Below are 144,179 nucleotides of genomic sequence, written 5' to 3'. Positions count from 1 at the left end.
GGGCCAAATGGTGTAATGCCGTAGCAGTGCCAAATGTCCTAATACACAATTAACATGGACGTATGTTTCAATACACCTTATTAACAGGACCAAATGCTGTGTGCTTTTACAATGCCAAATGGTGTAATGCCGTAGCAGGGCCAAATGTCCTAATACACAATAACATGGACGTATGTTTCAATACACCTTATTAGCAGGACCAAATGCTGTGTGCTTTTACAATGCCAAATGGTGTAATGCTGTAGCAGGGCCAAATGTCCTAATACACAATAACATGGACGTATGTTTCAATACACCTTATTAACAGGACCAAATGATGTGTGCTTTTACAATGCCAAATGGTGTAATGCTGTAGCAGGGCCAAATGTCCTAATACACAATAACATGGACGTATGTTTCAATACACCTTATTAACAGGACCAAATGATGTGTGCTTTTACAATGCCAAATGGTGTAATGCTGTAGCAGGGCCAAATGTCCTAATACACAATAACATGGACGTACGTTTCAATTATTAACAGGACCAAATGCTGTAATACTTTACACTACAGTGCCAAATGTGTAAGGCTTTAAAATGACCAAATGCTGTACTTTAACAGGGCCAAATGTTGTTAAATGCTGTAACAGGGCAAAATGATGTAATGCTTTAACAGGTTCAAATGCTAAATGGCCAAATGCTGTATGCTTTAGCTAGGCCAAATGTCCTAATGCACTTTGACAGGGCCAAGTGCTCTCTTAAACACTTTACCAGGACCAAATGCTGTAATCTTTTACAGGACCAAATGATGTAATCTTTAACAGGACCAAATGATGTAATACTTTATTGGGACCAAATGCTTTTTAGTACTTAATCAGGACCAAATGTCCCTTAATGCACCTTAACAGGGCCAAATGCTGAAATACTTTAACAGGACTAAATGTACTTTAACAGACAAAATGTTGTTATACTTTAACAGGACCGAATGCTGTAATCTTTAACATGTCCAATAATACTTTAACAGGGCCAATAATACTCTAACATGGCCAAATGCTTGAACAGGACCAAATGTAATACCATAACGGAACCAAATGCTGTAATAACAGGGCCAAATGATGTAATATTTAACAGGGCCAAATGCTGTAATCTTTAATATGACCAGTAATACTTTAACAGGGCCAACTATGCTTTTTGGGACTCGAACCAACAACCTTTGGATTAACATGCCGGTGCTCTACCAACTGAGCTATTTAGTCAATATCTTTGCTCGGGGGTGCCAGTCAGAAGCCATTCAACCGTTAGCTGACGTTTAGCCAGGGATTGCACCCAAGTTTACGCTACAACCTGGGAAGCGGCAGCTAGGGGATCACCCTAAGGGGATGCGATTTTTTGTTTCAGATATTAATATAAACCACAAGGGAAACTGACTGGGTAAATTTTGAAATGATTTTTGGGGTTGAACAAAGAATTGACTAGAGTGGGATTCGAACCATAGACCTCCGGATTAACATGCCGGCGCTCTACCAACTGAGCTATCTAGCCCTATATTGGCGGTGTCCCTATTTTGTCAATATCTTTGTTCGGGGGTGCCAGTCAGAAGCCATTCAATCGTTAGCTGACGGGATCGCACCCAAGTTTACGCTACAACCTGGGAAGCGGCAGCCAAGGGATCACCTTAAGGGGATGCGACTTTTTATTTTAGCTATCAAATAAAAAACCACAATGGAACTGGGTGAATTTTAAATGAAGTGGGGTTGAACAAAGATAAATTGACTAGAGTGGGACTCGAACCAACAACCTCCAGATTTCTAACGAGACTGAAGAATTTCTTCTAGGCATACGACCCAAATTACAACTGTTTTCTTGTCATTACAATCAAACTAACACTGTAGTAAATGGTGTTTGAAGCTTTGCATGGTGTGGAGAATAAGAGTAACTACATTAATATAATGATTAGGGTAGTAACTATAAATATAAATATTTAAATAGTAGACTTGCGGGTACAACCATGAGTAAAACCTCTTTCGAAGGAGTGGTGGCTCTGAAGATGAGCAGATACTGTTCGAATTGTCCAGACCAAACCGGCTCTTTTCAGAGCCACCACTCCTTCACAAGAGTTTTTACCCATGGTTGTACCCGCAAGTTTACTATTCATAGTTATATTTATAGTTACTCTAACACTGTAGTGTGTGTAGAAATAACAAAATAAATCACAAGGTAGGTAACATTTGGAACTAAATGTTGCCTATTCAATCTATTGCTTTCAGGTTGCCTGGTTTTTACTCGGCGGTGCGTGCCATCATGGTATTGTTTGGGCTTAGTGTTGCTGGTATAATCCACACTACTCTGTCGGTGTACTTCAACATCAATGTGATTAAGATCGTAGGATTGGAAAATTACATCCCTTAGACTGCCCATCGTCAATCGTCAACTCGGTCTCAATATGAAATTACTGTAGTTTATTTTACTGCAAGAGGGCACTTTCAACGACGAAATTCCTTGATCATTACAGTTTAAAATTAACTTTGTGTGACATGTATTGTTTTCTTGAACTCGAGCCAAAATAAATAATATTATTCACACTAATAATAGTAATAATAACTAGACATCAGGTGTTTGGGCTTAGGACTAATGATTTCTTTTGTCGAATTAAAATTACTAAAACAAATGACCACAATTAGTGTAGAAGTAGGCTTAATGACATCATATGTTAGAGCGCTCTTTTTGAAATTTTATGCTTGAGAAAAAGTTACAGATAATGTATTTTAAAAGTAAACTTAGTCATCAAAAAATGATTTTTACTTTGATACTGAGTTGATATTATGTACAACACGTCATTTCTCCTAAAATATTGAAGACAAATTCATAATCTTTTGGTTGAAGGATACAAATTTGACATTTTAATGTATTCATAAAAGTGTCTTTCAGGCTTTATATTTCTAGATTTATTATGTGAAACCACTGTTAATTTTTATGCACAGAATTATATGCTGGAATTTTAATTTAATTTTATTTTAATTTTTTTTTTTTTGGGGGGGGGAGGGGGTAATTATTTAGAGTAATGAATTCAAAACTTTATTTTTTCAACAGTATTTTAATTTTAACATCAATCTGAAATAATTATGGAATATAACAAATATTTAATGTATGTGTTTTATATACAAGTGTTTATAAACAAGCTTCTAGTTTTAGCTTATGACAATCAGGGATCTATTTAGACACAGACTTAAAGTTAAGGTATACCTTCAGTTTCCTTATTCTTTGATTGTTTTCAGTCTAATATTTAGATAAAATCAATAAAACTAACCTGTGAATTTTTTTTTAAAAGGTGGTAGTGGTTTTGAGATATAAGAAGGGTTTCGCAAGCGTACGGATACAGATACAGATACAGATATGATAACCGTATCCATTCACGTCAGCCGCATGTTGGATTTTGTTCCGCAAAATATAGGTATGTGTCACCTTTGAGGGGGCTTGCATTTATCACAAGTGTTTTTCCGACAAGCATGACCAATAGAGACCCCAGTGTTTTATACACTGCATTTTTTTTAATCAATTTGCTTGCAAATGACCAAGCACGATACTGGTGAACGCAATTTTGTTGACAATATCTTCAATCTGGGACAAAAAGACAACTAAAAGTCTGCACAACAGTATCTGTTTTTCTTTGACGTGTATGAGCTCCTGTATCCGTTGCTAACGTTTATGCAAAATACGCGTCACGTGAACACACAAAGTGTCGACGTAGCAGTATCTGTGATTGTATCCGCAGACTTGCGAATCCTCTCTAATGTCCACAGATTTACAAGTTCTTAAGATAATGATGGTAGAAAGATTCCGTAAAAATATTACTTGCTGAGGTGTTGTAGTTTTTTGTTGAGAAGCCGTTAAATTAATGGGAGATATTTTCATGGATGGTAACCTTCTGTAATAACTTATTAAAATTGATCATGCTTTATAATGAGTAGTTTAGAAACTGATTTATTTCTGCTCAACATTTATTTACATCAAAAGAAGGAGAATAAAAAGCTTTGACAAAAAGAAATTGAAAAGGAAGTGACGCAACATACAGATGTGCACACTTCTGACACTATCTTACACATCACAGTAAACAACACCTTATTTTCCCACAGTTCTCTCACAAGTGAAAGTGCTTGGCCGACACACCGCATAACAGTAGAATTTAAGCTTGGGCGATATCGATTTATTTTATTCTCAATATATCGCCGACAATATATCGCGATATAATTGCGATTAATTAAATTTGACATCATCAGTCTTCAAACTCTGAGTGAAAGTTGTAGAAGAGACAGTCCTAGCATAAGAGAGGTGTTCTAATAACCTATTCTTCTGGTTTTACTCCAAACCTATGGGGTGCAAGATGTGTCAGCTAGGAAATACTTCGCGATATTGTGATTCTTAATCGCGATATATCGCGATATATCGATATTTTGATTAAAACCAAATTGGTCCGATATCGAAATCGTTTCCAAGTTAGTATCGCAATATTCGATAATATCATGATATCGCCCAAGCTTAGTAGAATTACAAGTAGAAATTTAGGAAAAATGTTTAGGTTTATCAACTTCCTACTGGTTAGTAAACCCTTTTTGAAGTGACCCACTTGACACGTTTGGAAATTGTCAAAGACCAGTGTTCTTACTTGGTGTATCCCAACATAAGATGAAAGAAAGGGAAAGAAAAACACCCTTGTTGCACAAATTTGTCTGCTTCCAGATGCCGAAAAAGTGTTCAGGCAAAAAATTAGACGTATTTTTTCGTCTGAGATCGTTAAAATAAGACTGAGTGCGTGGGAACTTTAAACACGTTTTTACTTGTTTTTGGCTTAATACTAGAGGTGGTCATTTGGGCTTTAAGTACAATTACGTTTTTTTTCCAGCACACGTCATGAAGCCTAATCCTAAAAATATCGGAGAACTTTAATTTCCAAATATATGAGAATCATGGATTTTTATAACATGATCTTGAAAAAACTATACAAAATGGATTAAATTACCACATACAGGGGCTATAATTAACCAAATGTTTCACATTTCATCTACCTCATATATCTTAACTATTTACACAAATATTTCTGAATGTTTTCCCCCCAAAAAAATAAACCACATCCAAACACAAAAAAAATTAAATATAAATAAGAAGCACTACCCCTTCATGCATGTACTAGTCACTAGTGGGAATACTGCTTTCATTGTCACCCCGAGGGTTTCTGAGTTGCGAATGAATGAAAAAACATAAATGGTGTACATGTTTCTCTAATTAGTTAGAATGTTCATCGAGGCGCCACCAATGCTTTAAAACTCTTCCATGAAAAGGAAACATTGCAATTACACTTTAACGGCACTGGACAACCTTTGGTAATTGTCAAAGACCAGTCTTCTCACTTGGTGTATGCCAACATATGCATGAAATAACAAACCTGTGAGAATTTGGGCTCACTTGGTCATCAAAGTTGCAAGAGAATAATAAAAGCAAAAACACCCTTGTGTATGGGTAAAAACCAAAATTAATACCCTTGGTCATGTTGGTGCACAAACTTGTGTGCTTTCAGATACATTTAAAAGGCTTCAGGCCTGCAGTCATTCAACATTTGAGTGAGAAATTACCTCTTTCTCAAAATTACGTTAATTCAGAGGGAGCCGTTTCTAAAAATGTTTGATACTATCAACAGCTCTCCATTACTTGCTACCAAGTAAGTTTTTAAGCTAACAATTATTTTGAGTAATAACCAATAGTGTCCAGTGACTTTAAGAAGCCCAACTATACCAGTCCAATTGAGACTCTGCTAGACTTGAAACTGGGTTCCCATATTGGACTTTGTTTTGTTAAAGTACCGCAACTTTTCTGTAGAATTACAAAAATAGATCTAATAGGGATGCATGATAAACTGACCTCCCTGTCAACTTAGCGCGACTGTGAACGGCGTAACAGGCTGAAAGAGGTCGTGGAAGACTTCCCTGTAACCTTGATAACTTAACAGGGCCGCTAAAAAGTTCGATTGGAACAGCTCTGCGCTGTAAATCTACTGCTACCACGCTGTAAAACGCTTTTCAAGCGTCGCAGAATATAAGACGGTAGAATTACATCAAAGCCATTCATGGTAACTTTCCGTGTGGCAGCGGAAGAAAAAATCCAATGGGAACACAGCTTCAATAACACATGATGAGATTTCAAGCATTGATAGGACTAGCTACTCTTGGTGGTGACGAGGTACCAACTTGAGCTGATTGAAGTCCTAGATCTCTAGCTTCAATCTCCTTCTGTAGCTCTTCTACTTGCTTCTGAAGGAACGAGCGAAGCTCAATCAGATCTCGATTTCTCTGGTTTATTGGCTCCTGGAGAGATAAACAAATCAAAATAATTTTGAATAACATCAACCCCAATAAATAACCCCACTTCTCTCGTACCTCTTCAGTCTCCTGACGATGACTAGAGCAAGTTAATCAAAACGTTGAGACCAACCCAAGAACTGACTCCGCAGTAGTGCAGTTAATTACTTTCCTAAGTTCCTATAAGCTAAAGTAGTAGTCCCAGCTTATTTCTATACCATCCGCCCGGGTAATAGTTAATAAGCAGGACAGTTTCAGAACTGACAAGTCTCCCGAACATCCGATAAATCTACTCCACGGTAGTAGAATAAAGAAAGACAGTTCTCTAAGAATAAACTCTACCTGGCAAGTAGATACACACATGGTGTTACCGCAAACCAAATATATATTGATACCTCACCATGCAGTGCCTCAAATCATATATACTCAAATAGAATGAATATCACATGATTGAATTTGTTATCATCTTACTGTTGTTGCTGTATATTTTTATATGTAACTATTTTGTATGTAAACTATTTTTTTGTATTATTTGAAATTTTTACTGTAATTTGGTCGTTGGCCATGATTGAAAAAGAAATAAACTATCTATCTATCTATCTATCTATATCTATTCGTCGACATACTTGTAACTGTTATTGTTGCTTGTTGTAGGTGTTATTTTGTTTATTTGGTTTATTCGTCTATTGTGAAGCTGTTTTGTTTTGTAGGCTGTTTCTTTGACAAGCCCCGCTTTTTGGAACATCCCTCCACATTCATATATGTCGATATATAAGCGTTGCTTTCAGTTGAATTGAACTGTCGTACTGTGTAAGAACAACCAGTTAATGCAAGACACTTTGGTCTCAACGCTTTGACTAGCTTGCTCTAGTCTTCGTCTCTTGTTCCGGGCAAATACATTGTATGTAACAAGGCCCAAAAATTGGAATGAATATGGACCCCAACCTCATCAAGGATGACAAGGTAGCAATAACTGAACATACCTGAGGTCGCATCCTTGGGTTCCAGCGGATGTAGTACCCTGTCCATAGCTCAATACGTCTCATACTAGCTACTGGAAACAACACATGTTGATGATGGTACGCTGCGTACATGGGGTTGGTAAACTCCTCTTTATTGCTATTGATGTAGGACCATAAGGAAATCGTCTTGGTCTTCACTTGCTGTCAATCAAAAAACACAATCAGAAAGAGGTGAATTGTACATGTGTTCAAGTTACTGAGTTTGTATTTGATGAAACAATGCAGAGTGTAGACTTGATAACAAGTCGTTAGTCACTGTCTGCCAGCGCTACCTATTACAAGCGCCATTCATCTCCAAAACACACATTTTGCCGTTCATGTAACAGTCACTGTGCGATTCATGCAACGGTCGTAGGTAGCACTTGGCATGGTGCTGCTCTTATGGCAGACTTTGGAACGCTAGGTGTCAGCAGACTTACCAGGTAAATTGTCATTGTTTACGTAGTTCTGAGCATGCGTGCATTACCGAGAACAATGGATTTTGCAGTCTGCTGCCACCAAGCGTCTCGAAAGTCCCCCATTGTAAGTGACTCGCACACATACTGGGATCAAGGGAAGTGTGTAGCGTGTACAGCACCTTGTAAATCATTACATGGTGTTATGTGAAAAGAGTAGATCTCATTATTCAAACGTAGTCCCACATACCTTGCAGGAAAATACTGTATGTTAAAGCGCCTTGAGCGCCACTGAGTGACGGATATGCACGCTACATAAGAAGCCACTATACTGAGATACATGTATCTCATGTTGCTTCATTGTTCTTGGCGTTCATGTTTTCCAAGTGATCTCTTGCTCTACTTGACATCTTTGCAGATCTATTTACTTCAATTGATGATCTTTACTCATTCCTTATTTCTTGACTCACCTCCTTAACTCGATCCTTCATGCAATTATAGAGGAAGGTCCCAAACAAGCAGCTGTAGAGATGGTCCAAGATGGTAATCAGGAAATGCTCATTGAACTCAAACGCATTGGGAAACTACAAAGTAAACACAAATAATGTAAAAGCACAAAAATTCACATTCACTGTAATGTAATTACATGCATTGGTTTGTATGAAAACCCCAGTTGATGTAAAATGTGTACAACAACTGATACCAATGAGTGATATTTGATTCTGTACTGTCAGGCCTGCCTGTATGCTTCACTGTTGATAGGGCAAGGGCACCAAGGCATTTTCTCCTCTGGAGCATTTCAAGGGCACCAAGGCCATTAATGACCAGTGTGCATGGAGGCAATCGCCTTAGTTGCCTCTGTGAAGTATCAGGTCTGTAGATAATGCAAAATTTGTCAAAGAAAAAAACGAGGAAAAATCAATTTGTAAACATGAATTCTTTCATGGGCAGTATTGAATCGCCTTCTGACTGGACTTGTTATAGTTTTTCATTTTTTAAAGCAACATTTTTTGAAGGAAACAATTTTTTTTAACAATACCTGAACAGTAATCTGCCAGACACAATCCATAAACTGTTGGAAGATTGGTGATCTGTCTGCATCAGCGTGGTTCTTATCTCCATGTCCATGACGCTAAGAAAACAAACCAAGATTAAAATCAGTCTGTGAAGTAGTTCAGACACAGTACTAAAGTCGGTTTTAAGCAAACTCATGCGGTTATAACTTTGTGTGTCTGAATGCTCTTAAAACTTGTACAAATCGGTCAGCAAGGGTGGTTTAACACTAAACCACTTTGGTTTCTATTTTTTAGCGCAGTGTTTGGACATAATCAAAATAACCACATCCAGTTTTAATTCCTCAAAGGTGACTGATGACACAGGATGTGTTGCGTAACATGCCATCAAATGCAAAAGCGGGCATCTTTTGTACACACTTTAAATAGGGGTTGTTGTGTTGGGTCACGTTGCTGTGTGACCTCTTAAAATCAAAGACAAACTGTATTGTACAGGTTTAACTTTGAGCTGTCTGAACGCAGGGAAATTGCATGTTTGTGTGGATGGATGGTTTGACAACAAATTCTGACTAGGTATTTTTTTTCCAGGAAGTTGTAAACATGTGACACATTGATAAATCAAAACTTATCGTGTTGCGACAATACTCTTCTGTAGATACTAGACTCACCTGAGCAAACTTATGTCCCACTTCAATCCATTCCTTTTCTACTAAGACCTGGAAGCCTGTGATGGTTCTATAGTAAGGTTCCAGCATGAGCATGGCTAGTGCCGTAAGCTGGGAAGTTCGATCCCATCCATCGCTGCAATGAACTACTACAGAGGTTTTCTGACTCTCGATTCGATCAGCGATGCGTACAGCACCGGCTAACACCATCTGGTTAATAGAACACACAATGGTAATGACAATACTGAGTATACAGTGCTAACACATATCGGTATAATGGTAAATACAGAAAACCGAGTATTACTATTAGCCCCCTATGCAAATTGGTGTATCTCAACATATGCGTAAAATAACAAACCTGTGAAAATTTGAGCTCAATTGGTCGTCAAAGTTGGGAGATAACCGTGAAAGAAAAAAACACCCTTGTCACACGAAGTTGTGTGCTCTCAGATGCTTGATTTCAAGACCTCAAATTCTAAATCTGAGGTCTTGAAATCAAATTCTTTGAAAATTACTTCTTTCTCAAAAACTACATCACTTCAGAGGGAGCCGTTTCTCACAATGTTTTATATTATCAACCTCTCCACATTACTCGTAACCAAGAACGGTTTTATGCTAATAATTATTTTGAGTAATTACCAATACCGTCCGCTGTCTTTAACATATCCTGTTTCTAAATACAATGGGAATGCTTCGTTATATTTCCTACATACCTTAACGTGTTCCAGCCAGTGAGTGGCTTCCAGGTTGGACAGCCAGTGGTGATCATCTATACTTGGATAACAGATGTCTTTCAGTTTCCGCAAACTTCAAAAACAAGAATGAGAACCAAAACCTCATTCCCATGACAATGTGTAATTTGTAGAATGTGTACATGTTTGGTTTGCAGTAACACCATGTGTGTATCTATACTTGCTGGGTAGATTGTGTTCTTTTGAGAACTTGTCTTGCTTTATATTCTACTACCGCAGAGTAGATTTACTACCAGTAGTTGCTGGGAAGATTATGTTCTTTTGAGAACTTGTCTTGCTTTATATTCTACTACCACGGAGTAGATTTACTACCAGTAGTTGCTGGGTAGATTATGTTCTTTTGAGAACTTGTCTTGCTTTATATTCTACTACCGCGGAGTAGATTTACGGAGTCCCGGCTGAAGTTCTGACTTCTCGTTATTAACTTCACTACTGTCATGGCAGTCATTGTTTCTGGAATATTTGTTTGCAATTTCTCAAAAGAAAGTAGTAATTTATGACAAATAAATGGTAGTACACCATGTACACACTTGAATACAATGCAAGGCCAGGCTTCGAATTGATGATACCCAAGCCTACATCTGTATGGACTGTGAAAGGGGTAACCCTGTTTCAGCCCTAGGAGTAGGTGGCAATGGCCTCTGGAAAAAAATAATTGTAGCCCACACCTTGAAGTGGCCTTCAGGCCTTGTGTGTCAGGCGACTTGCAAAACAAACACAAAAAAACTGATTCATTTGAAAGAAATGAAGAATGTACAAACCTTTCTCTCATGACATGGATGTTGTGAATGTCTAAGAAGATGACTTCAGCATTTTGATATGTGTCCTCATTCTCATATCCACCACCTTTAGCCTAAAATATCAAACACAATCAAAACAAATCAATCAGTTGAAGGCAGTGGACACTATTGGTACTTACTCAAAAATAATTGTTAGCATTACAATTTACTTGGTAACAAGTAAGGGAGAGGTTGATAGTATAAAACATTGTAAAATAAGGCTCCCTCTGAAGTAACATAATAACATAATATTTGAGAAAGAGATGGTTCTTGTGATTGATTTAGCCGAGTAGCGCATTTGTTGCACAGCCCAGGGAGCTGAGATGGTTTAATGAATGATTTAAGGCCCAGGGGTAATAACGTTGGAGTGCCATGAGCGTCACTGCGTGACAGACCTGAGCGCGATATAAGAAGCCATTATTATTATTATTATTATTATTATTATTATTATTATTATTATTATTATTATTATTCTCACTCAAATATTAAAAGACTTTAGGCCGGAAGCCTTTTTTAGGCATCTGAAAGCACACGAGTTTGTGCAACAAGGACAGTCCTTTTTAAACAGTTCTTTCCAATAGTGCGCTTGGTCAGACCTATGCGCACAATACTGAGCATGTGCGTGCACGCTCAGAGTCGCCAAAAAGGACCATCACTTCTGCTTCTGCTGCTGCCAGCAGCTCAAAAGACTCCCATTGCGAATGCTGCTGTGCAAGTGCTACTGTGCAGCAGCTACTTTGTTGTAAATAGTTTTGGCAGGTGAGCAAGTGCTTCTGCGCAGCAGCAGTACTTGTTATACAAGTACAAAGGCATTGCTAGGGTTGGTTTTCTTTTGTTCTGTAGGCGAGGCCCTCAGGAATGTCTTTGGAATGTCACTGGTGTGCATAGAGTGGTAGTGTGGGATATGAAGTGGAAATATGTTCAGAGTACCAGTTTTATAAGTCAGTGGTTTGAGGTGTGTGCAGTTAGAGATAGGCAGTCAGAGTTCTTTCCCTTGCATGCTGCAGCATGGTATTGGAACTCGTGAGGCTGAGCTCAGCAAATTGTAAGTTCTTTTTAAATTGTGCTCATAGAGAAAACCCTGACTGTGAAATGTTTGGAATTAAACATAAGGCACTTGGTTGAAAGCTTTTTTAGTTGCAAGGAATTGTTGATCCAGTTTTGATTATAACTTTTTTCCTTGATTTATTGGAAAGTGTAGTGTAAATAAGGGCAAAATTTTAAGACCATTTTCTCATTGCAAACTCTAGGTCTGGCACCCTGACTTGACATACCTTATTAGCAATGGCGTTGACACTGGGCCTGGCATCCATGATGACCAGTTTATGTGACTGTGCATTAGCATCTAGTATCATCTGGATATACTTCTCATCTTCTTTGCTTCGTTTACCGTTAACACCTACGAGAGGCTGACTGCAACGAGTAATCGTTGCGTGGCTCTGAGGGTGGATCCACGATAAAATCTACACAAAGCAACAAAAACAATACAACAGTTAGAACTCGATGGTCGTGGGTTCGAATCCCACCCAAGTAATATGCCTGTGGACTTTTTTCACATAGGTCCCTTCTAGGTTGGTAGTAAGCATTTGTAAAAGCTAATTCTATTTTCTCAGCATTATTATTGTCTGTAACTCTGTTGGGCCTAAATCTCTTGACTCATTTTCTAATTTCTACACGTGGACATACTTTTGCATCCAAAGCACCAATAGCAAATGTTTCATAAGTTTGTTGTGCCTCAATGTTCTACAGTGAGTTCTCATAGTCTCATTTTATGTTTTCTGAGCTGACATTGGGTAAAACCAAATTTATTATTGCTTTTCCCCCTACGCAAATTTTCATCTATTATTCCACTCAACAGTCCATGCACAAATTCACTAGCAAAAGATATTTTCAAATGCAAACAATGGTATAGCTCCTCAATGAATTTATCCACGACTATTGTCCAACTAGAAACCTTCATTATTGCTCGCAAAATCTTCTCACTCCTTTTCCAGCCACCACCAAAGCATAATGGGCAAAGGGCTTTCCAGGTTGCATCTCCTAAACTCTGGAATTCACTCCTCAATAATATAAAAGAAAGCTCCTCTCTAGAACAGTTTCTTTGTCTTTTTTTGAAGACCTACTTTTGTGTGAAATAACTTAATATTATAATATTATGTATATTTTTTATTGTATGCATTTTGTGGTGTTTTCTGTAATTTTTGTATTTAAAAGTCCTGCTTTTTCGCTCTTGACTTCACAGCAGGCCTGATACATGTATTTCATGGAGGCAACGGAGGCGATTGCCTCCGTTGCCCCTTGCCATTGCCTTGGTGCCCTTGAAATGCTCCAGTAGAACTTTACAATTTCCTCATAGGGTGCCCTTTACCAAGGAGAAAATGCCTTGGTGCCCTTGCCCTTTCAAAAACGAAGCATACAGCCCTGTCACAGTAATGTGGTTATGTAAAAGGCTACGTGGCCTTGCCATCCTTAAAACTTTTTAAAATCCATTCTGTTGGAAACCATTTCTTCTGGTCCATTTTTTCAAATAAATAACTGTTTATGCTCCATTCTTACCGGTATTCTGTTTTTACTTCTGAACTTGGCGACCTGTCTCAGAAGCTCATCATCAGCAGCAGCAGTCACTGCAAACTAAATACAAATATTTAATAGATGGAGTTTTAATAAATACAAATAAACAATTGTTGATGAAGAGCCCAACGAAAACACAAACACAACTTTTTTGAAATTATACAATCCATATTTCAAGTTTTGAGGATTTCTATGTCAATGAGCCTCTCACATGCCTTGAATTTAATTTTTGAAAGGGCAAGGCCATTTTCATTTTGCAAAGGGCACTTCCATTAGAAAATCTTACGTCAATGGGAAACTTTTGAAGGGGCACCGAGGCCAAGACCAGGGGCAACAAAGGCCGTGGCCTCCGTGGCCTCCGTGGCCTGTGTGTTATTCCAGGCATGCTCTAACTTTCCCTCCCCTCCCCCCTTCAAAATGCCTTAAGAATCAACCCCACCTCTCTCTCTTTTTAAACCAATTTTTATGCCTTTTAAATTAGCCGCTTAATGGCTTTAACTTACTGAAAAAACACCTAGAAACACTGATAATTAGATCTGTAGCAAAGCTGTTGATTGAAGACTTTAACTTCTGATGATAAATATGTTCTTGAATCAGGTATTTATGTGAAGTTTAAAGTCAGTACAAATACTTACAACTGCTGGATAAGTATCACAGAATTGATATCCTTCATTGATTCTACTGATACGCCAACTCTCTGTAGGTAGACCCTGTGTTATCAGTAACAATAAGTACAAGTCAACTACTTCATTCAAATACTAAAAGTCCATTAGGTTGTGAACTGAATACTAATTACACTGTACATTATACAATTGTTTCACAACGTGACGTTGAGGTGTCCATGGCGTTTTGTACACCCGAGGGGGCAAATAGCACCGAGGCAAAGCCGAGGGTGTACAAAACCCATGGACCCCAGTCACAGCGTGAAACAATTGTTTTGTTATACCTTTGTTACATTGTTATTCCTCTTCTCGAAGCTCAGTTGTCATCTTCGAACATTATTACGACAAAGTATTCATTGTGGCAGACGAACAAGAAACAATTCTTGACTTCCCTCGAACCCGCGGGTGTTTCGTACACAGCGCTGGAAATCAACCAACACTGGGAACGATCAAGGTGATGTACACAGGTGTACATCACTTTTCATGTTACCCGACCCCCGAGCCATGTAACATGCGTTTGTGTTGCACATCACGTGATTGGTTCTCGACCAATCAAACGTCACAATTTGTTACCGAGGTATAACAAGCATATTTGTTGCACGTCACATGATAGGTTATCGACCAATCAAACTTCACAGTTTGTTACCGAGGTATAACAAGTATATATTTGTTAAATTACCTGTCGTTTCATCTCTCCCAGTGGATCATACACGGCCCATCCATCCTCACTGTAGAAATTCTTGTATTCAAAGGCAAAAACTGGCTGCAATACACAAAATAATAACACATACAATTTGTTAACCCTTGTGTTTGAATACAAAGAACTGTGAATTCAATTAAAGTGTTGTACAAGTATCCTTTTGTTTTGTATATGGGGAATTGGAGCTTAAAAACAACAAATTCTCCACAACAACTCAATCCTACAAGTAAACTCAGCATTAGGCTCAATACACTTTGCTGACAATCTTGAGGAAACACTAATGTCAACTCCAATGCATAACTTCTAGATATGTGTACGGCTGTCTGTTATTATAAGTTATCACACAAGCGCGAGTGAAATAAGGAAAAATATAGCGCTTCTGCGCCCCATATCCAACGAGACCGAAGGCCATGTTGGATATGGGACGCAGACATGTATATTTCCCGTATTTCCCCGAGCGCGTGTGTGATAACGTATTTATCTTCAAGCAAACTTGGCGCATGATATAGAACACACAAGACGCAGGTAGTGATATTAGCCGCGCAATATAGGTTTTTATCACCACTCCATTCTGTGAATCTGATTGGAGGATTAGCGCGTATTCGAAGATAAGGTCTTTAACCAAAATGATATAAATTCTTTATTTCAATTAATAAACACTTACCAACTTATTAGAGGTGGGGAAGGCATAAATCTGGACTTTATCGTAAACAAGTCGTCTGGAGTGATTCTCTTGCTTGTGGGCGAATCTCAAGTTCCGCATGTCCTGAAATCAAAGTCAAGTCAGTACAAATGAGTGTAGTATTGCAAGGTGGTTCTTAATGAGTAAGGAGATCATTGGTTATTGGAACAGTAAATTAATTTCGAACTTCTTTGTGGCATGTCATGGCCTAGTGGTTAAGAGTGACACCGGACTCAAGATCTGGTGTTTCTGATCAGCAGAGAGTGGGTTCGAGTCCCAGTCGTGAAACCTGTGTCCTTAAGAAAGATACTTAACCATGATGGTTCATCCTTCGGATGGGACGTAAAGTCGTTGGTCTTGTGTGTTGTATAGCGCACGTAAAAAAAAAAACCCAGTGCACTTATCCAAAAGAGAAGGGGCTCGCCCCAAGTTCCTGGTTCGATTGGCAGCTTATTTATGGTGCTATGTAAAAGGAGTAGGTCTCATAATTCAAGCGTAGTCTCTCATACCTTGCAGGAAAATACTGAATGCTGAAGCGCATTGAGCGTCACTGAGTGACGAATATGCGTGCTATATATTATTGTTGTTATTATAAATCCATAAGTTCCTTACCTTACAGAAGATCTCTAGACCATATGAGTTCTCTCCTCTGCTGGTTGATCCCCCAACCTTCTCCACTCGATAAATAGACCCCAGTGGTACATCCAGTATAAAGGGAGGTTCCTACACAACAACAAATCATGGATTTAAGGAGTAGGGTCTAAAAACGCCATGTCACACACGGCCATTTTTACAGCTACATGTACTTAAAGGCACTGGACACTATTGGTAATTACTCAAAATAATTATTAGCATAAAACCTTACATGGTAATGAGTAATGGGGAGAGGTTGATGGTATAAAACATTGTGAGAAACAGCTCCCTCTGAAGTGACCTAGTTTTCGAGAAAGAAGTAATTTTCCACGAATTTGATTTCGAGACCTCAAGTTTAGAATTTGAGGTCTCGAAATCAAGCATCAGAAAGCACACAACTTCGTGTGACAAGGGTGTTTTTTCTTTAATTAATATCTCGTAACTTCGACGACCGATTGAGCTCAAATTTTCACAGGTTTGTTATTTTATGCATATGTTGAGATACACCAACTGTGAAGACTAGTCTTTGACAATTAACAATAGTGTCCACTGTCTTTAAATGCAACCAACAATACTGCATGCAAAAGGACCTAGTGCGGATTTCACAAAGAGTTAGGACTCGTCTTATCTCGAATTATTAGGATTAATCTTAAGGTCTGCATACTACAGTGCAGGGTTGGGACTCATCCTAAGTCCTAAGATTAGTCCTAAGTTAGGAAGAGTTTTGTAAAATCGTCAGCTGACACTTGAGCAGTACGCTTTTTTCTGACAGTATCTCACTGTCCCCTGGGCCAAATTTCGTAGAGCTGCTTAACAGCCGATCTTGTGCTTACTGTGCGATTTCAAATTTCATAGTGCTGCTAACCGTGAGCTCACGACATGGCTCGTCTTTGGAATGAACTTCTGATCAGTTTTCGTGAAGCGCCGTCTTTGTCTGTGTTCAAGCGGAAATTGAAAACTCATTTGTTTCTGTGATTCACTGTTCTTTTGTTCCTCTTCTTTAAGTTGTTAAGCGCTCCGTTCTTCGTGGGGCGCTATATAAATGTTTGTGTATTATTATTATTATTGTTAATATTATATGCTAACCTTTAATGCAAATCAACTGAATGCTGAAAATGACTTACCCTTTCAACTCCTTTGAAATACAGCTTGTAGTTTGTGATACAAAGAGTTCCTCTGACTGGTCCAGTAAATGGACACAGGTATGTCACATCCTTAGCTGTGTAGGATTAGGGTAGAGACAAGAACATCCAGTTTAAAGGCAGTGGACACTATTGGTAATTACTCAAAATAATTATTAGCACAAAACCTCACTTGGTAACGAGTAATGGGGAGAGGTTGATAGTATAAAACATTGTGAGAGACGGCTCTCTCTGAAGTGAAGTAGTTTTCGAGAAAGAAGTAATTTTCCACGAATTTGATTTCGAGACCTCAAGATTAGAATTTGAGGTCTCGAAATCAAGCATCTGAAAGCACACAACTTCGTGTGACAAGGATGTTTTTTTCTTTCATGGTTATCTCGCACTTTCGATGACCGATGGAGCTCAAATTTTCACAGGTTTATTATTTCATGCATATGTTGAGATACACCAATTGAGAAGACTGGTCTCTGACAATTACCAATAGTGTCCACTGTCTTTAAAGAACTTGATATCTTTTGTAGATCAAGTTTTTGGCCATGACATAAATCCCTACTCACTGTGAATGAAGATGTTTGTGCACAACGTTAATCCGGAGGTCGTTGGTTCGAATCTCACTCTAATCAATTGTTCAACCCCAAAAATATTATAATTTACCTGTGGAAGTTTCAGCTCCATTAGTCGTCAAGATTTTAAGAAAAAAAATGTCAAAATCACAGAGAAATGTTTTCAGGAGAGTCGCGTAAACCCGTTGTTTGTGCTAAAATAACCTTCGCCACACTGAGTCAAAAATTATTTTTGTGACTTGTTTTACTCATTGTTCAAAAACTTCAGCACCTCAGCAAGTAATATTTTAAGGGAAGCTTTCTACCATCATTATCTTCAAACCGTGAAAATTTAATGTATTATGTGGATTACATTTTTTTGTTTTTAAATAATGTTTTTTTTTTTTTTGGGGGGGGGGACGTACCAATTCCTTCAATCCTCTCTCCAAGTATGAGGGGAACATCTTCATTCTGTGCTGGCTTGCCTCCACCAGAAGACTGTAACAAAATATAACACATACAAATCATTTTTAAATGATTAAAATAATATGAGTCATGTTTCATGTCTGAACAAGACACTTAAAGGCAGTGGACACTATTGGTAATTGTCAAAGACTAGCCTTCACAGTTGGTGTATCTCAATATATCCATAAAATAACAAACCTGTGAAAATTTGAGCTCAATCGGTCATCAAACTTGCGAGATAATAATGAAAGAAAAAACACCCTTGTCACACGAAGTTGTGTGCGTTTAGATGGTTGATTTCGAGACCTCAAGTTCTAAACCTGAGGTCTCGAAATCAAATCCGTGGAAAATTACTTCTTTCTCGAAAACTATGGCACTTCAGAGGGAGCCGTTTCTCACAATGTTTTATACCATCAACCTCTCCCCATAACTCGTCACCAAGAAAGGTTTTATGGTAATAAATATTTTGAGTAATTACCAATAGAGTCCACTGCATTTAACCATCGCTTCTCTCCATCCAGGAAAATTTGGTACCTGTGAGGGCAGAGATGGTTCTTGTGATTGATTTAGCTTAGTAGCGCATATTTGTCGCTCAGGCTGTATACTCCCAGCGAGCTGAGATGGTTTAAGGAATGAATTAAGTTATGTTGGATGCGATTTGAGACACGTTTGTTAAGCGTTAAATATACATGAACATGTAAAAACTGATTATTAATTAATTAATAAATTATGTGGTCATACTTCACAAATTGAGCATCTCCCACCCATCCATACTAGATCATGAAGCCCAATATGTAACGCTAACGGATTCACATCATCATCTGCATTTGGAGGACTGGCCATTGTAGAATCACTTTAGTAATCTTCCACACTCTCTGACAATTAGGTTTCAGCTTCTCAAATTGTTTCTCAAGACACTGTTCTGATAGGCAACTCAGTTCTTTCAATCCAGAAAGTACATGCTCAGGTATCTCCAAATGAGTTCACACTCCGCCTCTCAAAGTGCATCCACACAAATAAGAAATCCCACGAACTTCCACCAGAATAACACAGTCAACTCAGTTCTTTCAATCCACAAGGTACATCTCCAAATGATTTGACACTCCGCTTCTCATAAAAACATCCACACAAATAAGAAATTCCATGAACTTCCACAAGAAAAAAGACAATCCAGTGCACCTGGAACTTGTTGGACGCGTCGAGTCGGAATATGGAACTTACTTCGACTGCTCACTAGCACCGTCTTACTTCACTGTGAGTCACAGACAAATCTTGATGCTGTGGTAAGTGTACTCCAGGCACTGCCAGGGTCTTCTTTCTTATCATTAAAGGAAGGAATTAGGAACGGCACCCATCCCTGTGGAGGGGAAACGTTTTTTGTCGTAAACAAGGACTGCTAGCCGCTCTACTCAGCGCATCATGCACTGTTTTTGCCGCTCTTTTTGGTTGTTGACAGGCTTTCTGCTGAAAGTCTAATCTCTAAGGAACTCTAACTTTCCTTAGACAAGGAAGCAATCAGTTAAAGTAAAGGATGAGTAGCCTGGACTTAAGATGTTTTACCAGGGTTCTTAAAAAGACTTGATGTTGAGGCCTTGAAATCACAGAGAAAAATAATAAAAACAGACCACACCCCAACCAAAACACTTTCTTAAAATCAAGCTTTTTCTGATCTTTATATGATTCGCCAACCTGACTAAATTCAGATTTTCAAAGGACTCTTGAATAAAGACTCATTTGTTTGAATCTTTGTTTGCTTTAAGTGTATTTCTTCATTGTTTTATGTTTTGTGTTGCGCATAGAGGCTTCTGCATTACGAGCCATATAAATGTCTTGCAATTGTATCATTATTACTATTATTATTATTTAGTAATATTTTGATGACTGCCACACAACTGTGAAGGCTAGTCTTTGACTATTACCAACAGTGTATTTAAGTCAGTACAGTATTGTAGCATCCTTTAAGTGGTCTGCGGTTAAGAGCACCAAATTCAAACTCTGGTGTTTCTGATCAGCAGAGTGTGGGTTCGAATCCCCAGCCGTGACACTTGTGTCCTTAAGACACATAACCATTGCTTCGTCCTTCGGATTGGACGTAAAGCCGTTGGTCCCATGTGTTGTGTAAACGCATGTAAAATAACCCAGTGCACTTATCGAAAAGAGAAGGGGTTCGCCCCGGTGTTCCTGGCTGGATTGGCATCATATTGCACCACAGCACCTTGTAAACCATTACATGGTGCTTAGGGATTAGGTCTTATATCTAAAAATTCGCCCCACTCCTGGCGCTTTGTATCCTTTGGCAAAAGGCGCGTTATAAATACGGTTATTTTAATTTTATTTGATGTATGGACTTGTGAAAAAGCCGATGAACTAGTAACATGACAAGCTAACTGGTCCTGCTGACCAGTCACTAAAAAACTGAAGTGCAAAACCTTTACCAGTAGACAGTCTTTGTTCAGTGCATAGAGTCTATTACTCTTGGGAATCAATCCTTTCATCCCAAACAGGAAATTTAGTTAACTGCTTTAACTCCCCCGTGATCAAGTACATACATGCACTGTCTACGGGTGAACTTTGTCATACAGAGTGAACTTAGGTTGGACTGAGTAAGGGGCATTCACGATAATCAACATTTTCTCAAGCTCACACACAGTAGGCTTGAAGGGAGGGTGTTAGGTCTGCCATAAGCCTTTGTTTTCTGAATAAACTGTCAAACACTTTGCTTCATGACCCGTTTTTGCGCCACTAAATAGGATGCTTGTGTTAACCTTTCGAAAGTCAGATCAGCTGTGTCTTATAGGCAGGAAATTAGGCATTATAATTTGTTTATTATATGTTTTTACATGCTAAAACTGAGACGAAAATTATTTTTGTGACATTGTTTTACTCATTTCTCATAAACTCAGCAAGTAATATTTTAAGGGAAGCTTTTTACTACCATTATCTTCAAACTGTAAGTTTAATGTAAAACTGTGGACATTGTGTTTTGTGTTAGAAAAAAAGTACATAGACCCTTTTTAAAGAAAGACTTTGCTGTTTTAAATGTAAGATTAAAACTTTGACTTGACATCATATTGTAGTGGACTTGTTGTTAATACCCCTTATTCCATTGTTTGCTGACTAGGCCTAATGTATCACATCAGTTAGTGTTATACTTTCTGTACGGGAGTCTTGGGTTCAAATCTCAATGAGGACCATTTGAATTTTCTCTCATCCCATGTTTGGTTATTTCACTTCTACGGTGATTAGGCATAGATACCAAATAATGTGTTTGTTACTTTACCCATTTGTGCATCCTTGCAACACAGCGAGAGAAAAAAACCCAGAGGGAGTACATGTATATCTTAGGTAGAGCATCAGCCCTGACTGAGTGCCAGAGGTCTTAAGTTCAAATCCCAGTTAGGACCATTTGATTTTCCTCTCATCTCATGTTTTTTTTTTCACTTCTATGGTGTTTAGGCACTATTTCAACACAAAATATGTGTTACTTTGCCCAGTTGCACACAATGCATGTGGGTGTACTGTATACCGCTGTGCTTCATAGCTCAGTTGGTAGAGCATCTGCCTGGAGTGTCAGGGGTCTTGGGTTCAAATCCCAGTTAGGACCATTTGATTTTCCTCTCATCCCATGTTTTGTTATTTCACTTCTATGGTGTTTTGGCACTATTCCAACACAAAATATGTGTTACTTTGCCCAGTTGCACACAATGCATGTGGGTGTACTGTATACCGCTGTGCATCATAGCTCAGTTGGTGGAGCATCTGCCCGGAGTGTCAGGGGTCTTGGGTTCAAATCCCAGTTAGGACCATTTGATTTTCCTCTCATCCCGTGTTTTGTTTTTTTCACTTCTGTGGTGTTTAGGCACTATTCCCACACAAAATATGTGTTACTTTGCCCAGTTGCACACAATGCATGTGGGTGTACTGTATACCGCTGTGCATCATAGCTCAGTTGGTAGAGCATCTGCCTGGAGTGTCAGGGGTCTTGGGTTCAAATCCCAGTTAGGACCATTTGATTTTCCTCTCATCCCATGTTTTGTTATTTCACTTCTATGGTGTTTAGGCACTATTCCAACACAAAATATGTGTTACTTTGCCCAGTTGCACACAATGCATGTGGGTGTACTGTATACCGCTGTGCATCATAGCTCAGTTGGTGGAGCATCTGCCCGGAGTGTCAGGGGTTCAAATCCCAGTTAGGACCATTTGATTTTCCTCTCATCCCGTGTTTTGTTATTTCACTTCTATGATGTTTAGGCACTATTTCAACACAAAATATGTGTTACTTTGCCCAGTTACACACAATGCATGTGGGTGTACTGTATACCGCTGTGCTTCATAGCTCAGTTGGTAGAGCATCTGCCCGGAGTGTCAGGGGTCTTGGGTTCAAATCCCAGTGAGGACCATTTGATTTTTCTCTCATCCCATGATCAGTAACTACATACAGTGTCATTTTAATAATTATAAAGAGCACAACTAATGTGGCCCATTATTGTTGTCAAGAAAGATCCTTTTATTTTATTTTATAAAAGACACAACTTGTGAAACAAAAATTGTGGCAGGTTTTTGAGAAAAAATATTGAACTCAGGATGTTTTAGGGATTTTGTGCAATTAAGTAGAAACATGCTGCAAGACTTTTGGTCTATCTTTCAAAATAAAGAAGACAAATGATCAGCAACCCCAGTCCTGATACTTCACCGAGGCAATAAAGGTGACTGCCTCCATGCCCCTGATCATTGTCGTGGTGCCCTTGAAATGACAGTTAGAAATATCAATTTCCTCATACATGTAGGGTGATCTTTAAGGCCCGGTTCCACTGCAGCGATAACGAGAACGATAACAACGCCAAGAGAACGCATTCTATTGGTTGAATGAGTGTGTGCGTATTCTGCGTGGAGCAATTCAACCAATAGAACGCGTTCTCTTTGCGTCGTGATCGTTATCGTTCTTGTTATTGCTGCAGTGGGATCAGGCCTTAACCAAGGAGAAAATGCCTCTGTCCCCTTGCCCTATTAAAAACAAAGCATACAGGCCTGTAACCATAGTAACCCATCTCCCTCTGATGACATCACAGCATTGGCAATACATGTAAGCTTGATGTTGATGACTTCAAGTATCTGTGCTTGTACACCAACATGTCTCATTGTTGATTGAAAAACCTCAAGCTTTATCTGCGCTTTAGTCACTGACCAAAGTCTGTTGATCCTTGATCTCCTAGGCAACCAAACTTAAGATCTTAGGATCCACTGCCTTTAAGTCTCATTCTGTTTGGTTAAGTGCTGGTTGACTGTTTGTTTGGATTGTTTGTAACTCTTGCTCATTACCAATAGACCGATCCATTAAGCTCTGCCCCATTGCGTATTCACCAATCACAACCCATAGCGCAACCAAAAGTCCGTCAAATAAAGTCTGACATGCGTGCGCAGATGTTTGGCGTGCGCGGCAGGGTTGAGCAGAATAGCATTGGAGAGGCTCACGTGTTCTTGATCACACGTGCGCCGTGGGAGCCTATGGATCGGTCTATTGTGTGTTTAAACTGTTTAACATTAGCTCTTTTTAAAGAAATATTTATACGGTACGTTCTAGTGCAATTCAACCATATCTGTTGTCATACTGTTAATTCCTTTGTATTTTATTAATGAAACAAACCAATAAATATAAATATTCATAAAAAATGCTCTTAGTAACGTATACAATCGATGTCAGTTTTTTTTTATATATATCAAAATTGATGATATTTTGATACGATTGAAAAAGTGACAAAATAGTGGCCTAGTGGCCAGTATTAGTTAGAGTAGGCGCTTGAGTAGGCGCTCGAGTAGGCGCTCGTCATGTATATCGACGGAAGTTATTATCTGGGTTGTCACGTGTTACCAATTATTAGCTGTTGCTGGCAAAACACATTATCAAATCTAACCAACATAAAATTTAATCATGATCATATTTCTAACTTCATGATTTAATCAATTCAAGATTAAGTCTCTAGCTACATTGCGAAACATGCCGAGGGAAAGATTCCGTTTCATGCCACCAATTTTTCATTCGACGTGAAATAATAAAGTAATTCTAATAAATGAAATATCCCTTTTTGTCAAAATGAGTAAAAAAGTGGTGGCAGGATACCTAAAGTTACCCCATGCGGACACTAACAGTTTGTTGTAATTTTTTGTTATCATTTATGGAGGTATTTTTTATGATATTTGATTGATTATTTATAGGCTTCCTATATACTGATATAATAATATAATTTATTTTTAAAGAATTTTGTGTTGTCAAACAAACGTGGCAAATGTTAGGGTACGTCTTTTGGTCTGACCGGTGGTAACTAGGGAACCCATCCAACATTTTGTTCAATTCATACCTTTACCTCATCTTGGTCAGCTTGTTGTGTAATTTCGTTCGAGGCGTTGTCGTTTACCGTAGCGGCAGTGGTGCTCACTACCGTTGGCCGCGCCACCACTGCGGGGATAGCTAACGTTACATTGTCTAAACTCGATCCACTGGGATGACGATCGTGCTTCGAAGACTTTTCTTCTAACTCTTCTTGACTTCCTTTACTGTCCATTTCCTGACAAAAGTGTGTATTTGAGTGTTTTAAAATTACTTTTTATTTCACTGATCACGGAAAGACTGATGAAACAAGGAAGGCGTTCTGTTTTTGTGTGTGTGGACGCCCGCCCTCAGTTGACTAATTCTGGACATCAAAGTAGTAAACATAAGTCACAAGAGGGCGGTATTTAAAGTACATCTCTAACATTATTTTTTAGGGCGAAAGGCTTGGGGGTGCGCCGCACCAAATAGGAGAAAAACAGAGCGTCGAGCTCATTAATATTTTGTAGGCCCTGAAAATATTCTATATAAGACAGATTTGAGAGCCCCCAGAAAGTGTTTCAGTGTAAAAAATGTTGCCCAATTGTGACCCGGGGTTGTTGATTTCCAGCTTGAGGTATTTCGGATGACATAGGCCCTGAAATAAATGGTCCTATTTGCTGAGAGGTGTAGGGACATTTTTCAAGATTGATGCTCGGACGTTTTGAAAATTAGACCAATGAAGGGGTGTTTTTACTTGGATGGAGAATAACTGGACGGGCCCAGGGACTCCCCATACAACATTGAGCAAAGAATAAAAGTTCAAGAGTCAATCAATAATTTTCTCTTTCAAGTTAAAAGCTGTGAGACTTTTAAGTATTTTTCGTGTATTTTTGAATATGTAGCATTTTGCACTGTGTGCTATGGGAGATTATTTGGTGGGGTGCACCCTTGGCGAACGGTGTACAAAGTACTTCTGATAGCGCCCTCTGTTGTAACATGGGGGACAAAATCTCCAGTAGAACGATTTCCATGGGACTTTAGTTCTATGTTAGACAGACAGTACAGCCAAAATAAAAAGTGTCAATGTAAAAAAGGGTTGTGTCCCATGGCATCTACTGTTTCCCCTGAAACAAGCCCAAAGTAGGTCGGGTTGAATTTAAAGTAAAATGTGCCCCCGAACAAAAACAGACTGGGTGCCATGATGCGTTCCAATTAATCACATCGTTGTATGTGCAGACACAGACAGGAGTTCGTGGTGGCCTTTTTGAAAGGGTTTTTACTGGCATGGTGTGCTCTAAAGCACAAGGACAAGTTCAGAATAACAATTTTGACCCATTGTTGCGCCAATGGTCTAGTGAGCATGCCTCAAAAGTTTAACTTCTACCACGGTTATAGAAAATCAAATCCATTTATGACAAAACCTCATACACCAAGCAGTAACGAGTGGTAACACACAGCGATCTGGTAACCGCTTGAAAGTAACGGTTATATCGGCAGACAAGATGGGGAATGAAAATGACGATGTTGAAAAGCGTGGGAAATGGACTGGGAAATTCGACTTCATCCTATCCACTATGGGTTATTCCATTGGATTGGGCAATGTGTGGAGATTCCCATACGTGTGTTACTCCAATGGAGGAGGTAAACTATGTTTAGTCTTGCTTTATAGAACAACCAAATGTTGTCTGAAACTATGTTTTTTTTTTAAGACACTGCCGTTGATTTAACAAATCTCTTCCTAACTTATAGGATTAATCTTAGGACTTAAAAGCAGTGGACACTATAGGTAGTTAAGGCTACTCAAAATAATTGTTAGCATAACACTTTACTTGGTGACAAGCAATGGAGAGCTGTTGATAGTATAACACATTGTGAGAAACGGCTCCCTCTGATGACGTAGTTTTCGAGAAAGAAGTAATTTTCCACGAATTTGATTTCAAGACCCCAGAATTAGGTTTTGATGTCCTGAAATCAAGCACCTGAAAGCACGCAACTTCGTGTAACAGTTAAGTGTTTTTTCTTCCATTATTATCTCGCAACTTCGACGACCAAGGAGTTCAAATTTTCACAGGTTTGTTGTTTTGTGCATATGTTGGGATACACCAAGTGGGAACACTTGGCGACCTTGAGGTCATAGTCTATACAAATAATTCTTACGTGCTTTTTGTGTAGTGTGTTTACAAAAGAATTGAAAGGAGAGCCTTGACTTGACGAGTATAATAGGCCACATGGTCACAGGAGTGAATACTGAAATTGGTGGACGAACGTCCTTGCAATGGAGAAAGCGATATGTTCCTTTGAGGCCTAAACCGGATACAGGTTGTTTTAAAAGCACAGCCATGCCAGTTGTCTTTAAAAATGTGTCGGGTGGCCATTTTGATAAAGAAGTTATATAAAACAAATATTGAGTGGCTTTAATTCGTGGTGAAATACGCTTTATGCTTACGCACATTTTTCTGCTACAGTTGCTTACGGGTAAACAACTTTATGAAATTTAGCCCTGCATTTGAAGGTTTAAAAAAACACTTTTTTTTCTCGTATGAAAACCGAATGCTCCTATCAGAGTGATTTGATCTTGAACAGTATTGTTTGAAGCTTTAAATTGTGTTGACAAATAAGATCTTACGAAGAAGCTTTAAATAAATCTGAAGACGGGCAGAGTACTCTGTTCGAAACGTCGAGACCACACTGGCTGTTTTCAGAGTCGACACTCACACATAAGAGATGTACACATGGCTGTACCCTCAAGTTTGCTTTTTGTGTGTAGTTTCTACTTTTAGGCCTACTTGTAGTTCCATCTTATTGAACTTGTGTGATATTCAACAAAATATGTACAAAAATACATATGGAGTGGATGCATTCATACACTACTAAACACATTGAATTGTTATAGTCGTATGTATTGCTGCCAAAATTTGCTCTCATTGTGCACGCATTTTTAGGCATACTCATTTTTGCATAGGCCTCTAAACGTAACCAGGGCCGAACAATGCATTATTAAAATTTCAAAGTTTGTCAAAGCAGACTCAACAATCCCATACCTCTGGCCTTACTCGTTTATTCACACCAAGCATTTGAACGTTGTTTTGATATTCAATGGCAGAAAATGTCGATGCACTTGTACACAGTGCGACTGGGTGGAGTCCGGTGGAGCCAATCAGAGGCTGCGTTGCGGTTGGCTCGTGAATAACAATCAGTGTTGTGCACGCAGTGTACAATGCATGCAGTAAGTGCGTTGCATGACTTTTGCTATACTCTGCATGTGTGTGTGGGTATACGTTTTTATCGGAGTATAATAATATCCAGATCCGTAGGATTTGAAACTTTGCATGGTGGAAATACGATATAGAAAGGTTTGCGGTAACACCCCAAACCTTTCTATTAATATCCAGATCCAGACTTCTGCATTGCCATGGTGCAGTTTGAGGACCCAGTTTGAAATGCGATCGTGGCGTTATGCTCCCGACGTGCCAGGGCCCAATTTCATGAAGCCTGTATTGGCACAACAATTTGCTTAGTTAGCACAAAGTAGTATTGCTAAGCAGAAACTGGTTACCAGCCAATGTTTAATTACATTTGAAATGTTGTAGACTTGTGGCTGGTGCCCAACTAAATTTTTGGATAGTTAAGAAATTTTACACAGTATTTTCTGCCAAACAGATAACTGGTGGGTCCTGTAGTATTATTCACAGTGAAAGTTGTTTAATCTTGGGGGAAGGAAATGTTGAGTGATTCAAAAGCGTCCTTTTGAGAACGTATTTGGAAACGTAAGCGTAGCTGCAGATCTTGGAACGTAAGCATAGCTTGACTCGGGATTGAAAGCGTACCTTTTGATATTATAGCGTAACTTGAAGGAACGTAAGCAGATCTTGGAATGTAAGCAGAGCGCGGAGCTGTGTAGCTGCGACTATAGTCGGGTCATAAATTCCACTAGTTGCCCAATTTAATCATTACCTTAAAAATAACTCTTCATTCACAGAATTCAAAAATAATACTTTGTTTGACAAAATTATGCTTTGAGGGAATTTTGTTTTACCATTATTTTTATTTCAACCTTTTATAAAAAATTCTCATAATTTGTTTAAGCTACTCACACAACGATGTCAATATAACAAAATGCGGTATTCCTACGTTTTGACATCATCAAAATTACCTGAAAACTCATAACAAAAAGAAATTAGGGGGCCATGAAACAAAATGGAGCAATTGGAACGTTGCGATCATAAGAAACAACGGACTAGACACCCGCAAGCTGGGAGTTATAGCGCCCGGGATTTAACACCTCCAACCCCCACGAGACACGGCATGGGCGGTACGTGATATTCCACAAGGCTTACGTTCCGATTGCCCCACACCGTGCGGCCGTACAAGCGTCCGTTACACGGACTCTCTGAATGCTAATCTTACGTTCGATTTTGACCATTATTTACGATTTCAAATCGTCACGTATCCATAATCTGAATAGGTAGTCTATACTTGAAATTTCACTGTGTTCCTTTTAATAGGCCTAATGACCACGGAATCACTTTGAGCAAAGATTATTAAAAATAGAGCGCCGATCATTGACCTTTGACTCGATCTAGTTTGAATAGTCATCTTCAACTCGTCACGTGATATGAATATTGCATACATTAAAAGTCATTTACATAGTCTGGCCACGCCTTCAATTTGCAAATGTCCAAGACCTTGGTGAGCACAGACTCTAGACATGGTGAGATCTAAATCAGAGAAACAGAGCGTCCGCTAGCGTTCGTTCATTACAAGCGTGTACAGTTTTTGCCGTGCATAGATCGGAACGTTGGTTGTGTGTGACCGCGCAACACCAATGGTCTTGGAACCAAGACTATATAGGTCACTGCTGGGTGAACTTTTCTTTCTTTGTTCCCCCAATTTCCATTTATATGTTTCTCCGAATATGAATTACCCCAAACCATTGGAACCGGGTTTATGTACTTTTTGTTGGACAAAAACACATTGTCCACAGATTTACATTAAACTTACACAGTTTGAAGATAATGATGGTAGAAAAAAGCAGCTAGTTTTCTATTTTTAAGAACAGCTGTTTTTATTTCCAAGAGCATGTAGCTATATTATAGTTTCAAGGGCTGCTATATATGTATTTTTCTTTTGTAGTCCAAAAAGAGCTACTTTTATTTTCAAGAGCAGCTATATTATTGTTAATTTCAGGAGCAGTAATTTGTTTATTTTCAAAAGAGAAGTTACTTCTAATTTTTAGATGTAATATTCTTTTTTAAGGAGCAGCTATTTTATATTTCTAAAAGAACTACTTAAATTTTCAAGAGCAGTTATTTGTTTATTTCCAAAAAAGCAATGACTTTTATTGTCAAGAGTAGCTATTACATATTTCCAAAAGAGCTACTTTGACTTTCAAGAACATCTATATTATTGGTTATTTGCAGGAGCAGTAATTTGTTTATTTTCAGAAGAGCAGCTATTCCTTTCCTGTGAATAATAAAATATCCTTGTTTGCTTTTTTTCATAGGTGCGTTTTTGTTCCCATATCTGTTCATGTTGATAGTAGTTGGCTATCCACTGATGTTTCTGGAGATGTCTTTTGGACAGTTTAGTAGTCTGGGATGTATTTCAATATGGCGCATGTCTCCACTCTTCAAAGGTATGTTGAGCATCACTCATTCCTATAATAAATGTGAATTGTCAATAGGTGAAATAACAAGGAGCATTACTGAATTGGTTTTTGCTAACAAAACAGTTGCTGGCAGCGTAAGCGCTTTATGTAATCCATCATAAACATAAACTGACAAACCTGTAGAAGTTTGAGATCGAATCGGCCATCTGGTTCTCGAGAGAATAATGAAAAACGATTTCAAATTTTCCATTGCATCGATGCCAAAACAAAAATTAATAAAACGCTCACTGAACGATAAACACCAAACGCGATATTAGATCATTTCTCATCAAATATGACATTTCAGACAGAAACATTTCAAGGGATGTTTTCTCTCATTATCATCACTTACCGTGTAAGTTTTATGTAAATCTGTGATCTTCACGATTTTTGTTTCTTACCAGTTCTGTAACATCCCTTTAACTTCAAACACCATAATTTCAAAAAGAAGTCATTAAAAAATTCTGCATTTTGATATTGAAATCTCACCAGTATTCAGAGGAATGTGTAGTGTTAAATCCTCTCACAGAGACGACCTGCTAAGCATAGGAAAATCTTGCTAAGCAAAAACAGGTAACCAGCTAATATTCAATAATGTTTACACTATTGTGGCTGGCACTCAACTCAATTTTTTTCTTAGCTGTGGTTGCAGCTGTTAGTCAGATGGTGATTTCAATTTCAATTTCAATTTATATTTATATTTATTTAATTTCTCGGGAATAAAAAGTGCACATTAATTAAGTTAAAAACATTGAAAAATATAACAGAGAAATACACTAGGTAAAAAACATTGAAGGAAAAAAAAGCAAACAAAGAGCAATTAAAATACAGTGAAGAAAAAGACACAGCTGGAACCCGAAGGATTGCCTAAAAGAAACACAGTTCCTGTCGAGAGGCTCTCCGCTAAAATTTAGGCCTATTCAGAAAGTTAAAGACACTGGACACTATTGGTAATTGTCAAAGACCAGTCGTCTCACTTGGTGTATCTCAACATATGCATAAACTAACAAACCTGTGAAAATTTGAGCTCAATCGGTCGTCGAAGTTGCGAGATAATGATGAAAGAAAAAACACCCTTGTCACACCTTGTTGTGTGCTTTCAGATGCTTGATTTCGAGACCTCAAGTTCTAAATCTGAGGTCTCGAAATCAAATTCGTGGAACATTTCTTCTTTTATCGAAAACTACTCCACTTCAGAGGGAGCCGTTTCTCACAATGTTTTATACTATCAATTCTCCCCATTACTCATTACCCAGTAAGGTTTTATGCTAATAATTATTTTGAGTAATTACCAATAGTGTCCACTGCCTTTAAGCAGTTTTTGTTTAATCTTATAACTTTGTATAGGTCTTGGCATTGGCATGGTGTTGATTTCCGCCTACTTCTGTCTGTACTACAACATCATCATCTCGTACGCTGTCTACTACATGTTTGCATCATTCTTAAATCCCTTACCATGGTTAGGATGCAATCATACTTTCAACACAGATGCTTGTTTCGAGGGTAACCAACAGACGGGGAAAGTGAAGACGTGCCCCCTTAACCCAAACTACACACAGCGAGAGAGTACAATCTTTTCCAGCGAAGAATACTTTGAGTATGTATTAAATTTGAATCCAAATATCACCATCTTGGAAGATTAATATCTTATTGATCATGATTTAAACAATCATTTAAAGGCACTGGCCACTATTTTTATTTACTCAAATTAGTTACTGTTCACCAGTATCGGAGAGCTGTTGGAATTAAACAACTTTGTGAAAAACGGCTCTCTCTGAAGTAACGTAGTTTTTTAGAAAGAGATAATTTCTCACTCAGATATTAAAAGACTTCGGGCCTGAAGCCTTTTTAGACATCTGAATGCTACACGATTTTGTGCAACAAGGGTGTTTTTCTTTCATTAATGTCTTTCAATTTTAATATCGATGACCAATTGAGTCTAAATTTTCACAGATTTGTTATTTTATCCATATGTTGAGATACACCAAGTGAGAAGACTGATCTTTGGCAAAGTAAAGTAGTTTTAGAGAAAGAAGTAATTTTCGCCAAATTTGATTTCGAGACCTCAGAATTAGATTTTGAGGTCTCGAAATCAAGCATCTGAAAGCACACAACTTCGTGTGACAAGGTTTTTTCCCCCGTACCATCTCGCAACTTTAACAACCAATTGAGCTCAAATGTTTACAGGTTTGTTATATTATGCATATGTTGAGATATACCAAGTGAGAAGACCGGTCTTTGACAATTACCAAAGGTCCACAGGTCTTTAAAAGTCCATGCTTTTTCGTTCAAGGATAAAATTTGAATGTGCTAATTGTGTTTTGTAGACGGCGAGTGTTGCAGCTTTCCGGCTCAATTGATCACGTAGGTACAATTCAATGGGAGATACTGCTGTGTTTCCTCCTTGTTTGGATCGTAGTCTTCGTTTGCATAAGCAAAGGCGTCAAGTCATCAGGCAAGGTAAACAAAACTAAATGAATGCCTACCTCGACCTTACTCAATGCATATTCCTTCTGATAAATATAAAGTAAATTGTTATTTTTAATTATGTTTTTTCACGGAGGATATATTTATTAAAATATAAATCAACTCCTCACTTTGCAAACATGCTGAAAAGCAATGACAATAATACAAAAATATAAAGTTGACTTACAAAACACTTTATAAATACAGAGTTATCCTTGACACAATAATTTAATGAGTTCCCTTTTTGGGAATTTCACATTATAGTCATTAGTTGTAAAGTGCTTAACTTCTGTATGTTTTAAAACTTTATTGTGTTGTTGTTTTGAATATACTTTAACCTGAATCTGAATCCTTTGGAGCATGGGGAAATCGAACAAAAGTAAAACGCAACAGCGCAACAGCTCCAATGTTGGACCTTCACCCAACCAGGACGCACTTTTTGTTTTCTGTACTTCAAAATTACCACTGTCAATGGGAATGTTTGTTCTTCTAAAAAGGGAACCTTTTAAATGCAGTGGACACTATTGGTAATTGCTCAAAATAATTATCAGCATAAAACCATACTTGTTAACGAGTAATGGAGAGCTGTTGGTAGTATTATAAATTCTGAGAAATGGCTTCCTCTGCAGTGACGTAGTTTTTGAGAAAGAAGTAATTTTCCACGAATTTAATTTCAAGACCTCACATTTAGAATTTGGGGTCTCGAAATCAAGCATCTGAAAGCACACAACTCCGTGTGACGCGGGTGTTTTTTCTTTCATAGTTATATCGGACCTCCGACGACCAATCGAGCTAAAATTTTCACAGGTTTGTTTTTTTATGCATATGTTAAGATACACCAAGTGAGAATACTGGTCTTTGACAATTACCAATAGTGTCCATTGTCTTTAAAACAAATCATGAATATTTCAGAGGATGGCAATTCTATACCGGGACCCTAACGCTCTATTTGTGTGTAGGTCCCCGTTCTGACTTCTGTTTCTATAGACATTAAAGTGCTATTCACATGACAGTAATTTAACTAGGGTCCCTTGTTTAATTTAAGCCTGTTGTAAAATGTACCAATGTTTGACAAGATTTTGCAAGAGAACTTTGGACAGTGGACAAAATATCCTTTCACACGAGAGGTACATTTTGTACAATTTAGCAAGGGACCCTTGCTAAATAGCTCTTGTGTGAAAGGGGTGATGTAACAACAACAAAGGCCAATAAAGTGAGAAGGACAGAGAGCACAACAACAAGTTGATATCATGATGCTACATTTTTGTTTTTGTCACCAGGTTGTATACTTTACAGCTACATTCCCCTATCTAGGTCTACTGACTCTACTGATCGTTGGTGCCCTGCAGCCTGGTGCAGTCAATGGTATTCTCTACTTCATTACACCACAGTTTGATAAACTTCTTGATATTCAGGTGAGCAGAGAATCTTCAATTCAAATTAATATAATAATAATAATATCGACGTCTTGTATAGCGCATCTATACACTAAACAAGGTACTCAAAGCGCTGAGTATATACAAACTCTCAGAGAGAGGGAGAGGTTATTGCAGTGGTGAATTCTGAGACCCAATTATGTAGCACTTATAAGGGTTTACAAGGTGCTACGGCGCATACAGCAGCCACAAGGAACCAAGTATCATGCAGGCTCAGACCCGAGCTGGTTTCTTTACACAGACATGCTACAAACACAACCAAACAAACCAACCAACAAACCAACAAACAACCAACCCAAACCATGCTATTGAATGTTGCCGTGAGTTAATCCGAGCCTCAGTAAACCTTATGCATTGATGACGTCATCAAGCCGCCATCTTTAATTTTAGATGTAAAACTAAAATGGAAAAGTTGTACGCACAGCACACATGACCAGCCCAATAAGCTACCGTCTTTTGACCATTAGCAGACGAGAGGGCACCCCACTCAAATGATGTTAAAATGTGTTTTTACAACCCTTAAAGGAACATTACAGAATTGGTTTTTGCTTACGAAACAGTTGTTGGTAGTGTAAGCACTTTATGTAATCCACCATATACATAAACTGACAAACCTGTAGAAATTTGAGATCGATCGGCCATCCGGGTCACGAGGGAATAGTGAAAAACCGATTACAAATTTTGCATTGCTTTGATGCCAAAATAAAAATGAATGAAACTGAGCGATAAACTCCAAAGCGAGGTTAGATAATTTATTTCTCATCAAATATGACATTTCAGACAGAAATATTTCAAGGGATGTTTTATACTATCATCATCACTAGACCGTGTAAGTTTTATGTAAATCTGTGATCTTCATGATTTTTGTTTCTTACCAATTTTCTGTAACGTTCCTTTAAACATTGTGTAATGAGCAGAGAAGTTGCATATGTACGTTTAGTAATGTAAAGCAGTTGTATGGAATTGTAAGTGTGAACTCAAATAAACATGTGTTTTATACTTTCCAAAATTTAAACAAGAGTTTTAGCGGTGTATACCTGAGTTTTTATTTTGTAGAAGGGGTTCTGTGACTTGTTTGTTTATAGTATACCTGTTTTTGGTTACCTACTCTTGTTCGTGTATATATTTATATGATTTATATGTTTTTACGACAGAGAAAACACATTTCATGTTTACATGGTGAATAAATAAATCTTGTGTAATCTAATCTACCTTTTCCCGCTCTGTTGGATGACCCTCTTATGAATATTCATTTGATGACGTCATTATACAGGTATGGAGAGCGGCAGCCAATCAGGTTGCGTTTTCATTCGGCGTTGGATGGGGTGGTTTGCATACCTTATCGAGCTACAATAAGTTCCACAATAACATCTTCAGGTCAGTGGAATGCATTACTTGTATATTTTAAATTGCACTGGACACTGTTGATAATTACTCAAAACAGTTGTAAGTATAAATACTTACTTGGTAATGAGCAATGAAGAGCTGTTGATAGTTTAACACATTGTGAGAAACGGTTCCCTCTGAAGTGACGGAGTTTTGAGAACTTGGAGGTAATTTCTCACTCAAATAATATTCAAAGACTTCCGGTCTGATACCCATTTTAGGCACCTGAAAGCAGCCAAATTTGTCACAACAAGGGTGTTTTTCTTGCAACTTCGATGACCAATTGAATCCAAACGTTCACAGGTTTGTTATTTTGTGCGTATGTTGAGATACACCAAGTGAGAAGACTTTAAGTGGCTTAAAGCCATTGGACACTATTGGTAATTACTCAAAATATTTGTTAGCATGTAACGAGCAATTGAGAGCTGTTGATAGTATGAAACATTGTGAAAAACGGCTCACTCTGAAGTAACGTAGTTTTCGAGAAAGAAGTTATTTTCCACAAACATTTTGAAGTTGATTTCGAGACTGAGGTCCCGAAATTAAGCATCTCCAAGCACACAACTTCGTGTGACAAGGGTGTTTTTTCTTCCATTATTATCTCGCAACTTCGACGACGAAACTATCCAACATGGGCAACAGGAAAAATTGCAAACTCACCTTAACAACTTTACTATTTGGTGTAAGGATAATGATGTGTTACCTAAGCCTTCCAAGTGTAAGAGTATGGTAATTAGTTTCTTAAAGCACCAAGTACCTGCTTCACAACTTATCATTAACTCGAGTAACTTAAGTCAGGTGTCTCATTTGAAATTACTGGGAGTAACCATTCAGAGTGACCTTAAATGGAACTTGCATATTACTGACATTATTTCTAAAGCTTCTCGCAGACTTTACACTCTATGTATTCTTAAGAAAGCTAAGGTTCCTGTTTTTGGACATACTTGCGGTTTACATTTGTTACATAAGACCAGTTCTTGAGTATGCCTGCCAAGTATGGCACACTTCAATAAGCAAGGAGCAAAATATCTCTTTAGAGCGTGTGCAGAAACGAGCCAGTCGTATTATTTTAGGCTATGGATACATTTCCTACTCACATGCTCTGACTAGTCTTAATATTCCCACTTTAGAATCTAGACCCATAATCTGTTGCTTACTTTGGTAATAGTCTTCGTTGTTCTCAAAAATTGTGTCACTTACTACCTCTTGCCAGATCTAACACCACTAACATGCATCTCAGAGCAGCCTCAACTACTAGCTTTCAAATACCTAAATGCAAAACTGAGCGCTATAGTAAAGCCACGCTACCCTCATTAGCTAGAATATTGAAATAGTGTTTGGGGCTGCTTGGCAAATTTTAAACTTTTTGTCTGTTTTTTTTTATGTATGTCTTTGCCATTTTTATGGCGTGTTTCTGCTAGTTAATGTTTTTTTTTTTAAAAATGTTTGTGTATTTATGTATAGATTTTGCCTGTTTATTGTTAATTCCATTTTTCTTAATTCTGTAAAAACTTTGTAAATTTGAATGTTGTCAACCTTTTGGTTGTTTTTTATTCAGATTAAAATAAACCATTAATAATAATAATAATTGAGTTCAAATTTTCACAGGTTTGTTATTTTGTGCATATGTTGAGATACACTAAGCGAGAAGACTGGTCTTTGGCAATTACCAATAGTGTCCAGTGTCTTTAAGTGGCTTAATTCAATATGATGAAGTAAATAATGCGTATATTTCTTACAGGGATGCGACTGTTGTGATAGTCAGTGGTGGTTTGACCAGTGTCTTCGCTGGATTTGTCGTCTTTTCTGTAATTGGATTCATGGCATGTGATGCAGGGGTACCTATCGACAAAGCTATAAACGCAGGTAAGTTATAATTGCATCCAAAATCATTACCACTCAAAACTTGACAAACTGAACTTTTTTATACAACAATGTATACACTTGGCAGCAAATAAGATGCGAAATGTTTGGAAACTAAAAGTAACAATGTCTTCCATGAAACATTCGTGCAGCCCACAGCTATGAATCCTTTAAGTTATTGGTTAAATCTCATTTGTTTCAATCTTATTATGGTAGCCGTTGTTTTACTCTAATTTGTTACTCTTTGTTAACTTTTTACCTTTTAACTTTTAATTGTCACTGTGTACGTGTGCTGAGATAATTGTATGTGGTGCACTTTTATGTATTAAAATACATTAAATTATTAGACTACATTTGTAGTTTAGATTGGACTATGTCTCCCTTGGAAGGCATTGACAAACCGCTTTAAAACAATGCGAACAAAAAGTGTGGAATCCCTTGCAGAAATAAACCCAATATAGAACTAACAACCAGATAGGCTCTGGTATAGTATACAAATATTGAGTGGCTCAGAGTGGAATGGGAGGAATATTATCGCAAGGTAAAATTTGGACTGTTCCATTTCACAAATTAAAGCCACTTAATGTTTGTTTTATATACCTGACATATAGATCCTTGTCATTTGATGTATTTTAAATCATATAGCGCCGCGTAGCGGCAACAATGCACAAATTTAATAGCAATTGGTTCACAACCCTATTTGGACAGGTGCTACTTTGTTCAAGCAGCGGCGCTGTACTACAAAATATTGGGAACAAGGATGATCCTAACTGTTGATTGGGAAATGCTACTCCCCATGGGCGAATAGGTCTTTTTGATCGCTGGTGCGGATGGGAGTAATAGTGAATGTCACATGAAGTAAGTTCCACCAATCAAATGACAAGGATCTGTATGTCAGTTATATAAACTGATCCTTTAGGCTCCGCCCACGGCGCATGCGTGAGCAAGAACACGTGCGGGCCTCTCCAATGCATAACATGTAACCCTCTTATAATGGCATTAAACCGTAAGACACTAGGCTCTTGTATATAAAGGAACTCCAATGTGGAACACAAAGCAATAAACCCAATATTGAGCAATGGAAACTTACCTGGTAAATCTGCCACCACCTAGCGTTCCAAAGTCTCCAACTTTGCTATATTGACAATGTGTCTTTTCGATAGGTCCTGGATTAGCCTTCGTCGCGTACCCTGAGGCGATATCAAGGCTACCTGTAGTTCCTCAACTCTGGTCTTTCATTTTCTTCTTTATGTTGATAACACTGGGACTTGACAGCCAGGTGAGTTATTACCACGCTTACTCGACTTTTATCAAATTATTATATTATAATAAGTATAATAATAACCGTTTTTATGTAGCGCTTTTTACAAATTTGATACAAAGCTCTTTTGCCCCCAAAAAGAATTACGAGTACTAAACTAGACATATTATTATATATATTTCCAAACAACGATTTACTAAAATTATTTCAAATAAGCGTAACTTCTGACAGGGATGGGTTCTCAATTTATAATATCGAAGTCTTTATAGTGCACGATACCAAACGAGGTACTCAAGGCGCTGAGTATATACAAAATTTCAGAAAGATATGTTATTGTAGTGATGAATTCTGAGACTCAATTATTTTGCACCTCCTAAGGGTTTACAAGTGGCTACGGCGCTTACAGCAGCCACAGCCAGGAACACAGGGGCAAACCCCTTCTCTTTCGATAAGTGTACTGGGTTCTTTTACATGCTATTCACAACACATGGGACCAACGGTTTTACGTCCCATCCGAAGGACATTGACAAATCGAAAAGATTGAGGAAGATGGTTCCAGCATTTTGGCCCAGTTGCTGCAAATGCTTTAGAGGTGATTATGATAGTATAGTCCTACTGATTTATCACGTGGTCAATCCGATCCACAATGAGCAGTTCCTTAATACTCAATTGCATGTGTCACTGTTTGTAGACGGATGCAGTTAATAAATATGCATTGAAACTTTAATGAAGTTATTTGTATTGTGACAGTTAACTTTACCAACATAAGATCAATCCAGGCGCCTAGTTTGTGCACAAAGACACGAGAAAATCGTTTTCCTTTTCACTTTTTATGGGAATTGAAAGTCTTCCTCGACTATCTTTGAAATTTCCTTGATGTGGCTACTTGGTATAACAACGTACTACGTTCTCGATAATTTTTTTTTAATTAAGCAGCAAGTAAAATACTGAATTTCTGACAAAATACCTCGCCGATGTTATGCATTTTAGCGACTATGTTGCAGTTCTGCGTCTTTGACCCCTAACTCGCCAAAGACAAGCACCCTTTTCAAGATGATCCGGCTTCTATTTTGTTGCAAATATTTGTGGTCAGTGATCTACATTGGTACATCATGATGTCCTGTTAAGGAAATTGTGTTATTCGTTGAGGAAAACATTTAATTTTCATGAAGAGTGAAAAGAAACATGATTTCCTCATGTCTTTGTGCTAAAAAAACACCCCAGCAATGGCGCGCGGTGCTCAACACTAACTTGTGCGCCCGGTGCGCGTCGGATCGGTCTGAATATTATCGATCGTCCCTTTGCTTGAATTAATATCATTTTGAATGAAAGTATTGGAGTTTTTATACTATTTTTGCAGTTTGTTACCTTGGAGACGGTCGTAACTGCGACCATGGATGAAATGGCAGGCTTCTTCCCATGGATTAGGAAGAAGAAAACCTTCGTCATATTCACCGTTTGTTTGATTATGCTGCTGCTTGGATTGCCTTTCACTACACAGGTAACGATCATTAAGAATCTATAAATAATAAAGTAACTCGTTGCCTTGGATAGGACGAGTTGGTCTATGAAAAGTGTTTGAAACCGTTTGTTATGAAATTCAAATGGTTAGAAAGATATTTTAAAAGTAGAATATAATGGTCCACACAAGTATGCTTCGAAATTGCGTGGTTTTCCTTTTACGTCGCGAACTAACACGGTCGGCCATTTTGTGGAGTCAAAATGGCCGACCGTGTTTCTTCGCGACGTAAAAGGAACACCGTGCAATTTCGAGGCATGTTTGTGTGGATCGTTATACTCTACTTTTAAATTATCTAAGAAACGGTTTCAAACGTTTTTAAAAACCAACTCGACCGATACAATGCAACGTGTTCCTTGAACCTCTATCCCCAACCCTAATGTTTTCAAATCAAAAGTATTATTGAACATTCAATGTTTAAGCACATGGACGAATTTTTAGTGAATATCTTGTTGTAAATGGATCTCCGCTGTGTAAATATCTTGTGGTAAATGGATAGCTGATTTAGATCGATGAGAATATATTGGGGTAAATGGATATCTGATAGATCTATATATTTGTGAATATCTTGTGGTTAATGAATCTCTGATATATCTTTTAGTAAATGGATCTCTGATAAATAAGTGTTATCTCTGATAGATTTATGTGAATATCTGTTATGTTTTCCTGCTTTATTTTCCATGTTTCTTCCCTTTGCCCTCGTCTAGGTTTGTCTGTTGTTGGTACTTCCATTTCTTTTTGAGGTTTTTGCAGTTTTTTTTGTAAGGACTCTAATGAAAATAAGCCTATGATATTGATTTTTCTTTTGGGGTTATCCTTTGATAAGATTTGGTGCTGTATTTTTCTCTTGTGTTCTATTTTGAATTCTCTTATTTCATTGTCTTTTCTCCCGTTGTTGTGTATGTATTTTTGACATGTTTTTATCTGAATAAATTCAATCAATCAATCAATCATATCTATTCATAATCATTTGAATATATTGTGTTATAGATCTCTGATATAGGTCTATGCGAATATCTTGGGGGTAATTTACACTATGATTCGATCTATTTGAATATATTGTGTTATAGATCTCTGATATACAACTTTGTAATTTTCTTGTGGTAAATAGATCTCTGATTGATCTATTTGGATATATTGTGTTAAATATGTCTCTGATATAGAACTATGTGAATATCTCGTGTTAATGGATCTCCTTTTTCACAGGACTCGGGAAAGTACTGAGTATACAGTGCTACACACATCGGTGTATGGGTAAAAACCAAAAATTAATATTCTTTATCCCCGATGCAAATTTAACATCTATTAAATCGTTTGCAGTACCCGCTGCTAAAACGTAGGATTCGAACTGCCTCTAGCTACCGGGCAATCTCGGTGGTCTAGTTGGTATGACACTGCTCTAGAATTGCAAAGGTCGTGGGTTCGAATCCCACCCGAGTAAAATGCCTGTGATTTTTTTCACAGGACTCGGGAAAGTACTGAGTATACAGTGCTACACACATCGGTGTATATGGGTAAAAACCAAAAATTAATATTCTTTATCCCCGATGCAAATTTAACATCTATTAAATCTTGTATATAGATATACATCTAATAGATCTAAGTGAATCTCTTGTAGTAGATGGATCTCAAATATATCTACGTGAATATCTTGTGATAGGTTAATATATATATCTGATATCTGATAGATTTAAATGAATATATGATAGTTCTAGGCCTATATGAATATCTTGTATATAGATACATCTAATATATCTATGTGAATCTCTTGTAGTAGATGGCTCTCAAATATATCTACGTGAATATCTTGTGATAGGTTAATATATATATCTGATATCTGATAGATTTAAATGAATATATGATAGTTCTAGGCCTATATGAATATCTTGTATATAGATATATATCTAATATATCTATGTGAATCTCTTGTAGTAGATGGATCTCAAATATATCTAAGTGAATATCTTGTGATAGATTAATCTCTGATGATGTTAATGCTACTATTTTGTGTTATATTACAGGGAGGTATCTATGTGATGACTCTATTTGACTGGTACTCTGCTGGATACACTCCATTGATTATGGCTCTTATTGAAATCCTAATCTTTGACTTTATCTATGGTAATTAATACCCCCAAAATTTGATTGACTTGATTGCTCACCAACCAAAAGGACCAATTTCGCAAGCAAAAATTGCCTCCCGTTTTGACACTTACTAGTGAGTGTCTTTGGCATAAAAACGAAACTAAAACACAATCATTCTTTTGCTGTGATGTGTTGGTGTTTTAGGCTAAAATACCCGCTTTTTAAAGGATCAGAAAAGGTGCACATACAGTTTCTTTTATTAGGTTCACATTGTGAACCCACAAACGGAGTGAATTTGACATTTCACTTATGCGCCATCTTGACTAATGTACTATTAAAAATCTTTGGAAATCGAGTTTAGTTGAGCAATAATTCGAGCTGCCAGGATGGATACCATGCTGTATTTCCCTGTGACATTGGGTGCATTCGTTTAGCTTCCCTGGGTCTACCCCGCGGTGCTCACTCGGGTGAGCCCCTGACAAGAGCTAAACGAACGACCACTCACCGCTCTCGTAGTGACGTCGTTTACCTGGGGCCAGCCCCCAAGTGACCGGGGCAGACCTGGGATGACCCAGGGAAGCTAAACGAACGCACCCTATGCCAGTTGTGTTTACCACATTTCTTCAAAATTTGGAGTAGGCGTAATCATCGCGCCATTATTTTTGCCAGTGTTGCTTGGACCTTGGTATCACCAAACCACCAAAAATCCGTTGCGCACCGATCATGCGCCTTCGGACATGCAAAAGGTTATACGGGCTAAAAATGGACATCTCATCCCGTTGCGCAGGTTAGCTCCTGCGCAAGCTTCAAACACCGCGCGATCTTTGTCGTTCAACCACTCTTCCAGGCATTTTTCATTTACACCTCGTTTAGCTTCCCTGGGTCTACCCCGCGTGCTCACTCGGGTGAGCCCCTGACAAGAGCTAAACGAACGATCACACTCGCCCTCTCGTGGTGACGGCATGCACCTCAGGTCACCCAAGTGACCCACTCCACAAGCAGGGCACTGAGGGCTGACCCGGGTGAGGCCCGTCAAAGCTAGTCGAACGTACCGGGGCAGACCTGGGTCGACCCAGGGAAGCTAAACGAACGCACCAATTATGGTCTCTCGGCAAGTGCAAACAACATGCCGATGGATACTAAATACGTATGGTGTTGATGTTTCAGGATTGGACAGGTTCCTGGATGAGATTGGTGTCATGATTGGAAGTAGACCAAGCTTCGTATGGAAGATTATGTGGTACCTCATTACTCCAGATGTCACGAAGGCAAGTTACTAGACTCGGTTCCTTTCGTGTAAAGCCCGGTTCATATTTCCTGCAAATGCGAATGCGATACGAACTTTGACGTCACAGCTTTGTTTTTGCATCGAATATTTCTCAGGAGTTGAAAACATTTCAATTGAGTCAGTATGAAATAAATGTTGTTAAAACTGTTGCGAATAGGGGACTTTCGGGACGGGCATACTTGAAATATTACTTGCTGAGGGGCTGTAGTTTTTGAGAAATGAGTAAAACAATGTCACCAAAATAACTCACTGAGCCAGCATTGAGTTTTTGTCACTGCTTCTTCTTTCACAGGTTCTGATATTTTTCGGATTTCTGACGTTCACACCTGCGCAGTACGGTGATTATGTGTTCCCAGAATGGGCTAATATTCTTGGTTGGGCTATGACCGGCACATCACTCCTTTGCATTGTTGTGTATGCAATTGGGTTTCTGATATTCAAAGCGGAAGGCGGTCTTGTAGAGGTAGGTTTTTGGTACAACATTGTTTGTGTTTTTGCCGTTTTTTGTAAGGACACCAATGAAAATAATCCTATTAGTAAGATATTGACTTTTTGGGCTATCCTTGGATAATTTTGTGCAGTTTTTCTCCTCTAGTTGTGTATGTATTTTTGGAATGTTCTTGCTGTTTTGTTATCAGAATAAATTCAATCAAGCAATCAATGTTTAGTACCAAATGTTTCCCATTGTTTTGTATCTATATTTATTTATAGTAATTTTTAATGGTATTTTTTGTTCATTGTGCATGCCCGTACATATTGTATTCTGTTTACTGTAATTATTGACTATTTACTGTTTCTTGTAATCTATACGCCTATGTAGTAATATATAATATAATACACACATGTATATGGGTAAAAAATAATGTATTAAAAACCAAAGTGAATATTCTTTATTTCTGGTGCAAATTTAACATCTAATGTTAGATTTGTACCCATTTTCCAGTGGAAATTGAATTTCTAAATCACAATATTAGGAATTTTTGGGACAAAACATTGAAAAATAATGTAATCTAGTCTATTCTTATCTAATCTAATCTTATTAAAGATGCTATGTCAGATTTTTGGCCCCAAACATGAAAAAATAGATTTTTTTTGAGTGAACGGTATTTCAAAGAGTATCACCAGCTCTAACGAGAAAAAGTTTAACTTTTACTTTTAATGGTCAGGAACCATGACACAAATTTAAAACGTTTCTTATAAAACACATAAGAATTGGTCACGTGATATATTGTCGGGATCCGGCAAAAACTAATTGTGAGCACTTTATTTCACTGCTACTAACAATTGGCGGACTTTTTCGAGCAATGGCTCAAATGAAAGCGTGTAACTTTCTCGACCCCCATCAAAATACCTAATGAATTTTAAATAATAAATGTTGGGTCAAATCAGCCAAAAGTCTGACATAGCATCTTTAAAGCTTATAAGTCGTTATTAATATCCTTGCAAAAAAATAGTTTTCAACCCTATAATTATAGCACAGTTTTTCTCTTAGGCTAAAATTTCTTTAATTCGTATAAAGACTCTGCTAGGGCCGAAACGTCATGCCATGTTCTAACTCTGACTCTGACGGTATCTTTGTGAACTATTCTCCACCAAGCACAGCAGTCGTGCTCTATGGTCTGCTGGATCTCACTTGCTGGTAGAGCCAAGGTCTAGAACAATTCGTTACGGAGACCGTGCTTTCGCCAAAGCTGCTCCTGCCCTTTGGAATAAGCTCCCAGTCTCACTTCGCCAAACAACATCTCTCAACAACTTTAAGAGGGAACTGAGAACACACTTGTTCACTTAGACTTTCGTTGGGTTTCATTATGTTATGTTTATTCTTCGTTTTCTATTGTATAATGTTTTCATTTTGTGTAGGCGTCTTGATCGGTTTTCTGGAAAAATGCGCATTATAAATTCATATTATTATTATTACTTGTTGTTCATTTTACAGAGACTCAAATTTTCCGTGACTCCGAGTCCAGAGTGGGGTCCAGCACTGGATGAGGACCGGGAGGCGGCCGGGTACCCTCCGCTACACCGTGGAGGAACCAACAACCCCAACAACCCCAACAACCCCGACCCGGACACTGGAATCTACCAGAACGCTGGATTCAACGCAAGTGCATTTTAGCAGTTTTATCATTTGTCACTGTTTCTCCAGTATTCATTCTTAAAGAAAGATGACACTTTTGGTAATTACTTCAAAATTACTTATTAGCATAAAACCTAATACGTGGTAACTAGAAACCTGTAAAAAAAATGAGCTCAGTTGGTCATCGCAGTTGCACTAGAATAATGGAACTAAAAACACCCTCGTTGCACAATTTGTTTTGCTCTCAGATGCCTAAAAAGTATTTTATTATGTTCAAATATTTGAGTGAGAAATTAGCTCTTTTTAAGACATCCCTACTTCAGAGGGAGCCGCTTCTCACAATGTTTTATACTATCAACAGCTATCCTCTGCTTGTTACCAGTAAGTTTTTATACTAACAACTATGTAGAGTAATTACCAATGGTGTCCAATGTCTTTAAAAGTTTGATATAGATTTTTGATTTTGCACAATTTTTTATAAATGGCTTTACGTTTGGGTACCGTTTTTATAACCCCACCTTTTTTTTAAACGTGGGATGTACATTTTAAAGCATTTCCCCCTTATATTTTTATACAAATATTATCGAAAACCTCAACATGTTAAGTAATTATACATTGATCTTCGAATGTACCTGCGAAAACTATGGGTGTTCAAATTTACATGTAAATGCCCAAGAAAACAAAATCAAAATAAACACAATACGCTGTTAAAATATTACCAATGTTATTGTGTTGGTAGACAATTGTGGTATATATAACACACACTAATTAATGTAAATATTGACACTTTTTTATTATAACTAATGGGAAAAAACACCGGGGTTTTAATTGTAACTCCCCAGTTTATGCAATTTAAGGTTGCCTACAAACTGTTGCAAATTTAAAAAAAAAAAAAAAATATGTAAAATCAGTTCTTCTTTCTTTTTTATACAGAACGAATTATAGTGGAAAAATACACTACATTCGTTACATTTTGAGAGTCATTTGCTTTCATCAACTTTGTACAAGTTCACTTTTGTGTGTTTGACAGTAACCAAGAAACAAAGGAAAAGGGACAACAATAAAACACAAAGGACAAGACTGTGCCAACTAGTAGTCTAAACATCAGATAAACAATATATAACGGGAAGACAACCCTAATTAAAACACATTAACGCTTTTGTTTTAATGTAACTTTTTGTGCATAATAATGCGAAGCCTTGTGATTAAATTTGTTTTACGTTTTGAGAAAAAACATCATCTGCCTCAAAAATCGTTCAATAAATAAATACAAAGTTATTTCGGTGAAAACGAAAACCATGCAACTTTAAAGTAAGGTGACGGTAATCAAATTTTGTGGGGTATATAAATCAAATAATTTTCGTATACATTTTGTATTATAGCCTGTGATATGTTTACAAAATAGCCACATTGCCAGGACTTCCTGCAGGCATTATTTGTACACTGCTTTATTGGTGTCAACACTCCAAACTTATATTTTCTTATGAAGGTTGTTCTTTGATACTCAGAACGTGTTAAGCCCAATTAATTTTATGTGGAAATTTAGACGCACAAATTGCATATTATGGTCAGGTAGTATATTTCCTGCCAGAAAATACCATGGAATGTACGGAGATTTTTTGTTTAATACAAATACTTTTATTATACAGAATTAGGGTTAGTATTACAAAATATAGGATTCGAACTGCCTCTAGCTACCGGACAATCTCGGTGGTCTAATTTGTAAAACACTGCTCTAAAGAATTAGAGTTTCAAAAGGTCGTGGGTTCAAATCCCTTCCGAGTAATATGCTTTTTTTTTCAAACATAACTCGGGATTACTGTGAGGTTAAAACCAAAATTAATATTCTTTATCCCCGATGCAAATTTCCATCTATTAAGTATTATATGGCGTTCAACAGTCTATTGGTGCATATTATTTAGACAGCAGACTAATGTTTACGTAAAAAGGGTTAGGATAAAAAAACGAAAAACTTTGAAAGGCAACAATTCCTGCGAGTGGTAAACAACTCTTTAATTACTCGAAAATAAAAGTTTGAAGGAACATAAAGTAATAAAATGGATACGTCTATATCAAACTCTCTAAATTAAACCTTTTAACCAGCCTCGGTGAATTCCTCCATCAAAACCAGGGATGCAATTATCTGCATGGCTCTGCTTACCGTAAGCAAATAATCGCCCCTTGCAAAGGGGGGCCTTGTGGAATTGGGGAATTCCACGCTTACGTCAGGCGTATTTACGGGTTAGCGGGAATGTTTTAATTGGGTGTGTGCGTGGCCTTTTTTCACTTACACATTCGGCGCTTACGCAGTTGGTGATCGTAAGCGTAGAATTCGGCGGTAAACAGGGCCCGTTTTTGAGCTAAGAACTTATAAGTAGGATTTGAAACTCTGCTTGGTGGAAATACGACATGGAAAGGTTTGTGGTAACACCATGTTATGACTATCTCTTATGAGTTGGGGTGGTTCTGAAAAGATCTGTTGGTTTCAATCGACGTTTCGATCAGTATGCTCCGATCGTCTTCTGGAGAAAGCTGGCCTCTGAGAACTTATAAGATTTCACTGATGTCAATATCATCAGTTCCCACGCAGACGGAGTGCATGCCGTTGTATTCTGGCGGAGAGTCACTTGTAAATGCGATGTTGTCGTAGTCTTTGGTAATAATCTCTACAGTTGGTTTGGGGTATGGTTGGTAACCTGCAGCTGCCCTATCTTCATCAAGAGCTGGTCCCCACTCTGGTGCTGGTTGGATGGCAGTACGGATCCTCTGTAAAAAATATGGAAATTGTTCGAATTACTGATCTGTTGCCATTGTGATATCCAAACTTATGCATATAAAATGTTAAAATTTGAAGGGAAAAAAAGTTAAAATTTTGACTCAAATGGTAATCGAAGTTTCAAGAGAATAGTGAAAGAAAAAACATCGTTGTTGCACAACTTTGTGTGCTTTCAGATGCCTAATAAAAGGCCTAATATTTTAAGTGAGAAATTACCTCTATCTCAAAAACTACGTTACTCCAGAGGGAGCCATTTCTCACAATATTTTATAATATCAACAGCTCTCTATTGCTAACAATTATTTTGAGTGATTACCAATAATGTCCAGTGCCTTTAAGCTGTTATGTAATACCTGTATGAATGATCCTTTGACTCGCCATATCAAGAAGTATGCTGCGTAGATGAACACACATATCAATGATGAAGCAGTCATAGTCCAACCAATGGCTTCTGCCCATCCAGGGAATACATAATCACCATACTGGGCCGGTGTATACTCAATAAATCCATACACAGTAGGAAACTATGCACACAAGAACAATCGGAAAAGTAGGTAGAGGTTAAAAAGCAGGGCATTTATTTTCTGAACTGAGAAGTCTCTTTAATCCCGAAACTCGACTCCGCGGCAGTAGAAGGCAAGAAATCTACAGTTCTCTAAAAAAAAAAAAAAATAAAAATAAAAAAAAAAATGGCAAGAAGATATACACATGATGTTACCGCAAACCAAATAGTTATGTATTGATACCTCACCATGCATTTCCTCATAATACCATACAGTTGATAATCATCGTTGATGCTGTTCTTGTTTGGCTTTTTATTTGTTTCAGCATTAAGCTGAACTGCCTTGTGTAGGACTCTCCTGTGTAAAGGGTTGACTTTATCCCCGAATATATTAAGATTGTTGGCCATCAATCATTCAAAAACAATATCTTTGCACAGTTTCATAAAGCTGCTTATGTTGAATATGTATGACGTATCCATACGTCACGATAAGTGACCCTTGACCTGTTGAGTTTGTGACATTACATGTCCCATCATGGCGACGTCTGCTTAACTTCAACGTGTGTCTTTGTCCAGTCATTTATGTCATCAAACTGAGTAAGTGCAACCAAATACTACGACAGTTTATAATCAAAATGGGCTTTACAGAACAGGGTTACCAGCCGTAATACCTTTTAACACATACTGTGACTGGTATCCTGCTCATGTTTGCTTTGAAGAACATTTTAAAGCATCAATAGCTTAAGCTGCTCTATGAAATCGGGCCCAGGGAGTAACATACCAGATGTACAATTAATGAAGTATTCAAGACTGATTTAAGAATATTTTTCTACTTGACTTACAATGATGAGGATTGGTGTTACAATGTACCACATGACCTTCCAGATGAAGCTTGGTTTACTCCCAATCATTACACCCACCTCTCGGATGAATCTACTCAAACCTGTATTGAAAAAAAAAGCCAAACAGACAAACAAACAAACAAACAAACAAACAAACAAACAAAGAGAAAGTGGATTAGTGGCGATGTTACGGAAGCGTATTATTGCCTCACATGAATAAAAAATATGTTATCGTATACGATATGTTATCATGTACGTACATAATAAGTTTTGATTTTCATGTACGTTCATAATAAGTTATCACGTACGTACATAATAATTATCATGTACGTACATGATAACTTATTATGTACGTACATGATAAATCAAAACTTGTTATGTACGTACATACTAACTTATTATGTACGTACATGATAAATCAAAACTTATTATGTACGTTCATGATAGCTTATTGTGTAGGCTACGTAAACGATTTATTTGTGTACGATGTAACCAAACTGCAGAAAAAATGCTTTGCTCAATCAGTCAATAATGTTAACTGTAATATTTAATAGCATTGTGCAATTATTGGTATTTTATTACCATAGATGCAGTCGAATACGAAGAGCTCAGCCAAGGCTAATATCATGGGGCTGTAACCAGCAGAGTACCAGTCAAATAACGTCATCAGATAGATGCCTCCCTGAAAAGACATAACTTGTTTGTTATATTACTCCTTTTGGTTATTTTCGATGGGTAAATATATTACAGAGTTCTTTCAAATAAGTGGTTATAGACTGCCGGACTTGCAATCACAAGGTTGTGGGTTCGAATCCTAGCACCAAGCTAACCACTGATTTCACAATGACTAGAACAAGTATTGTCGTCTAGCATTAAAATGAATCACAATTTCTTGATTTGTGTAATTCATAATCATACCAATTCTGTAATGTTCCTTTAAAGGCAGTGGACACTGTTGGTAATTACTCAAAATAATTATTAGCATAAAACCTTTCTTGGTGACAAGTAATAGGGAGAGGTTGATGGTATAAAACATTGTGAGAAACGGCACTCTCTGAAATGCCATAGTTTTCGAGAAAGAAGTAACTTTCCACGTATTTGATTTCGAGACCTCAGATTTAGAACTTGAGGTCTCGAAATCAACCGTCTAAACGCACACACCTTCGTGTGACAAGGGTGTTTTTTTCTTTAATTCATATCTCGCAAGTTCGATGATCGATTGAGCTGAAATTTTCACAGGTTTGTTATTTTATGCATATGTTGATGTACACCAACTGTGAAGGCTAGTTTTTGACAATTACCAACAGTGTCCACTGCCTTTAAACCAATGTTTGAGAATGGCTGTTGCCAGCTTGTTTTTTATATTTTGTGGGTTTGCCGAGCTCCCTTGATGGGAATACCGTCTAAACAAACAAACAAACCAACTAACCAACAAACAAAGTATTGACATGTTTCTGTCTTGTGTGCACAACACTACTCACTGGAAGTTATATACCAGTGTAATTATCAACTCGTTACCTGTGTAGTAAATGGTAGACCAGCTAGAAGCATGATGAAACATACACTGAATATCACCAATGTTTTCCTTTTCCTTATGTTGGGATAAAAGTACTCAAGCTCGTCCATAACTGCAGTTATGATGGTCTCCAAAGTCACAAACTAAGGGAGCGGGGAAAAAAAGTAAAACAATTGATCACTACTGGAGACTTTGGAACGCTAGGTGGCAGCAGACTTAGCCTACCAGTTAACGTAGCTCTTGAGCATGTGCACATTACCGAAAACAATGGATTAACCCGGTAAGTCTGCTGCCACCAAGCGTCAAAGAGCGATGCTGGCCGAGGTCACGCCAGTCGTATCCTGAATCTGAACCTGTGTACACGTGTGTGTCTCTAGCTCTCAGTCCACTCCCCAATGCTGCCGAAGTGCAACTCCACCACTGGCTGTTAGCGGTACATTGGTAATTATAGTAAATACAACACCATAATTCGTTACAATAAAAGCCACTTTAAATCACACCCGAAGAGCGTCTCAATGCGCTTCCAACATTATTACCTTTAGTCATTTGGCCACTTTGGCAATTTCTTAAACTATATCAGCTCCTTGTGAGTCAATCACACGTACTATCTCTGCTCTCACATTTGTTTAACCCATTTACTTCTGGGTGGAGAGAAGCAATGGTTAACGGTTAATGTGACTCAAACGCACACCCTGCTGAACTGAAACACCAGAGCTTGAGTTTGGTGTTCTTCCGCTCTGCCACGACGCCCTATCCATCTGGTTATTATTATTATTCATTAGAGACTTTTTGTGTGAGGCTTGAGTTTCGATAACACACAACTAAAGGGTGAATGTATGTGTTAATCTCAGACATACCTGGCTATCGAGTCCCAGTGTGATCAGCATGAAGAAGAATATGAAAGACCAGAGCTGGGGTATGACTGGTACCCTTGCGATTGCTTCTGGGTAGGCAACAAACGCTAAACCTGGACCTGTGCAAATAGTACGAGGAAAAAGAACTTTGTGGGCATCTATTTCTTAAAACCATTCTCAGAGCCACCACTATAGTCATAAAGAAATTGTACATGGTGTCATCAGCTATAAAGAGTACACGAATATAACATCATGCTTTCCAGAGTGTTTTATTTATAAAGTGAGATCAGTCGGTTTGAAAAACCAATAAAACGAAACTGCACATTGCTGCTATAATTAATTAAAAATAAATAAAGTAACCACCTTTAATTTGCTTCAAAAAATCATATTTTGGGGTATGATATTCAACGTGGGTCGTTTGAGTGAGCGAGTATACTTCTATTAGTGTTATTTTTATGAAGAAAGGGAGACCTAGCGAAACATAAAATGTACAAAACAAAACTATAGTAATGGTAATAATCAATGACTACGCATAGGTGACAGCAGAATCCATTGATATCAGTAATGTGCGCATGCTCAGAACTTCAATGAAAATTCACCAGGTAAATCTGCTGCCACCTAGCGTTTCAAAGTCTCACATTCAATAGCCACATGGAAACAGCAACTATTTTGTACTGACCTGCATCAATGGCTTGTTCAATCGGCACTTGTGCATCACACGCCATGAATCCAATGATAGAAAAGACGACGAATCCAGCGAAGATACTGGTCAAACCACCGGACACTACAATTATAACCGTGTCTCTGGAATCAAGAATGGGGTAAAGGAATCAACAATATTCTCGAAATACTTGCAACTTCGGTGACTAATACTTGAGCCCAAATATTCACAGATTTGTTATTGTATGCATATTATATACACCAAGTTTGAATACTGGTCTTTGACAATTACTAATAGTGTCCAGTGTCTTTAAGAACACCAATCCTTATTGAGAATATTTGGGAGAGCAAAGACATCAGATGACGTAAACCTAGCCCCCCCCCCAACAGTTTATGCTTCGTTGTACGAGGTTGAAAAGCACTCGTCGACCCCGTACTATACTCTGTATGAAGTACTGCACTACACCGTCATGCCATAGCTTGGTGGTGAGTTCAAAGCGGGCTGCTTGCGTGTAGAGCCTTGGACGAGGCTACCCTCCAGCCCTCCCCCGCGCTTCTAAAGCACAAACCTGAATGTATTGTTGTTAAACTTGTTATAGCTGGACAATGTATGGAGTCCTCCCCATCCTGCACCAAACGAAAACACAACTTGATTGGCTGCTGCCTTCCAAACCTATATAGATGGAAAGTATCTAACTATTAGCTTAGAATCAGACAGGTTAATTGTATACTTGGACTAAATATAGATTAACATTATGTAACCAGTGCATCAAAATCAAACTTTACTGCCCTAGAGTCAAAATTATAATAAAACTTAATCGACATCTTTTCCTCTCAAGGTAAAGCACTTACAGCAAGGGCTGAACAATGTAATGCTTTTAAGATTGCTACCTTTCAGAACCCTCACCAAACCATGTTGAATTTGAAGTTCAAGTTCAAAACCATCCGTGCCTTCCAGTGAGAACGACATAGTCAAGGGTAACAATTCGATATCATCAACATATTTTTTAGAGAATGGGAACGGTTAGCACTGGGTTGGTTATCTTCCAGCAAATCCTCGATTTTGGTAACTACATAGAATCTTAATGATTGTGAGTTTTACAAAACTAATTGCCTATCCATTGAGTCATTGAATGCATGGAGGCGCTTATGGCTGGTTGTTTATTTTTGATGCAATGGCCAAAATGAGGAACATTGTGCACTTATGTTACTGATATGGCGGACAGATATAAAAGGCTGTTCGCAAGTCCCATTTTCCGGGTATTACATACCACAAACGTGTATCTCAAACGAAACGTCGAATCTGGGCAAAACTCTACAAAGTCCTGCCTTAAATTCATGTTTTTAAAGAAATTGTTATTTTGGTGAATTAAAATACAGTTGGAAATCTGGGACAAGAGAGACCACCCTTTTACTATATTCCCAAAAGCACACCGTGTATTGAACACATTTGGGGCTTTGAAAGTGCAAGTAAGAAAAGGCAGTACACACATTTGCGAATGGCTGTTTTGTTTTTGGTAAAGCCATTGCTAGCTCGTACTTGTATTGTTTTACACTGAGCAACAACCTCAGTGTAATAACGCTATTTGCATTTTGCTTGGTGCTGACAAAACAATAACACTTGCAAAGATTTTAAAAAAAATTCGTATTACCAACAAAGTGTGTACTTCCTTCAATGCACAAATATTCCAGCTTATAAACCAACTCAATTGTTGTATTTGACTCGAGGAAATAACGTGCACAGTAAGCCGAGAAAGGGATGATCAAAATATGTTGTATAGAAAGGTATACTGTAATGATAATCTCTAAATGAGTTGGGAAGGTTCTGAAAAGAACGGTTGGTTTCAACTCGACGTTTCGATCAGTATGCTCTGATCGTCTTCATCTTGAGAAAGCTTTTGGAAAGCGTTTGCTCTCGTTGCACTTTTTGTCCAACGACCTAAAGTCACCAATTTGGCAACCACCCTGGATGAGCTTCGTATGACTCCAAATACTAAAGAAAGGTGATAATTTGTCATACTTGGCACAGCCATTTTGAAATTTTGTGATTTACATAAAAACAAGATTATTCCAGCCTAATTTGCACTTTATTTTCTCCTGTCTCTTCATTAATAATTGTCTGTCATATGTTTCATGGAAATCACTGAATACCGTATGACTACATGGCGACGAAGCTTAACACTCCTACACCCGCCCAGTTTCCTGTGTTGAAATATTGCAGAGAGAATAATGATGATAAAGAAAATTACATGTTTGGGTTCAAGGGTTGGTTCTATAACACAAGCACACTCAAAGTATCCGACTTCTTCGTCTTCTTCGACAAAGTTCAAACTGCCAAGGGCGTATTACGTACTGTTTTCTCAAAACTTATCTTATGTTACAGGTTTTTGGGGACTGATTTGGTTGTGTCTGTTTTTTCTTTCGTTTTTGGTTTTGGTTTAGCTGCGCCTTGAACACCCAGCAGGGTCGATCTGTCTTCCAAAAATGTTGTCTTCAAAAAGGTGTTTGAGGCTTGCGTTGTTCATTTACTTTTAGCATCAATCTGTCTTTATAAGAAACGAGCAAATAATCATGAATGGGTAAAAGTGCAATCTTGAAACATTCTGAAGCAGTTGAACCAGGTGGTGTGGTTTTATGTGGCCAAGTGATTCCCATTGCAATGGAATTCAACTCTGGTGTTCTTTGAATGTAATGGGATCTAATCCGTACCCATTGTACATTGTGAGTTTGTTTGATGCCCTTTGTAAGGGCGCGTGGTCATTTTGGTGAATGTTTTTGTGAGTTACTGGTCCTTGACCAGCATGGTCGCCATTGTGATCGACAACGGTCTCAGACCAACATAAAGGATCATTGCAGGCGGGTTCACATCCCCACGGCGTGGTGCCGAGTTCCAGCCATACTTGGGTCTGTGTTTCACCCCAAAATCAACTAACAGAATGAAGATAAATTATACATTGGTCAACAGTTATGTTCCTGTCGTGGAAATACTGGAATACTTCTAGCTCATCCACCTTGCTTGATTGTTGAAGTCTTGGTAAGTGCTAAACTCCGTCCTTTATCTTAACCCTTCCAACCTCAACGTGCACAGTAATAGTTGATTGCTGTTTCTTTCTGATACATTTCATTAACATTATGGAATACTTTCTCATATTGTTGCCAGAGATAATGAACAACCATACTGGATTGTTTGCATTAGAAGTCTTGTAAAAAAATGTCACCTTGACCTGATTGACTTTGAGTGTGCTTAGTATATCCCATAGTTTGTAGGTACACAGCACAACCCATCCGATTGGTTTTTATGCAACTCGGGCTCCAAGCTGACGGTCCATTTGCGTTTGTCCGGTTTTGCAAGAAATGTTCAAGAAATAGCGCCTTTTGATGGCGCGGCCTCTTAAAGCTAAAAGAGACAATTAGAGTCTACGTATGGATGATAAAGTTCGTGCAGACGACATCACCATGGTTTTGGAAAAGTTTCCGTATGGCACCACCACTTTTTCATTCGATATGAAATAATGAAGTATCTAATTTACCTCAATGAGCTGATATATCCTTTTTTGTAAAAATGAGTGAAAAGGTGGTGGCGCTATACGGAAAGTTATCCATGATTTTAAACAAGCTTTTTTTTTTTTTTTTTTTTTTAAGGGGGATTTTTTTTGGGAGTCATTTTATCTTCCATGAGACAAAAAGGTCTAGTCTTGATTGTCGACGCTGTTGCCTGGTTTTTTCCCACAGGTAGAGGGCGCAGCACAATGACTTTTCTGTTAAAAGTCCTGGTTTATGCATGTAATTAACACGCTTGGGAGCTGTGTACCTTAAATTGTTAACCGAATGAGTCAAATAGGAATATAATGTCTGATGCTGTCTTACGTCTTACAGAGTCCCTAGATGGACAGGTGAACAAACGAAAAGGTAACACCAACAAAATCATTAATATTTCGTACCCTCGAAATAATAATTTCGTTTCCACAAAGTATTATTTGTTATTTAGAGAGAACAAAATGCCATTTCATTCCGATAAAACGAAATGACAATTCAAGACGGATAGAATAATATTTTGATGAGACGAATTAACTCCAGGGAATGAAATAATGTCAATATTATTTTATGACTTTTCTATTTTTCTCACCTGTCCATTTAGGGGCTCCGTACGTTTTATATTTTGTAAAGGAACAAGTTGCTTGGACAGGTCGAGTTGGTCTTTGGTAACCGTTTGTTATAAAAATGCATATGATTAGAAATATATTTTAAAAGTAGAATATAATGATCCACACAAGTATCACTCGAAATTGCGTGGTTTTCCTTTTACCACGTTGACAAACACGGTCGGCCATTTATGAGAGTCAAATTTTTTACTCCCATAAAATGTCCGACCGTGTTAGTTAGCCAAGTAAAAGGAAAACCGTGCAATTTCGAGGCATGTTTGTGTGGATCATTGTATTCTACTTTTAGAACATCTTTCTAACCATATGCATTTTATAACAAACGGTTACAAACGCTTTTCAAAGACCAACTCGCCCGATCCAAGGCAACGTGCTCCTTTAAGTGATGCGTGCGTGCATACATCTTGGAAAATTACATTGTTTTGTAAGGCAATTCTCCAACTAAATCACTTTAAATAACCACCAAATAACCACACTTTGAAAACCACTCTTTGGTTTCAAGAAAAAGAAATCTGAAAAACAATGAAAGTATTTTGGTAATTTGACCCATTCGGTTACCATTAATGACCATTAGTGAAAGAGAGAGAATGATAGGTGCGTTGTTGTAACTAGTTGACCAATCGTTGACGCTTGCGTTGGCTGTAAAGACAATAATTTTCAGAAAACCATTATAAAATATACAAAGAGTAAAATTAATTTTAAAACAAAATAGAACAATACAGATTTTTGAACACTAGATTCCCTCACCCCCATTGCCACTTATTTTGTCAGTTTCCCCCTTTTCCAACTTTGATCGATGTGGTAACAATTTCATAATACGCAAGATTCAACTTTTGTTTCCCAAAGTATTTTTTCTTGTTTAAAGTGAGATAGAATAATATAAAAACATGGATAACAGTTCTTACGTCTCGTTCATGTACATATATTGTTCATATTTTGTTTAAATGAAATAATATTCAGTACAAAAGTCACGGTTTCTTTGTAAAATACTCACACATAAATACCTATTAAAAAAGATTAAATCAAATAATCTTTCATCGATTTAAAGACCCTGGACACTATTGGTAATTATCAAAGACCAGTCTTCTCACTTGGTATATCTCAACATATGCATAAAATAACAAACCTGTGAAAATTTGAGCTCAATTGGTCGTCGAAGTTGCGAGATAATATGAAAGAACAAAACACATTGTCACACGAAGTTGTGTGCTTTCAGATGCTTGATTTCGAGACCTCAAATTCTAAATCTGAGGTCTCGAAATCAAATTCGCGGAAAATTACTTCTTTCTCGAAAACTACGTCACTTCAGAGGGAGTCGTTTCTCACAATGTTTTATACTATCAACCTCTCCCCATTAATCTTTACCAAGTAAGGTTTAATTCTAATAACTATTTTAAGTAATTACCAATAGTGTCCCCTGCCTTTAAAACATCATTAATGTGCAAGGACTATGTAACTGTGATAACTGTAAATAAGCACAACGCGGTAGCTCTTGCGATGTAGTGGCGATACATCTCGGCCGGCAAAGGACGCCTTTGCACGGGCTCCCTTGCCGGACGATCGGGCAACCCGCATGCCGAGGTAAACGCACTTCCTGTTGTCTTTTTGCTTTTGACATGCGTAATGGTGAATAAATTTGATCTACTGCCTTGCCTTTTAATACAGGTTTTTTGACATTTCACAGTGATCGATGACTGTTGTTGTTCTTTACATAATGCACTCATACACAAAACCAAACCTTTCGTACTTGAGACTTCGACTATTTTAAAAACACAAAGTTTTTGATTGACCCTCCTCCAAAATTATGCAAATTACATAATTATTATTGAATGTGGTGCCATTGGCTAGAGGTCAAAAGAAGGTTGCTCATTGGCTAACACTGTGTGGTTTGCTTACGTATAGCTGCGCGTTTCCCATTGTTTCGTAATCGTTTTTTTAGATGGCGGCTTTATGACGTCATCGATGCGTATGGTCTAATACAAGGCAACATTCAACAACATATAGTTGTTGGTTTGTTTGGTTGTTTGGGTGTGTTTTTAGCCTGTCTGTGTAAAGAAACCAGTTCGGTTCTGGGCCCGGGCCTGCATGATTGAAGGATCTCTGAAGATTTCTTGTCCTGCTTACCTGAATATCAAGAAGTTTATCAAACTGTGGTGTAATGAAGTAGAGAATACCATTGACTGCACCAGGCTGCAGGGCACCAACGATCAGTAGAGTCAGTAGACCTAGATAGGGGAATGTAGCTGTAAAGTACACAACCTGATAGAACAAAAACACACAAAATGTATGATATCAATTTGTTGTTTTGTTCAAATTCTCTCTGTCCTAACTGTTTTCTATTTGTTGTTCTTTGTGTGTCGGTATACAACCTGATAGAACAAAACCAATATTGTTTTGTTGAAGAGTATTGGGTAGACAAAGATATAGGTAGAATCTTGATATCAATTTGTTGTTGTGTTCTCTGTCTTAGCCTTTCTATAATTGGTGTTCTTTGTGTGTCAGTATACATTCAACCCGATAGAACAACACCACTGTAGTGTTTTGTTAATAAGAGTGTAGTAGACCAAGATATAGGTTGCACTAAAATGCACCAAGATATTGGCTGCACTTAATGCACAACCTGAGAGAAAACCAATAAAGTATTGCAGTGCTAAACCCATACTGCTAACAGAAGAGTTTAAGCTCAAAGCAAAGAAGGCAGGATGCTTTTGTAACGTTTACAGGAGTTCCCGTAATGTAAATAAGACTGCTGTATAGAATTCCGCAATTGCATATATTCCATTCTCAATGGTTAATTATTCCTTCGGGCTTATAGTTTGGTCATGCATTTAATACAACTGGTGGAGCATTACTAATTTTCCACATCTATACTTGTTTCATAAACGAATATGATTGCTAGATATTTGACAGTTCTTGGTAAACCATCCTTTATCAAAAGGGTTTCTATGTTCAATTCCTGAAGTGATTGTATTGGTTGTTGAGGGGTGTCGTTGCTTAGCGGATAAGAGCACCGAACTCAAGCTCTGGTGTTTCTGTTCAGCAGAGTGTGGGTTCGAATCCCAAGCCGTGACACTTGTGTCCCTGAGCAAGACACTTAACTATAAATGCTTATCTCCATCCCAGTGGTAAATGGGTACCTGTGAGGGCAGAGATGGTTCTTTTTATTGATTAGCTTAGTAACGCATAATTATTTTGTTACACGAGCTGCATATACTCCCCAAGGAGCTGAGTTAGTTTAGGGAATGAATTAAAGTCCAGTGACCAGGGTATGTTAGAAGTGCTTTGAGAAGCCCTTCGGTGTGAAAAGCGCGATATAACAACTGATTATAACTATTATAATTATTTTACCTTGCCCGAGGTCTTGACGCCTTTGCTGATGCAAATGAAGACTACAATCCATACAAAGATAAAACACAGAAGTATCTCCCATTGAATATAACCGATGTCTCCCAACGAATCGGAAATCTGTAACACGCGCCGTCTGTTCAAAATAAAACATTTTATTAGCGTAGATTCATTGCAGTGAAGTAATAGAACTATAATACTTTGCATAAATGCGATAATAATGCTAACATTGGCCATCAAAATAACTAGCTTTTCTGGGGCGTCAACAACTTCAAAGAAACTCTTGTCATTGTTAACATAAAAATATGGGGCATTTTTAGTTTTATAATTGGATGCCCACTATTTCCATCCGAATTAGTGCACAACTGTTGAAAAATAAAATAATGCACGAATTAAAATGTTCTTTTTGTAATTTGGAAAGCTTTATTTCAACTTGTGGTGTGTGTGTGTGTGTCCCCTTCACACAAGCCACCTTTACTGAATACTTGACGATGGAACATTGCTAGACAATGACGGCATTGTTCTATGAACAAAGTTCACAAAGCTACGTTACTCTAGGCGTACCAAATCATAATTGTCATAATTTTCAAGTGAGGAATCTTTTATCAATATTTGACTTTCTTATCAGTATTGACTGTTTATAAGTACACCAAGTAGATTGTCCTTCAAGCATGTATATTAAATGAACACACACAAGACAGGGCAACTGGAAAGGTAGTTTTACCGGGGGTAAAAACTGCTAGTAAATACAACCTAGGTTATCTGGATGTTAAATCTATCACAATCCTATAAACACAGAGGTCAACATGTCAGGTTAAAGTGTGAGAAGGCTACTGCAGTAGTCCAAGAAAGAAAATGTGTTGAACTTTGTGATAAGTTATAAAAAATATGTATATTGGTTAAAACATGTTAGCAACATGTTATCATGTGTTTCGTCAAATCGTAATCATGTACTTATAGGATAGCGAAGTAATGTTTTGAGGGAACGAGTTAAACCCCTTTCACACGAGAGCACTTTAACAAGGGTCCCTTGTTAAATTGCAGCATGATTGTAAGAATTTACAAAATGTACCTCATGTGAAACGACAACAATTGTTTCTACTATCCAAGTTCTCTTGCAAAATCTTGTCAAACATTGCTACATTTAACAACCATGCTGGATTTAAGCAAGGGACCCCAGTTAAATTTCTGTCGTGTCAATATCACTTTAGGCATGTGGGCTTATAGTGCCACTAGTGTTGTAGTCGCGACTATTGAGTGCTTAGTCGAGTCGCGACTACCGTTATTCAACTACTCGTTTCAAAATAGTCGCGACCTGTTTGGTGAACCAATTATTGTGTCGCTCACGACTATTCACGACAAACTGTTTACAAATTACAATCAGACATCAGTGACACAATCCTTCAATCCTTTCAGCTTGAATTTGACTATATTGCCCTTGCCGCAAACCTTGCCACAATGCATCTTGAGAATTACAAATTAGTCGCGACTATTTTATGTCGTTTTTGAGGTGCTTTTGTGGTTCGACTAGTCAAGTTGTAAATTTCACTAGTCACCCAGGCCTAGCCTAAGAACGTATTATATTGCGAGGATGTGAAAAACACCCACGGGCTCCATGGTTAAGGCACTTACTCAAAATATCCTCGCTTTAGTAGCCAAAACTGGTTTAGTTTTTCCTGTAAAGTTGTTCCTGTTGCTGTTTCAACTTAGAAGTAGAACTATAGCTTTTGTTTTCGTGAAGACTTTTTTTATTGCTTTTCTTTCTTAGTCTTCTTCCTACTATTTGAATCTGTCAAATGCCATAGGATTTGTACACACCTTTTGGAAAGACACTCTTTAAGTCAAACTCGGCTTTATACGATCAAAGCTATAATATGGGTCATGAAGTGATCGAGAAATATAATTAGATTAACACCACTAGTTAATTTACTCTGTTATAATTACTTAATAAAGAATTATATTTCTAGGAAATCAAAAACACCCACGGACTCCGTGGTTAGGCACCTACTCAAATAATTCTTTGCCAGCAAAAACTGGTTAAGGTTGTTTCTGTAAAGTCTGGGTTCATTGGTCACTCCTTTGCATCTTCTCATGCTGTTACTTTGAGGGAATGATTTATATTTCGGGAGCTAATTGTATTTCGAGAGAACGAATTTTATTTAGAGGAAATGAAGAACACCCACGGAATCCGTGGTTAGGCACTTACTCAAAATACTCCTCGCTAGCAAAAACTGGTTTAGTTTTTCCTGTAAAGTTCGGGTTCATTGGGCACTCCAGTATACCATCTCCTTGACTTCCATCAAAACAAGCATCTGTGTTGAATGTATGATTGCATCCTACCCATGGTAAGGGATTCAAGAATGATGCAAACATGTAGTATGCGGAGTATGCAATGATGATGTTGTAGTATAAGCAGAAGTAACCGGACATAAGTACCATACCAAAACCAATACCTACAAACAAAGAGAGAGCAAATGTTTTGGAGAGTCTGCATATTAAAGGCAGTGGACACTATTGGTAATTACTCAAAATAATTATTGGCATAAAACCTTTCTTGGTGACGAGTAATGGGGAGAGGTTGATGGTATAAAACATTGTGAGAAACGGCTCCCTCTGAAGTGCCATAGTTTTCGCGAAAGAAGTAATTTTCCACGAATTTGATTTCGAGACCTCAGATTTAGAACTTGAGGTCTCGAAATCAACCATCTAAACGCACACAACTTCGTGTGACAAGGGTTATTTTTCTTTCATTATTATCTCGCAACTTCGATGACCGATGGAGCTCAAATTTTCACATGTTTGTTATTTTATGCATATGTTGAGATACACCAACTGTGAAGGCTAGTTTTTGACAATTACCAATAGTGTCCACTGCCTTTAATATAGACAATTTTACGTAAATATTCACGATTTGTGCCACTAAACATGAGTATTTACCTTATATTATTTACGTACAAATTTGCGATAAATATCAATTAGCAAATATTTACGTAAACATTTTCGATGTCTTTTTCGAGCCACCATACAATAATGTCATCAATTTTTCATCTATCTAAAATTATCGAATATGAAAACAATATTTATAAAGAATGCTTACTAAAACGCACCACTCTTGTTTTGGATAAAACAAATTGTAGTAATTAAAAATACATTGTGTACCTTTAAAGAACCATTCAAAAGTTCAGCTATGAGTGTGTTGTAATCTCATCAAAGGTCGACTTCGTAAAACTCTTAGTTCAAAGCAAGGGGTAGTACATGTTTTTGTTTAAGTAGGCCTAAATGTTATTTTTGTTTTTTTGTGATTCACGAAAACAATCTAAGACTTTGTTTGGAAACTTACCTTTGAAAAGTGGGCTAATACGCCACATTGAAATACACCCAAGGCTTCCAAACTGCCCGAATGATATTTCCAGAAATAAGATTGGAAATCCAACCAGAAACAGCATAATCAGATACGGGAACAGGAAAGCCCCTACAACATTACAAATCAAAAATAAACGTGACCATCAAAAGGGTTTCAAACTCATTACAGTAAAGTTATATAGTTTGATACTGGACAATGGATATTCAGTGGTGGACACTATTGGTAATTACTCAAAATAATAATTAGCATAAACCTTACTTGGTAAACGAGTAATGGGGAGAGTTTGATAGTATAAAACATTGTGAGAAACGGCTCCCTCTGAAGTGACATAGTTTTCGAGAAAGAAGTAATTTTCGACGAATTTGATTTCGAGACCTCAGATTTAGAATTTGAGATCTCGAAATCAAGCATCTGAAAGCACACAACTTCGTGTGACAAGGGTGTTTTTTCTTTCATTATTATCTCGCAACGTCGACGACCGATGAGCTCAAATTTTTACAGGTTCGTAATTTATGCATATGTTGAGATACACCAAGTGAGAAGACTGGTCTTTGACAATATTACCAATAGTGTCCAGTGTCTTTAATTGGTAACGCAAATTCCTGGGAGAATTAGGACCCAATATAGACACAAACTTTAGGGCTCTTTTAGGTCGGGCCTAGGTATTATCGGATAGGGGTTCGTTTAGGTCGAGTAGGTACAAGATAGGGGATCTTTTATTAGCTGTGTTTTTATAGGTGGGGCCTAGATACACGGTATTGGCTCTTTTAGGTCGAGTAGGTACAAGATAGGGGATCTTTTGTTAGCTGTGTTTTTATAGGTGGGGCCTAGATACACGGTATTGGCTCTTTTAGGTCTGGTCTCCTAGGCACAAGGTAGTAAGGCGGGCCTAAGTAAAAGGTGGGCTCTTTTAGGTCGGGCCAAGGTACAATGAAGGTTAGGGGCTCTTCTAAAGTCGGGCCTATAAAGGCACGCGGTAAGGGGGCTTGTAAGTTGGGCCTACAATCCCGGCCAAAATGCTTGGGCCACCCTTTCATAACGTTGTATACAACGATTCTCTGTGCACTTCCCGTTCACATTCAAAACATTTGTCCCCCGCCCCCCGCTCAATGGTGACTGTAACTACGAACACAACTCAGAACACAATCAACTCAGAACACAATCAGCAATTGAAACCAACTCAGAACACAACTCAGAACACAATCAGCAATTGGAACCAACATTGAAAGGGGGCAGGGGGGCCCAACGAGATATGGCCGGGATTGTAGGTACAAGTTTGAGGCGTGTTTGGGTCGGGCCTAGCACAATGGACCCTTTGTGTCGGGCCTGGGTACAAGTTGTGGGCTCGTTTAGGTCGGGCTACATTTAGGCATCGGGCCTCATTATGGGCCACATATGCATGTAAGAAACGATTGCATCCAAACAAAGACTCAAATTTCTCTCAATACATTTCTTTTGACATGAAGATTAATGTGCCAGCCTCTCACCACTATAAAAACTCCTCTGATAAAAACAAATGACATACCTCCACCATTGCTGTAGCATAGATAGGGAAATCTCCATACGTTTCCTAGCCCAATAGCGTAACCCATTGATGATAAAATGAAGTCCAGTTTCCCGCTCCATTTTCCCCGTCCTGTTGAATCCTCATCGTCCTTAGACGGAGGTAGAACCACGGACTCCAACTCCATTTTCTCTTTCATGGTATCCATGTTTCATTAGCTTAACATGAAACTTTTCGTATGCAGAACATGTACAGCAGATCATGTACAATCCCAAAGCCCTACTAAAACAGGACCAGCCCCAACTATTTGATTAAATCTCACGTGTGCAAGAATCCTTTTGGCAAACAATTGTTATCAAACTTGCCCAATACTGATTCATACAGTCGGGTAGGCCTACAAGGTGTTTGTTTACACTGGTGATGGAGTTAGGTTTTTATCAGTTATAAGTTTGTTCAGTAAACCGTATTGGGTTTCTGTGTGTAACTTTAGCTTATAGGGGTAATACCATGGAACAATGGGTGAATAGTTATAACAGATTTTATTTCATTGCATACTGGTATTCTGTTTGCAGATTTACATATATGGCGTTCAAGACGCCTCCCTCCCCCGTGGTTTCATGAATAATTATCGTCTGGCCAGCCAATTTCCACCATAGATGTCATGCGGCTTTGATGCTTTCAGCTCGAAAGTGATAAATGTGAAGCTTCGCTCTATTCTCACTGATACATACAGGATCATAACGCAGCTTCGCTCACACTGCCTCAACTTTATGGAACAATCTCTCCCGCGTCATTGACTCCAATGTGAAGATTGCTTTAAAGACGCACTTAGTTAACACTTAATTCATCCATTTTTGTTTGTCACCCAGTACATATTGTCTTTGTATTATGTTGTGTTTTTCTCTGGAGCGCTTAGGGGTATGTTTAATTACTATGTGTTATGCGCTACACAAGAATGGTTAATTATCATTATTGTTCAATAATGAGGCAGGCACAACGACATTTCGCCTTCAAACATACTTTGTTATGGCAATTTCTTGAGACAGTCCAAAAGAAACAATCGTGCTAACACTGCAGTTGTGCAAAGAATAGCTAAGTACAAAAAACTTCAAACTTCAAACATGTATTTAGCCCCTTCACATGATTAGCAAGGGTCCCTTGCTAAAATCGAGCATGGTTGTCAAGCTGTACAAAAATTTTCTCGTGTGAAAGGACAACAATAACTGTTTTCTGTTGTCCAAGTTCTCTTGCATAATCTTCTCAAACATTGCTATGTTTTACAACCATGCTAAAATTAAACAAGGGACCCCAGTTAAATTGCTGTCGTGTGAATAGCACTTTTTAGTCCGCACCAAACAGACACATTGACAGGTCTCCAAAAAACAAGGGAAAAAGGAATCAGAATTTTTTGCAGTTGCTTTTTTAATGGAGCATGTAAACAAAGTACCAATGAAAGACCGATAAATCAGTACCATAATACTTAAACAATAAACTACAGAAGAAAGTAAAAACAAAAATCGTTAGCAAAAAAAAAGAAAAACATTAGACCCCTAAATGAGTTGAGGAAAAGGTTTAGGAAAAACAAAAGGCCCCAACATGGGTTGGTAAAGGCGCTTTGCGGCTTCGCAGATCGCGCTAGTCTTTTTTCGTGCTTGACAATGTTTTGGGGGTGCCGCGTGCGCCTGGACTAAAGGCTTGATATACAGAAATGAAAACTACTCAACAGGTTTTATTTTCGGAACAAGACAACGTTTATTTTCTTATTAGTGATACGGATTGCCAACTCCCCCCAATCTATTTACCCGCTGAATTATGAAGATGCACACCAAATCGTTCTAAACAATTAATTATAGACCTTTTCGCAAATACCGGGGCGCGCGCGTAAAGCTTGGAATTAGGTGCATTGTGGTCTAGCTGGTATCCAAATTTGATCCATATATATCCCACAATGCACCTCATTCAACAGTCTGCGCTTGCGCATTGGTATTTGCGATAAGGTCTATTTTGAGGGAGCGAGTCTGTGACAGCGCCCTCTTTTGAAACAAACCTTTTCAGATCATGTATAATATTTCGGCAAGGCTAAGTTCATTTATTTAATTTTTTGTTTATCCCAATGGATGTGGCAAAAATAGTCTTCTGGATAAAGACAGGGGACCAGTCGTCTGCATTCAGTGTACAATGTGTGGTATGTACATCTACATGTGACTTGCATGTAATGTTGTTGATAATTATGTTTGAAGGATTTGACTGTGCATCTCCTTGTGAAAAGTGTGTAAGGTGAAAGGTGATTCTGGACGGGGATTGACGTTGGCTCAATGGGAGCTCTGTGGCGTATTTATTATTGTTACCTTCTTGTTTACATGGCCAGACTGGGTGTGTAGGGAGTTTATTCTTAGAATCTTTGTGCGTTGTTTCTTGTGCAATACTTGTATCTGAGTGCCTGCCTTTCGTAACTTGTTTTATATTTGTCGTGCTTGTTGGAGCAATGTTATGTCTTTTTTTGGAGAGTAATACGGTTTCTTATATTTTATGTCTCATAACTGACGGGCCTCGAATGCGTGACGTCAGATGTTCAGGCTCGGCCTGATGTTGACCTATCGTTGCTATTTAGGTGATCTTGAGGACGGGTACCATTGCTTGTAGTTTCTGCGTGCCATAATATCCGTACTGACACCAGCGTTTCTCCACAAGTTGCCATAGACCCTGTTGAGTAAATGACTTAATGGATGCATCGAGTCTGTCTTGCCATTCATCTAGTACCTGGGTGCTAACTGTGAACATGATGAAACCCCCTGAAAGTAAAAAGACAACTTGCAAAATCCTCACGTTCAACACACAAACAAACAACAACATCAGCAGCAGTTGAGCAGCAGCTATACAGCAACAATAACTTTTCACAGTCGTGACACTAAGTGTCCTTGACTTCGTCATTGCTTACCCATTGCTTAACCATTGCTTCGTCCTTCGGATGGGACGTAAAGCCGTTGGTCCCATGTGGTGTGTAACTCATGTAACAGAACGCGGTGCACTTATCACGTAACAGAATCCGGTGCACTTATCGAAACGAGAAGGGGGTTCGCCCCGGTGTTCTTGTCTGTGGCTGTTAAATGCTCCATAGCACCTAACCCTTATGAGGTGCTACATATAATTAGGTTGCCCCTTGTCTTGGCTGTAGTGCCCCTTCAAACGTTTCTTATAGAATTTAAGATCTTCCAATGAAAGTGCCCTTTACAAAATGAAACTGGCCTTGCCTTCTCAAATATGAAGCTCCAAGCTTGTGTTCAAAATGATGTTGCGTTAAAGTCACCTGGAAGTGGTATTTTTTCAAAATAAAGCTTTTGTCACTAATATAATGTGTTTTGATGAGTGAAATGTGAATAAACGGTTAACTAAGGTTTTTTTAAAAATCAGTTCTTATATTATTTACAAATTTAAGAGTAGACCCCGACCCGGGCGCTGTTCGTGACGTCAATCGAGGCAGACTTTGCCTGTAATGCGTAGAGTAAACACAATTGCAAAGTACATGTACAGACCAAGTCGTGAGTTTGTACGTTTCAAAAAATGTGTTTGAGTTTTTTTCCGGCAATGCCGACCAGGTGTATTGCTGCTGAATGCAGAAAAACACTTTTTGGATTGTACCAACTCACGACTTGGACATACATGTACTTTGCATGTGTGTTTACTATACGCATTGCAGGCAAAGTCTGCCTCGATTGACGTCACAAAAGGGGTAGGCGGAGTCAGCCCCCAAACAACTTTATATGTTTTTTAAACATATAAATCGTGACAAACAATTACTAAAAAAATTGTTTTATTGTTCGTAAGCATATACTCTTATGTTTGAGAGAAAAAAAAATCTATTTCCAGGTGACTTTAATATTTATTGTGTTAAAAAAATAACTAAACTATTTTACATAATTACCTGGTTTTGTGATGCGGATTAGCTCAGGAAAGCACGAATCAGTAACATGACCGCAGAGTCCAAAAGATCCGCACATCAATACAGCATCGTAGACATCTGTCCACACATATTTTTTAAGAAATATAATTTCGACTTCAAGGCACTAGACACATTAAGTAATTGTCAAAGGTCAGTATTCTCACTTGGTGTATCCCAACAGTATAATGCATAAAATAATAAATCTTTTTGTAACACATTAATTTACCTATTACCAAATTCCTTGCTTTTGTCACAAAATTATTACATTGTGGGTTGTGCCGGCAAGTGTTACACCCTCGGTGCTTGCTTTGTATATGATTACACTAATTTCACTCACTCACCGTTTTGAATCTCAGTCTTATGATCGTCGAGAGTATCGCAGATATAATTCATATAAGCCTGGTGTGTCTTACTTTTATCTAAGGAACGCTGAGACGGATCTAAGGCGTCGATGCAGGTAAAACCTCGCAGTTTTAACTGCAACATATAAAGTAATTCAATTCAAAGTAAAGTCTTGTTTTATATCAGGCCTGTATGCTTCGTTTTTGAAATGACAAGGGCACCAAGGCAATGGCAAGGGGGCGTGGAGGCACACGCCTTCGTTGCCTCCATGAAATATCATGCCTGTTAATATTGTGTCGGGACTGGTGAAGATAATATTAAACATAAATGACAACATTGTGAAGTTGTTTCTTCACAGCTGTTCCGACTTTCTAAAGTCGGAACAGCTCTTGTTTTCGTCAAGATTGGTAATAGGCGTTCCGACATAGCAGTCGGAACAGCTATTGTTTTCGTCAAGATTGTTATGAGGCGTTCCGATCATATAGCAGTCGGAACAGCTATTGTTTTTGTAAAGATTTGTACATAGGCGTTCCGACATAGCAGTCGGAACAGCTCTTGTTTTCGTCAAGATTTGTAATAGGTGTTCCGACATAGCAGTCGGAACAGCTATTGTTTTCGTCAAGATTGTTATGAGGCGTTCCGATCATATAGCAGTCGGAACAGCTATTGTTTTTGTAAAGATTTGTACATAGGCGTTCCGACATAGCAGTCGGAACAGCTCTTGTTTTCGTCAAGATTTGTAATAGGTGTTCCGACATAGCAGTCGGAACAGCTATTGTTTTCGTCAAGATTGTTATGAGGCGTTCCGATCATATAGCAGTCGGAACAGCTACTGTTTTTGTTAAGATTTGTACTAGGCGTTCCGACATCAGTCTGAACAACTATTGTTTTCGTCCAGATTTGTATTATTTTTTTGCTCGTTCAGTTTAAATGTCTACTCCACAATCTTACCTCAGCTCCTACCATCCCGGTGCCTGATGCTGCATCTAAGATTCTGGCTGATTTATCATCGATAATATCAGATGCAATATCTGCCAGTTTCGTTGGGGCAACGTAGTCATGACTTGTCGAATCCTATAAAGAAATGAACATAACCACTATATTTCGAACATTTTACATATTTTAATTCAGGTTTGAAGACCTCAAAAATAATTTAACCGTCAATATTACGAGTCTAAGGAAATGGTGTTTCGAGGAAACGATTTTTTTTTCGAGTGGATGAAACAGGTCTATGTCATGGGAAGGAATGTTTTTCCTGTTAGTAATTTTCCGTTTTCCGTCTATATTTGTTTTTTAGTGGTAAAGTCATGTGTATATCTACTTGCCAGGTAAATTTTGTTCTTAAGAGAACCTGTCTTGCTATATTCTACAACCGCGGAGTAGATTTTTTGGATTTTTCTGGAAGACGTCTCTTTTCTGAAAAGAACTGACCTGATTTTTAAAAAATTACTATCAGAGCCCAATTTCATAGCTCTGCTTAGCACACGAATTTGCTTAGCATGAAATTTCTTTCCTTGATAAAAACAGGAATGCCAACCAAATTTCCCGGGATTTTCAGGATAACCACCAACAGCTGAATACCTGTAACAAGCAATATGTAACGAATGGTAATTTGGTTGGTATTCCTGTTTTTATCAAGAAAGAAATTTTTATGCTTAGCAAATTTGTGTGCTTAGCAGCTCTATGAATTTGGGCCCTGGGTGGATGGTAGACAATCGGCTGGGACTAGCTTTTTCGAGGATCGTTTTTAACTGCACTACACGGAGTGAGTTCTTAATTGTCTAATATTATATTATATATGGGCTTCCTATGCCTCGCTTACCGACTCATAGTTGTCTGCCCAGTCATCGTAAACCTGGAAAAGATCCTTTCCTCCACCAGGGAAACTAAAAAGAAGTTTTTTAAAACAATGATGGTCCTTCACTCTTCCCGAATCTTCTGTCATTGTTGACATATTCAGTTGGTATACGTTTGTTAGTCACCCTGAAAATGAATGACAATAAAAACTTCGTGGTGTAGAAGTAATAAACAACATCATAATTGCATTTTTAAGAGACATATTATTCGCTTCGAACAACTGCGGTTATGGAACAAAACTATATCTTTTAATCCCCCAATTTGAAAAAAACTATATCTTTTAATCCCCCAATTTGAATATAAGCAGCGTTACTGCGCTATCCCGTCCTTTAGAAATTAACATTTATTTGCATGTGTTAGTTGTAATGTATATAGCTGCATAGAATTTTAAAAAAGGCTTTCACATTTAAAGGGACACGTTGCCTTGGATCGGTCGAGTTGGTCTTTGAAAAGCGTTTGTAATCGTTTGTTATAAAATACATATGGTTAGAAAGATGTAGGCCTAATCATATGCATTCTACAACAAACGGTTACATACTCTTTTCAAAGACCAACTCGACCGATCCAAGGCAACGTGTTCCTTTAAAGGCAGTGGACACTATTGGTGATTGTCAAAGACTAGCCTTCACAGTTGGTGTATCTCAACTTATGCATAAAATAACAGACCTGTGAAAATTTGAGCTCAATCGGTCATCGAACTTGCGAGATAATAATGAAAGAAAAAACACCCTTGTCACCTGAAGTTGTGTGCGTTTTAGATGGTTGATTTCGAGACCTCAAGTTCTAAACTTGAGGTCTCGAAATCAAATTCGTGGAAAGTTACTTCTTTCGAAAACTATGGCACTTCAGAGGGAGCCGTTTCTCACAATGTTTTATACCACCAACCTGTTTTATACCATCAACCTCTCCCCATTACTCGTCACCAAGAATGGTTTTATGCTCATAATTATTTTGAGTACTTACCAATAGTGTCCACTGCCTTTAAAATACATAGAAAGATGAAAAATGGAAAATGGTTTATAAACATAATCACGGGGTCTTCTAGTCGTGACACTTGTGTCCTTAAGCAAGACACTTATTGTCCAAGGCCCACACTTCGTGTATCACAACTTCTATATAAAATAACAAACCTGTGAAAATTTAGGCTCAATCGGTCATCGGAGTCGGGAGAAAATAACGGGAAAAATCCACCCTTGTTTCCGCACGTTTCGCCGTGTCATAATATGTGTTTAAAATAAGTCCGCAATTCTCGATATCGAGAATTGCTATTGTTTTAATGTTTTCTCAAAAAGTAAAGCATTTAATGGAATAATATTTCAAGAGAAGTCTTTCACCATTCCCTTCTGTAAACCCTGCAAATTATTTATAAATTTGTGAACTTTAAAACAAAATTCTGTTCCGAAAGTGTCCAATGGCTTTAACGTATTCCGAATGTAAGGACGCAATGTAACGTTTGGTCATTGACGTTATGACAATATTGCCTGAGCGCTTTTGGTTGGTTGATATTACGTAATCTTTAATATTTGAAAGTTGTTGCTAAGAAACTTTGTTGGACGTTTTGTAAATTGTGCCTTGGAGGGGTAGTTTACAAAAGTTCCTCCGTGAAATTTACGACACTTTACCTGGCACCCAAGCTGCCATGGTAAAGTGCCGTAAATTTTACGGATATTTTGTTTACAGTGTAGGCCTACTCCTATTTTTGTTTCACAGAGCTCGGAGTATACTGCGTACAGTGGTTACACACGGCCAGTAAAACCAAAATTAATATTAATTTGTTATCCCCGATGCAAATTTCCACCATACATCAAAAGGCTGATATCACCAAAGCCGTTGATAGTTTAGACAAAATACATGATTGTTTTTTTGTTTTAACTTACCGGAATATACAAAGAGAACTGTCAGGTCACTCGTGCAAACTTGAAACTCAGTAATGTTATGGATGAGTCAGTTTATCTCGTCAGTTGAACTCGTACTAGTCCGCCCACCCACGCATCCGTGCTGCTCAGTTCACGTGATTTCCATAGAAACCTTATAAAGTCATAGAGTATTGTTTTCTGCAAAACTTCACGATAGATGTATTTTTATAGAGTATAACTTGTATAGAATGTCTGTAGAACTATTTGTCTATAGAGTATTGTTTTCTGCAAAACTTCACGATAGATGTATTTTTATAGAGTGTAACTTGTATAGAATGTCTGTAGAACTATTTGTTCAGATGATAACTCTATATGTTGACCCGTGCATTGCGACTGTGTTTAAATGCCCCTTTTTCTACCAGTCTGCCCTAGACTGGGCCCAATTTCATAGAGCTGCACGAAAATAGATCGCCTATTTTACACATTTTTACTGGCCAAAATTTCATGCCATAGTACATTGCTTGTGAGTGGTATTTAGCTGTTGTTTACTTAGCATTACAATTGAGTATAGTATATATGTATACCTCCTTTATTTTGGTGTTCGTTTTTACATAGAATTTTTTAAATTTTGTTTTAATTTATGTATTCAATTATTCTGTATTCTTAATTTATTTGTTGTTTTTATGAACACCTACACTTTATTGTAATGTACTTTTACTGCAAAGTAATTTCATTTAAATTTAATTTTTATGATATAATTTTTTTGCATTTTTATTGTATAAATCGAAACTGACGAGTTAAAATGCTGGTCGAATTTTCGTCTGACATTAGACTTGTGGACAAGTCGTTAAATCGGCCCCACGTGCTGAGATAGTGCTCCCCCGACAACACTGCTCTCGCGCGAACTCACTGCTCTCGCGCGAACTGATGGCTCCCCGATTTTGACTCCTCATTAACGACTTGTACAAGTTGTCATCAGTTTGTGCACAGCCTATGGGCACTTCAGCCGAAATCGTACGGACGCATCTGATTGGTCGATGTCGTTAAATCAATGAATATTCAACATGTATATGCTATCAAACAGTACACCCTGTATTGGATGGGTTCGGGAAGTCACATGTATGAATGAACGATCAACAAACCTGTCAGCGTGTATTTATTATGCCTACACACTAGACGTCGTGTGTGTATGGTTGTACTTTTGAGTACGGATTTTCATCGGGAACTTTGACGTGCATATTAAATAAATAACTTCGTCTTAACTTGGTCTGACTTGGTTGATAAACTTGAAGAAAAAAGATATAGAAGCAGCTGTCAAGTAGCCAGTTTTCTCAAGGCATGCAACATGCAAGAGATCTGCTCACGTCGACGACAGGTCGCAAGGAAAAAGAAGAAGAAGCCGCCATTTATATGCATCATGCCAACACACACACACTGCACACAGCGTGTATTGATTGATGAAAGGCAATGACACTTTTGTAAACAAATGATTTGCACCGGCCGAATATTCGATGAAATCAGTAGCCTTGCTCAAGGCAGTGGTGATGGTTGGTGCATACTGTGTTGGCATCATGAAATCAAAACAGGTGAGCTTGCTGTTAAGTTTCTTAATTAAACTACTAATAAATTTGCGTTGACAAATAATATTGCAAAAATCTACCTCCATGGAGTTACCGGTAACTTGGTTTGGGGCTTCTTACTTAAAAGAACAAGTTTTGTTTTGAAGTAAAACTTAACAAAACATGTGTTATTATTCATATAACTCACTGGTTCCACCATGGAGGTAGTTTCTACCTCCATGGTTCCACAAAAAGCACTGTCGTCAGTGGCGGTTGCACCGACACACACAGGTTATTAAAATTGAGCCCCTACTTCTAAAGTTCTAGTTCTACACAAGGTTACTTGTTTTGCATTGTTGTTGGAACTTTTGTATCTAGAGAGTAGAGTCTCAAGCAATGCAAAAAGTACCAAATTTACTGTTTTTGTTGTTGTTGGTTTTTATAATTAAACATAATTGTTTTTTTTTTTAGAAACAATAATAAAACATAATAACAAAATGTTTAAAAAATTTAAACACTAAAACTTAAATAAGATTTGAAATTACATGAGAGTCTTTATTTGTGATGGTGTTGCCTCGAACCTCACTTTAGCCCGTAAGTATTAGGTAGGTTTTATTAGCTGCATGTTATGCCAGCAAACACGTGAACGTGAAGGTCAAAACATTGTGTTGTTAGGTGACGTCACCACTTTGGGCTTAATTCATGCTCACGTAAGACGTCTGCACAGAGAGGTACCTGACGTGAAAAATGGTATCTTCATGTGTGATTTTAACAACACAATTTTCTGACATTTACGTTAACTTATTTGCTTGCAATAAGTATTAGCCTATCATACTACGGATAGTATTACACAATCAACATAAGTTCAGGTCAACATTGTGTGTTTCTTTCTTTTCTCCACAGGGTCACATGGCAGCCTGACAGTGCAAGGGAAACACTCCTCGTTTAAGAAGGAAGTTCGTTCCACCCCTACCCCTAAGCTGCTGTAAAAACTGAAAGTTTGATCTCCTGCCTTACTGCGAGTCATGGGAAAAGTTAGCCGAGATGGATCTGCATTGGAGTGAAGATGTGTACACAAAAACTGATACAACTCTAGACACTCATTAAATTACTCTGGTGCCTGATTTATAAAGAAATGTTCATACAAATAAAATAATCTTAATTGCAATCCTCTGTTTAATTGGTAACCAATGAAGCGATCTTAGAAGGAGCATGGCATCACGACGGCGATTTAACCTAAATATAACACGAGCAGCCCAGTTCTGCAAACTGTGAAGTCTCTTTTAAAATATGCATGTGGGTTTTCTGTAAGCAGCCCATTACAACAATCTAACCGAGAAAGAACATGGCTGCGAATCACATGATGTTATGAATCGTCAGATACATACTTCCTAATCTGTGACACATGAAATCGAACAGACTTGCAAAGCTGGAGCCGTTTTCACGAAACGTTAATCTTAGGGTTTGCATGTTACGTTGCAAGGCTGGGACTCAACTCAAGTCGTAAGATTAACACAAGTTGGAAAGAGTTTGGTGTAAACGAAAGCAGGTCTATTTGATCAGTCATAGACAATTCAATCAAAATATGCACCAAAGTTCTTGACTGATGTGGATGGTGCATTCTGAATGGTTCCAAATGTAAGAATGACATTTATACTGTGCAATTACCAACAATTATTTTGCTCATTTTAGTTAAAATTTATTCTTTCCAATCCAAATACTTAAATATCCAAAGCACAGACTGAGAGGGTTTGATAATGTATAAAGGCTAGGCGGTTGTGCAACATAGGTAGAAGACCCATTTAAAATGTTCATTCAAGTTAGTTTTCCCATATCCACCACTGTTTACATTTCTGTACGGTCTTCTAGCGGTGTCCACCCGAAGGTCCGTTAGTCCGAAGGTTTGATTGTCCGAACGCACAAATTTCCCATAACAGGGGGTTCATTAGTCCCAAAATGAAGTAGGTTTCATTAACCCGTACATTTGATACGATAGTCCGAAGGTTCATTGATCTGAAGGTTCACTGGTCCAAATAAGGTCCGATAGTCCGAATCGACGATCAAACCTTATTGTCAATTCGGACTATCGGACCTTATTGTCAATTCGGACTATCGGACCTTATTGTCAATTTGGACTATCGAACATTCAGACTATTGAACCTTCGGCCATCGAGCTGTAACCCTTCTAGCACTCGCCTAGTTTGTAAATTGTTTAAAGTGTTTTGTAATGAACAGGTTTTGCAAAAGTCAACTACTCACTATGTTTATATAGCAACCTGGAAGTGCAAGGGAAACACTCCACATTTTCTTTATTTACAGTTTCTACCATCAATATCCATTAGTCTGAAGGTATTTTCATTGTTTATTGCTCAATTTAATTTATTTATTTCAACCACTGGTTTGCATTTGTTGATCGATTTATCAATAAATTTGTTTCTTGTTTTTTGTTTGAGGCAAACTACAATTTGAGTCACTGTTCCTTTTTTGCATTTCACGGTGTCTTTACCCTATTTGAGCCTTATATTAATTGTTATGATTGCTTGGAAGTGAGGAGTATTTTTCGTGGTTACAGTTGCTTAAAACAAAACAAAAGTACAGCTGCTATATGAAACCTTGTCTTGCAATATCTTGGGCAAGTAGAGTGTATGTCGATGATTAGCTATAATACCTTTAAAATACATCGACATCTGAAAAGAGTTACTGAAATTTTCCGGAATCCCTGCGATCCGCACACGACTGCCCTGTGAAACTTGTCCACAAGACTCACATATCAAACTTCCACATGTCGACCATGGTTTTCAAAATCACTTTTTAGATGAAAACTTAAAATAAAAAACATTTGTCAGTAAACAAATAATGAATTTTGGGACTGGTAGTATTAATACAAACTATATTTTATGTTGCAACTTGTCCAGTGTACACAGTCCGAGCAGAACACATCGGGTTAAAGGATTGCATTGGACCATTACCATTGACCGTGGGCATTATTTATTTGCATGAGGCAGCTCACGGATATTAAACAGATAAATAGTAATGCATTTGAAGATGACTTTGTAAAGTTAGGCCCTAATCAACTAATAAAGCAGTTAAATCAAAATAAAAAAGATTCACAGATGCCCTCCGGTTCAAGCTTTACAGTATTAGAAACTATTACTACCCTCTTATAAAAATGGACTCGTCTGCACGATTGTCTCCGCGGCAACAGTGAAGGTATACCGCGTTCGTACTTGAATACATGAATACGTACCGCTGACAACTTGTACAAGTCGTTAATGAGGAGTCAAAATCGGGGAGCCATCAGTTCGCGCGAGAGCAGTGAGTTCGCGCGAGAGCAGTGTTGTCGGGGGAGCACTATCTCAGCACGTGGGGCCGATTTAACGACTTGTCCACAAGTCTAGTCTGACATCTGTGTACTGTTTTTTTTTTTGGCGACACATCATTCAAATGTCCACTGTCTTAGATATTTATTAATACAAACTACGATATCACACCACGGACTCCGTACACGGAGTCCGTGGTGTAGGTCATAGGTCAACCACGTGGGCAACTCGTCTCCACTAGCTTCGATCCCACGATAAAGTATTTGTAATAACATAGCGGTTATGCACTGCACCCTCTGTGAGAACAAGGTTGATGCTGCCGCTTAAGAGTAGAGACTGCATTGGAGTTGTGACTTTCTAGACGTGTTCGTAAAACAACTGAGGCTAGATTTACACTTTTTAAGGTTTACCCAAACCTGCTAAAAATGTCGTTTGATAACTCTCCATTTGGTGGAGGTGCAGAAGGGGCAGGCGGTGATGCTGAGTTGAAAGCCTTTCTGGAAATTGAAGGTCAAAAAGCAAAATTTCAGGTAAGTTACATTTGATTACGTTGCATGTATTTCGTGAAAAAAAACAAGATTATTACATCATCTTATACTTAATTCATAGTTAGTTGGATTCCGTCTAGTTTGACTCTATTTCATATTTTCAGACTTACCAAACCGATTTAATGTTGTTAATTACATGCAGGTCAATCACACCATGTCCAATGACAACTCCACAAAAACTAATTTACAGAAAAATCAAAATACAAATTGAATTGAAATTGAATGTATTGTACTGTACTTGTAGGTTGAATGATCATAAATATTTAAAGTTTTCCCTTAGTATTTACTTTGCTTGTCCATTGAAGATGTAGGTTTTTACTTTTGGGGTAGATTGTTCGCACGCTACATATTTTATGTAAATAATTGTTTTACTAATGTTTGTACAACGTACAACATTCCAACAATACTAATAAATAGTATAAGTATAAATAAATGAGTTTACAATCATGTATTTTGTTACTTGTTTTTAAATAGACAGCTTCCCACTTCAACTCAGAAAAGCAGATACTTGTTCCCAATTCAAAACACGTCTCAAAAATCTATTTTGGAAACCATAGTTTTTGAACTCATGGTTGTCTTGTGTATTAGCAGGTTGTCATCATTGACAGACATGGCGCACATGTTCAAAATTGTTATTATCAGGCCTGGAATCTCATCTTTGAGAGGGGAAGGCCATTTTCATTTTTAAAAGGCACTTCCATTAGAAAATGTTAAAGTCTATGGGTATTTTTGTAAGGGCACCGTTGCCTCCGTGAAATTCCAGGCCTGTTATTATTTATATTTTATTTATTTATCTTCACATTTATTTTGTAGAATCAAGTGCACACATTTACTGACGTTTGCTGGGACAAATGTGTAGAGAAGCCTAGCAACAAGCTGGACAGCAAGACAGAAACCTGCCTGGTCAACTGTGTAGAGAGATTCATTGATTCAACGCTAACGATGACTAATAGATTTCAACAACTCATCAGTAAGCAAGCAGGACATTAATAGGATCTATCCCGTAATACGCAGTGGAATCCACATGTCTTAATGCAACAAGCTTCTGGACTTGGACAAATGGAACTGTCTGGCACCATGTATGCAAGCAAGTACATGGGGGGGATGTACTCACTGATTCGATCAAGATTGGAGAAACCAGGATTTTTATGGATTTGGTTTAACATTTGTACAGCATGACCAGAGTTGTAGCCCTTTGTGGGCGGTGCCGAGTGGACCTGCCCAGAACTGCCAAATTTCACCCATCACTCTGAGCAAAATACACTGTGCTGCCCAGCACAGATTTCCTCCAGATTGAACTTCAGCAATGACGGCCCCAAATCTAAACATGAATAATTTTATTGAACCCCTCGCCCGTGGTGGACTTAATTGGATTTAGAGCCCACCTTTAAAAACGGTCCAGCTACAACACTGAGTATGACATGCCATTCTGCCTGTACCAGACTTGTACATATCTGCAGACGGATCCTACACACACAAGTGGATGAGTAGACTTGTGGACAAGTCGTTAATGGTCTCCCGCGGTGAGATAGTCAAGTTGTGGCGGTGCTCTCGCGAGATCATTGCTCTCGCGCGGCAAATGCTGGTTGCCGACTTCTACTCCCCGTTAAAAGGGACCGTAGTCTTGAGAGCAGTAGTCTCGCGGGGCCAGCAGTCTCGTGAGAATACCTGGGGAATTGCGGGGAGATTCGGAACGCTATCACTGTGACAGACATTTACGACTTGTCCATAAGTCTAGTGGATGAGTGACCTGGAGATATTTTATCAAGAATATTTCAGGCCTGGAATTTCATCTTTGAAAGGGCAAGGCCATTTTCATTTTACAAAGGGTGCTTACATTGGAAAATCTTAACGCCATAGGGAAACTTTTGAAGGAGCACCAAAGCCAAGATGAGGGGTTAACGGGGGCCATTGACTCCATGTCCGGTGTGTAATTCCAGGCCTGAGATTTGCAACAACTAATATGCCTGTTATCGTACAGGTATATTGGAGGCTACTAGCCAGCCTCATTGCCTCTTAAAGGCACTGGACACTATTGGTAACAACTCAAAATAATTATTAGCATAAAACCTAGTTTTTGAGACGGAAGTAATTCTCACTAAAATATTTGAATTTGATTTTGAGACCTCAGAATTTGATTTTGAGGTCGCGAAATCAAGCATCTGAACACACAACTTTGTGTGACAAGGTTGTTTTTTCTTCCATTTATCTCGCAACTTCAACAACCAATTGAGTTGAAATTTGCAAAAGTTTGTTATATTGCTCTTATGTTGAGATACACGAAGCTAGAAGACTGATCTTTGACAATTACCAATAGTGTCTAGAAATGCCAGAAAGGCCCTTCCCTAACATAAATACAATTTGAGATTTGCAATTACTGGCTGTATATTGTGATATGACGGTGCTGTTATTTACATTGTAAACCGAGGATGCTGTGTTTCAAATAATATTTTACTTGATATTTTTAATATATCTTACTTCATATGTTCACCAATTCCAGAATATTACTTTAATACAACATTTTTGTTTGTTCTGTTTCAGAACAATAACATGATAACTCCAAACTCTCTCTAATGACATTATATTAAATTTGTTTTTTTACATATTTTACAACTTCTAGCTGTTGACAACCAAAGTGATGAGAATAGGCAATGTCGAATGTCCGGTCCTTCACTCTTGAAACATGTACATGTATTTGTAAAGATGGAACATTTTTGATGTAAAATCAACCAGTAAATGGGTTACCATTATAAAAATAACAAACCAAAGACGCATGTGGGCACATCACGCATTTATCCTATTTCAATGTAATCAATTGAGAAGTTGGTATATATAAATAAAACAAAGAAGTGATAAAACTTAAAACATTTGAATGTCTTTTTGCTAAGCATTCTTCTAATGATGTGTGTTAGCACTGTATACTCAGTACTTTCCCGAGTTCTGTGAAAATTGCAAAGGTCGTGGGTTCGAATCCCACCAAAGTGACTTCAGCCGATCAAGACTAGTTGTTTGGCTTCTTCCAATAGACCTTGATCATGCTGCCTCCATCTTGGTCATGTTCCTCGTATTAATTAACAATGAATGCTAATAATAATTTTGCAATTAGGAACCAGACTATTTTGTTCTTCCAGCCTCGGTTTGGTAACATTGATATCAATAGGATAAATTTAAGATGGCTGCACCGTGATAAAGGTCCATGGACGGACACTACCATAGGAAGACTGGTAGTCCATCGCTGCGTGCCATGTGGAGAAGGCAGTCTAGTATCACCAGCATGTCAAGAACTTCCCGTACTGGGCAGATACACAACACGCCTCGTTTCAACTCGCTGCGGTTACCCCAGCCTGGGTAGAATCAAATTAAAAACCTCGGTTTTGTCATTAGGCAGGATTTATGATTAGGTCATTGGGATTATGACCTTGTCTATGATTGGTTGATTAGGATGATGGCCTTTGCTATGATTGGTTTATTAGGATTATGGGCTTTTCTGTGATTGGTTTATTAGGATTATGGGCTTTTCTGTGATTGGTTTATTAGGATTATGGCCTTTTCTGTGATTGGTTGATTAGGATTATGGCCTTTTCTGTGATTGGTTTATTAGGATTATGGCCTTTTCTGTGATTGGTTTATTAGGATTATGGCCTTTTCTGTGATCTGCTGTAAGAGAACATTAAAAGAAAAAACATACTCGTTTAAAAAATGTGCTCTCAGCCGCCTTAAAAGGTATTGAAGCATTTTCCCCCCGATTTCATTTGAGGAAAGAGGGGGCAAGGATCCCCCGCCCCCACTGATTATGTTTTATAACTTAATGAACTTAGATCATCATGTTTTCATACCTCTTTTCATAATCTCCGCTCGAGACGTCTCCACATCCAGAAAAGTACCATAACTTTTAATCATATCGGCAACGAATTGTGGGTGGCGCCCTCTCATCCAACCATAGCCTCGTAAGACGTCCATTATGAGATCGTAGCGATGCTGCAGCGATGACCGTGAGCCTTGATCGAGATACGTTCGGATCACGAGATCCATATTGCCTGGATTAGAATGTGAAGACCAAGAGATTATTATTTTGGTTTGCGGTAACACTACTTGCCAGGTATAAATGATGTCCTTTTGGGAACTTGTGCATCATACTTTGTAGTTTGTGCCTTTGAACTTGTGTATAGCCTATCTACTTGCTAGGTAGCTTTTGAGAACGTGTGTATCTACTTGTTAGGTAGGTTTTTGTCCTTTTGAGAACTTGTGCATCTACTTTGCTAGGTAGTTTGTGCTTTTGATTTTGTGTGTAGCCTATCTACTTGCTAGGTAGATTTTTGTGCTTTTGATAACCTGTGTATCTACTTTCCCTTTGCTAGGTAGTTTGCGCTTTTGAGAACTTGTGTAGCCTATCTACTTGCTAGGTAGATTAATATGTGCTTTTGAGAACTTGTGTATCTACTTGCAATGTAGATTTTGTTCCTTTAGAGAACTGTATTGCTTTATATTCTACAAACCGCGGAGTAGATTTTCGGAATTCGGGAGACTTCTCAGTTCTGAAAAGATTTTGTCCTGCTTTCTACCTGGGCGGAAGGTAGAAAATCGGCCGAGCAAACAAAGTTCTATGGCAAAAAAGCTTTCAGTGTAGCTGGGCAAATGGTTTTGAATAATCTTTATACTACTGTTACTTCATCTACATTTCGTTAATAGGTTCTAAAGACTCAACTTTTTCATTGTAATTGCTTTCACGTGCTTTCATTTAGCCCATCTTGATGTTATTATACGCAAACGAGTGGGGTTTCATTCTGAAACGGCATCAGTCTGTTAAGATGCAGTCTCAAACAGACAGACAAAGCCCGACAGACAAACAAACAAACAAGCAATTCTCACCCAAGTTATAGCCGAAGAGTATCTGCTCTCTTTGAAACACAAATGCAAGGATGCGTCTCTCAATCTGGAAGGCAATCTCTCCAAGTATCGTCTGATTCGGATCGAATCTTCTGAATACAGAGCTGGTTCCTTTTTCCACGGAGTATTGTGTCAATGGCGTTGGGGCTATCCGAGGTTGTTCGTTGTAGTACACACTCCTTGCCTCTTGGGGCACCTGGTCTACTGCTGAGTCGCGAGAAGCTGATATTGCTTTCCAAATTCTAAACCGTTTGATGGCATTTTGACGCAGGCGTGTTATGTTGTACCTTGTCTCGAAACGTCTGTCGTCAAGTTGTTCAGCTGCCTTCTGCATCCGACGAAGGCGTGCATCAAAACGGTATACACCCTCGTCGAAAGCATCTCTTGTGTGGTTTGGGTCTTTTTGAAAGTTTGAGATTGGCGCGTGATTTCCTTCGACTTCAGATTCAGCCAATGAAGCGACGTTTGTTACCTGATTTGAATCGTGCTTGACTCTTTCGGAAGAGGAAATTGGTGGATTAAATGAACTTCCTAAATTTCCTGATTCGTTCTTGACTCTCTTCGAAGAGAAGGTTGGTGGGTCGACAGAACTTTCTAGACTTGCTGAATCTTTCTTGTCTCTTTGGGAAGAGGAAAATGGCGGATTGAAAGAACTTCCTAAACTTCCGTTCCGAGATTGTGACGTTTCGTCCTTTTCAATGACCCGCCCATTTGCAGCAGCTGTGTTAGTATTTCCTTCAGATTCAGCCAGTGAAGTGAAGTTATTTTGTGCCTGCTGAGCTGAATCTTTCTTGACTCTTCTTGAAGATGAGAATGGTGGATTAAAAGAACTTCCCAAACGTCCGCTCCGCCATTGTGACGTCTCGTCCTGCTCAATCTCCCGTTCGTATGAAGCAAGTGTGGTAGTATTCCCTTCAGATTCAGCCAGTGAAGTGAAGTTATTTTGTGCCTGAGCTGAATCTTTTTTGACTCTTCTGGAAGATGAGAATGGCGGATTAAAAGACATTTCTACACTTCCGCTTCGCCATTGTGAAGTTTCGTCCTGCTCTATTTCCCGCCCATTTGCAGCAGCTGTGTTGGTGCCCACATTGATTGCATTGGACTTCAACACTTGTTGACATATCTCTGCAGCTGATCGGACCAACTGCTCCGTTGTACGAGCAGTCATCATCAAAGAAGCAAGTCTCTGCGCTGTGTCTTCACCATCCTCCTCCAATAGACCTTTCTCTCCGAACCATGATATAACAGTGCCGATGAGAGCCACTTGTTTCAGGTTGGCGTTTCTTTGTAACTGGTGCAGCTTTTGCTGAAGTAAATGGTTCTCCTTCTTCAGATCGTCTACATCTTGCTTCAACTCACTTGCTCCCTTGTCTACTTGGGTTGGGTGTTGGTACTGGTCTCTCAACTCCCATTCGGCTGCAGCTGTGGATGGACCAAACGCCCCTTCATGATCAAGGCCTTCAGCTTCACCTTGGCTATTAAGGGAGGATCTATCTGGTGTCCTGATATCAGCGAGTCTTAGGGATGGAAATACGTCATCAAGATCATGTAGGTTGATGTCTTGCGCCATTTATGTTACTTCTCTACACCGTCCATAGTGATTTACAAACCAACCTAGAAACTTTTCCCACTGGCAGCTATTTACCTTTTACAACTGTTGTTCCTAGCCTCAACCCATGGTCTTCATTGGTGAAGTGTTACCCGGGTGGTATCAAAGCATCTTTAGTGCATTTTTTTTTATCAACACTCTACGTCCGTTGTTACCAGGACGCGATTGTGACGAAAGAGGAATACGAACCGTGGCCGCGCATTTAAGGAGCAATCGCGCGTTTTGTAAGTTCTGCATGCGCGCGTTATCATGCGTCAGTGATTGTACGTCACGTATACGAAGCACCACGGGTTCGGCTGTTTGTAAAGCCCCCATTCCAACGAAAAGCCGTCGGTCTATCTACTGACTGACGAAGATTTAAGCTGGATCCTGTAAGCCGAAGCCTTTGGAAAAGAGCCTAAATTCAAGATCCAAACTGACCCCGACTTGGGATCCGGTGGCCATAGCACGGCTTTGGTGTACATCTTTGGTGTACGGTCCTGCCTAGAGCCGACGCGTCGGGCGAAGTCCTTGGGCCGGGGGACTGTCCCTCGGAGATTCTTTCCCCGGAGATTCCGTCCCGAGCAACGGGAACGTCCTGATTGCGGCGTCCATTTAAACAAATTTTCGTCATTACATCACGCAACTCGGGGTCACCGTTACTGTGCATATAGTGTGCCTCTGTGACATTAGGAGTTTGGGCTAGACCACTGGACTAGGTCCTTTGTCTTTATCCGTAGGCAATGATGAACGTCTTCTGGAAGGAACTGATGTGGCGGGAGACTCTGTCCCCCTGACGTTGACGGTGCCCTCGCCCTCCAAATTCGGCGAACTGTGCAAACTTGTTCTGATAGCGCCCTCTATTGAATCACCATCCTTACCCCATTTTTATTTTTCATGAAAGGGGACACAGTATATCTCCGGGGACAGATTTCCCCCCAAGAACACCTTCATGTTCTAAAGCCGGTGTTACTACCCCGCCCGCCGTACCCCCTAATTGCCCCTATTGTTGTAAGCGGCGAATGGTGTAAAATGTTGTCTGATAGCGCCCTCTTTTGACTCAATTTCCTTTCAGCCAACATTTAGTTTTTTTAACAGTATGGCAGGTTTTAAAAGCACACAAAATAAAAACTCTGCCATGTTTGGTGAATTGGGTTACTTTCCTGTTGCTACTCTAAATACAAATAAATAAAACACGTCTGTAATAATATTTTATCTACATGATCTTATGACATCTTTTTATTTACACAGATTTTAGATAACTTTACACACATTTGTTTGTAGGGCTGGAATTTAAACCTGAACAAAAGTTTACCAAAGGTGTCCAGTGTCTTTAAAGAGATGGCATGCCTTTGGTAATTATTCAAAAAATTAATAACTATAAAAGCTTACTTGGTAAAAAAAGAGCAAAAAAGAGGTGAATTTTCACCATCACGCTTGCATCTGAGGAAGGCTTTGGGCATGAAGCTTTTCTCAGTCATCTGAAAGCACTCAGTTCTATGCAACAATGGTGTTTTGTATTTTAATTATTTTCTTGCAAGTTTAATGTCCAATTCAGCCCAAATTTTCAGAGGTTTGTTATTGTATGCTTATGTTGAGATACAACAAGTGATTCAAATAACAGAGTATAAGCTATACTAGTATTCTCCCATTGCTTTGAAAATGTACTTGCTGAATTACGTGTCTTTAATAATGGTGTTTTACTGATCCAGTGCTCCCATGGCATTTCCACTGTCGATGACCCCATGAGTTTTAGCTTTCATGGAGCTTGTATGAACATTGTCCGCAATACTAGAGATGTGGATCAAAAAGCACAATTTCCTTATAATCTTGAGAAAATAAACTCAAATTTTTTCATCCAGCAGACATAGAAAGTATGATTTCAGTTTAAGTCTGAACTTTCTCGTCCCTGGTATTGCACATTTTTTAGCGTCCATCATGATGAATTTCCCTCAAGATGTCAGGTACTTCTTGGCGAGGTGGTTGGTTCTCTTCTCAAATGCTGCTGATTTGATGGGTGTGCTGGGCTCATAGAATGGATTCATCGAGAGCTGTTGGTACAAGGGATTTAAACTTGGCTTAGTAAGAACAATAGGTAACTGTCACCTAAGCACAATTATACCTTGGTTTGCAAGTTACTTTAAACAATATTGAAAGATCATATGATCAGTGCGATACAGGGACCAATGATATAAAGTCAGTAAGCGCAAAAATCTGCTAAGCACAGAAAAGTATTGCTTAACATAAACAGGTAAACAGCCAAAATTACATTAAGTTGACATTGTTGTGGCTTGTGACTCGCTCAATTTTTTGCTTAGCAAAGAAATTTGACAAGCAGTATTTTCTGCTAAACAGCTTTATGAAATTGAGCCCCGAGGTCGATTTCACAAAGAGTTAGGACTAGTCCTAAATTAAAAACTTTAGGCTAGTCCTAAGTTAGAATGAGTAACTCGTCCTAACTGGAGATAAGACTAGTCTTAACTCTTTATGAAATCCACCCCTGGTCTCTATTTCACAGATATTGTCTTACCACACAGCTGAGAGTTTTCATAACTGTTGTATCTCCCTTCAATTGATATAATGTGCGTTTTAAACTAACAAACTTTGGTTTTTCACATAGTGGAAGTGAGTTTACCTTGATAAATATCTCGTAAACTTCAGAGAAGAAATTCTTTATTCCATCTTCATTCTTGATGTCATGTAGAACAATGAATCGAATACGTAATCGAAAAGTTAAGGAAATCAATTCAGAATATGGTTACAGGACAACAATAAAACCAAAATGTTCTGAAGTTTATCTGCTTTTACACCTGGTAACTTGTTCATGAATTATTGAGTGTAAGCAGATGATTGTAAATAGTCCAAGCCAGCTCAGTGTGCATAAACAGAGCTACAGTGTGCCTTAACAAAAGGTTTATGCACACCCATGTGACGCGCTCTCCACCAATAGGAGTAGAGAAACTGTCTGGGGTATTTATGAATATTCAATAATATCAATGACCATGGCGTAGCATCTATTGCCCCTTGTGCTCCGGGGTTTTCCTCCCACATCTTAAACTGAGGTTTTTCTTCATTGTCTTGTCTCTTCACGTTTGGCTCTAATAAGAGCAATGAGAATATCCAAATCGAACATCAATGACCCTTTTTTTTCTCTCTTTAAAATACCGGCGAGGCCGAGAATAAACTTTAAAAACGTTATTAAAGGGATATGTCCAGCTGTGACAAACGCCGATACAAACCATTCATTGAACTTATCCACGATCTTCAGGTACCTGTAACAAAGCAGAAAAGTATGTTTCATGTTTACATACTTTGGAAGGTTTCTAATACTCCCACCTCCCATACCCCCCCACCCAGGCCCGAATGCTTTGTTTTTTTGAAAGGGCAAGGGCACCAAGGCATTTTCTCCAGGGTAAAGGGTACCCTATGCTATGTTGCCCTTACCCTTTCAAAAACAAAGCAGACAGACCTTGAACTCTCCTCGAATCACAAGTTGAGGTCTGATTTCTCCGTTCACAAAAAACTCACATGTTATTGGTTCCCCACATGTGTTCATCAACGAGATCCAATGCTGCATGGGCAATGAACTGGTTCAAATGGCGGTGATCATCTTTCTGTAAAATAAGACAAAACAAAGATTTGCATGTTGATTAAGTGTTGATTAAACCTCAAGTACAACTAGTACGACCACGAGCAAGATCTTATCTGTATTGTTATTAATGAACAAATATAATAGTTGCTTCTGATTGGTCAATCCATAGCAACATCAATATATATCGCACACACACAGCCAAGGTACATCACACCCTGCTGTTTCAACTCCGAGTATTGTGCTACTAAAGCTATACGCAAAATGTGTTTTTATCTGTGTGTACACAGCGATGCGTCACCTGCGCATCAAGTTTGCTTAAAGATTAATCACTTATCACACACACACCCGTGGATTGATCCATTTATTAGCACACGTCTCATATTTTAATACCAAGCCACTTCGAACTTATGCCTTGCTGGATATTGTGATTGTTACGGAGAAGTTCTACTTTCTAAAAAAAAAATCTGTTTTCCATAATAAAGAGCACTTGTGATAATTAATAATAAAATATTATAATCAGCACATTACTGTACAACTAAGACTGAGTGAGAGCATGTGAGAGTGTGTCCTATCCCCCCCCCCCAAGCTAACAATCATTTGATTTAGCAATAAATTATAACACAAACAACCGGGGCCAACCATTGGCCATTGCACCCATATAGTGATAAAATCGTATCTCGTTGTTTTTGCACCTTGGCCGTGTCTGTCCCCTTCAGCTGCGGTCCACATTCCATCTCAAAGACAGGATTGTCATGATGACCAACAATGACAAAATAATAGCTCCCAGACATTGTTAAAAATCCCCTTTTTGTCCGCGCATTCACATCCACTCGTCAAGAAAAGCTTCCGATCTTCTGCTTGGTTTCAGCCTCTCTCCGCCTTGTACGTATATGTGTTTACGACTTTACTTTGCTCAATATGGGAACCAGACTAGGCCAATGACAACATAACTATTTTATGTTCAGAAATATATTAAAATATAACAGTCGTTGGTAATTGATTGACCAATCAAAATAGCGCTTTCATTCCGCGCCACAGGATTAGCCAAATGTCAACCTTTTTCTGTAAGAATCCGCTATCAAAACTCAGTGCCTATTTTATCCTTGGTAATGTCAATAATTGTATCCTTTGCTAAATTACTTAGCCAAAAATAGCTGAAAATTCACCCAAATTATTACAAAAATTGTACATTTCTAATCAATTATTTCATATAATTTGAAAAAGTAAGTTTTTTTTGTGGCAGATAAGCCTAATCACTCTCTTGAAATTCATCCGCCACACCACTGCTCCAAAATTTCAAGATGGCCACTTTTCCTGTTGGCTCCTAAAGTGCAAAATAAATTTGTTCTCAGTTGATTTTCTGCATGTACAAGGGTTGACCATTGTTGAGCTTTTACGAAACGTGAGTATAAGTATTACTAATCATAACTATAGGTGTTTCACACTTTAATTGGGCTCAGTTTTTACACAATTAGCACAGAAACGGTGGTGGTTGTCATGGTTTTGAACCAAGCGGGAAGTGTTCGCACAGGCTACACACTGTGTAATGCATTGAGGAATGCAAGCACGTCAAGTCAATGCGCCGCGGCCTTTCCAGTGAAAGTGCGCCATCGTCATGATCGTCATTGATTGAGAAGATGACATTCTGGTTTTAGAATCCTCTCCTTTTCACTTCCAGAAACAGACGATTGACTGTGGATATTTGGCATTGTCCAGTAATTAGTATAGTTTGCCAAAGCAAAAATAAATTGAATAATTTTTTTTTTTTAAATTAAAAGAAATTGTTGTAGTTGTTAGTTATAACTTGAAAGCGATGCTAATGTCTCATGAATTTACGTAAGTTTTTAAATAGTCCTAGTAACCGGAGTCCCCTATACTCTTTTCGAAATTTTTGTCGGGCACGTTTTATAGAATTGCACACAATTTTGCTTGAAAGTGAATATGCAGACTGCATGCTGTGTCACACTCACATGCAAAATTTTGCGCAATCTCTGTCAATTGTGAAAATCAGTAGTATGTTCTCAACATCCAAATCCCATAATCCATTAGAGGCACAGTGTTCTGTTTGGATAACTTTCCGTATGGCGCCACCACTTTTTCACAAATTTTTACAAAAAGGGATATCTCATTGAGGTAACAAGGCAAATATTTTAACAGGGGTTTCCCTTAACTTTTTTTTTCAATCTCCCGCCGGGCGGGTCAACCACAATTCTCGATCGCCCGCAGGTTTTTTCACTAGCCCGCATGTATTTATACACAAAACAACACAAAAAAAAACACACAAAAATGCTTTTAAAATTGCTTTTTTTAAAGGATTTTATATCTGAATTTTTACCTTAAACTATCCCTTTTCCATCAAAAACAACTTAAATGACTTCATGGTTAAGGCCGGTTTATAGTCGGTCACGCGATGGTCGCGCGACGGAAATCTTGCGCCCAATCCTAAGACTGAGGCCTAAAAACGTGTCTTTTTATGATCGCGCGCACAGATTTCCGACTCGCGACCGACTATAACTCGGCCTTTAGGGGGTCGGTTGATTTGAACATGTTTTGAACTCCGTTTGCAACAAAATGTTCAGTCAACAACGCACATCGAGAAATAATTCAATGAACTTTGCCCCGCAACGCCCTCTGTTGACAAAAGTTGTCCATGTTATTGGAATTCCTCCAAGGCTGTACATTGTGCACAATCTGCAGGCATTTTATGCACAACGTGCGGCAATTATTTACTCCGTTCGTGAACGTGTACTGCATTGAAGTCTAGTCAAGAATATCATGATCCACAGCCATCAACGGCCAATCACAGCATGCAGAGTGTTGGTCAGAATGGACTTTGGACGACTGTGTGTGTTGTGTATGTGCTGTGCATACTGCATGGAGTACCAGTGGGCGACCGTGTACTGTAATTACAGTAAGGATACTCGGCACCATGTGGTTGTGCATCGTGTTTTTAATTGATTGTACGTGTTTTCTGAAACGAACGACAGCAATTCCGGTCCGGATCACGGCAAAATTAAATCTAGCAAGTACTTAGAATTGTCAAACTTACTAGTTTAAAAGCTTTAGTAAAAGTCTTCTGTGGGATTTTGCCACTGAATTCTCATTTATATAAGAAAAGGAGTAATTATTTGACTCGCTCGGCGGGCTAGTGAGAAAGGGTTTTCACTCGCCCGCCGCTATTTTCACTCGCATTTGGCGACCGGGCGACCGCTAATTTCGAACCCTGTTTAACCTTGTGATTTGCAAAAAGTTTTTCCGAACATCAATCCAACTTCAAGTGGAGTTGGATGCCAGTGTTACCATAGAACAGGAGTACAGCACCCAGTTTCTGGGTTTGGTTTTTGGTAGGTTTTGGAAAAAACTCGCGCAGATATTTTGGTTATTGGGCTCAGTCAAAGATGAGGAAAACGATCCTGTATCGCAATTGACATGCCCTGCGTTTGATTCCTTGGCGTAGGGGTCTTGTTTCTCTCTCCAAAGATTAATAAGAATACAACAACAATATTGGTGTGGAACCAGACTAAAACTTGTCATAAGTCAACCAAAGCAGTCACTGCGCAGATTTGTCCCCCTTATTCGATCCCCGTCTCATGAGAATGGGCCTCTCAAAAACATTCCGATATTAGGCCGTGTACGAAACGACGACTTCGGCTACAGCTACGTCTAGATCAGCGCGTCTACCAGTGTTGAAGGATAGCAGACGTGCGCGATCTAGCCGTAGCTGTGGCCGAAGTCGCCGTTTCGGACACGGCCTTACATTATGACTGGTAGGCTCCTGTATATGTATTTGTTATTTTTCAATATCTTTTTATCTCTTAGCCTGCTGTGTAGAACATGGCCACAGGTGGTGGAGCCTCTTTAATGAGGGGCGGAGCCTCAGAGCCAAGAGTCCGATCATCTGGATCAAGGGTTCATCGTTCTCTTGGAGGAGCTGAAGACAATTTCCGCTTTAACTGGATTGGAGAAAAGGATGAGGGTCGACCGAACAACTATGTAATTACAACTTTATAATTTTTTCATGTATTTACATGATTTTGGTTTGTCGTGGCTGAGCGGTCTAGTTCACCGAACCCAACCTCTGGTGTTGTCAGCAGCAGCATCATGGGTTCTGTCATGACACTTTTGCCCTTGAGCAAGGCACTTGGCCATAATTGCTTCATAAAATATGGGAAGGTTGTGCATTCTGCTCCTTCAACATGTTCAACCAGGCTCCTACTAGATGATACCCATGCCTACATCCTTATGGACTGTGAAGGGGGTAACCCCATTTCAGGATTAGGTCGCAATGTGCCCCTGTGGCAGTTGATTTGCCCCTGTGGCAGTTGATTTGCCCCTGTGGCAGTTGATTTGCCCCTGTGGCAGTTGATTTGCCCCTGTGGCAGTTGATTTGCCCCTGTGGCAGTTGATTTGCCCCTGTGGCAGTTGATTTGCCCCTGTGGCAGTTGATTTGCCCCTGTGGCAGTTGATTTGCCCCTGTGGCAGTTGATTTGGGTGATAGCCCTGGGGCCAATTTCACAAAGCAATAATGTTCATCGCAAGACAAATTTTCAGTATCACCATAGTGATTTGTACTGTGACATCACACTTTACTTAGCAACTACGATTGATTTGCAGTTACGATCAATCTTAGATCTTTGTGAAATCGGCCCCAGATCAGTTAAGTGTAGCTCTCACCTTGAATTGACCATATGGCCTTGGGATGACCCTAGTGTCAAAGAAGTTAAAAAATAATGACCTCTCTGCTTTTTCACTTATATTACAGCTGGTATGTTGTTTTTGTCTAGAGTTTGATTGATACTATTTTTCCTTTTGATAAATACAGTGGGACTGGAAGCCTAGCTCAACATTTGCCGATCCCACTATGGATGGATTGATGACAGTTTCCTCTGGCAAGAAGTCCAAGACCAAGAACAAGGACAGAGAGAAGAAATCCACTGCCTCGGCTGCCTCAGCCCAGGATTCTCTGACCTCCTCTCCGCCTAGAAGAGAGCCGAGCCGCCGCCACACCCCTGCAACATTCCCACGCACCAGGAATGTTGCAAGTGTGCGTGAGAGGGCGGAGCTAGAGATGTTGAAACAGCAGCTTACATTCAGCGATATGGAAGAGGTATGTTGATTATACACTGGTCCGCTTTCATTATCCTCCCTGTCCTTGTGATGTGGGTGCAGCTGACAAACATCACCTTGGACCAATCAAAACACAGATATGGAAAGCTAACTTCCGGGCATCTGCACGCAGTGTCCACATATATGTATTTTGAACAGTACATGCACGTATTTGCATGTAATGTTGGTATGAAAGATTTGACTGCGTATCTCAATGTGAAATGAATGTAGGTGAAATGTGATTATGGACGTGGACTGACCCAGGCTTGAGGCCCAGTCTCTGGCGTAATTCACGGGCCTTGAAGTGTGACATCCGATGTTCAGGCCACGTCGATTAGACCTCGCATGTAATGGCAGTCCTCAAAATAACCCACAGCACTCACATCAATTAGGCCAAACAAAATAATATGTGTGTTTCCGGTTACCCGACCGACCCTAGAAAAACACGCCGACCCTACAGAATTTTATACATTTACAGACAAAATAAAATAAAACGACCCCGATCCCACTCCCCGTTTGACAAAATACCGCACGATTTTAACGTTATTATATTTGATGTTTCCTTTTTTCTAAAATGTTTTCACATTTAAAATAAAGCATTAGAAAATACACATTTTCTTACGAGAAAAGACGACGTTGATCCATGGTTGATCAAGTACTAGTATTGCAACGACTGACGGACGACGTGTGTAGCGTGTGTTGGGAGGTCGCAGCATGCATTTACACGTGCGAGTTCGCCCTCGCATTTGCGCCGCCTGGAAACCCGCTAAAATTCCCACGTGACACATCGAGTCTTGTCTCAATGCGTTTATTGCCGGTTCGCGTAGATTTTACCAATAGAGGGCGTTTTATCTCACTGAATTGCATTGTTCCAAAACGACCTCTAGCGTTCAATGTTTCTTGTATTTTGTTGCCGCACGCAAAGTACCAACGACTACAGGCGTAGAATCTGCTTTTGTGTTACGTGAAATTTACAGACCTCGGAACGGTTGCTTTTTGGGGCTTATTTTCTGTGTCATTTTAAGAGATTTTCGAGTCGAACTTGGACATCGTTGAATTTACATGCAAGGGCAAAAATATTTTTAACAGTGATTCCTACCCTAAGTTTTGAAGCAATAAAATAATTCAACTAAATAAAATGTGTTTTCGTCCCTACCGACCTTAATTTTTTGGCCGGTGTTATAGGAAACACATATATTATTTTGTTTGGCCTTAGGACTAACAGCAATTGCTGTGGTGCCCTCTGCTTTTGCTGTGATGCAAAAATTCAAGAAGTAAAAAGAGGAAGGACAAAATATAACTGAAAAGTTTAAGAACTAACAGCTTTACACCCCCAAAAATGTCCCTGTCACTTTTACCTATTTGGTTTAAAACATTGTCAAGTAGTAAATCATACAGCGGTTCTTTAGTTAGTTATTGGTTATAACTTTTTACTTTCGCTAACTTTGCATAATGTGCACATATTGTTTGTTTGTGTAGCCTATACATGGGTTTAGTGTATATTGTATTTTTGTAGTTTTAATGTTTTTAGACTTAGTAGCTTTGACTTAGTATTGACTATTGACTATACATTTATTTATATTAACAGCCACTTGCAGATAGTCCAGCCTCAGCAGCTATCAACAATGTCCGTCGAGATGTGAAGACCCAATCCAGAAAGTCTCCACAGGTCAACCATTCTGAGGAGGCTACACGTGAAGTTGTACACCAGCGCACACAATCTGCCAATGAGGCCAACCATGTCAACGAAATGGTATAATAATGATAATAATAATAATAATAATAAAATAATGTTTATAAGGTGCCAAAATTCACCAAAATGAGGTACTCAAGGCACACAAGAGGGGAAACCACACACCGCAAGAAAAATATTGTGGTTTTTAACTTAATCTTGAAAGTATCGAGACTAGAAATATTGCCAGTTTGAAGAGGTAAATCATTGCAGAGTGTGGGTCCAGCATGGGAAAATGACTTGTCGCCCCATGATTATTACTACTCCTAGGATCTCAATCATCAAAACCCCTTTCACGTGAGAACCGAAAACTAAATGGCCATCGTTTCACACGACTGATCTCGGCAATTCTAAACAGGGATACAATTTTTGGAGGAGGTCTTGATCCCGGTTGTTTATAATGCGGGTCCGTGGCGATTTCATCACACGGATTCAGTTCACACGGCGCAAGTTTGGGGTTTTATTACACCGATGTGAGTTTGTTTCAAACAACCATCGTTAAAAGATCTTGGTGAAACGGGCTCAAGAGCTGGCAGGGTTCAAATTTGGGGGAAACTCAACAAGATTGAAAGGCTTGTTGATCAACATATCTACTGGACTAGCATTTATGGTACAAGACCACATTTTGGTTTGATGCACACAGTTAGCCCATAATACAATCATCTTCAATCAAAAATTAATTCCCCCCAAAACAAATGTTAAAGTCTGCCACTGATGCTGGCAGAGATGTTAATAATTGTCTCTCTTTTTTTTTGCAGGCTGACAGAAACCAGATAGTTGCAAGACTTATGCAAATCAGGGTGAGTTCAAAATGTGGTCACAACAATGCTATTGTTCTCATAGGGCAATAACCTTTATGCTGAGGATCTGAACACCTTTAGCCCTTTATACACGGCCAAAATGTAGCCAGGGTCCCTTGCTACAAAATGTACAACCGTGGATTGTTTATTTGTTATCACCATGAGTGAGATTTTGTCGTAGGTCCGGACCTCCGACAAAATGTAGCAATGTTGGACAAGGGACCCTGGACACTCCAAAAAATGTTGTTCTTTCACACGAGGTGCATTTTGTAAAATCTTACAACCATGCTACAATTTAGCAAGGGACCCTTGCTAAATTGCTCTCGTGTGAAAGGGGCTATAGGTAGCTTTCAAAGACCAGCCGTCGATTTCACCAAACACTTCCTAACTTAGGATTAATCTTAGGACTTAGGACGAGTTAAGTTCCGCATCCAAAGACGTAGGCTGAATATGCTAACTGGAGATAGGATTAATCCTAGCGTTTCGTGAAATCGACTGGGTATCCTCACTTTGTGTATTCCAACATATGCAACAAATCTGTGAGAACTTTGACTCAATTGGTCATTTAAGCTGCAAGAGAATAGTGAAAGAAAAAACACTCTTGTTGCACAAATTTGTGTGCTTTCAGATGCCTAAAAAAAGACACGCCACTTAAATGATCCAAATAGTAACTAGTTCTTATACATAGCGCATTTTACAATTACCGTATCAATCCCGTGGTCATTGGGCCTATTACATTCCTGTAATCTTTCTCAGCTCCCTGGGGAGTATACAGCCCCGAGCTGCCATGCCTTCAGGAGGCTTTTTCAAATACAATATCAACCTCTACCCTCGCAGGTACCCCTGGGTGAGGGGAAGAGCTAAGCAATTAAAGTTAAGCATCTTGCTCAAGGACACAAGTGCCATCCCCGGGATTGAACCCCCACTCTGATGACTTGAATTTGATGCGCTCAACCACATGCTCTTAACCACTCGGCCGTGACACCCAACGATGCTTTGATGTCCCATAGCTTTATAATTTGTGTTCCTAAAATGTATTCCCACTTGCTGCGACAGGACTACATGAAACAAGCAGCTTCCATGATGACCAACTTGAATACTGAAAGCTCGGAGGACGGAACAGATGAGCAAGTTGCGAAGCTAGTCAACCTTCAGAATCATCTTCATGATCAGGAGCGTGGATACCTGGCCCTGCTGGAGAGGATGCTGTCCGATGAAGGAGCTGGAAGGAGTAGTCATAACTCTAACGAGTCGCAGTCGACCTCTATTGCTGAGAGTGCTTCAATCAACATCGATGCACAGTCTGACATCTCAGAAGCAACAACAGTAAGTATTATTGCAAGTAAGACGTATATTTTTTGTTTTTAGCCGTACATTGATGTGTGTTTGCACTGTATACTCGTTACTTTCCTGAGTCTGTGAAAAAATATCACAGGCATGTTACTCGGGTGGGATTCGAACCCAAGACCCTTGAAATTCTAGAGCAGTGTCTTACCAACTAGACTACCAAGGTTGCCCGATAGCTAGAGCCAGTTCGAATCCTATGTTGTGGCAGCATAAGAGATGTTTAATCTGGGATAAAGAATAACATGCCTGTGATATTTTTTTCACAGGACTCGGGGGGAAAGTACTAAGTAAGAAGTAGTTGCTGTATCATACAATTATAGAAAACTATCTCAGAGTGTTGCATCAGGCCTGATACTTCACAGAGGCAACGAAGGCGATTGCCTCCATGCCCTCTGGTCATTGCCTTGGGGCCCTTGAAATGTTCCAGTAGAAAGTTACAATTTCCTCATAGGGTGCCCTTTACCAAGGAGGAAACGCCTTCGTGCCCTTGCCCTATAAAAAACAAAGCATACAGGCCTGTTTGCATTGTAGTCAATGTAGATGTATTGTTCGGTATGGGTTCTTTGTGACAAACTTATATTACTTTTTTATACAACTCCTCCTTGAATAAAGTCTCCATAAAATCGATTAGTCTTGTTTATTTTTTTTTAGGGAAAAAATTTCCATCATTCATTTCCTGCGGAATACATTATGTTATGTTAACCAAAGTAATTCCAACTTATTTTGGTAGGTTAGTTTCAAGTAGAGAGCATGTTTACCAAGTTATAATTTGTGTCAAATTAAATGGCATGGAATCATTTTGTAACTCATAACACCAAACCACCAACCCCTGCACTCCCACATTTTTTACCCTACCACCTGGCGAAAAACAAAAAAGGAAGGGACGTTTACTGCACGCACACGTCCGAAGATCGAAAGCCAACTCGGAAGCTATCCGTCAGATCTTGACTATGCTAGTGGGTCGGACGCTTCCTCCATCGGACTCGGTGACGATGCTTCCTCTGTAAGTAGTCGAGCGTCTGACCTTCCGTCTGCGTTCGGGACGATGGAGCTCCATGAACAGTACAGCTTTATGCTTAAGAAGTATGACGACCAGGGGGACAAGGAAATCTCCAGTCTTGAGGAGGCGAGTCTGGACAGAGAAGAGGAGACGGAAGATGAGGAGTTGGCGTCAGCAATGTCTACCCTCACTCCCTCTGCTGATGTTACCGAGGTATGCATGCTGGTTGTTTGACAGTGGTAGCTTGCAATGCAGGGGTGAGCCTGGTCTAAGAGTTAGTTGGTTGGACAGTTCTGGAATTGTGGACAAGAGAGGCTGCATGGGGGAATGCTGGACTTGGCGGCATGAGGACATGTTCTGCGCCTATTTTTCAACGATTTTCAGGTTTCTAAAGTTGGGAAAAGGTTGTGCAAGGATGCTTGAATGCATGTTGTGTCACCCATAGTTGAATCAAACCATAGCCTGTTAGCTAGATAAAACAGAAGACAGCATAACTTGTTTGCTGATATTATTTGAGCATGGTTATTTCAGTTTTTTTTATTTATAGTTTTCCAGTATCAGTGCATAAGTCATGTGCTAGTAATATTATTTAACACAATGACCAATATATTCCAATCTAGGTTCGATTCTGTGCAATGGCATGGTTGTATTGGTTTCTGATACATAACTTCCATTGTGATTGTGTTTTTGGGGGGATTAGCAGGTTGACAAGGAAAACTTACTGGGTGAATTTACTGGTTCGAGGTTGGACAAAGAACAACTGACAAGAGCGGGATTTGAACCAACAACTTTCGGTTTAACATGCTGATGCTCTACTTATTGGTGTCTGCATGTACCTATGTTTGTGATCTCCTTATTTTGTTAATCTGTTTGAGGGTGCCATTCAAAATCCACATCCCCTTAAGGTGATCTGGCTGCCGCTCCCCAGGTTGTATCGTAAACTCGGGTGTTATCCCTGGCTACTTCACCGCTGTTAAAGGTTGTATGGCTTCTGACTGGCACTCCCGAACAAAGATATTTACAAAATAGGGCAGGATATCTCACTTGGTAGAATGCCTGCACAATAATCCGGAAGTCAAATTTGTCTTTGTTCAACCTAAAATCATTGAAATAAAACATGTATGTTATACCTCCTTTTATTTATCTTTTTTGACATGAGGTTTCAAATCCATGTAGTTCTGCTATTTCTGAACAAAAATTTGATATATCTATTTGACCTTTTTTTCTCAACCAAAAACAAACAGTCAAGCCAAATATAAAAAACAGTTTTCTCAGCTTTACATCTTGTATTTGAGTGTATATTGCTATTGGGACAAACAACCGCTATTTTCAATTTCTTTTGAAAGTGTCCGACAGGATACAATGCTAAAATTTGCTCTTTGCTTTCCTGAGAATTTTTTTGTAGAAAAACACGGGTATGTTGTGGCAACTGTAATAATCTGCCTTTCCTTACCCATTGTCTTTGAACAGTCGTGAGTTTTTAGTAATGAGTTGTGTAATATTAGCTTAACAGAGTGAACCATTGTTCACAGCTACTGATTCAGCAATTGTAGCATTGCCGTATTGAATATGTCTATTAGAACTAACTCGCTTTGCAAGATGCTTGACAAATCCTCCAAGCACACATAGTTAAGGTTACAACTTATCAGATGTCTTGGACCAGTCTCACCCCTGACGATTTGCACTACTCCTCTTTCCAATAGGAAAACCAAATAGTACCTGCTAATAGTGACATTTCCATTTGTATTTTTCAACTGTTCTACTGTACCTTTTCTTCATGACACTCCTATCATTATCAGTCCATTTGTTTGCCCTTGGAACATTTCATCTTTTTCCTACATGTATGCACCTTCTCAAATCATTTTCACAACTCCATTCGTTGCCTCTGTTGTTTCCAAACTAAATGTGTTGATTGCCGTGTAAATTGATTGAAACAATTGTCCGTTAAAGAAAATCAGAATAGTTATTTCCAGCCTCGAAATAACTCAAAGCCAGTGTCGTAGCTAGACCAATTTTAGTGGTGGGCTCTAAATCCAATTTAGTCCACCAAGGGCTAGCGGTTCAACAAAATGATTCATGTTTAGATATGGGGTCAAGCTGTGCTGGGCAGGACAGTTTTTTGAGTGCTGGGCATAATTTGTTAGTTCTGGGCAGCCCCGTTTGGCACCGCCCACCGTGGCTTTGACACTGCCCATGCAATTGCCGTTGGTGCCCTGTGCTTTTGCTGTGGTGCCCTTTGCAACAGTTCAAATAAAAATTTACATTTTGCTTATATTGTTGCCCCTTTAACCAGAGGGAAATTGGTGTGCCCCTTTAACGAGAGCAAGTTCAAGGCATGAAATTGTCATGTTAATGTTTAATACCAAGTTTATACACAATATTTGTTCATGTCCAATCTTTCATAATGTTCTTTATTAGGAAGGTTAACCATGGTAACAGTATGGTTTAAAATAACAACTATGCTACATGTCTATTGTTCTGCAAAATAGAACTTGTTTGTCATTTCAAGCCACTTTTGTTTACTAACAATGATTTTAATAGTGTACAAATTATGCCATATTGTCCGTCATATATGACACTCTTATTCATCCATAAAAACATATTTAAAGGCACTGGACACCTTTGGTAATCGTCAAGTACCAGTATTCTCACTTGGTGTGTGTCAACATATGAATCAAGTTTGTATTTATATACTCAGCGCCTTGAGTACCTTGTTTGGTAGATTAGGCGCTATATAAGACTTTGATATTATTTATTATTATCAAATAACAAATCTGTGAAAATTTCGACTCAATTGGTCATCAAAGTTGCAAAATATTAATGACAGAAAAAAACCTTGTTGTACAGATGTTTGTGCTTTCAGATGCCTAAAAACAGCGTCATGCCTGAAGTCTTTTAATATTTGAGTCAGAAATTACCTCTTTCTCAAATAACTATGTTACTTCAGAGGGAGCCGTTTTTCACAACGTTTTATACTATCAACAGCTCTCCATTGCTCTTAACCAAGTAAGTTTTTATGCTAACAATTATTTTGAGTAATTACTAATTATTGTGTCCAGTGCCTTTAAAGGCAGTGGACACTGTTGGTAATTACTCAAAATATTTATTAGCATATAACCTTACTTGGTAACGAGTAATGGGGAGAGGTTGAAGGTATAAAACATTGTGAGAAACAGCACCCTCTGAAGTGCCATAGTTTTCGAGAAAGAAGTAATTTTCCATGAATTTGATTTTGAGACCTCAGATTTAGAACTTGAGGTCTCGAAATCAACCATCTAAACGCACACAACTTCGTGTGACAAGGGTGTTTTTTCTTTCATTATTATCTCGCAAGTTCGATGACCGATTGAGCTCAAATTTTCACAGGTTTGTTATTTTATGCATGTGTTGACATACACCAACTGTGAAGGCTAGTCTTGGACAATTACCAATAGTGTCCACTGCCTTTAAAGTGTAAATCAAATACAAAGAAACTGAATTTACTCGGATGGATGTACAAATTTGAAGTCCATTCCGTTTTGGTTACAGGGTAACGTTGACATGAAGACTCGCATGGAAGAGCTGGAAGGATTACGTCAGCAACATGATCTCCTGAAAAAGATGCTACAACAACAGGAAGAGGTATCTACATACTGATTAACATATGAAGATTAATTATACAAATATAACATGGTTTGAGGGTGACTAGTCGATATTAGCTCCCCGAGTTATTGGAAGTTATTAACTGTTTGTCAACTTCCGATACCGAGGTGAGCTCATCGACTAGTCACCCGAAATACACCATGTTATATTTGTTTTACTATACTTCATACATATTCAGTTACCGGAACATCAGTTTTGAGCAAGAGAAAATGATGACTGTGAAACAAAATGCACAAGTTTGTTCATGTGTTGGATGTCGCTTAGAGAGCGCTGTTCGTCCGTGTATACAAAACAGTGCCACGATCAAAAGCGCCCGGGGATGACGTCCCGCAATGGTAGTGCGCATGACAAGTAGAATAGCTCCTGGGGAACTATAACTTGTCATGTGCATTTACCACTTGCGTGAATACTCACGTGCGCGCTTGGTAGTTAGCAAAATTAACACATGGCACGTGATGATGAATGGACCAATGAGAACGCGACTCTTTGTCATGAATATGTATGAGGTGTAGTAAATAATAAAAATCATCTTGAAATGTCCAGAAATACTGCTTTTCTGTTGGCTTTCAATGATGGTTATTACCACAAATACAAAGTCGTGTTGATAAAAAGAATTACAATTTTCTGGGAAATCCTTGGCGTGATTTACTGATTTGTAATAGATTGATTTCACATGACGTCATTGACCACCATTTTCGATGAAGCGTGCTCGTTTGCAATGCTATCGTTGGCTAAGAGTTGTGTGCAGCGCGTACACTCTTTCTCTTTTCCATTGTTTATCATCAAATACAACGGGCGATGGCGCCATGTGCAATCCAACTGTAGACCATATGGAATATGACGTCGTGCGGCTCAAATATCTGACCTACAAGAGGGCGTCTGTGCGTTTGCGTGTGTGTGTGCGTGCATGTGCTGTAGAAATCAAACTGGGAATGTTGCGTGTTTCGATGATGTACGCGTTTGGACGCGCATACGGTTTGTCCTACAAGATGGCGACTTTTCATAACAAAAAGGGGTTATTCAATCCGGACTATTGTGAACTCTGCCTTGAAGTAGAGATCACTTTTTCATTGGCTGTGGCGATTTTATATTTCCACCTTTTTCTCATTGAGGTAAAGGAATATTTGTAAACAATGGAGTCATGTTTTACGTATGTTGTTCTTTACAGCTGCGGGCATTACAAAATCGCCAGAATGCGTTGATGTTGTTGCAGGAAGATCTAGAAGGACGCATCAAGAAGTCAGAGGACCAAAGCGCAGACGAATGTAAGTTGCTTTTAAAGGCAGTGGACACTATTGGTAATTGTCAAAGACTAGCCTTCACAGTTAGTGTATCTTAACATATGCATAAAATAACAAACCTGTGAAAATTTGAGCTCATTCGGTCTTCGAACTTGGGAGATAATAATGAAAGAAAAAACACCCTTGTCACACAAAGTTGTGTGCGTTTAGATGGTTGATTTCGAGACCTCAAGTTCTAAATCTGAGGTCTCGAAATCAAATTCGTGGAAAATTACTTCTTTCTCGAAAACTATGGCACATGTTTTATACCATCAACCTCTCCCCATTACTCATCACCAAGAAAGGTTTCATGCTGATAACTATTTTGAGTAATTACCAATAGTGTCCACTGCCTTAAAAAAAAAATTGTTGTAAAGGATGTTTGGTACACTTTGACTTTGCTGAAATATTCCAAACCCAATGAAGTGATAAACCTTTATCAGGCAGTGATGGTTTCTTTAAAGGGTCTATGTACTTTTTCCTAACACAAAACACAATGTCCACAGATTTACATTAAACTTACACAGTTTGAAGATTATGATAGTAGAAAGCTTCCCTTGAAATTTTACTTACTGAGGTGCTGTAGTTTTTGAGAAATGAGTAAAACAAATAATTTTCGTCTCATTTTTAGCATGTAAAAATAGATTAACCATTTATGCTATGGTTTTGGTATAATATCATAACTGGTTAATGGGATTTTACATGCTAAAATAATGTTCGTCTTCCTGAGACGAAAATTATTTTGTGACTTGTTTTACTCATTTCTCAAAAACTACACAACCTCAGTTGGTAATATTTGAAGGGAAGCTTTCCACTATCATTATCTTCAAACCCTGTAAGTTTGATGTAAATCTGTGGACATTTTGAAAAAGTACCCGAATCCTTTCAACAGAGGCTTTGTGGAAATCTAAGCAGTGTTGTAGCTGGGCCAACTTTACCGCTAAGTATTAAAAACATGTTCATCATGAAAAAATCCTGCTCCTTGATATACTTATTTTACAGTTCCTTGAGGCTCTTTGAAGTCTCAAGCTCTCTCAAGACCACCGGACATATCCTGTCTCGAGGATACTGGAACTTCTGGCCGGCTGTCTAGTGTAAAATTTTGCCCTGTATCTCTAAACCTACTGCATTGTGCTGGATTTGTTTTAAACTATTTTTTATTTTTTTTAATTCAGCTTCTCAGAGTACAACTGATGTCAGCACCAGCGATTTACAGGAAGCTGAGCGAACTTTCAACGTGGCTGATTTTGAGTTGGCCAGGGCCAGGGGTGGTGATGCAGACCTTAATGACCAGCGTCGTGAACTGCTTATGATGATCCTATCTGAGGATATGGAGCGTAGAGCTCCAGAAATGAGACAAGCTAGGATGCTAGACAGACTGGATATTGCTGAGAGAGAACAGGTAAGACATGGAACAAATTCAGTAAAGTCAAAAATTGTAGTTTTTTACCAAAACGGTTGTACGGCTTCTGACTGGCACCCCCGAACAAAGATGTTGACAAAATAGGGACACCGCCAATATAGGGCAAATGGCTCAGTTGGTCGAGCGTCGGCACGTTAATCCGGAGGTCGTTGGTTCGAATCCCACTCTAGTCAATTCTTTGTTCAACTCTAAAATCAAAATCAAAACAAGTTTCGTAATCTTTAAGTTCAATTATTTCAAGTCAATGGGAAGCAAAAAACGGTACGCGCAAAGGTCTGAGCACACACTACCGGCAAGAACTGTGAAAAAGGACCATCCAAAAGTCTCCCATTACAAGCAAATACAATGTCTCAGGATCTTTCCTGATTTCAGGATTCTCTCAAAATCCTAGGCGTCTTCAAATTTTCTTGAAAGATGCGATCAGTCACAAATTGGAGAAGGACATTGTCTGTACACCTGCAATTCTAGAGCATTGTCTAGAATGTCATCCTTGCAATTAACAATTCCTTAAAATTTTCAGATTAAAACTCTTGGATAGTTCAACGGTTTAAAACTAAGTGTACTTCTAATTTGAACAGAATGAGGTTGCTGCCATGAATTCAGAGCAGGAGCATCTTCTGAGTACACTTCAAGCTTTACAACAGAAGAAGCAACAGATGGATGATCTATTACATCAGCTTCATGCACTACGACCAAGCATACCAGGCGCAGGTTAGTAAACACTCACTGTCTTAAATCAAGGAGAAATCCATTGTTATAGATGGCATGCCGTGGATAAGAGCACCCGACTCAAAGTTCTGGTGTTTCTGATCAGCAGAGTGTGGGTTCGAGTCCCGGTTGTGACACTTGTATCCTTAAAGACACTGTACACTATTGGTAATTGTCGGGAAATCTGGTTTGTTTGTTTGTTTGACTGATCTTCCCATCAAGGGAACTCAACAAACTCCCACAAGGGATATAAACACCAAGCTGGCAACAGCCAATCTCTCTCTCACAAACATTGGTTTAACGTCTATGATTATGAATTACACAAATCAAGGAATTGTGATTCATTAACTAGACGACAATATTTATTCTAGTCATTGTGAAATCAGCGGTTAGCCGGGGGACTCGAACCCACAACCTTGTGATTGCAAGTCCTGCAGTCTAACCAGTTGACCACGGTGACAAGGAAGTTAGGTTGTTAGGAAGACTTTAGAGAAGAGTATTGCCGTTGACAAGACGAGAAGTAATAAATGCATGAATGACTCTTTCAGTGGCACTCTTGTCCAAGTACTTGGGAATCTTACCAATATTCCTGATGTGAAATGCTGACAGACGAATGACATCTAATTGTTTCTCTACTTTGTTAACAGATACAGACTCTGCTATGAGTGCTGCTTCGTCTAGCCATCTACTGGAGCCGGCTCAGCTACAGCGTGGAGAGGAAGTTAAGGAAGCTCAGTTGGTTGGAGGCGCGTCAGACGACAATGAAGCCATGGATAAACTCAGGTACACAGTCTTTGTTAAATCATTGAAATATCAGTGTGGAGTTGACCAGTAAAGCCTGGTTCATACTTCCTGCCAATGCGATTGCAATACGATTTTTGACGTCACATATTTGCAGCGAATTATTCGCTTCAGTTGACTTGTGCTCAACTCCTGCAAAACATTCGCAGCGAAAACAGAGATGTGACATCAAAATTCGTATCGCATTTGCAGGAAGTATGGATCGTGCGGACTACGTTACTAAGTGACCACTCAGGAGGAAGGTAGCTGGGATCAGCCTTGGATAATCTTGAATGTAGCTAGTTTATTTTAATTTCAACTCGTGTTGAAGTCTCCAGTTTTTGTAAGAGCTAGAAGATCATATTGTATGAGTTTGAGTTTGGTCATATTTAAGCCTGAGTGTCTAGTGCGACTAATGTCATAGTCGTGACACAATATTGATTGCTAAGTTGAGTCACGACGTCTGTTTTTCAACCACTTGATCCATCGTTAGCCACGACTACTAAAAAATAGTCACCTCTTCATGCTTGATGAACCATTTGTGTCGCTCACAACAACATAATTTATGATCAGACATCAGTGACCCATCCTTTAATCCTTTCAGTGTATTATGCTATATTGCGTGTGTGTCAAACAATATGCTGCAATGCATCTTGGGAATTAAATATTAGTTGTGACTAGTGTCACAGTCACGACTATTTTAGACACAACTAGTTGAGTAGTAAAATTCACTAGTCGCCCAGGCTGAGTCATTTTATTATCGCTTTGAAAAATTTGGTATGAGTTTGTTCGTCCAAAACATTCTTGGATGGACCATGGTTTAAAAAACCTCAACACGCCCTGGGAATTGTTAAGAGCAACAATTTAAAGTTCTACCGGTTAAAGGAACACGTTGCCTCGGATCGGTCGAGTTGGTCTTCGAAAAGCGTTTGTAACCGTTTGTTATGAAATGCATATGATTAGAAAGATATTTTAAAAGTAGAATATAATGATCCACACAAGTATCACTCGAAATTGCGTGGTTTTCCTTTTTCCTTGTCGACTAACACCGTCGGCCGACCGTGTTAGTTCGCAAAGTAAACGGAAAACCATGCAATTTCGAGGCAAATTTGTGTGGATCATTGTGGTCTACTTTTAAAACATCTTTCTAACCATATGCATTTTATAACAAACAGTTACAAACACTTTTCGAAGACCAACTCGACCGATCCAAGGCAATGTGTTCCTTTAAGTCATTGGAGTGTGGGTTCGGGTCCCGGTCGAGACACTAGTGTCAGGCATGAAACTTTTCCTCGCATCAGCTAATTTCCTCTTTTATAATCTTAGTTTTACCATTCAAAATTGAAAAATACTACACAAAAATGTTGTAAGTTCCTCTGTATTGGTGAAGGTACAGTTGTATGCCTTTTGTGTCCTTGATTGAGCAAGAGACTTTACTACAATTGCTTCTCTTCACCCAGGGGTATAAATGGGTACCTGCGAGGGTAGAGGTTGATGTTGTGTATGAAAAGCCTTATATGTATACTTCCTAGGGAGCTGAGAAAGATAACAGAAATGTTATTGGCCCAATGACCAGGGCACTAATGTAAAGCACATTGAGATGGTTATTGTGAAATGCGCTGTATCAGAAGTTGTTGTTAACACATACGTCTTAAGTGACAGCTTATTTTTTTCTTTGTGATCAGACGCCTTCAAGAAGTACGTCAGCGTCTGGATGACCTACGTGACCTCGTCCAGCAGTATCGAGGTCTTGATGGAGCAGCGGGGGTCGATGAGTCGGGAGACGGCAGGAAGACTTCCTCCTCGGTCAACTTTGAGGATCCAGAGCTCATGAGTAATCTTAGGAGATTGGAGAGGGGTGAACCAGTCGGGCGATTCCAATCCGCTCATCAGGCGTTGCTACAACAGGTGAAGATTTCTTTCAAACACTTTGCCCATGTTCATGCTGTCTGGAATGACATTGAAAATTCTCAGAATTTTTGCTTGTGCGCGTGTGTACTCCCATGTTAAGGCCCAGTCACACAGGCCCTGATAACGAGAACGAAAAAATGCACGCCCTCGATTGGTTGAATAGACCGATCCATTAAGCTCCGCCCCATTCTGTATTGACCAATCACAATGCAATGAAGGTCCGACACTAAGGTCTGACATGCGTGCGCGTATGCTTGGCGCGCACGGCAGAGTTGTGCAAAAAGGCATTGGAGAGCCCCACATGTTCTTGCTCACAAGTGCGTCGTGGGTGGAGCCTACTGGATCGGTCTATTGCTCCTTGCAGAATACGCCCACGCTTATTCAACCAATCGAGGGCGTGCATTTTTATCGTTCTTGTTTTCGTTCTTATTATCGGGGCCTGTGTGAACGGGCCTTTTCTTAGGCATTCTTTGTTTACAGAGCTAGCGCATACATCCAGCGCTTGCACAGTGAGAAGAGAAAGGGGATTGAAGCGCCATGAAATTGGGCCCGGCTTACACGCTTGCACGCTTACTAACTTACGAGACCCAACTGCAGGATTTTTGAGAGTTGATTGAATGCATCCATTAGTAATGTGCTGAATTCAGTGTGTTTAAATAAGGAAATAAAAGAGTTCTTAAATGCACTAGAGATTATTGATAGTTACTCAAATAATTGTGAGCACAAAAACTTACTTGGTAACGAGCAATGGAGAGCTGTTGATAGTATAAAACATTGTGAGAAACAACTCCCTCTGAAGTAACTGTTTTTGAGAAAGAGGTTATTTCTCACTCAAATATTTTTGGCGTCTGAAAGCACACAAAATTTGTGTAGCAAGGGTGTTTTTTCTTTCATTACTCTCTTGCAATTTTGATGACCAATTGAGTCAAAAGATTTTCACAGGTTTGTTATTTTAGACATTTCTTTGACATCTTTCAAAGGCGTCCATTGCCCGAATACTCAACTTGATAACACTGCTTTGAGTTGTAGATCTTCAGAATACCTACACTTTGAATCGGATATTTTCAATTAATGTTGTTTTTATGTTTCCATATGACAGCTTGATACAACAGAGGATGGAACCTCCACTCTACAATCAGAAGATGATTCCCAGCTAACGACAGACAATGAGAGTAATCAGAGTTTATTAGCGGCATGGGGTGATGATCCAGAGATAAGGGGAAAAATCAAGTAAGAATCCATACATTTTGTTAACTGAGTATGTTAATAATGATAATAATAATTCAGTTATAATTCACCTCCCAAATGGCACCAGGTTTTTTCACAACGTAAAAGGAAAACCACTCGATTTTGGGGCATACTTGTGTGGATCATTTTATTCAGAGATGCAACTTTTCCGATTTAAATCAGAATACCAACTTTTCTGATTTTCACCCCCAAAATCAGACAATCATTTTCAATTCATAACAAATGGTTACGCCCTCGGTTATAAACAACATACATTGGGAATAACTTTTCTGTTTTTTTATAGGAAACTTCAGGCTGCCAAGCAGAAATTGAGACACCTACAAGAGTTGGTGGCCATCGTACAGCACTCACCTGAGGTAGCCATTGGCTTACCGGATGACTTGGCTGAGTTAGCCGCTAGTTGGCAGGAGGAGCTCGATACATCTAATGCTGAGAATGAAGATGAGGAAGAGGAGGAGGAAGAAGATGTAGAGGATGAGGGAAACACAACCCAGACGGCTTCAGTCATCAGTGAAGGAGATGTACCTCAAGTTAGTCAAGAAACAAAGTAAGAAACCCCAGTAATAATAATAAGATTGTGGCATGTCACGGCCTAGAGGTTAAGAGCACAGGCTTCACACTCATCCCCTTTACATCATTACATCAACTATTTAACTTTGTTATTTCAAATCTTCATTATCAACCACCGAAAGTACAATGTAATTATGTTTGTGACAGAGAAATAGTACCGTTTGATTGTCCACCATTTTAAAAACCACTCGCCAACACCTCAGAAGTATGTTCTCATAAGGTTGCCAACGTTCGCCAACGGTGGCAGCGCACAACTCGTTTGCGCGAGTGAAACGCACCCCAGGTCTTGTGTGTCTGGGGACTTGCATAAGAATTTTTGTTTTAAATTATAATAATAACGACACAGCGCTTGTCAGGTGCCATTCAAAAGTGTCGGTCTAGTAGAAGTTAAATTGTTTGTGGTCTCATCGTTTGAAGAGAGTAGGCATTCTATCTACACTTTGATCCTGACATGTTTCTTCGCTATAATAGTTAATTCACTAGTGTATGAATTGATTGATTTGACCTTTGCCTTGTTTCTCAGGGATGCGTATTATGAAGCAAAGATGCAACAGCAACGTCGGGAGTTGGATAAGCTTCAAGACGAGAGACACCGCCTCCTGGCCGTCCAGGAGCAGCTCAGGGATCTCAATCACCATATTCCCCTAGCTAAACAGGTAAGACTCTTCTTCTCGAGTTGTCTTAAAAACCCAGGACATGTTAGGGGTCATTTACCATTATCATCATTTTCACAAACGTACCAACCCAACGCTAGGAGGGAGGGGGTTAATGCCTGCCGTACGCTTTTGTTTCCTGAACAAAAATTTACCTATAAAATCATAACTTAGTTTACCTTTTTGCACCAGAGGGTAAGATGTTTTTGTTAACTTTTGGAAGTCAGTTCAGGAAATTATGACATTATATATCTGTTTGACACGTGTACATACTTTATCTAGCTGTGTTTGTAATAATCATGATTTGCATGTAATTCACATTCAATTGTCTCTATGTAGAATAGTGTGACAAAAATCCATCATTTTTCTGTGTACACTTTTAGTTGAAATGCGCCCTTTACTAAGGAGAAGATGCCTTGGTGCCCTTGCCCTTTTACAAACGAAGCATACGGGCCTTCACAATACAATGATTAGTAAGCGTAAAGGGTCAACTGAACAATGCAATGACAAAAACTTGTAGTGTCTTAAGACATATGTTGCGATTAAACTAACTATCGCTTTGTGCCATTGCAGGGTGTCAAGTCAACAAATACCACCCAAAGAAATCCATTGATGCCCGGTTCAGGATTGAGACAACTTGCTGCGACAGGAAACATGCAAGGTAAAAGTCAAATAGTTTAAGTTTTTACCAAACAATTTGCAGAAAACTTTTCAAACAAATCACTTCATTGCAGGTGCAATATAGTAAAAAGGACCCTTCTCATGAAAAATGCTAATTACATTCACGCATGCGTACATGGTCGGCAAACGCCATAGAGTTGTGCACTAAGCAGACGCACAACCGCGTTTTTCTGCACGCAGCCATTAGCCCCATACAAAACAGGGTGATGATATTCCCTCATTTTTGCGATTTCACCAAGTTCTTCCTAACTTAGTATTAATCTTTAGGACCCAAAGACGTTAGGATGCATTGAACCCATCGAGATGGGGTTAATCCTAGCGTTTCGTGAAACCGACCGCAGGCTAGTGGAGGGGGGGGGGGGACTGACTCCCTCTGACATATGTCGGGCATGGTATATAAAAAAAACACTGCTGATCACACACACACAAAAAGATGTGCGGGTATTAAAACAAAATTCTGAGATATGTTTTGTTTTGCTTTAATTGTCTTTTGTCAGTTAGATTTGCATGAACATCACTGAGGTATCTGTTGCAATTTGTTTGGATGTTACTTTTATGTTTAGCGTTACATTAGCAACCGAGATTCCATTCCAACGTCTTGCCTGAGGTGTTTATCCCTCATCATGTTTGGAGGGTTCTCAATTTCAGACTCAATTTAAGACAAATATAGAGCGATTTTCAAAGACCACTGTTTACCTTATACGTGTTGCAGATGCTCCTAGCCCAACCCATGACTCTCTGATGGCTGAGAAGTTGAGACATCGTAGACTCCAGACTGAGCTGAAACTCAAACAGCAGGAGTTGGCTGCACTTATGGACCGTGTCAAACGCAACACAGTGAGTTACTCAGGATTGATACTTCTTGGAGGCAACGGAGGCAATTGCCTCCATGCCCCCTGGTCAATGCCTTGGTGCTAAGATTGGGCGATATCACGATATTATCGAATATCGCGATACTAATTTGGAAACGATTTCGATATCGGATCGATTTGGTTTTAATCGAAGTATCGATATATCGCGAAACATCGCGATATATCGTGAAAATCGATTAAGTATCGCAATATCGCGATGTATTTCCTAGCTGAGACATCTTGCACCCCATAGGTTTGGAGTAAAACCAGAAGAATAGATCATTAGAACACCTATCTTATGCTATGACTGTCTCTTCTACAACTTTCACTCCGAGTTTGAAGACTGATGATGTCAAATTTATGACTGTCTCTTCTACAACTTTCACTCCGAGTTTGAAGACTGATGATGTCAAATTTAATTAATCGCGATTATATCGAATATCGCGATATATTGTCAGCGATATATCGTAAATAAAATAAATCGATATCGCCCAAGCTTACTTGGTGCCCTTGAAATGCTCCAGTAGAAATTTACAATTTCCTCATAGGGTGCCCTCCACTGAGGAGAAAACGCCTTAGTGCCCTTGCCCTTTCAAAAGCGAAGCAAACAAGCCTGAATATACTAATTTTAGTTTGACTTAGGGGCGACCCAATAAGCGCACTGAACTCGAGCTCTGGTGTTTCTTTTCCGCTGAGTGTGGGTTCGAGTCCCGGTCATGACACATGTGTCCCTGAGCAAGACACTTAACTATAATTGCTTCTTTCCACCCATTGGTAAATGGGTAGCTGTGAGGGCAGAGATGGTTTTTGTAGTTTATTAAAGGCAGTGTACACTATTGGTAATTGTCAAAGACTAGCCTTGATGTATCTCAACATATGCATAAAATAACAAACCTGTGGAAATTTGAGCTCAATCGGTCGTCGAAGTTGTGAGATAATAATGAAAGATAAAAACACCCTAGTCACATGAAGTTGTGTTCGTTTAGATGGTTGATTTCGAGACCTCAAATTCAAAATCTAAGGTCTCGAAATCAAATTCGTGGAAAATTACTTCTTTCTCGAAAACTATGGCACTTCAGAGGGAGCCGTTTCTCATAATGTTTAACACCATCAACCTCTCCCCATTACTCGTCACTAAGAAAGGTTTTATGCTAATAATTGTTTTGAGTAATTACCAATAGTGTCCACTGCCTTTAAGCCTAGCGGCGCATTATGTGTTGCACAGGCTGTATACTCCCCAGGGATCTGAGATTGAAGGAATGAAATAAAGTTTGCTTTTTCAATATTTTTGATAATTTTGTGTGTGTTTTTGCAGGGTGAGGTTTCAGACAGTGGTTCTGCCCAGGGAGACAGCAATGATAATGACCTCTTCAGGTATGTGCACATTACTCATAGATTTGAATATTAAAGGCAATGGACACCTTTGGTAGTTCTCAAAGACCAGTCTTCTCACTTGGTGTATCCCAGCATATGCATCAAATAACAAACCTGTGAACATTTGAGCTCAATTGGTCATCAAAGTGGCTAAAGAATGATGTAAAAGCACCCTTGTTGCACAATAACCTCTTTCTCAGAAACTACGTTACTTCAGAGGGAGCCGTTTCGCACAATGTTTTATACTATCAACAGCCCTCCCTTGTGTTTGATTAGTTGACTTGTTTTTTTCCTTTAAGGGTGAGCATGCGTAGTGCTGATGTGACTGCAGCAGCATCTTGGGGAGGTTCTACTCAACAGAGTGAAGATGAAGAGGATGATGCCTACCCAAGTGATGGTATCTTACAGGTTGAGGAAGAAGAAGAACAGGTACATAACCCTCCCACTTGCTTACCATTAATGCAATAACACAGATTCCATGGCCTATGTTGCCCCTGGGGTTGATTTCACGAAGATAGTCCTAACTTCGGACTAGTCTTAGGATGCTTAAAGAGTTATTGAAAACTTATCGTCCTAAGTTAGGACTAGTTATTCGTCCTCGATATAAGACTAGTCTTTACTCTTTGTGAAATCCTCCCCTGGTCTCAGCCTTTGTGCCCCTTTAAAAGTTTGCCATAGACTTGATTTTCCAGTGGAAGTGCCCTTTGTAAAATGAAAATGGCCATGTCGTTTGTAAAAATGAAAATGGCCTTGCCGTTTGTAAAAATGAAAATGGCCTTGCCCTGTCAAAGATGAAATTCCAGGCCTGATTCACTATGGTTTTGAAGGATAGATAAGCTATGCCAGCTTGCAATATGGTGTCATGTGGTGAATGCATCTACGCAACACATAGTCAACCCTCCTACTGTCTGATCATTCAATATCATACACTCCACTATGATTTTGAATGGTAGATAAGCTATACCAGCTTGCAACGTGATGTCATTTTGTGAATGCATCTATGCATCAGATAGTCAACCATCCTACTGTCTGAACATTCATGTTATCCACTATAGTTTGAATAATAGCCACTATGGTTTTGAATGATAGATGCTCTGATTTTTGGCAATAATCTAAAAAAAAAAAACTACCAACTTCTGAAATGAAATTTTCACTGGTTGATTTTATTTAAATTGTTTTGTAGGATTAAAACAATAAAACGGTGCCAAAAACCAAAAGAATATTTTTCCATTTATCAGTTCTTAATTCATTTAGTTTCCCTTGTAAATGTTATTGTTCAATCTGACAGGAGCAGAGCCTGGCTGGAACAACCAGTACTTACACAATTGATGATGAGTACTGTTTACCAAACCGGCGACCCAACTCCTACCCCGGTCAGAGAATGATGACTAATGGACCTCCAACTACTATGGACCTGGAGGCCATGCACGGTATCCGTTACCCGAAGTGGGCCACGGAGCAAAAGCTCAGGGCATCTGCGGAATCCAAACGCCAACAGGTATATGAAAACAAAATTTTTTTTACCCATATACATTAATGTTTTGTTATACTCGGTGTCTTCCCGAATTCTTAAAAAAAAAAAAAAACAAGTCACAGGCGTATTACTCGAGTAGGATTCAAACCCACGACTCTTGCAATTCTAGAGCAGTGTCATACCAATGACCTTTCCAATTTTAGAGCAGTGTCATACAAACTAGTCTAGTTGGTGTGACACTGCTCTAGCATTTAGCTAGTGGGTTTGAATCCCACCCAAGTAATATGCCTGTGATTTGTTTTTCACAGAGCTCGGGAAAGTACCGAGTATACAGTGCTTACGCACATCGGTGTATATGGGTAAAACCAAAATGTATATTACTTAATTCAAAGCAAATTTAACAGCTAGTAATAATAATAATATAAAAGGTATTTATAGTGCGCTTTTCCAAAACTTGATCAAAGCGCACAACAAAGAAAAGGATAAATTAAAACTTGCAAGAAACAAATCATTAATCTACTATTTAGGAAAGAGATAAGTTTAAGGTTTTTTCTTAAAAGTAACAACACAAGAAGATTTACGGACATTAATTGGGAGATAGTTCCATAGTTCAGCAGCAGAGTGTGAGAAGGCGTGTTTGCCATAAGTTAATCTAGATTCATGAGTGTTAAGCTGAGTTTTATCGGAAGAACGGAGTCCTTGACGGTGAGTGTGGCGAAGAAGAAACAATTTAGACAAATAAGGTGGAGCAACGCCATTCAAACATTTAAAAACATATAGAAGAGTTTTGAATTGGATGCGCTTCTCCATGGGAAGCCATTGTAGTTTAGTGAGTAAGGGAGATCCCATGAGCTCTCCAACAGTTAACAGTGAGAACAAGTAAAACCGGGATATGAACATCAGCTTCTCCATGGGAAGCCATTGTAGTTTACAGAGTAAGGGAGATCCATGAGCTCTCCAACAGTTAACAGTGAGAACAAGTAAAACCGGGATATGAACATCAGCTTCTCCATGGGAAGCCAGAGTAGTTTAGTGAGTAAGGGAGATCCCATGAGCTCTCCAACAGTTAACAGTGAGAACAAGTAAAACCGGGATATGAACATCAGCTTCTCCATGGGAAGCCAGAGTAGTTTAGTGAGTAAGGGAGATCCCATGAGCTCTCCAACAGTTAACAGTGAGAACAAGTAAAACCGGGATATGAACATCAGCTTCTCCATGGGAAGCCATTGTAGTTTAGCGAGTAAGGGAGATCCATGAGCTCTCCAACAGTTAACAGTGAGAACAAGTAAAACCGGGATATGAACATCAGCTTCTCCATGGGAAGCCATTGTAGTTTAGCGAGTAAGGGAGATCCCATGAGCTCTCCAACAGTTAACAGTGAGAACAAGTAAAACCGGGATATGAACATCAGCTTCTCCATGGGAAGCCATTGTAGTTTAGCGAGTAAGGGAGATCCATGAGCTCTCCAACAGTTAACAGTGAGAACAAGTAAAACCGGGATATGAACATCAGCTTCTCCATGGGAAGCCATTGTAGTTTAGCGAGTAAGGGAGATCCATGAGCTCTCCAACCGTTAACAGTGAGAACAAGTAAAACCGGGATATGAACATCAGCTTCTCCATGGGAAGCCATTATAGTTTAGCGAGTAAGGGAGATCCATGAGCTCTCCAACAGTTAACAGTGAGAACAAGTAAAACCGGGATATGAACATCAGCTTCTCCATGGGAAGCCATTGTAGTTTAGCGAGTAAGGGAGATCCATGAGCTCTCCAACAGTTAACAGTGAGAACAAGTAAAACCGGGATATGAACATCAGCTTCTCCATGGGAAGCCATTGTAGTTTAGCGAGTAAGGGAGATCCATGAGCTCTCCAACAGTTAACAGTGAGAACAAGTAAAACCGGGATATGAACATCAGCTTCTCCATGGGAAGCCAGAGTAGTTTACAGAGTAAGGGAGGTCCATGAGCTCTCCAACAGTTAACAGTGAGAACAAGTAAAACCGGGATATGAACATCAGCTTCTCCATGGGAAGCCAGAGTAGTTTACAGAGTAAGGGAGATCCATGAGCTCTCCAACAGTTAACAGTGAGAACAAGTAAAACCGGGATATGAACATCAGCTTCTCCATGGGAAGCCATTGTAGTTTAGCGAGTAAGGGAGATCCATGAGCTCTCCAACCGTTAACAGTGAGAACAAGTAAAACCGGGATATGAACATCAGCTTCTCCATGGGAAGCCATTGTAGTTTAGCGAGTAAGGGAGATCCATGAGCTCTCCAACCGTTAACAGTGAGAACAAGTAAAACCGGGATATGAACATCAGCTTCTCCATGGGAAGCCATTGTAGTTTAGCGAGTAAGGGAGATCCATGAGCTCTCCAACAGTTAACAGTGAGAACAAGTAAAACCGGGATATGAACATCAGCTTCTCCATGGGAAGCCATTGTAGTTTAGCGAGTAAGGGAGATCCATGAGCTCTCCAACAGTTAACAGTGAGAACAAGTAAAACCGGGATATGAACATCAGCTTCTCCATGGGAAGCCAGAGTAGTTTACAGAGTAAGGGAGATCCCATGAGCTCTCCAACAGTTAACAGTGAGAACAAGTAAAACCGGAATATGAACATCAGCTTCTCCATGGGAAGCCATTGTAGTTTAGCGAGTAAGGGAGATCCCATGAGCTCTCCAACAGTTAACAGTGAGAACAAGTAAAACCGGGATATGAACATCAGCTTCTCCATGGGGAGTCAGTGTAGTTTAGCGAGTAAGGGAGATCCCATGAGCTCTCCAACAGTTAACAGTGAGAACAAGTAAAACCGGGATATGAACATCAGCTTCTCCATGGGAAGCCATTGTAGTTTAGCGAGTAAGGGAGATCCCATGAGCTCTCCAACAGTTAACAGTGAGAACAAGTAAAACCGGGATATGAACATCAGCTTCTCCATGGGAAGCCAGAGTAGTTTACAGAGTAATGGAGATCCCATGAGCTCTCCAACAGTTAACAGTGAGAACAAGTAAAACCGGGATATGAACATCAGCTTCTCCATGGGAAGCCAGAGTAGTTTACAGAGTAAGGGAGATCCCATGAGCTCTCCAACAGTTAACAGTGAGAACAAGTAAAACCGGGATATGAACATCAGCTTCTCCATGGGAAGCCAGAGAAGTTTACAGAGTAAGGGAGATCCATGAGCTCTCCAACAGTTAACAGTGAGACCAAGTAAAACCGGGATATGAACATCAGCTTCTCCATGGGAAGCCAGAGTAGTTTACAGAGTAAGGGAGATCCCATGAGCTCTCCAACAGTTAACAGTGAGAACAAGTAAAACCGGAATATGAACATCAGCTTCTCCATGGGAAGCCATTGTAGTTTAGCGAGTAAGGGAGATCCATGAGCTCTCCAACAGTTAACAGTGAGAACAAGTAAAACCGGGATATGAACATCAGCTTCTCCATGGGAAGCCAGAGTAGTTTACAGAGTAAGGGAGATCCCATGAGCTCTCCAACAGTTAACAGTGAGAACAAGTAAAACCGGGATATGAACATCAGCTTCTCCATGGGAAGCCATTGTAGTTTACAGAGTAAGGGAGATCCCATGAGCTCTCCAACAGTTAACAGTGAGAACAAGTAAAACCGGGATATGAACATCAGCTTCTCCATGGGAAGCCAGAGTAGTTTACAGAGTAAGGGAGATCCATGAGCTCTCCAACAGTTAACAGTGAGAACAAGTAAAACCGGGATATGAACATCAGCTTCTCCATGGGAAGCCAGAGTAGTTTACAGAGTAAGGGAGATCCATGAGCTCTCCAACAGTTAACAGTGAGAACAAGTAAAACCGGGATATGAACATCAGCTTCTCCATGGGAAGCCAGAGTAGTTTACAGAGTAAGGGAGGTCCATGAGCTCTCCAACAGTTAACAGTGAGAACAAGTAAAACCGGGATATGAACATCAGCTTCTCCATGGGAAGCCAGAGTAGTTTACAGAGTAAGGGAGATCCATGAGCTCTCCAACAGTTAACAGTGAGAACAAGTAAAACCGGGATATGAACATCAGCTTCTCCATGGGAAGCCAGAGTAGTTTACAGAGTAAGGGAGGTCCATGAGCTCTCCAACAGTTAACAGTGAGAACAAGTAAAACCGGGATATGAACATCAGCTTCTCCATGGGAAGCCATTGTAGTTTAGCGAGTAAGGGAGATCCATGAGCTCTCCAACAGTTAACAGTGAGAACAAGTAAAACCGGGATATGAACATCAGCTTCTCCATGGGAAGCCAGAGTAGTTTACAGAGTAAGGTAGATCCATGAGCTCTCCAACAGTTAACAGTGAGAACAAGTAAAACCGGGATAGTTTGCATTTTGAGGTTTGGGGCCATCTAAAGCAGTGCACAGACCTACATTGCATTCAGTTGATGGGGAACAATGTAAAAACTCTCACTGCAACAGTTTTTTATGTTTGAGATATGACTTTGTGTCTTGAACCACATTAAAGCCATTGGACACTTTCGGAACAGAAAAAAAAGAAAAAAGTTCACAGATTTACAAATAACTTACAGGGTTTACAGAAGGTAATGGTGAAAGACTTCTCTTGAAATGTTATTCCATGAAATGCTTTACTTTTTGAGAAAACATCAAAACATTATCAATTCTCGATATCGAGAATTACGGATTTATTTTAAACACATGTCATGACACGGCAAAACGTGCAGAAACAAGAGTGGGTTTTTCCGTTATCTTCTCCTGACTCCGATGACCGATTGAGCCTAAATTTTTGCAGGTTTGTTATTTTATATAGAAGTTGTGATACACGAAGTGTGGGCCTTGGACAATACTGTTTACCGAAAGTGTCCAAAGGCTTTAACAAAGTCACACCTATAACTAGCTTAGTGAAATAAGGGTGTCGTGGCGGAGCGAATAAGAGCACCGAACTCTATTTCTGTTCAGCAGAGTGTGGGTTCGAATCCCGGTCGTGATACTTGTGTCCCTGAGCAAGACACTTAACTATAATTGCTTCTCTCCACCCAGGGGAAAATGGGTACCTGTGAGGGCAGGGATGGTTTTTGTGATTGATTTAGCCGAGTAGTATATTAATGTTGCACAAGGCTGTATACTCCCCACCAGGGAGCTGAGATGGTTTAAGGAGTGATTTAAGGCCCAGTGATCAGGGGCAATAGTGTGAAGCGCTTTGGGACGCCCTCTGGGTGTGAAAAGCACTTTATAAAAACGGGTTATTATTATTATTATTATTATTATTATTATTATTATTATTATTATTATTATTTTTATTATTATTATTAAATGGTCATACATGTATTACTTACTTCTGTACTATTTCTCATCAGAATCTACAGGCAGCTGATGAGCTAATGGCTGAGGCGAGTGGGGGATTTGAAAGCAACGGCAACTTCTACATGGGTCAGGTACATCAGCTACAACAGCAGTTACAGAACAGCATCGGCTTATGCCAGTCACTCATGAGAGACCAGCAGGTCATGAATAATATGCTGCAAGGATCCATGTCAGGTGAGAGGTCAAGGGTCATTGATGGGTCACTTTAGACCTTGAATTTCATTATAGGGCAGGGCCGTTTTTGGTTTTGCAAAGGACACTTCCATTGTAAAATCTTGCACTGTCAGTTAGCAACTCGGTAATGAAGGTTTGTTTTAGTTACTCTGCGTAGCACTTAGTTCAACCCCTTTTCCCCCGACTTCTAAGAGAATTTGTTTGAAAAACATAATTTAAAATTTGAGTGGTCATTCACCGTGGTTTTTTTTATACTGGATGCTGATAATTACCCTCGCCTCCGGCTCGGGTAATTATCGCATCCAGACTGCAACCGTTATTAAACAGAATGTTTAAAACTGGCCAAGCACATATTTATTCCCTTATTATTAACTACATTGGTTCTTATTAAGTGCAATGTTTATGGTTGGTATCCAGGTGGATTTAATGGGATGCAGGGACCTGTTCCAGCCCATACTCCAACCACTCCAACCCCAACCAACGGTGACCCCCGTATGATGAATATGATGAACGACTACAACATGAGACTACAGCATCAGCAGCTTCAGCTAAACATGAATCACTCCTACAATCAGTTGTATCAACAACAGCAGGAAATGGAACGCATGCGGGTAAGGCTAGCCTCATCAGAACTAAAGGCCAGGGGTGCGTTCCACTCGCGCAAACGTTGCCAACAGTTGCGCACGTTCGCCAACAATTTCAAGTGGAACGAGTTGTTTGCCGCCACCAGTGGCGAACGTTAGCAACTTTAGGCGAACATACTTCTGAGGTGTTGGCGAGTGGTTTTTAGAATGGCGGACAAGCATACGGTATTATTTCTTTGTCACAAAAATAATTACATTGTATTTTCGATGAGTGATAATGCAGATTTGGAATAACAAAGTTAATTAGTTGATGTAATGATGTCAAAAAGAGGACTATTGCAGCAAAAACGAAGTTTAAAAAAAACCTATGTATGGTGCGCGCCATCTTCATTTCAGGGCGCCGCCATATTGACATCGCGTATACGCACCAATCGTTCAAACGATAAAAAACGTTTGCGCGAACAGTTGCAAGTTGTTTGCGCGAGTGGAACGCACCCCTGGTCCCACTGCAACGATAACGATAACTACGCAAAGAGAATCGGCCATGCAGTTACTCTTCCGCGTTTTTTTGTATATTTGTTTTCCAGATTTTTTTTTTTTTTAGCCTAATATATGCCTGGCAACAACAGTGTACAACTACAATCATGTAAAATAAGCCTAGTACATGCTAACAATGCACCTAAGAGCATAATAAACCTCAACATTTTCTAGGGTACCATTGTGGGTATCATGTCCCGTGGCGTTTTCGGCTGCCTCGCTTCGCACTTGCATTGTGCCTTTGAAAATTTTCCTCTTTTTTATTTTCAACGGGCAGTTGCATGCCTGGAGAATGCTTCCTATTGGTTGAAGTGCTCAATGCAGAATACGCACATGCTCATTCAACCAATGGAATGCGTTCTCTTTGCGTTGTGATCGTTATCGTTTTCGGTATTGCTGCAGTATGACTCAGCCTTAAATAGAGTTATATAGCAAGACAGTTCTCTGAAGAACAAAATCTACGTGGCAAGAAGATACACACATGGCGTTACTGCAAACCAAATATATATTGATACCTCACAATGCAATGCCTCAAATCCCATAAACCAGTTGGCAAAGTCTTTTCTCTTGTTGCCTTTCACTTCAGGCAAAAAAAAAGTCCAACCCTTGCCAGCTTTGTATTACATATTTCTACCTGGCAAGTAGATACACACATGGCGTTACCGCAAACCAAATATATATTGATACCTCACCATAATAATAATTATAATAATGTAATAGGAGATGTTAGCATTTACATAGCGCTCCACAAAGATCGGAGCGCTTTACAATTTACATACAAACAAACAATGCAATGACAAAGGTACAAAAAACAGTACAAGCAAAAGCAAAATGGCCGGATCAAACTTGCAGCGCCTCAAATCATTTACAAAGAGTTAAGCTCCAGTACCCTAGTTCGACGAAAGGATATTGCCCCATACTAAAGGGTTTATGCTACTTTTTGTCTGACACAAGAATCACTCCTATAACCAGTTGTACCAACAGCAGCAGGAAATGGAACGATTTTCCAGTAATTTCTCATCTCGGTTGTTATGGTTCTGTTTGTAGACTGAAGGCCCAGCTGTCGGTGGTAGTGGTCCAAGCGGTAGACCGTTTGGTTTTGAGAGCGGCGGTGAAACCAATGCCAATAATAACAGAGTGCAGGGGGTGTTCGGCTACGATGCTGGAACCTCATTCTCACCGTTTGAAAACCCCTACCAACAAGAGAGAAGTGGTAAGTGTGCTTCTTGTTCCAGAGACCAACCCAAGAACTGACTTCGCTGTAGTACAGTTCCTATAAGCTAAAGTAGTAGTCCCAGCCTATTTCTTTACCATCCACCCAGGTAATAGAGCAGCAGCCGATTTCACGAAACGCTGGGATTAATCCTAACTCGAGTTAGGACCAGTAACCCGTCCTAACTTAGGATGGGTTCAATGCGTCCTACGTATTTGGATACGGAACTGAACCCGTCCTAAGTCCTAAGATTGACCCTAAGTTAGGAAGAATGAGGTGAAATCGACGGCAGAACTCGTGTTACTTCATCAAAACCACGATTTGCCGATAATTCGATTAACAAAAAATCTAGACGATATGGTAATCGTTTAAGAAATGGTATCGCGATTTCGGTCATATCAAGGTATCACCCAAGCTTAATTTTGTGTTCCTGTTTCTGTTTAATTCTCCGTCTCCACAAGGTAGTGAATATGAAATAACACTTTCAGAAACATTAACCCGTAAACTTCTATTTCAGGAGTCCCCCAGCCCAGTCTCCTGGATTACACCTCCCCTTACAGTCAAATGTCCGAAGCATCCCGTCGTAGACAGAGAGACTACGACGCCTATGCACGCCATCGCCAAGAGCAAGAGACCAGACAGCGAGACTATCACGTCCCGCCAAACACAGCCCAGGGTAGCTTGGATCAGTACGATTACGACCGCGATGGGAATCTAGTTACTGACTACAATAAAGCGCCTTATGCTTATGCAGAGAGGGCAGCAGACATGAATGCCGATGGCCAGGCTAGCGGTCAGGGTTACGGTCAGTCATCCAGGCTATATGTTCCACCTCTGGACATCAAAAGCTTGTTGGAGAGATCGTAAGTGTATTTACAGTTATCAACTATTATAAATCACAAGGGAAACTGACTGGGTAAATTTTGTAAACGACTTTAGGTTGAACAAAGACAAATTGACTAGAGTGGGACTTGAACCAACGACCTCCGGATTAACGTGCCGGCGCTCTACCCACTGAGCTATCTAGCCCTTTGTTGGCGGTCTCCCTCTTTTGTCAATATCTTTGTTCGGGGGTGCCAGTCAGAAGCCATACAACCGTTAACTGCCGTGTAGCCAGTAATCACACCCAATTTACGATACAACCTGGGAAGCGGCAGCCAGGGGATCACCTTAAGGGGATGCGACTTTTTGTTTCAGATATCAAATAATAAACCACAAGGGAAACTGACTCGGTAAATTTTTCAAACGATTTGGGGTTGAACAAAGACAAATTGACTTGAGTGGGACTCGAACCAATGAACTCTAAAATAACCTGCCGTGGTGGTCTCTCTAATGTAATGTATTTTCAGTTGATAAAAATAATAATAATAATAATAATTACAACATTTATAGAGCGCTAAATTCTAAGTGCTATAACCAGATTGACAAAACAGATGGGTTTTAAGTTGAGATTTGAAAGTGTCCAATGAAGGAGCTGCTTGAATGTGGGTGGGTAGCTTGTTCCAAAGTGTTGGAGGTATGACTGAAAAGGCACGATCGTCATAGCGTGTCATGGTGTGGGGTCCCGGGGAAAGCTGGAAATGAGCGATTGAAGAAGAGCGAAGGCGTCGGGTAGCTGATGAAAGTGAAGAAGAACGAAGGGCTATGAGGTCTTGGAGATATACCGGAGCCAAATTATGAACAGCTTTATACAAAGTATATAGTATAGTCTGTTTGGTATTACTGTAATAGTTGCTGTTCGTTCATGGTGTATTACTCCCGCAAAGCCAGCTTTGCCAACTTGAAGAATTTTACTGGACTGTTTTCCAAATTGTGATCTTGCTTTAGTTAAATTAACGACTTTATGTTAATCTGTTTTGTTTGCTAGTGATAAGCAAAGGATGTTGGCTGCACAAGCCAGTTCTTCAGGGACCAAAGCGGATACCAAAAAGTCAAGTAAGTATATTACACAAAAAAAAATGATTTATTTAGTTAGTTGCTGCGTACAACTCTTTAGTGTATACTTTTTACAATAAGCAACATTAAATTTTAGAAGACCAAAGATCTCAAAAGAACATAATCTACCTGATAGGTGGATACATACATGGTGTTACCGCAAACCAATATATATATTGATACCTCACCATGCAATGCCTCAAATCCCAAAAGACCATAAATGTGACCCACTCTGTGAAAATGAGTCACATGTCACCCAATGGAATATTAAGTTATGGACAGTTTAATGTGGAAAATGTATAACAAATAAAATTTAAAAAATAATTTTTTGCTTTTTAAAGCCATTGGACCCTTTCGGTAAACAGTGTTGTCCAAGGCCCACACTTTGTGTACCACAACTTATATATCAAATAACAAACCTGTGAAAATTTAGGCTCAATCGGTCATCGGAGTCGGGAGAAAACAACGAAAAAACCCACCCTTGTTTCCGCGCGTTTCGTCGTGTCATGACATGTGTTTAAAATAAATTTGTAATTCTCGTTAACGAGAATTTATATTGTTTTGCTGTTTTCTCAAAAAGTAAAGCATTTCATGGAATAATATTTCAAGAGAAGTCTTTCACCATTGCCTTCTGTAAACCCTGTAAGTTATTTGTAAATCTGTGAACTTTTATTTTTTTTCTGAACCGAAAGGGTCCAATGGCTTTAAGATCTTTAGTTGCATGGTTAACCTTTAGAACACTTACTTTTAGGCAATAAAGCTATGAAAACAACAATTTTGTGATCATACTTATGTCTAATTTGTATCCTTTTGCACACAATGGTAGTTTAAAATATCATTTTACTTGTAATTCGTTTTTCAAAACAGTAATTTCAAACGGGAGTAACTCAGCAACGCGATACACCCCAAAGCTTAGACACATACCAAATTACTGCTGCTGATGTGTTCTTTCCAGCCATGCATATAACTCAATTCCTGAAATTGCCTACATCTGACTCATTTTCACAGAGCAGGTCACAAATGTTAGTTTTGCCTTGGCTACTATAATATTTGATAACAAATCTAATTTGTTTTACTCATACACAATGTGTATAAAGCACCGTATACTCATTCCACAGGCTAATCACCCGGGTGGGATTCGAACCCACACCCTTTGCATTGCTAGAGCAGATGTCTTACCACTAGACCTTCGAACTAGCCCTGTCAGTGGCTAGAGGCAGTTCAAAATCTATGTATTAGCAGCGGCTACTGCAACCATTTTGTAGATGTTAGATTTGCAACAGGAATCAAGAATGAAATATACAGGCAAATCACTCGGGTGGGATTCGAACCCACAACCTTTGCATTGCTAGAGCAGATGTAGTCAAGTGTCCCTGAGCAAAGACACTTGACTATAATTGCTTCTCTCCACCCAGGGGTAAATGGGTATCTGTGAGGGCAGAGATGGTTCTTTTGATTGATTTAGCACGCTCACCATGTTGGTCATACGCGGCGACTGATGCCACGCTCGCCATGTTGGTAGGGAGTTGGGTTTACGTGTATTAATGCCGCGTCGCCTTAAATGTGCACTTCACTGCATAACGCACAGCATAGAGTTATAAACTGCGCCAATAAAGTATCTAAACACTTACAAATGGTCAGATATATCGGAACCTGAAACAGTATGCCGAAAAATAATTATTCATTTCGAGTCACCGTTAATTTCTGCACATTTTGACACGTCTTGTGTTGCGCTACGATGTTGTTTGGTGGATTTACGGGCACTTGAGTGGCTTAAGGTCGAATTTCAAAAGTTGCAAAAGCCCCTATTCAAGCTAAATCGTTGTATTGTGACGAGTAAGATCAGCGTTTCTTTTGCTCGCCTTTTATAAATGATGTTTTTTTGGTCGCGTTTTGGATAAATTGGTTGCGATGAACATACTCACCAATAATTGTCAGTAACCAAGCAAAGGGGTCAAAGATGGGAGGCATACAACAATGGTAAGACAGGGAAAGGTGTTTCAAGATAACAGGAAAGATGGCTCAAGCGACCAAACAGGAAAGAGGACGGATCGTTGGTTTGATAGAAGCCGGTACGTCGATGCGATGGTCAGTAAATGGTGGAATCGCTACCAAGCTCAGGGAAATGTGGACGACCTGCCAAGGAGTGGCCGTCCGAGGGTGACTTCTGCAGCAAAAGAAAGTGAACAAGTCCATAAAGCCTGACACCACTCTCGAGAGGTTTGCGACGCATCCTGATCAGGAAATGGCCGGGGATTGACCAGGGACAGATCAGATGTCTCATTGAGAGTATGAGAAGACGACTCCTTGCCGTTCAGGACAATGATGGAGGACACACCAAGAATGGAGGACAGGATAACAGCAGTTTTAGAGTTAAAGATACGGCAATTAATTTCATGGTCATGTAAACGAAACGAGTTTGTGTCTTTTGTCTTGATTTTGTCTGAGTGTGATGCTTATGTGAGTTCCCTTTTGGAATTGGGGTGAATAGGGGCTTTTGCAACTTTTGAAATTCGACCTTAAGCCACTCAAGTGTCCATAAATCCACCAAACAACATCGTAGCGCAACACAAGATGTGTCAAAACGTGCAGAAATTAACGGTGAATAGAAACAAACAATTAAATTTTTGTATACTATTTCAGGTTCCGATAAATCTGACCATTTGTAAGTGTTTAGATACTTTATTGGTGCAGTTTATATAAAAACGCACAGTGAAATTGCCCACCAGTATGACGCATTCAAGATTTTTTTTGATGATGACGTCAGGTGAAATGGGTCAATACTCCCCAGGGATCTGAGATGGTTTAAGGAATGATTTAAGGCCCAGTGACCCGGGGTAAGAATTTGAAGTGCTTTGGGGTGCCCTGTGGATGTGAAAAAGTGCCATATAAAAACTGAATATTATTATTATTTTTATTACCAGTTCATTACTCTGTTTTGCTTACTCTTGATAGATATACTACCAAGCTTATCAACCAAAGCTAAAGACAGCCAGGCCAGACCTTCGACCAGCAAGAGGCGAGGTCCTAGACCAGGTTTAAGTAGCTCTCTCAGTGGTACAGCCTTCATGGAGGTAGCCAGTGTAGCTAGTACTATGTCAATATCCAGCATGCCTGGAGATCTAGAGAGAGAAAGGAAAATGCAGATGCAGGATACGGAGAGATCTATTAAGTCCACTAGCGAAATGTAAGTCAATTTTACTATTCCTGATGATGACTAGAGCAAGCTAGTCGAAACGTTGAGACCAATTTGAGAACTGACTCCGCAGTAGTACAGTTAATCACGATCCTATAAGCTAAAGTAGTAGTCCCAGCCTATTTTCTACACCATCCGCCCGGGTAATAGTTAAAAAGCAGGACAGTTCTTTTCAGAACTGAGAAGTCTCCCGAACCCCCGAACATCTACTCCGCGGTAGTAGAATAAAGTAAGACGGTTCTCTAAGAACAAACTCTACCTGGCAAGTAAATACACACATGGTGTTACCCCAAGCTAAATGAACATTGATATCTCACCATGCAATGCCTCAAATCCTATATGATTTTACTCTTATTGATAATGGGAAAGTACATCACAGGCCTGGAATTACAAAAATTTTCGGGGCAAGGCCACTTTGGCCGTGGAGCCAGACAAATTTTGGAAGGCACCAAGGCCAGTAGATTGGGCACCAAGGCAACAAATAATAATATTAATAATAATAATAATAATAAACCGTATTTATATAGCGCATATCACTAAAACAAAGTCCCTATGCGCTTTAAGGAAAACAAAATAAAGGAAGAATGAACCATCAAAGAAAGTTACTGAAAAGCGTTGAAAAGATGAGTTTTAAGGCGTTTTTTGAATGTGTCAACTGTGGAAGCATCCTTGACAGACTCGGGTAAGCCATTCCACAGTTCAGCTGCAGCTACTTGGAAAGAGCGAGCACCATAAGATTTTGTAACGGGTGGAAATGACAAGAAGAGACTTTGACTTAGAGCGTAAATTTCTCGAAGGAATGTATTTGTGAACTAGGTCCTGGAGATAAATCGGGGCTGTGCCTTGCAAACATTGAAAAGTTAAAAGGAGAATTTTGAATTTAATTCTAGCTTGAACAGGTCTCGCGCTCAAACACCCTGACAGGAGGAACAAGGTTGGATAGACTGGTGGAACATTTACCATGGAAATATCTGTAAAACAGGCAAAGGCTGGCTACAGAGAGGCACTTATGGCTGTTAAATTTTGAGAGCTGTAAAACAAAGCAATAATAGTGCATGACGACTGTATTGTTCTCTTTTGGTCAAGTAGTTTTGTAGTTGGGAACTACACTACAACCCCTTTCTCACCGAAGGTCTGTAGCCAGCCTTTGCCTGTTTTACAGATATTTCCATGGTAAATGTTCCACCAGTCTATCCAACCTTATTCATCATGTCAGGGTGTTTGAGCGCGAGACCAGGCTTTCTGCTTGTTCTCATCCTTATACTGTGGCTGTGCCGAGATGTAGAACAAAGAGCTACTCCAGTAGCTTTTTCCCTCGTACTGCATCTCTTTTGAACTCCTTGCCTGGTGCATGTTTCCCTTCATCCTATGATCTGCCATCTTTTAAGAGGAATGTCAATTCCTACCTTCAGCTCCACTGAGTTTCTACATGTCTATGCTTTCTTCCTTGTAGCCCTTAACCTAGAGTGGCTTTTAGCCTTGTTTTGGGCGACTTGCATAAAAAAAACTTTAAAAAAAAAACTTGTCATCGATCGACTGGTCGTTGTGGCCACCTTATAATTCCAGGCCTGACATCACTTTTGCTAGTTTTCAGTACTTTCACTTTGCTACTCGGCAGGATCCATAAGTTAGAACATAAACGCCAAGGAGCATTTACAGTTATTAGTGTCTTGCTCCAGCCAGGCTCCTAGTGGATGATACCCATGCCTACATCCTTACAGACTGAAAGGGTTAAACCCTGTTTTGGCCCAAGGAGTAGGTAGATACAGTTGATCATTAAAGTGTTGCCCTTAACTGGAAGTGGCCGACCAACCTCAATTTCTCATAGACCTTATGCACATGATGTCATTTGAATAGGGCGCCCTCACTTAGAGGTCAGAAGACGGTTGGTCATTGCTCAATCCTGTGTGCTGCGCGTACAAATTTGTGCATTGCGCGTTACATCATCGTTTTACCTCTAAGATGGCGGCTGGATAACGTCAATGCATAAGGTCTATTTTAAAGAAAACTTTGTTTAACTCTTCTCTTTTCAGGGAGTCCGATGCTGGGAGTGAGTTCTCTCTCTTCGAGGCTCTCCGTGAGTCCATCTACTCAGAGGTAGCGACCCTCATCTCCCAGAATGAGTCCAGACCACACTTCCTCATCGAGCTGTTCAGAGAGCTACAGATGCTCAACTCTGATTACCTTCGACAGAGGGCGCTATACTCTCTACAGGATCTCGTTTCGAAGTACCTTACTGACGACGCTGCTAACTCTCACAAGGGAGGAGCTGCTGGCAAACAAGTAAGCATTAATGGTCTTTGATACCTTTGGTAGATCAAGCTTTTGACCATGACATGAATCCCCACTCACTGTGAATTGCGATGTATGTAATATAATTTACCTGTAGAAGTTTCAGCTTCATTAGTCGTCAATTTTTCAAGAAAAATTGTTTCATCAGGAGATTCGCGTTATTCCGTTGTACAAAAAATAATTTTCACATGCCAAGCAATCTCTTTGGAACAGCTTCCCACCTCAACTCAGACAAGCAGATACTTAAAAAGACACATCTCAAAACCTATTTATTTCGAAAACCATAGCTTTCGAACTTTGGTGAACAAAGAATTGACTAGAGTGGGATTCGAACCAACGACCTCCGGATTAACGTGCTGGCGCTCGACCAACTGAGCTATCTAGCCCTATGTTGGCGGTGTCCCTATTTTGTCAATATCTTTGTTCGGGGGAGCCAGTCAGAAGCCATGCAACCGATAACTGCCGTGTAGCCAGGGATCACACCCAAATTACGATACAACCTTGAAAGCGGCAGCCAGGGGATCACCTCAAGGGGATGCGACTTTTTGTTTCAGATATCAATATAAACCACAAGGGAAACTGACTGGGTAAATTTTTAAATGAATTTTTGGGTTGAACACAAGAATTGACTAATTATTCTTCTTGTTTGATACACAGAAGCAGAACATGAGGCATGAGCAGCGTTTATGGCAGATGTCAACCACTGCCTCTGAGCATACTCCGAGTGAGAGCCTCATCACGTCAGAAGAGGAAGAAATCAAGGTAGAATATTTCACAAGTCGTTCTTGATTTCTTTGGAAAACAATTATTTCTTCATTTTTGTGTGTGAGAAATATCCCGTATTAGTTTCTCTTACACCGTCGAGTGCTAGCACTGTACACTCAGTATTTTTCCGAGTTCTGTGAAAACAGTCACAGGCATACTATTCAGTTTGGAATTCAAACCCACGACCTTTGCAATTTTAGAGCAGTGATTTACCAACTAGACCACCGGCAGTTCAAATTCTGTGTGTTTTTAGAAATATCCCCTAACATCACATGGCCGCATGACCACTTTAGATGAGGGCTACACCTAAAGGCACTGGACACTATTGGTAATTACTCAAAATATTTGTTAGCATAAACACTTACTTGGTAACGAGCAATGGAGAGTTGTAGGTAGTATAAAACATCGTGAGAAACGGCTCCTTCTAAAGTAACGTAGTTAATTAGAAAGAGGTAATTTCTCACTCGAATATTAAAATACTTCCAAGCCTGAAGTCTTTTTTTATCTGAAAGCACACAAATTTGTGCAACGAGGGTGTTTCTTATTATCTTGCAACTTCGATGGCCAATTGAGTCCAAATTGTCACAGATTTGTTATTTTATTCTTATGTTGGGATACACCAAGTGAGAATACTGGTCTTCGACAATGACCAAAGTCATCCAGTGCCTTTTAAGATAATATTTAATTGCCTTTAAAGACAAGATTGAATATCTTAACTGTTTTTATACGACCAGGCCCAGATCTACAGCAAAAACCCAAACAAGCAGGCCATGCTGCAAGCCCTTCAATCTATGGGATCACTCGACGCAGAGGAATATGACTATGTAGAGAGTGTAGGCTCGGCAAGCTCAATGTCAACACCGCCCTCTTTCAGTCAAGACTTTGGCTTTGCTAATGATGAGCTCGGTGATACTGTCATTCATCTAGATAAAGCATTACAGGTAAGCCGGACCAGGGCCAAATTTCATAGAGCTGCTTAGCACAAAAATTTGCTAAACATGAAATTTCTTCCTTGATAAAAACAGGATTACCAACCGTATTTCCACTTGTTGCATATTGCTTGTTACTAGTATTCAGCTGTTGTTTGCTTATCCTGAAAATCACATGGAAATTTGGTTTGTTATCCTGCTTTTATCAAGGAAGAAATTTCATGCTAAGCAAATGTTTGTGCTTAGCGGCTTTATGAAAGTGGGCCCAGGCCTCCAAATAAAGCCCCCATTACACCTAACTCGTTCTCACCATGTTCTGAAAAGTGTACTCGAGCGGTGAAGAGCACCGAATTCAAACTCTGGTGTTTCTGATCAGCAGAGTGTGTGTTCGAATCCCCAGCAATGACACTTGTGTCCTTAAGCAAGACACTTAACCATTGCTTCGTCCTTCGGACGGGACGTTAAGCAGTGAATCTGCAGTGCTCCTTCAAAGACAATGTACAAATACATTATACAAAACATAATACTAACCACTCCAGATCAAACTGCAATGTTAGACTGAGAACTGCACTAGTAAACATGGGATTTCTGTAATTACAGACATCTTTAGTACAATAATGACAATGAATAAATCAAGATGTAATATTGTTACCAACAGAGAATGCGTGAGTACGAGCGCTTAAAGGCAGAGGCAGAGGCGTCTGCAGCCATTTCATCTGATGCGTCAGCCTCTGTTGATAAAGCTGCCGTTAGTAACAGTGAAGTCACCAGTAATAGCTCCGCTCAAGACATGGGCAGTGAAAGCTCCTTCTCAGACCTACCGGTAAGTCCCAAGTGTTCCGGGCTTATATTTATTGGGGAAAATGCACTAGACAGCAGGGCTTTTAAGCTTAACACTTTTACTTGACCAAATTTGTTGTTCAAGACCAGATTCAAAATGAGTTAATAATAATTTTAGACTCCGATGACCGGTTGAGCCTAAATTTTCACAGGTTTGTTATATTATATAGAAGTTGTGATACACGAAGTGTGGGCCTTGGAAAATACTGTTTACCGAAAGTGTCCAATGGCTTTAAGCCATGTAATTGTAGAAATATATTTATATAAATATTTTCTTTTTCTCATATTTGATATTTGAAAATAGTCCTCTATTGAGAATTATACTTTTCGAAACATAGTAAGCAGTAAGGTGTCAAATTCAACAAAAACTAAAATTATTGCCCAATTGTTTGCTGATCATTTTGTACAGTACCCAAGAATAGACACTCGTCAGCTGGACCTCCAGATAAAGAGCATCATGCAAGAAGTCATCCCATATCTGAAGGAACACATGGATGACGTCTGTTCCCCCCAGCTTCTATCTTATATCAGACGTCTCGTCTTGACACTCTCAAAGCAACGGGATGATAGCAGAGAGTTTGTCCGCTTCTTCAACAGACAGCTTGGCTCTATTCTGCAGGACTCGTTGTCTAAGTTCTCTGGAAGGAAGTGAGTTTGAAATTTGTATTCAGTGGTTTAGTAGGGTGTCATGGCTGGGCCTAATTTCATAAAACATGGTAAGCATCAGTTTTTTGCTTATGGAGTGTCCCGCGGTAAGCACACGAGTGACGTAAATAAGCAAATCCATGTTGAACGTGCATGCGCAACTTCAAATTATCTGCTTACATTTATGTATTTGTGAAATAAATTTATGCTTATGCACATTTTTCTGCTACAGTAGGCACAAAAATGTGCTTACAGGTAAGCAGATTTATGAAATTGAGCCCTGGTGGTTTAGTCATTAGAGTGTGGGTTCGAATCCAAGTCATGACGCGAGTGTCCTTGAGCAAGATGCTTTACTGTAATTGCTTCTCCTCACCCAGGGGTATAAATGGGTACCTGCGAGGGTAGAGGTTGATATTGTGTATGAAAAAGCCACTGAAGCACCAAGGCAGCTCAGAGCTGGATACTTTTTTAATTTTTTTTTTATGCAAGTCGCCAGACACACAAGGACTGAAGGCCACTTCAAGGTGTGGGCTACAATTTTTTTTTTCCAGAGGCCGTTGCCACCTACTCCTAGGGCTGAAACAGGGTTACCCCTTTTACGGTCCATACCGATGTAGGCTTGGGTATCATCAGTCCGAAGCCTGGCCGGTAGAGCAGAAAGCACTACCTCCCCAGTTTTACGTAGCAAGTGTCACGACCGGGATTCGAACCCACACTCTGCTGAGCAAACACCAGAGCTTGAATCCGGTGCTCTTAACCGCTCGGCCATGACATGCCACAAAGGGAGCTGAGAAAGTACAAAAAGCACCCAAACCCTTCAAGAATACTCCAACATCTTTTTTTTCTAAAAAAACTGTTTATTTGCAGAATGCGAGAGTGTGGTGAGGACCTTCTAGTAGACATCTCTGAGATCCTCTTCAACGAGCTAGCCTTCTTCCGCTTGATGCAGGACCTCGATACTGCCGGTAATAAACTCAGGAAAGAAGCTGGCGAGATTGGAGAAGATGAGGAAGAAGAAGAGGAAGAGGACGAAGGAGTAACTGGGACGGAGACGGGGACTGAGACGGGTACAGGGGCTGAGGAGGAAGATGGTTCAGAGGATGAAGGTAGGTTTAGAGGAAATAAATAAATAATAAATCTTATAAAGTGCTGGTATCTAGAATAAACTATTCACTGTGCCATAAATATGTCCAGTGGGAAAATTAATGGTAGGCTTGACCAAAGAGGTAAGTTTTGAGATTGGATTTGAATGAAGAAATGTCAGGGTGAGAGGCAATAGTTCAAGCAAGTGTTGCTTCAGGGCCCAATGTTATAGAGCTGCTGAAAGGCACTGGACACTATTGGTAATTACTCCAAATAATTATAAATGATAATAAAACTTACTTAGTACGAGTATGTTCCCGCAATACCTGCAGCAGCTGGAAATGGCTGCTAGATTTGACCCACTTCGTGGAAACGAGTGGGTTGAATGAAAAGTATTGACCAAATTGGACATTTTTCAATGTTTCCAATGTCAATATAGAGTGTACAATTCAAAAACAAAACCCTGTATATCTGTTTTTATTTACTCTTTTTGTGACATTTTTCCTGCACATAAGGTGGCAAAAAATCCACAATATGAGCAATAATACCTAGCCGGTTTGTTTTGAAAGAACAAGGGCACCAAGGCATTTTCTCCTTAGTAAGGGGCACCCTATGAAGAAATTGTAAATTTCTACTGGAGCATTTCAAGGGCACCAAGGCAATGACCAGAGGGCATGGAGGCAATTGCCTTCATTGTCTGAAGTATCAGGGATGTTTACAGAAATGAACGATCGCTAAAAGATTTAGAAACCAATCAGACTGCTTGATGATTTGTATGTGAACAATACCAAGTCAAATAATCAATATGACAATTGTGATCCCTGTTTTTATTTTTGCAATCGCTAGGTAGCAGCTCCGACAGCGAGGATGATTCCAGCTTATCCGATGATGCAGAAGAGCCCTCTAGTGTTACTCCAGTGCCAGTCGCCCCTAAGCCTTCCAAGAAGCCTTCATTTGATGAGGTAGCTCTGGAGACGGCCATGGACATGGCAACGTCCAGGGAAGAGGAAGAACTGGGAAAGGTAGGACGTTTTGTTGTAATTTTCTTGGTGTACAGGGCTCCAATTTGGGGGAAAATAAGCACGACTGCAGCTCAAAACTTTTATGGGAACAGAGAATTTGTTTATAGGATTTGAAGCATTGCATGGTGAGGTATCAATATATATTTGGTTTTCAAAACTGGAATCAAAATGAGAAAAACACTATCTACACAGTTTCACATTAGAGCAGGAGGCGATTTATCTTCAATTTTGTTATGGGTGATAATTCAATCCATTCAATTAAAGGCAGTGGACACTGTTGGTAATTACTCAAAATAATTATTAGCATAAAACCTTTCTTGGTGACGAGTAATGGGGAGAGGTTGATGGTATAAAACAATGTGAGAAACCTTCTGAAGTGCCATAGTTTTCGAGAAAGAAGCAATTTTCCACAAATTTGATTTCGAGACCTCAAGTTCTTTTCGAGACCTCAAGTTTAGAACTTGAGGTCTCGAAATCAACCACCTAAACGCACACAACTTCGTGTGACAAGTGTGATTTTTTCTTTCATTATTATCTCGCAACTTCGATGACCGATTGAGTTCAAATTTTCACAGGTTAGTTATTTTATGCATATGTTGAGATACACCAACTGTGAAGGCTAGTCTTTGACAATTACCAGTAGTGTCCACTGCCTTTAAATCCATTAAGCTCTGCCCCATTAATAATAATAATAATAATAATGAAAACTTATAAAGCGCACAAATCCACAGAAGTGCTCATGGCGCTATTGACCAATCACAACCCTGATTGCGCAACTGAAGGTCTGACATGCGTGCGTGAATGCTTGGCGCGCGTGCGACAGAATTGTTTAAAATGGCATTGGAGAGGCTCAAGTGTTCTTGCTCACACGTGCGCCGTAGGCAGAGCCTAATGGATCGGTCTATACTGGGCAGAATTGAATGATGATTGTATCAGTTTGAAATTAAAATGCAGTGATGTGTTATTATTCAAATACACAAGGGCGCCGGACTAGTACTGTCCTAGGATATGTGGTCCAGGGTTAAGTGTATCACTAGGGGTTTGATAAAGCGCTATATAAAACCTAGTTTTTAATATTATCTTTGACAAAATCTATGAATGAACTAAATAATCTTTTTCGTCTCTTGAAGTATCCAAATTACTGCATCTGGGGTGGATTTCACAAGTGAAGACAAGTCTTATCTCGGCGTAGAGTGTCATGGCCGAGTGGTTAAGAGCATCGAATTCAAGTTCTGGTGCGTTTTCACCGGAGTGTGGGTTCGAATCCCGGTCGTGACACTTGTGTCCTTGTGCAAGATACTTTACTATAATTGCTTCTCTTCACCCAGGGGAATAAATGGGTACCTGCGAGGGTAGAGGTTGATATTGTGAATGAAAAAGCCTTTGGAGCGATATAAACTGTTGCCCAGGTTGTATACTCCCAAGGGAGCTGAGAAACATTAAAAAGGGATGTTATTGGCCCTATGACCAGGGCACTAATGTAAAGCGCTTAGAGAATTAAGTGTTAGTTATTAGGCGCTATATAAATCGAAAGTTATTATTATTATATATATTATATTATTATTCGTTCTAACTTAGGACTAGCCAAACGTTGTTAATATCTCCACACTTATTGTGAAATCGACCCCTGTACTGATCAGAATGTTGTGAAGTGGGTACTGTGTATCCATACTTAAATAATTTGTTTGCATCAATCTATGCAATGTGTTTGTCTTTAACTTTTGGATAATCCTTGTCAGACGTCTTACAATATTGATTTTTTCTTAGCAGACTCGAGATGATGACTTGGCTCGTAACATGGAGACCAGTGAGCAAGATGAGTAAGTGCGATCCATAGTTAAGATGACCTTGTACTTTGAAGCTCGGTGCAACTCATAAATACCGTGCCTGTTGTGTGTTCAAAAAAAAACATTATCATAGGAACGTTAGACACTGATTTGACTTTTGATAATGGACCTTTCCATTGTTGATAAACAAACCAGACTGGTTGGCATGGGCCGCCGATTGTAACAGATATTCTAAAATAATTAAAAGAAATTGTTCAGAACTTCCATTAAGTAAGAGTATCTCGCATGAATAAGTTGCTTTGTTTCCAACAAGTTCAACACTATTTTAAATATGTGTGACATTGTTACCATCTTTATTTGTTTGCATTTACGGCTTTCCATAGTTTTCCAACCTCAGTTAGAGGGAAAAACTTTGGCTGTGTTGTTGCAGAAGAAAGGTGTACAAACACACAGCCTCGCTACCATGGGAAGCGCGCCGTATCACGCTAGCTCTGCATACGTCTCTAACCCCTGGGAGGGGAACTCCGATCGGTGTCTTTGATTGGCTATCATATACGCGCAAAATATGAAACGCTGTGCGTATTCAAAAAGCTCTATACGCCGAAACGCGTGCGTATAAAGATGTACGTATTCATCACGCAACACTGAACGCCAAGGCAAGTTTATGACTTTTATTACACACAGCGCATCCAGCCCGTTAGCGACTTACGCCCAACACAGAACCGATCAACCACAGGACTTATTGTAATACATATATTTGGATCTTTTGAAGTCACACTTCCAGGGGTTATGATCGAGCAAGGCATGCTGGGAAAAAATGGCGCGGCGAGATCGATCACCCCTGGAAACGAGGTTGACAAACACATTTTCGGAAGCTGCATTTGATTTAGGCCCCCTAGCTGTTAGAAATTAGTTGCTTTCCAGTGATGGGATCTACCTTAAGCTTGCTAATGAAGTACATCTTATCTTTTTTATAACTCCAGATATTTTTTATTTCAATAATAGAGTAATGTTATGCGATGTATTTCTACCATGCTTAAGATTACAAACTAGATTTGTTCTTCTTTTTTTTCTTACTACAGTGATAGCGAGAGTGCACTGGCTAAAGACCAAGTCAAGATTGAACTATCAATGAGTGAGACCAACGCTGTCAATTAGTGAGTTACCATTCTCTTCTTAAAATTAACCTTAATGTTTAAGACATCTTAACATTTAAGAAACCCTTTTTCTCAGTTTCATTCTCGTGCATCTCTTGGTGTTTCTACTTACACAACTTAATGTTTAAGACATCTTAACATTTAAGAAACCCTTTTTCTCAGTTTCATTCTCGTGCATTTCTTGGTGTTTCTACTTACACAACTTTGCCACAAAGGTGGTAACATCATAGATTATGCTCTTTTCAAATGTATAACAAAGTGGAAAAACGACCTCGGTCATAAAAACATACTACCGTAATTTTCGGATTATAAACCGCGCGGCGTATAAACCGCACTTCCCCAACATATACAAAAAAATATTTAGGTGTCGGCGTATATGCCACGTGGCGTATAAACCGCGACCAAAATAAAAAAAAAAAAACATGAAAAAACTAACCTCAAAACATGAAAGTCAAGTACGCAAACCTGCAGCGTACCGGGTGATTTTTTAACTCACACTATCAGTCCTGAATTATACTTTTTTTTCTATCAACAACCCTTTTCAAGAATTTGCAATTTGATGATCGGTTGTGTTGACCATGTTTTGTGAACTTCTTTGGCAACAAAATCTCCGTGAATCAAAGATTGGTCGACAACGCACACCGAGAAATAGTTGAACTTTGCCCAGCATCGCATCGCCCTCTGTTGACCAAAGTTGTTCACGTTTGATTAGACTGGGCCCCGAGCCTCTAAGTGTGAGTCAGACGTTCAAGCTATTTGTTGTACAATGGGCAGCCGCTCTACTCGATCCGTCCGAAGTCTAGCCAAGATTTTATGAATGGAACTATCACCGGCCAATCATCAACGGCCAATCATCGGCCAATCACAACATGCCTACACACAAAGGGGCCGTGCTTGTTTGCGGTCCTCTTTGTGGCGATGTGCAGTGACAGGCGATATTTTATTGTTTTGCATTCAGTTATTCAATGGGCAGCTGGAACAGTGAGCAGTGACACCATTGGGGGTTCTAACTCCATTCATTTAAAACCTCTTTACAATTTTATTGAGTATCTTTCTATGGTTTACCTTTTAACTTTCTAGTTTTAGGCATACTCTTTCTCCATCATACAGTTTAACCCCTTTTCAAGTTGGTATTTTGTTGTTTAAAATAAAATGGCCAAAGGACTTTCCCATGCAGGGACAATAAAGTTTTATTATATTGCAATTAGTTTCAAGTTTTCTGTTAACGTTTCATTAATTTTCTTTTTTTGTGGGCCTTGGGTGTCTTTATTGAGACAGATATGAGCTCAGTATAAGTTTATATATTATTATTATTGTTATTATTATTATTTGTTTTTCACCCTCAAATGCATATTGTAAACTATAATATTTGCAAATGTTGTTACCCATTTTCAGTCTTGGAAGTGGCGAAGATGATGATGAATATGATGAGATGAGTGCTAGAGAGGATGAGACCATTACAAGCATAGGGGCGGCAGCTGCACAAGTAGAGAACGACAACCAGGTAAGTCATCCTTCAGAAACTTGTAACAAATCGTTCTTTTGACGTTGTCTTTTCAAGGGTAAAATAATTCACATTTTATAGATTTCCAAGAATAATTTTGGTAACATTTTAGAGAAAACGCTGCAAAACAGTTATTATTTTGTTAGAGGCATCAATATAACGGACCAATCATGCACAAAATTTGAGAAAAGTCTTGCATACCGCATGTGGTGTTTATGCATAACGCATGACAGCTTTCGATTTTACCTTAAAGATGGCCGACTTTACGCTGTGTGAAGTCAAGTGGGAACTATCTATCCTGTACTCGGTCTTTGATTTTGAAACATACTGTGGAAGACGAGACACAAAGAACTTGGAGATGCACCCGTGTTGTAGCTTGACCAATTTTAGTGTTGGCTCCAAATCCAATTTAGTCCATCAAGGGCGCGCGTTTCATCAAAATGATTCATATGGGGCTGAAGTGCAATCTGGAGGAAATCTGTGCTGGGCAGCACAGTGTATTTTGCTCAGAGTGCTGGATGAAATTTGTCATTTCTGGGCACACCCGTCCAGCCGCCCACAGTGTTTGATGAATATCAGACCCAGAAATTCATTCTACTTGCGTATTTGAATTTCTCACTCACAGGGTACAGAGTCCACTACCCAGCCGACCTCTGACCCAGCAGATACACCTAAGACTGACACAGACTCTCTGCAGGCAACACCCACCAGCGGATCCAACTTACCCAATGGTAACATTGAGACCAATAACTTGGAGGTTACAATTGATGATCTACCACCAAAGATGACAAGTCTGGCTGAGGTGAGTTGCAAAACAATGTTGCGCAATGTGGTTTTAAAAGGACACGTCGATCACACAGTACACGCTGCACGATCCAACAACTCGCATCGACATCGTTTTCATTTTACAAGCCTGTGGTCTTTGTTACTTTGCGTGTGACAAAATAATGCAATAAAACATTGAATGCTAGAGAGCGTTTCGGACCAATGCAGTAGCGCGTGAGTAGACGCCCTCTATTGGTGAAATTAAGCGCTGGCGGACAATGCCAGTTACAAACGCCTTGAGACCAAAGACTTGACGTGTCTGCGCATGCATAGTATAGTAGGCGTGGGAGCAAAAAACCACAGCATATCCGCATGCGGATTCTGTCAACAGCGTGGTCAAAATGGAGCAGTTCCAAGGAAATGTTAGTGTGTTAACAAAAAGCTACAGAATGTGTTGTCTACATTGTACAAGACCAATTTAGGATAAACGGGCGTAAGTTATCCTGCTCAATTCACGTCTACAAATCTGTCCGATTATTTCAGGTTGATATTGAAATGAAAGTTGCCGAAGAGCAAGCTCCCGCAACCATCTTAGCGGAAATCATTGAGACCATCGCCTCAGGAGAAGCTGCCCTGGCTGGCGACCCAGAAGCCCTCAAGGAGCCTGACGCTAACCACGTTACACCCATCATCAGTAATGGTGCAGGGGATGCATTAACAGAGGCTGTCCAGCCTACCGATCCTGAGGTGAAAGAGAATGGTATGTAGGGGGGTTCTGTAATGGGTTTGGAAATGTTCCGCCCGGTAAAACAAGCGGGAATCACATTTTGTGTATGAAGTGTTTGAGAGACGCAATGGGAAATCCACGTGCTGGCGTTGTCTTCAGTGAAAGTCAATTTAATTTGATTCCTTCAATAGTGGATGGCCAAGATGAGATCTTGATGAATCAAATGGGTTGAATTGTACAGGGCCCGATTTCATTAAGCATGTAAGCATACAAACTTGCTAAGCAGCAGAAATAGGTTACCAGCCAAAAATACTGTACAGTTTATGATGCTGCAACTGGTACCCGAAAGATATTTGCCAAGTAGAATTATCTGCTAAAGAGCTTAATGAAATTGGGCCCTGATGTTCTAGTTGGCTTTGTGGTATGGTACCCAACCTTCCATTTCTTGGGGCACTAGTGAGATGTCCATCATATGCAATCTGACTCGCAAAGTAGCAGACCATTTGCAAACTATAAGCCTTGTGGATAGCCAATGCAATGGGATCCATAGACCGGACCTGGCGCCCTGTACCAACCTTCGCCGGCCGCCACCCACTCGCCTGGTCTGCGCGACCACCAACCATTCCAGGCTGTATAGCACCGTGTCAGATTCTGAAAAGAAATAACGCCAACAGGATTCGCCCAACTTTAGTTCATTGAGGGGTTTAGATTGTACATAGTATTCCCACAATTAAACAGAGTTACATTGGAGAAAAATTGTATTTTGTTTCATTAATACAAATATGTAATCTAAAATATGTGTACATGTCTGTGATTGTGACACTACTGCACATAGTTTGTTGTACTTCTTCAATTCAAATTTTTGCTTGATGAAATTTGTCGTCTTCTTTTTTTTATTATTATAGTGAAATGCTTTCCATTTGAATGGATGATATTATATTGAAAAAAAAGTATACAATATTTTGACTTGTTGTGTTTAGCGAATTGTCTTAAAAAGAAGTACCACTTTAGCGTATGTATTCCTATGCAGTTTATTCCACATTTTGTTTATTTCGTTGAATGAAAAACAAATTATAGAGCAATAGGCTTTTGCACTGGTATGACATTTACAACGAAAGTGTGCCTAAAATGTGAGATATGTATAAATTGTGTTATTTTTTTCAAGATTGGGGGAATGTTTTGAAAGCTTTGTAAATGGCAAATAGGATAATGTTAATGAGTACTTTGGATTGAGAGTTTGTGTATATTTTGTTGAGAGATTTGTTGTTAGGTGTTTTCTGTGTGCATATGATGGATGTATAGTAACATAATTCACACAATAACGTGTGTGTAGAATTTATTTACTTAAATCGATCCCGTCCATTAAAATGAGACTAGAAAATAATATTTACAGTTACTTTACAGAGCTTTAACAAATTGATTTAAAGAAAAATATGTGTATGAATGTCAACAACAAAAAAAGTCAGCGCAAATGTGAAAAATGTCTGATAGATGCACAAATTGCGTACAAACTTTTGGATTTCTTACTTCTCCTATATACCTGCACACAGCATTATGCATCAATTATTTAATACTGAAACAATGTGCCAATAAATTTCTAAGCAAAATACATTGCACTAAACAATAGTTGCTTCTTACAACAGTTCTCTGCAAGACTTTAAAACAAAAATTTATAATAATAAATTTCTGTAAAATACGCTGCATTTTCTATCCAAGTGTACTCCAGATTTACTTAGCTGTATGTCCTGTGTACTAGGATTTATAGTTCATAAAAAGAACCCAAAATATTTATTGTGTAAGAGTAGGGGTTAACCCTGGTGTTTCTGGTTCACATAGCAAGCACCCTTGTTTCCTGGTTTCCTTAGGCTTGCAAGCTCACTTATGAGGCATCCTTGATTTAATTTCCAGAAATATTAGAACCCAATTGTATTTCTAGTATGTGATTCAATATGCAACATATGTACAGTACATCACATGTAATCATAATAATTTTGTACATTTCGTATATTGACCCCCTTGCACGTGCGTCACACGCTCACCATGTTGGTGGTCAATAGGCTTACGTGTAAACGCTGCGTCACCTTCACTGAATAACACACGTTGACATTGACCACCACAATGGCTCATCCAAGATTATTCTGATGATGACGTCAGGTGAAATGGGTGAATACCCATATACCTACACTTTAAGTTATCTGGTGGGTGAACAACTCCATGTGAACTTGTATTAAAAGAGGTTTCCTCTCTTGAAAATAAAAACTAATTTATGCAATTTTTTTATCCAAACCTAAAATGGACCTAGACACTTTGTACAATTCATTTTAAGCAGAATTTTAAAAACATTGCAGAACAATTCAATGCCTCATGGTTTTAAATTTAAACACTAAATACATCCAAATAATTACT

The 144,179-nt window shown here is 39.2% G+C and overlaps 8 protein-coding genes, 1 long non-coding RNA gene and 1 other non-coding gene across 12 annotated transcripts in view; 6 read left to right on the top strand and 4 right to left on the bottom strand.

Annotated features, from left to right (window-relative positions):
- The window catches only part of LOC117293276 (microsomal glutathione S-transferase 2-like), a 12,529-nt gene extending 9,602 nt beyond the window's left edge, over positions 1–2,927 (top strand). The window contains exon 5 of the mRNA XM_033775512.1: positions 2,245–2,927. Within this exon, the coding sequence (XP_033631403.1) occupies positions 2,245–2,386 (142 nt within the window). The 3' untranslated portion in view covers positions 2,387–2,927. The remainder of the gene's footprint in view (positions 1–2,244) is intronic.
- A 2,748-nt stretch (positions 2,928–5,675) lies between these two features.
- LOC117293275 (myotubularin-related protein 2-like) lies at positions 5,676–25,001 on the bottom strand. Of its 2 annotated transcripts, none has more exons than XM_033775510.1 (16): positions 24,710–25,001; positions 18,311–18,383; positions 17,326–17,420; positions 16,181–16,291; positions 15,551–15,652; positions 14,866–14,949; positions 14,160–14,234; positions 13,510–13,584; positions 12,228–12,416; positions 10,936–11,027; positions 10,136–10,229; positions 9,426–9,632; positions 8,784–8,876; positions 8,215–8,328; positions 7,311–7,490; positions 5,676–6,333 (listed from the first exon to the last, which is right to left on the bottom strand). In XM_033775510.1, the coding sequence occupies exons 1-16, from the start codon at positions 24,911–24,913 to the stop codon at positions 6,169–6,171; spliced, it is 1,953 nt and encodes a 650-aa protein (XP_033631401.1). In that variant the 5' UTR covers positions 24,914–25,001; the 3' UTR covers positions 5,676–6,168. The 2 variants fall into 2 exon arrangements, with proteins under 2 accessions (XP_033631401.1, XP_033631402.1); XM_033775511.1 differs by having other exon boundaries at positions 24,716–25,001.
- Positions 25,002–26,025: 1,024 nt separating this feature from the next.
- Positions 26,026–45,851, top strand: LOC117293274 (sodium- and chloride-dependent glycine transporter 1-like). Its single transcript, XM_033775509.1, has 13 exons — positions 26,026–26,301; positions 30,164–30,295; positions 31,655–31,904; positions 32,635–32,767; positions 34,054–34,188; positions 35,483–35,586; positions 37,337–37,461; positions 38,622–38,737; positions 40,080–40,220; positions 42,260–42,359; positions 43,491–43,591; positions 43,904–44,074; positions 45,548–45,851. The coding sequence occupies exons 1-13, from the start codon at positions 26,163–26,165 to the stop codon at positions 45,725–45,727; spliced, it is 1,827 nt and encodes a 608-aa protein (XP_033631400.1). The 5' UTR covers positions 26,026–26,162; the 3' UTR covers positions 45,728–45,851.
- Trnas-aga lies at positions 41,607–41,679 on the top strand. The gene has a single exon. It is a non-coding gene; the product is annotated as a tRNA-Ser (tRNA).
- Positions 45,852–48,157: 2,306 nt separating the features above from the next.
- LOC117293483 (sodium- and chloride-dependent glycine transporter 1-like) lies at positions 48,158–65,419 on the bottom strand. Its single transcript, XM_033775831.1, has 13 exons — positions 65,233–65,419; positions 63,684–63,815; positions 62,550–62,796; positions 60,347–60,479; positions 59,123–59,257; positions 53,408–53,511; positions 52,858–52,982; positions 52,182–52,297; positions 51,327–51,467; positions 50,391–50,490; positions 49,809–49,909; positions 48,818–48,988; positions 48,158–48,454 (listed from the first exon to the last, which is right to left on the bottom strand). The coding sequence occupies exons 1-13, from the start codon at positions 65,417–65,419 to the stop codon at positions 48,236–48,238; spliced, it is 1,911 nt and encodes a 636-aa protein (XP_033631722.1). The 3' UTR covers positions 48,158–48,235.
- A 1,769-nt stretch (positions 65,420–67,188) lies between these two features.
- LOC117293941 lies at positions 67,189–71,461 on the bottom strand. The gene is made up of 5 exons (XM_033776438.1): positions 71,316–71,461; positions 70,445–70,567; positions 69,493–69,628; positions 69,134–69,229; positions 67,189–68,003 (listed from the first exon to the last, which is right to left on the bottom strand). The coding sequence occupies exons 1-5, from the start codon at positions 71,445–71,447 to the stop codon at positions 67,819–67,821; spliced, it is 672 nt and encodes a 223-aa protein (XP_033632329.1). The 5' UTR covers positions 71,448–71,461; the 3' UTR covers positions 67,189–67,818.
- A 2,707-nt stretch (positions 71,462–74,168) lies between these two features.
- LOC117293224 lies at positions 74,169–76,171 on the top strand. Its single transcript, XR_004519391.1, has 2 exons — positions 74,169–74,792; positions 75,669–76,171. It is a non-coding gene; the product is annotated as an uncharacterized LOC117293224 (long non-coding RNA).
- A 2,216-nt stretch (positions 76,172–78,387) lies between these two features.
- On the top strand, positions 78,388–80,721 carry LOC117293651 (mitochondrial import inner membrane translocase subunit Tim8 B-like). Its single transcript, XM_033776035.1, has 2 exons — positions 78,388–78,615; positions 79,447–80,721. Exons 1-2 carry the CDS (start codon positions 78,511–78,513, stop codon positions 79,621–79,623), a joined length of 282 nt encoding a protein of 93 aa, XP_033631926.1. The 5' UTR covers positions 78,388–78,510; the 3' UTR covers positions 79,624–80,721.
- Positions 80,722–86,324: 5,603 nt separating this feature from the next.
- On the bottom strand, positions 86,325–89,564 carry LOC117293627 (trafficking protein particle complex subunit 2-like). Its single transcript, XM_033775999.1, has 5 exons — positions 89,393–89,564; positions 88,637–88,722; positions 88,319–88,380; positions 87,744–87,829; positions 86,325–87,159 (listed from the first exon to the last, which is right to left on the bottom strand). The coding sequence occupies exons 1-5, from the start codon at positions 89,489–89,491 to the stop codon at positions 87,061–87,063; spliced, it is 432 nt and encodes a 143-aa protein (XP_033631890.1). The 5' UTR covers positions 89,492–89,564; the 3' UTR covers positions 86,325–87,060.
- Positions 89,565–89,997: 433 nt separating this feature from the next.
- Positions 89,998–143,873, top strand: LOC117293290 (pericentriolar material 1 protein-like). Of its 2 annotated transcripts, XM_033775532.1 has the most exons (39): positions 89,998–90,102; positions 92,520–92,693; positions 93,523–93,807; positions 95,395–95,559; positions 96,297–96,338; positions 97,395–97,664; positions 98,563–98,898; positions 102,214–102,306; positions 103,496–103,592; positions 104,783–105,009; positions 105,609–105,741; positions 106,386–106,521; positions 108,204–108,426; positions 109,529–109,659; positions 109,961–110,224; positions 110,771–110,903; positions 111,474–111,561; positions 112,294–112,418; positions 113,748–113,806; positions 114,106–114,235; positions 115,095–115,304; positions 120,612–120,792; positions 121,210–121,403; positions 122,961–123,126; positions 123,644–123,989; positions 124,994–125,061; positions 128,017–128,248; positions 130,291–130,540; positions 131,207–131,311; positions 132,049–132,255; positions 132,902–133,066; positions 133,493–133,731; positions 134,596–134,834; positions 135,658–135,833; positions 137,604–137,653; positions 138,703–138,777; positions 140,173–140,281; positions 140,907–141,083; positions 141,590–143,873. In XM_033775532.1, the coding sequence occupies exons 2-39, from the start codon at positions 92,535–92,537 to the stop codon at positions 141,812–141,814; spliced, it is 6,510 nt and encodes a 2,169-aa protein (XP_033631423.1). In that variant the 5' UTR covers positions 89,998–90,102; positions 92,520–92,534; the 3' UTR covers positions 141,815–143,873. The 2 variants fall into 2 exon arrangements, with proteins under 2 accessions (XP_033631423.1, XP_033631424.1); XM_033775533.1 differs by lacking the exon at positions 98,563–98,898.
- Positions 143,874–144,179: the final 306 nt, after the last annotated feature.

This window comes from Asterias rubens, chromosome 8 (assembly GCF_902459465.1).
Source record: "Asterias rubens chromosome 8, eAstRub1.3, whole genome shotgun sequence".
NCBI classification, from domain to species: domain Eukaryota; kingdom Metazoa; phylum Echinodermata; class Asteroidea; order Forcipulatida; family Asteriidae; genus Asterias; species Asterias rubens.
Note: the sequence above shows the minus strand (reverse complement) of the source record. Positions and strands in the feature narration are given on the sequence as shown.

Coding starts and splice junctions, on each gene's coding strand:
- LOC117293941 (XM_033776438.1), bottom strand. CDS start 71,447: ATGTCAACAATGACAGAAGATTCGGGAAGAGTGAAGGACCATCATTGT. Junction 69,629..70,444: donor CCGGGATGGTAGGAGCTGAG/GTAAGATTGTGG, acceptor TATATGTTGCAG/TTAAAACTGCGAGGTTTTAC. Junction 69,230..69,492: donor TAAGACTGAGATTCAAAACG/GTGAGTGAGTGA, acceptor ATGTGTGGACAG/ATGTCTACGATGCTGTATTG.
- LOC117293483 (XM_033775831.1), bottom strand. CDS start 65,419: ATGGATACCATGAAAGAGAAAATGGAGTTGGAGTCCGTGGTTCTACCT. Junction 52,983..53,407: donor TTTAACAACAATACATTCAG/GTTTGTGCTTTA, acceptor TCTTGATTCCAG/AGACACGGTTATAATTGTAG. Junction 49,910..50,390: donor CGTATTCGACTGCATCTATG/GTAATAAAATAC, acceptor TTTTCAATACAG/GTTTGAGTAGATTCATCCGA.
- LOC117293651 (XM_033776035.1), top strand. CDS start 78,511: ATGTCGTTTGATAACTCTCCATTTGGTGGAGGTGCAGAAGGGGCAGGC. Junction 78,616..79,446: donor GTCAAAAAGCAAAATTTCAG/GTAAGTTACATT, acceptor TTTATTTTGTAG/AATCAAGTGCACACATTTAC.
- LOC117293275 (XM_033775510.1), bottom strand. CDS start 24,913: ATGGACAGTAAAGGAAGTCAAGAAGAGTTAGAAGAAAAGTCTTCGAAG. Junction 8,329..8,783: donor TCTGGCAGATTACTGTTCAG/GTATTGTTAAAA, acceptor TTTACTTTGTAG/TTTCCCAATGCGTTTGAGTT. Junction 7,491..8,214: donor TGAAGGATCGAGTTAAGGAG/GTGAGTCAAGAA, acceptor TTTGATTGACAG/CAAGTGAAGACCAAGACGAT.
- LOC117293290 (XM_033775532.1), top strand. CDS start 92,535: ATGGCCACAGGTGGTGGAGCCTCTTTAATGAGGGGCGGAGCCTCAGAG. Junction 105,010..105,608: donor ATATTGCTGAGAGAGAACAG/GTAAGACATGGA, acceptor TAATTTGAACAG/AATGAGGTTGCTGCCATGAA. Junction 114,236..115,094: donor TTGAGGAAGAAGAAGAACAG/GTACATAACCCT, acceptor TCAATCTGACAG/GAGCAGAGCCTGGCTGGAAC.
- LOC117293627 (XM_033775999.1), bottom strand. CDS start 89,491: ATGTCTGGGAGCTATTATTTTGTCATTGTTGGTCATCATGACAATCCT. Junction 88,723..89,392: donor AGGGGACAGACACGGCCAAG/GTGCAAAAACAA, acceptor CTTATTTTACAG/AAAGATGATCACCGCCATTT. Junction 88,381..88,636: donor ATGTGGGGAACCAATAACAT/GTGAGTTTTTTG, acceptor GCTTTGTTACAG/GTACCTGAAGATCGTGGATA.
- LOC117293274 (XM_033775509.1), top strand. CDS start 26,163: ATGGGGAATGAAAATGACGATGTTGAAAAGCGTGGGAAATGGACTGGG. Junction 40,221..42,259: donor GATTGCCTTTCACTACACAG/GTAACGATCATT, acceptor GTTATATTACAG/GGAGGTATCTATGTGATGAC. Junction 42,360..43,490: donor AATCTTTGACTTTATCTATG/GTAATTAATACC, acceptor TTGATGTTTCAG/GATTGGACAGGTTCCTGGAT.